The sequence below is a fragment of the Mastigoproctus giganteus genome, chromosome 2 (genome assembly GCF_048544385.1).
Source record: "Mastigoproctus giganteus isolate SK-2022 chromosome 2, ASM4854438v1, whole genome shotgun sequence".
Lineage (NCBI taxonomy): Eukaryota > Metazoa > Arthropoda > Arachnida > Uropygi > Thelyphonidae > Mastigoproctus > Mastigoproctus giganteus.
In genome coordinates, this window is record NC_143576.1 from 224552258 (window position 1) to 224696436 (window position 144179).

At 37.5% G+C, this 144179-nt stretch overlaps 2 protein-coding genes across 5 annotated transcripts; one reads left to right on the forward strand and one right to left on the reverse strand.

Moving 5' to 3' along the window:
• Positions 1-642: 642 nt before the first annotated feature.
• On the reverse strand, positions 643-62676 carry kin17 (kin17 DNA and RNA binding protein). 3 transcript variants are annotated; one of them, XM_090368997.1, is made up of 12 exons: positions 62496-62676; positions 56268-56387; positions 49004-49098; positions 48820-48863; positions 47206-47371; positions 38337-38445; positions 28729-28810; positions 21883-21934; positions 10077-10269; positions 4758-4826; positions 3812-4012; positions 643-731 (listed from the first exon to the last, which is right to left on the reverse strand). In XM_090368997.1, exons 2-12 carry the CDS (start codon positions 56379-56381, stop codon positions 663-665), a joined length of 1194 nt encoding a protein of 397 aa, XP_090225123.1. In that variant the 5' UTR covers positions 56382-56387; positions 62496-62676; the 3' UTR covers positions 643-662. The 3 variants fall into 3 exon arrangements, with proteins under 3 accessions (XP_090225123.1, XP_090225121.1, XP_090225122.1); XM_090368995.1 differs by having other exon boundaries at positions 62481-62676; XM_090368996.1 differs by having other exon boundaries at positions 62476-62676.
• Positions 62677-76288: 13612 nt separating this feature from the next.
• LOC150090178 (proline-rich protein 5-like) lies at positions 76289-111522 on the forward strand. 2 transcript variants are annotated; one of them, XM_090368998.1, is made up of 9 exons: positions 76289-76636; positions 79692-79778; positions 86570-86618; positions 91343-91400; positions 94749-94840; positions 99739-99817; positions 101369-101433; positions 105024-105189; positions 111133-111522. In XM_090368998.1, exons 1-9 carry the CDS (start codon positions 76431-76433, stop codon positions 111249-111251), a joined length of 921 nt encoding a protein of 306 aa, XP_090225124.1. In that variant the 5' UTR covers positions 76289-76430; the 3' UTR covers positions 111252-111522. The 2 variants fall into 2 exon arrangements, with proteins under 2 accessions (XP_090225124.1, XP_090225125.1); XM_090368999.1 differs by lacking the exon at positions 86570-86618 and having other exon boundaries at positions 79692-79773.
• Positions 111523-144179: the final 32657 nt, after the last annotated feature.

Below are 144179 nucleotides of genomic sequence, written 5' to 3' on the forward strand. Positions count from 1 at the left end.
TATTACTTTCCACATATCCAGAGAGGCAAATCACCACATCAGGATTAGTCACATTAAAAACCTTCACACCAGTGTATAACACAAACATTCCAAGGGGTGTGTGTGAGAGATTTGTATTTTTTTTTTTTTTCCAGCTATAAACAACCAACTGAATTCAAAATAAATAGTAAAATTTCTTTTTTTTTTTTTTTTCATTATTCCAATAAAGTCCTTAAGGCTGGACAGTTATCACCATATTATATTCATATGATAATCATGTTACTCAATCAAGAAAATACTGTTATAAAAGCAGTGATTTTTATGTTAAACACACTGAAATTGTATAATTTATGATCATATTAGAAAAATGTATTCCCCCCCCATAAGATTTATAACAATTTTAATATGAAAGTTGTTCAAGTTTGTGTCAAATGTGTAATATAATTTGCCACTGGAAATGGTTTTTAATAATTTTTTTTTCCCACATAAAATTTTCAAATAAAGATACTAATTTAATATGAAAGCTGCTCTAATTTATATACTGTATTGTGTCTAATGTTATACATAATACTGTACATAACCAAGTGAAAAATAAATTTCCTTCACATAGTTAGAAAGCATTTTATAATAAAATCTATACTCTGTACAAAATTTTACATATACGACACATTTTATAACTGAAATCAAGATGAATGTAATTTACATATGTCTTCGTACTGGACTCCCTTGACAACTCTTCCTTTAAGTAATCCCTGAAAAACAAATACATGTTAAAATGCTATTTAAATTTAATTAAAGTTACTTGAATTTAAAGATTTCTACTTATATAAGTGGAACATGTGAAAACACCGCAAATCCTCATGAACCACTTAACTGGCCATTGCAATATAGTGAAGGACACTATAATTAAAATCTTTCAAATAACATTTAAACATTAAATAAAAATTCTATCTTTAGAAAATCATGAAATGAGATTAGTTCACTGAGTTTTTTTCTGCATTTACCTATTTATATTAATGAAATAACTTTCCTGCTTATACCTCAATCAGATATCCTCAGATGCCTAGTTTCCAAGTTCTGTACCCCCACATCTCCATATGGATTTTCCTTTGCTGTTTGCACCAGATGAGTTGCCTGTCTTTGGATGCAGCATTTTTAGACCTAAGTACAATATTCCAAATGCAGTCTCACTATTGAGTTGTATAATGGAACTATAACCACCTTATCACTAGGTTCAAGAGACTGGTAAATGATAAAACATGCACCTAACTGCTTACACTACATGGTAAGCTTCATGTCTGAATGTATCATGCCTCCAATCATCCATGAAGCTTGTCCAAATTATTTTGAAGAAGCTAAGCCTGATGTACTATTAGATGTCATCCCAATCTTCATATCATCTCCAAATTCCAACATCACACATCTTATTTCCATGTTGCTTCATTCAAGAAAATCAGAAACAAGATTAGCCTCTGCACTGAACATTGAAGGATCCCACTTATAACACTGATCCACTCTGAGGAATGACCATTTATAATAACACTCTACCTCCTTTCTTTTAGCCATTCCTCAATCCAGCTCAGGCCTTAAATTCCAATATGCTCAAGCTTTTAAAAGAACCTTCTATAATCTTCTAGCGTTAAATGCAAGGACGATGATTTTGTTTAGTGGAGGACTTTGCTGAAATTTGACAGTATATACATATTTTTTTTGTAAGGCAACTAATGGTCGAAGTTTGATTTCTGAAATCATTAATGATGGTGAGGCTTTTTTTTTTTTGTCATATGAAAAAAATGGAACTCTATGTAAATTTCATACACGATGCAGACTAGTAATACAAAAAATAATTCATTCTTATTGCATATTGTGGAAAATAAATTCAGTCAATCTATCTGCAATGCAAAATGAGTATGTACCTTATTTCCCCATGTATAAGACGCACCTTTTTTCGAAAAATTTGGGGTATAAAAACTGGGTGCATCTTATACAGTGGTTGTAGATTTTTTTTCCCTTGCATTTCCCGCTTTTTCGCGCTCGTTGTTTCGCACTCGTTACCGGTAAATTAGGTTACGTTTTTCCACATTCTGCCCAGAAATGACTCGGAAAAGATTTTCGTACAGTGCTGAATTCAAGTTAAAAGTGATCCAGTTTGCAAAAGTGAATGAAAATCGTGCTGCTGAACGTAAGTTTGGTCCTCCTCCAACTGAGAAAACAATCAGAGACTGGCTACGAGAAGAAGAAACCCTACTGAAAACGCCACGGCAGAAGAAGGCCATGAGAGGCAAGTCAGCAAAATGGCCTGATTTAGAGAGGGAATTGAAGATATGGATTGAAAAGCAAAGGGCAATTGGAATTCCTGTGTCCACAAAGATGGTTCAGCATGAGGCAAGAAGAATTGCTAATGAAAAAGAAGTTACTGATTTCAAAGGAGGACACAATTGGTGATTCAGGTTCATGAAACGGAATGGACTAAGCATGCGTAACGCACAAGACTTTCCCAAAAGATGCCTGAAAGCTATGAGCAGAAGGTCCTTGAATTTCATCGTTTTGTCATTCAATGTCGGAAGATACATCAGTTTGAGTTGGGACAGATTGCAAATATGGACAAAGTCCCCCTTCAATTTGATGTCCCAAGTAACAGAACTATTGTTAAGAAGGGAGTGAAAACTGTAAATGTGAAGACAAGTGGACATGAAAAGAGCCATTATACAGTTGTTCTAGCTTGTTGTGCCAAAGGAACCAAGCTGCCTCCTATGCTGATTTTCAAATGCAAAACAATGCCAAAAGAAGACATTCCTCAAGGATGATGATTGTCCACATTTATGACAAGGGTTGGATGGCTCAGGATCGGATGAAGATCTGGTTTGAGAAAGTTTGGAGCAGGAGACTAGGTGGGCTCTTATGCAAACCTGGACTATTGGTGTTTGATCAGTTCAGGGCACACATAACAAAAAACACAAAGAAGATTGCTGCAGAGCAAAAAACAAAACTTGCCGTCATACCTGGAGGCTTGACATCCCAGCTCCAACCACTTGATGTCAGCATTAACAAACCCTTCAAAGCTGCCATGAGAGACGAATGGAACCAATGGATGAAGTCTTCTGGGGACAATTTGACACCAGCAGGAAGAGTGAAGAAACCAACTATAGGAGAAGTTTGTACCTGGGTGAAAAGATCCTGGGATAATATCAAGATTGAGATCGTTGTCAAGTTATTTAAGAAGTGTGGCATTTCAAATGCCCTAGATGGAACTGAGGATGAGGCAATATATGAAGACAGCGATTCGTCATCAGACACAGATGAGGACAAGCTAATGGATGGGAGTTTTGACAGTGATGAGTTGTATGAATTTTATGATGACTAAAACTTGAGTTCAAATAACTTCATGTAATACATTTTTTTTTCAAATTTCGGACCCCAAAATTAAGGTGCGTCTTATTCATGGGGAAATACGGTATTATTTCTATTTTTCATAATGATTTCTGTAATCAATTTCTATTATATTCATGTTTTTTCCCCATCTGCTGTACAGTTGGAGCACTGACAAAAAAAAAAAAAAAAGTTGTGGTTAAGTCCTAATCAAAATATTTTGAATGAGTACAAATTTACTATAGATATTTGTACTCTGTTTTTAACAGTGCTGGTGGCTAATTAGATCTCAATTTTTAACTAGACATAAGTTGTTCAAATAAAAAGTAGACAAAGATGAAAAGCACATAAGAAACATTTATCTAAATTAGTGACCACTGAGTGAATATTATGTATGAAGATGGGTATTTGTTATAATAAGTGGTCATTATATATTTTTCTGAAATATTAAAAGATTACTTACAGATGCAATTTTTATTGTTGCACAGAAATCGTCAGGATTAATATCAATCAGGATAGCAGTTGATCCTCTATAAGCTCCATTAACAACACACACACTTTTTCCTAATGCTGGGATCACAGTTTCCAGATGAGCCTGATCTATTTTTAGGGTATCTCCAGAATCAAGCATTTTGATAATGCCTACATATATATTAGAAACTTCCTTCAATAAAAAAAAAATAATAATAATTTGCTTATGTAACCAGTTATCGCTGAAAATTAAATGGGGGGGGGGAGAAATACACATGACAGAATCCATAACAGAAAGTTTTAAGTCACAGCACAAGTCAAAAATGACTATTTGTACTGTTGGTCCCAAATCCACCTGACTTTATTATGACTTTTGCAAATTTCAGAATATGCAATATTAAACTCAATTTAAAAGAAAGTTACCTATAAGGTATAATACAGCCTAACCTAAAATAGAGAAAAGCACAGAAAAGTTTCCATAATAGCATAATATCAAATTAGCTGATGTTATATTAAGTTTTATAAGTACAGCTCATACTGCACAACATGTGTTCTAAAAATTCAGTATATAGTAAAAACATGTGCTATAGCATGCACATTTTCATATAAAATGTCAAGGATAGTTCCAAGAAAGCTATAAACTGACAATACTTACCTCATTTTCAAACTTATTTTTATCAATACATATTATGCTACGAATGATATATTAAAACTCAAAAAGTTATTAAATAAAACTCTACTGAAATCAAATTTATATGAGCAATATATATTTTTTATGGCTAATTTCTCAAATTGTAGGAAGGTAGGGGAAGGAGAATCTTCCTTTCACTCAATTTATAAGGAGTGCTATAAATTTAGATGGCATGAGTTAAGATAAACTCATCTCTTGATAAAAATAAGTACTTTTTCTTTTTTTCAAAATATAAAAAAATACTCACCTCAACTACTCCTTTCTTTTTGTAATACTTGTCACCAAGTTTTTTGGCAATAACTTTCACAATTATTCCCTGAAATTGTAATAATACAAATCACACTCAGTGTCAGAAAAATTGCCCCACTATACATACAAAGTGTAACTTGATTTATCTGAGTCTCAGTATACAAAAAAATAGGGGTAAAGGCAAGAAATGGGCAAAACATCAAAACAAAAGATATTTAATGTGGAAATTCAGCATTCATCAGTATGAAGTATGACTCCTTTAGAGGGCAACAATGCAGGCTGTTATGAGCCTTGGCATTGAGTCAAAAGGTTCCTCTTGGTCTATCTGTTCCATTAACACCACTGTGGTTTGAGCTGACTGTTGAAATATGACTAAGATGCCGTCTCATCACGTCCCAGACATGCTCAACAGAAAACAAATCAGAGGATTTAGACCAGAATAGCATGATATTGCAAGTGAACTATCTGATAATAGTGGAATGGGAGAAAACACTGTTCTATGTATTCAGATCTGTCACAATGTGCTATTTCTCCAATGGCTCATATAACCATTGGAGAAATGGTAAAAGGACAGGCCTAAGCACAGCTTAAGTACACTCGGTGATCACTGAATTATGACCCCCATCCAGAATGAACTATGCTGCATAGCTTGCAATATAAGAAGCTAAACAGCTTTGTATGGTAGAGTGGTAATTTTAAGTAGCAGTTATGGGATATAGTAAAGATATCATGGAGTTTTAAAAGGACATGATTGTGGGAGCATGTGCATCAAGTGCTTCCATATCAGAAACGGCATGTCTTGTCAGTTCTTTGTACACCTTAACCACAGTGGGTTAAGGTGTACAAAGAACTGTAAAGATTACAGAAGGTGAACGTTTGTGGCAAGCAAAGTCACTGTTGCAACAGTTGATATTACAATACAATATGGGGAATGCAAGAACGATATCCCAAATGATGATGCATCACACACACGCAGATATACAGTAAACCCCCCGCTATTCGCAGGTGTTACTTTCCTGAGAAATGTTGCGAATGCCAAAAACGCGAATACTGAGTTATGGCTCCCATAGTAATAAAGGGTTTCCGTTCCAAAGTATGAAATATATAAGAAAAACTAGTCTAAAATTTTGTCGATGTATGTATTATAGGTACCTTCATAATATGACTATGTACATAGACATAGTTAAATGCAAGCATATGGCATCGAAGTTAAAATAAGAAACAATTTAATATTAAATGTAATATTTATTAGAAATTTCAAACAAATCTTTCAAACCAACGCCTTTGCTAGCAAAAAAACTTATCCCGCCAGTGCTATCACCAGTTTCGCTAAAGTGTTGATAAAGGAGTTTTGCCTTTTCACGAATGATGAGTGAACTTAACAGAATTTTATTTTGAGTTCGGTCTTCTATCCACAGATTTAAAGCTTTTTCCATATTTTCTAATTTAACATCACGAGTTACAGAGCAAATTTTTGAAGCAATTAGCGCGTTTTCACGGACACTACGGTGGATTTTTTCTTCCGATTTTTTGATTGATCGTACTGTTGACTCATTGATTTTATAATGTTTTGCCACTGAGGAGACACTTTCACCATTAGAAATTGTCTAATAACTCAATTTTATTCGCTAATGTCATCGCCTTCTTTGATATTTTCACATTTCTCTTGTTATTCGTAGCCATATTTTTGTACGAGTTAGAAAGAACTTGTCCACAATAAAGTCACTTTCTTCTGTTAATACACTTGAAAAAGTCTGTTTTACATTGCAAAACGGTAGATTTATCACTTTTGTAAGCATGTCAATTTATAACTTGATAAATTTATCAAGTTATAAATACAATATGGGCAATAATTTATAAGCATATAAATTAAAAGCAAACGACGAAACCTTCCATGACAAGCGCATAACACATACTGATCAAGGATTAGCGAGAAACATCCACGCTCGCGATTTTGTCACCCCTCTTCTCCCACCCACTGAGCGCTGTTTTGACCAGGAAAGATAATTTTAGCCACGCCCATGTTTTTTTTATGGCGAAAAATATTCACGGCGCTTTAAAATTCACATTTTTTTAGGTTTCATTTTATATTAAATCAGCGATCGCGAATACGCGAATACAGATACCGCGAATAGCGGGAGTTTACTGTATAGGGTTTCACAGCAGATGACCCAAGAGACACCCTCTCCTCACTGCTGCTCATCAAAGGTGAATGCTGTGATGTCAACAACATGCTGGTTGGACACTAGAGAATTGGAAAAGAGTGTGCTGGTTGGAAGAGTCTAAATACCTGGTGCAACACACCAAAGGATGCCTTTGTGTGTGGTGCAAGTAACACAAATCTATGGACTCACTGTGCATGGTGCCCACTATCCCAGCAGGTGGCGGTGTTTGCTTAATATGGGGCATGTTTTGCTGGCAAGAAACAAGTTCCCTTGGTGCATATGGACCAATGTTTCACTGGTGAGGTCTACCGGTAGCTCTTAGGAGACCAAGTGCACCTTGCCATGTTCCATTTTTTTCCCAGACAAACAGAATCTTCCAAGATGATAATGCACTGTGTTATCAGGCCCACACTGTACACAAGTGGTTCTAGGAACACAGTGAACATATCACCATCTTTTGATTGGCCTCCAAATTCACTTGACCTCAATCCAATTGAACACCTGTGGGATGTTTTGGAATGGGAAGTGAGGTTTATGGACATGCAACCATCATCTATTCTGACACTGTGGAAGTAGAATGGCTGCATATCCCTATGGACATCTCCAGACATTTAGTGGGGTCAATGCCTAGGTGAATAGCGGCTGCTATCCGTGCAGTGGCCCAATACAGTATTCAGTAGGTGGTCATAATTTAGTGATCACTGAGTGTATGATGTCAGCCCATGAGACAACTATACACAAAAACCAGCAGTGAATGGCTATCATAAGAAATGGTACCCCATAACATGATTCCTTGCGCTTGATTTGTGTGCCTTTGTTAGATATACTTTCACTAGGTAATTTATATACTTTCACTAGGTAATTTATATACACAGACTGATCTATTATCACTCACCACAAAAGAATCTTGACTCATGATTAAGCACTGCCTCTCATCAGTCTTCACTCCAGCTGGTTTTATCTCTGTAGTACTAAAGTCATTGTCCACGATGAGGTATGATGTGTGGGGGGAATGCAATGCAGTGCGCACTATGGGTGCAATTCCACCTCTAACAGGCTTCTACTGAAGGTATTTCTTGATACTTGGCTGCATCAACAGTAATCACCTGATACTTCTTTCTTTCTTCAGTGTATCAGTCTATCGACTGGTTTGCCCCTTTGATGCACTGTCTCCATTTCTCTGGTCTTGTGCTAGGTGTTTCACTTCTGCATAGCTTCGAAGCCAGTTTCCTTCAGAATTGTATTTATGATGGTGTTTCTTGGTCTTCCTTGATTTCTTTTTCCCAGTATTTTGCTTCCCAGCACATCCAGTAACATCCCTCTATGCCTCATGGTGTGTCCAATCCATTGTAGCCATTGTCTTCTGATTCTTCTTAGCAATTCTCTCTTCTCCTATATGTTGTAAAATGATGTTATTACTCATTTTTTCTGTCCAGCTAATCTTTTCCATTCTTCGCCAGCACCACATCTCAAAAGCCTCTAGTTTTTTCAAGTTGGTTTTGTTCAATGTCTCTGCTGAATACAAAGCAATTGACCAAATGTATGTTTTCATAATTCTTTTTCTTAGGTCACCTGATACAGCCACTGAAAAGGACATTATCAGGCAGATATACTTTGAATTAATAAAAAATCCTGCATTACTTTTTAAATAAATTGTATTTATAACTAGGTAACTGCTTGGACACATGGTCATAAATGAGGTATAATTTTAAAATAAATATCATTAAAAATAACAATAACACAGGTAAAATTTAACAAGCAATTTAGGAAGGAGTCATACACTTCAAGTTAATTCTATAGTTCTTTGATTGCAGCAAAAGGAATTATAAGATGGGCTGAAACAACATTTTTTTTTCAGTTGTCTTTGCAGTTCTGCTACAGTCAAACAGCATGAAACATATGGCCATCTTAAATTCTTTGCTAAGTTATTAGCTATGTTATTTTTATTATTTGTTTATTTTTAAAAATTTGAACCAATTATCATTAACTGTACATTTCCATAAGCAGTTACCTAATTATAAATACATCACATTTCAAAAGCAGTGCAGTGTTTTTCATTCTTCCAATTATTATCATCTCTAATCCTTCTCACAGAGGTAAATCTGTTGGCTGCAGCCTACCAGCAAATTCTCTGTTCTTTAAGCTCTGATGTTGTCTCTATACTCTAGAACTTGAACAACAGCTGTGGGCATGTTCTGCTGTCCACTGCTGCTAGTACTGACCAGCTCTCCAATGACCTTATCCAACATGAATAGCAGTTTATCAGGTGGACCATCCAGCTTCATAGATCCAGTCTATTTGAACCTATTCAAACTTATTCAATTGGATATATGTTGCTGACAAATATGATCTGGACATTTAAAAGCCTTTCCAACAAACAAACTCATCAATATTTGGTCTTCTTCTGCATCTAATAATAGCACATATCATTGCCCACCCTGCTTATTTTGCCTGTTTGGTCGCTGCATATATCAGAGATTTATCACTCATATGCAAATTTTCAGACAGTTCCATTAACTCTTTTAAGGTAAGACAACTTTTCTGAAAATAAGTTAAATAACTGTAAGTTAATCATATTCAATCTTTTAATTTAGTAATAAGAAATTTTCTTTCTGTATTTATTTATTGTCTTTTGAATATTTGTACAGTTCATTTTTACTGGCTCACAAAAAAGGTAACATTAAATATTCCAGTAGTTCTCAACTAAATTTTGTTTTAATTTAGACTTATCATTAGATTTTTTTTCTTATTAATAGTTGTTGGAGCAATATTAACAGAGAATGGCTATGATGACTTAAAGGTCTAAGATACCATCATACTGTAAGACAATAGTTAAAAAAAAATGAGACATTTCTAGTTATGCATTTCTTTTTTCATTAAATTATACCTGAAATTGTTTGTATACCACTGGCACATATAACAGGAGTTGAGAATCAACGTTGTGCATTTTGCTTTATAAGAGTGTTTTCACTTCTTAATTAAATAATTACAATAATAATTTTGTTGTTTTGATATAAATTCTGAATAACATTCTAATAGCATCAATGTTAATAAATGTCAATATCAAACATGTCTAATCATTTTGTCATCTGTGTATGTAAATATAGATTAACATGCAAAAGTGATATGCAAAAAATAACTGCAAAACTTACTGGTGTTAACCAATACTGTTTACGATTTAACTTTTCTTTTGTTCTCTCTTGCTCTTCCATTATTTCATCTAGAGCACTTTTCTTTTTTTTACTTTCTAGTATTTCATTGGCAATATTTTTTCTTTTATCTGACTTTTCCAATGCTCCCTTAGATGATACAGATGTGAACAGAGGATTTTGAGTTAAAGACAACCTGTGAAATTTTAAAAGCTGCTATGTAATGTTTTATTCAGTTAACATGCATTTATACAAAAGCATGCTGAAAAATAATGCTTCCTAATTTTTTCTTTTTTTTTTTTTGATAACAGGAACAGATAGGTCATTGAAACAAAAAGAGAGTACTTCCCATGAACTCTGTGTAATGTTACATAATTACTTCAACATAACCTCTGTGGTCAGTCCACACTTCTGTCAACATAAGTCAACTGTGACAGAGCTGTATATCATCTTCATTTCTATCTTTACTTTGTCTGACAAGCCCTCTTAGACATTCCTTCTTATATGATTCACAATGTATAATGGGTGGTCTAAGAAAACAGTCGGCACAACTTTGCCAGCAGAGAATGTGGTCTTGAACTTCTCTTGTACTGGAGAACCTTTGTGATGGTATTTCATCAACTGTCTCTAATTTTCTGTCTCAGAATAACTTGCCACCTTTCATCTCCAGTAAATTTGTAACCTCCATGTTCATATCACTAAAACAACTGTCAGTAAATGTCCATCCACTTCTTTTGGATCTTCAGTGAGCATTTGAGGAATCCAATGCAAACACAACTTCCAGTATCTGATATCAGCAACCACTGCCAGCACTCACTCATGTGAAATGGCAGTTTTGTTTGCTATTGACTACCGTGAAATGGGAGATTCTCTCTGATCATTTTATCAATATAATTTCAGTGAGCCTTGCCATGCTGTTCATGGCTTCCCAACACTCTGCACAAACATCTCCATAAATTTTCATTCACTGAATGAATGTTAATCAATGACACATTCTACAGTCAAAAACCACGTTTATCCTATACTGGCATCATCTCCTCACATTGCCATTTTCACTGCTGTCATTCGGAAACTTCTAGTGACAGAACAATGAAACTTCACATAGAAGTGTGGGAAAGCATAACAGAACAAGTGTTGTTTAGTTAGTATAGGGTTTGTTTCTTAGTATAAACTCAGGAAGTATTACTTTTCGGTATACTCATATTGTTCATTTATAGGATCATATTATTCCTGTCACTTTTGAAACTGGAATTTTACAATCTCTCCAAGGAAATCAAGAAGATCTCAAACCAATAAGCAAAACCTCTATTTGGAATACTGCAAAGATTTATATTACATTAGATGAGAAACAAAATTATAAAAAAAGGGCATTAATTACATTTATAACAAAATATCAAGTTTTCTGAATAATCAAATTACGAACAGGATCCTGACGTTTTACTTAAATATATTTATAGATTTTTTATGGATCTATCATGTGGAGAATAGTTTCTATGTGTAATTTGAAACCAACTACAGTCGAACTTGGTTATAACGAGCACGGAAATAACGAAATCACAGCCATAATGATTTTAATATATGCATATTCCCATATAATTGCTCACTGTTATAACAAAAATATACCGTACAAATTTTGGTAACAATGCAAACATTCTTAATTGCTCCGGTAGTCGAAAAAACCAATTTCTGGAATAGACAAAAAAAAAAAAAATATGAAAAGGGCAACTTAGGTTTTATGACCACCCACATCAGATTAGCGACCAGTTTATGCTCTTGTCCTTTTAGGGACAAGGGCTATACAATAGTGCATGCCGTTCCGCTTATCGCATTACCCTATTTACAGATCGTCTTGCATTACAGATATTCACTGAACCATAAATTTATTTCGGGACTTCTAAGAACTTTGTATGCAGATCACTTTACTGTCATTTTAAAGTAAAACCAGTTAGAAACGAACTCTTCCTTCAGAAACAAGTCTACTAACAAAAGAAATTGTCTTGATTTGCAAAAAATTATTTGAGTTAGAATGTGTGCAAAAAATGCTGAAGTGTGTAAAAAGTTTTCTTTGTCCTCTTCAACAGTATCAACATTGTGGAAGAATAACATTGTTTACATAGCAGCACTGGAAAAGAACATAAATTTAAAAAAAAAAAAAAAAAAAAAATTTAGAAAGTGCGAGGTTCCAAAGTTGATGAAGCATTGCTTCAATGATTCACTACACAAATCAGTGCTGGATTTTCAATAGACAGTCTGATCTTGAAGGCTCAAGCGGAAAAATTTGCTAAACAATTTGGACGCGACGATTTTGTATGTAACAATGGCTGGCTCGATCGATTTCAAAACTGAATAAGAGTTTATTAATACAAATAATATGTAGGTATATACTAATATTTTTTCTCTCTAATATTTCTTTTGTTTTTTGAATCTATCTTTTTATCAAGTTATTGAGAATTAAAAAAACAGGAGGTAGATTTAACTCATCACTGATATAGTGAGTAATGGTTATAATGAGGAAATTTTGTTGGTCTCTTGATGCTCATTATAACCAAGTTCGACTGTATTTTATTGAAGAATAAAGAATAATAAAATGGACTGCGAATCTGGTTTTCCACTCACCAAATCTAAAAGCTTGATGTTTAATACAAAAGATTATATATCAATAACAATAAAAATACACAAATAAATAAATAATTGATCAGTAACTTATCAGAAGCTATAAGGCTAACATTTCCCAATTTGTCAAGCATGAAATATTGAATTTCGCCTAAGCAATGCTGGATACTTCAGGTGGTATAAAACAGTGCCATTTCAAAAGAAAAAAATTACATAATGTTCCATAATTTACATAATATTTTCAGCCAATCTTTCTGGTAAGCATGTTCTGAATACTGGAGTATTTTATGTGAAAAAAGTAGCAATAAACAGATTTTTTTTTTTTTTTTTTTTTTTGGTTGAAATAATCAATTAATTTCATCAATCAGATGAATTTCTATGATATGAAAGATAGCTCATACAAAATAGCTAATTACAAAAATCAAAAACATAAGTTGAAAACCATTTCAGCAATAACTACTATTCACACTAACAATTATACTAGATAAGTAAGAGCTTCCATAGGCTCAATTTATCCTATGTTATATTAACATTTCAAGAATCAAGAATAAACAAAGGAATTACCTTTATTTCGTCTATAGAACTTCTTATCCAAATCTCCTAAAATGCTGATAAATTATGAATGATAATTTAAAATAATTAAAAACAATTTAAAACTAAAAATGTGTTCCTCACCATCAGCAATTCAATACCCCAGGATCGCAGTCTTGGACCTGAACCCGACCTCAGAAATACCAAACCCCATGTAACCTCTAGTGATGGAAGATATTATGTCAAAAAACGCGGGTTAAAAATATAAGTTGGAATACGATTAAAATACAATGAAAAATAAAATATTAAAATCCACTAAAATTTCCTCCCTGAAGTGGGCCAAAACTGATGAATATTGTGTATGTGTATTACATTATAAATAATTAGATTAATCTTTAGCATGCATGCATTCGAATGACCATGAATCAGATATGAGAAATGGTCAACGGATGTTAATAGAATTATTTTGTAGTTTAATTTCTAAAGTTTTGGCAATTAACAACTTAGTATAATTATGCTGAATATTCAAAATTTTAGCTTTATTAAAAAGAAACATGATTGCGTTTATATCACATGAAATGCTAGTTCCAAAGCATTGGCACGCAATGCATGAACAGATGCTTCATGTTGCTTAGCCCTAAGATTTAAAATGCATCTTGTTGATTCAACGTAAGCAGAGTCGCAATCCTTACAAGAAATGTTGTAAATGAGGTCATGTGACTGTTCGGAAGAAGATAATACCGAATGATTTCTTAATATTGAATGTAATTTATGCATTGCAAAAAAAAGGATTTTTGAGTTAATTAAATTATTGATTGAAGCAAATTATATTTTATTTCAGGGTAAGATTTATAAACAGATTTTTGGTTTACCCACGGGCCTAAGAGGCTTAACTGCAGAGATTAGATAGAATAGAAAACATATTCTTAACACCATTTTTACCGAAAATTACATTTCATGGTAGATACCTCGACAATATTCTAATTATTACGGATCGCAACACTACAAAAGTTTTTACAAACCTTCAATAACATTCACAGTAGGTTGAAATTTACACTAGAGAGAACATAAAGAAACTAGGACCATCAATTTCTTAAACTTCACACTTAAAAGGGAGGGTGAAAACATAAGTTTTAGTATTTATTGCAAACCCGTAAACACGGGGATATTTCTTCACCACAATAGTTATTTACCTGTATTCATATAAAAGGTCCATCATGTTGAATCAGTTCTTAAATGTGTATAAAAATTCAACAATACAAATTGCCATACAGACAGAAATAGATGAGCTGACTAAAAGGTTTCCCTCTTGCCTCGATTAATAGTATTAAATTGGAGGCTAAAGATAAAATAATTAACACTAGACATAATTACAAGATCAATAAAAAATATTTTATTACAATTCCGTATGTTGAACACCGGTACAGACAATTTATCTTTTTAGAGGTACTGAAATGAAAACAGTAGATAAACCGACACATAAATTACATTCAATATTAAGGAATCATTCGGTATTATCTTCTTCCGAACAGAACACACGACCTCGTTTACAACATTTCTTGCAAGGATTGTGACTTTACTTATGTTGATCAACCACATGCGTTTTAAATCTTAGGGTTAAGCAACATGAAGCATCTATTCATGCATCACGTGCCAATGCTTTGGAACTAGCATTTCATGTGATAAACGGAATAACATGCTTCTTTTTAATGAAGCTAAAATTTTGAATATTCAGTGTAATTATGCTAAGTTGTTAATTGCCAAAACTTTAGAAATGAAACTACAAAATAATTCTATTAATATCCTTCGACCATTTTTTGTATCTGATTCGTGGTCGTTCGAACACATGCGTGCTAAAGATTAATCTCTTAATTATTTATAATGTAACACACATACACAATATTCATCAGTTTTATTCCAACTTGTGAGCACAACACGTCAAAGTTTTGGTCCTCTTCAGGGAGGAAATTTTAGTGGATTTTATTATTTTATTTTTCATTTAGATGTAATTTTATTTTATTTATGTGTAAACTCAGTCCAACTTTTGTCCTTTTCTTCTTTAACAATTCTGTTTGCTTTTTTTTCTTCTCATTATATATCTCTTTGTCCTCTTCCAATTTTGTTTTCATAAATTTCCTGAATGCATCATTCTTCAGTTCCACTGCCCTTTTAACTCTGTCATTCCACCAGTGTTTTTCTCTCTCTCCGTTCAAATTCCTCCAGTCCTCCCACATACCCCTACAGCTGTTTGAACTGAAATGACATCACCTTCTTAATTTTTCCCATTCCTTGTTGGCACCTTCTGTCATTGTACTTGGTACTTTCTCTTTAATCTTCTCTTAAAATTTCTTTCTTGTCTCCTGATTCTGCAGTTTTCAAATCTTTATCTTTTGTCCAGTTCTACTCTATTTTTATTCTCAACTCTTATCCTAAATTTGGCCACCAACAGTCTGTGGTTGCTATCCATGCTTAGCGAGGGATAAAATTTATACCTTTACATAAATTCAATCTAAGGGAGAAATTTTCTTTTACCCAAAAAATTGTTAATTACTAGAATAAGTGACTTCCAATGGAAAGCTTATGCATATGGCTTAGGGAAATTCAAAGGTCAGCTGAATCGGTACCAGTGAGAGGATGGTAAACAACTTTTTTTCTTTTTTTTTACTTGGTACAACAAATGCCTGGTTTCCTTTCACCATACAGCCAATACTAACTTATAGAAACTGGAATCCAGAAAACTTTTAATCCAGATTAGCTTTTAGGTCAAAACGCAATGGAAATATTTCTTCCAATTTCTTTAGAATGTTTCTTCCAAATTAGTAATAAGTAATTAATATGCATCATATGATGCAACAGAATAATTACACATTGATAGGAAATACAATAAACCATATTTTAATATTATTTACTTCATTTACATGTTCAAAATGCATTCTCTTGCAAACCCAAAGAAATCACAGCAAGGGTTTGTGATTCCTTCAGGGTTAGGGAAAATCATGCTTGACTAATCCGATAAATTACTATGGCATCATGTGGCTGGATGCAAGAAACAACTCTGACATTACATACTTAGACTTTAGTAAAGCATTTCATTCCAAATGGAGTAATATCTCCCTGAAAGTGGTCAGGACGTATCAAGTCAGATCAAGTTCAGATGAATTCTAAATCTGTGTGGTTTAATATGATTTACGGTTAAAGGAACATGATAGTAGGGGTAAGTTATAGGCCAAATGATAATTAAGAGGAGTACAGAAATATCTTTTGGGTAAACTTGAAATGTATGAGCAAGCATGACTGCCTTAATTACAGGTGACTCCAACCCATCTCTTTTAGAATGGACGTTGTGGAAGAGCAATATGCCATGCAGAAACAGTTTTTTGAATAACAGTTGTCCAGAACCATCTGGACAACTGTTATTTATACCAATATCTCAGATAGAGTACAAGTATTCTAATATCCTTGGCTTTTGACACTAAGGATCCAAACTGCTTTTTGTACTGTCAAAAACTTTACAGTATACAAGACTCAACAGCAAGTGGTCACCACCATGTCATAAAACAGATAGTGTCTAAAGAAATTTCTGTGATCAAAGGAAAAGTTTTCAATTTCAAGATTTTACTTTTTCCAATTGCACTCTAGTGAACCAAGGTATTTCTGGACTCTACTGACTAGAGAACAACAACCGGTACTTGGATATGAGTTCATTATGAGAAGTATTCAAGGACCACCTCAAATACTTCCCATAATTCTAGAGAACAAAAACTTTCCTAAATTCTAGAGGCCACCAACACATTTGTTCCAGTGGAGCAATTCCACAAAAGAAAAAAGCACAGGATAGTTACAAAGTATTGAGACACTGATTTACATGAATATCATAAGCATATATGAATTCTGCCTGTTTACCCCAAAACCGGTAATGGGGTAGGAAGACAAAAGCTGAGTATGTGAAATTGCTAGCAAAGAGCTAGGGACAAGGAGTTATATTCATACATGAATATTAAACAAGAAGAGATTGACCATACAGACAACATTAGATAGGTTCAACAGGTACTCTGCAACAATGTTGCAGAGTATAGGTTGGAAAACTGAACCACAGGAGAACAGTGACAAGGAATTAGATTGCTGTCAAATATGTGATATAATGATGCCAGAGAACAATCTCAGAAAAGTTACTGCTGATGAAGTCAAGGGAAGGTCCATATACAAAAAAAAAAAAAAAAAGTTGCCTGGCTTCCACACTTCACAAAGGAGGTGGAGGCAAAAGACCAGTGGATATAACTTCTTGCTTGACCAGTCTGGTTAATTATTATGATAAAGTCATAAAAAAAAGTTGGATGCAAGAAACTTCAATATTATTTATCTTTACTTCTGGCTGTGAAGTAAGACAGAGACAGAAGCCAGATGGTAGACATAAATGGATGTTCTTCAGGGTGGATCGGCATGACAAGTGCAAGTGTTTTAAATGAATATTTATTAATGATGAGGGACTACAAGGGAACTGTCCAAGTTTTCTGATTATTGGAAAGTAGGAAGGATGGTTAATGGCCAGAACCAAGACTTGTGGCTTCAAAATGACTTTGATCAGTTGTTTTATATAATCTGAATCATGGCATCTAAAGTTAAATTTTTCTAAATATAAAGTTTCACACCTGTGAACAAGAAATCTAGGAGTTACTTATAAGCTAATGGGGAGAAGTTTAAAATGGTTCAGGTCAAAAAAGACTCAGGGCTTATGACACAATCTAATATGAAATTTACCATGCAGTGTAAGCAGACAGCAAGAAAGCACATGGCTAATTGTCTATGATTCATAGCACTTTTGCAAGCAGGGTGATGGATGTCATTGTCCCTATTATAAGGCAGAAGCTTGTTTGTTTGTTATTTGGTTTTTAGGAGCATTAGCAACTAAGGCCATATTGCTCCAGGGATATGCGGTGGTCATTCCCTGACCTTTCCGCATCCTCCGTATTTGGTGGTCACGGGCTCGAACCCACCCCGGTCTAATCAAGAAGCGTGTACTACACATTGCTGCTCCTGTCCACCTGGCTATAGAAGCAAGACTGCATTTTGAATATTGTATTCAGGTCTCTCTCACTCACTCACTCACTCACTCACTCACTCACACACACACACACACACACACACACACACACACACACACACACACACACACACATTTACAGAAGGTTCAAAGAAAGAAGACTGGCAAAGGGTGCGAACTGATATCAATATTAGGTATGAAAAGCCTGGCAACTGGACATCTGGGAGGTCCAGGATGGAAGGGGGGGGGCTATAATTAAAGTCTATAAGATCCTGAAAGGGATCAGCAGAACTAATGATGGGACACATTTTCACAAGTAGTAAAGAGAAGAAACAGAGATCACAAATATAAAATCTTAGAGTAAAGTTCAAGAAGGAATTAGAAGGTTCACATTATGGCAATGGGAAAAGTATGAGTGATTGGAATTTTTCTTTTTAGCAGATACAGAAAAGTCCACTTCCTTACATCATTTAGCCATTCTAATAGTTAAGATGAGATTGGGGCAAAATTATGGGCTTTCTTCAAAGAGGATCACAATCTAAAGCAGTGTTTCCCAAACTTTTTTAGTCATGGAACACTTTTCATCCCACAGTATATTTGCGGAACACACATATATATACACAGAACACAAGTTCAGCGGGATCCAAAGAACTGTTTGCTAATATTTTATTACATACGATGCACTGTGCATCAGGAGCATCTTTATTTCCAACACATATAAAGCCGAAATGTGAATAACTGTCAACCTATTTTTGTTTTGGTTTTTTATTAGTCGGTTACTGTTTTTTCACTTTGGATTTTTGGGGAACAAAAGGCTGCGTTTGTTCATCCTCAATTTGAAGTGTGACAATATTATGTTTGTTTTCATTGACTACAGTTCCAATACTAGAAGTACTTGCTTCTCGTTTTAAAGTTCTTTTTTCAACCACATCTCCATGGTCATTTATTTTAATAATAATATTTCGAAATACTGATAAATATCAAAAAACATTTATGCAAGGAAGTGAGTTTAGTTATTATATCGGTTCGCTTCCCTCTCTCCTTCAACCTGTGTACTCCAGGCTAAATCGCATACGAATGGCATATTAGATCACTACATTGCTACTTTTTCGTAGATGTCATTACCTCTATGCATACTTTTCTATGCAAAAGCCCACCAAAATAAATGTCTATGCCAGTATATTAATAACCGAAAAAAAATTATAATGATACAAAAGTGGCGTACACTACAAATATGCAAAATTTATGTATTTTATTTATTTTTTTTAATTATTAATTACGATTTTTCACAGAACGCAGTTTGGGAAATGCTGATCTAAAGCGAGATTCCTAAAGGACTGGTGGCGAGGCTCCTCTCATTTCCAACTTTCTTAAATGATTTTGATGAATGTGTATAGAGCACCTTATCAAAATTTGTAGACAATACAGTCAGAAGGTTTTTTTTTTTTTTTTTTTTGGTAGTTGTTGGCGCATAGGCTTCTGTGGCCATAATGCACCTCCCAAGGTTTTTGCAGTAATTTGATCCAAGCCCGAGGCGGGAATCGAACCCACGACCTTTGGGTTGTCAAGCAGGCACTTTACCCACCCGGCTAGCCCGGTCGGCTACAGTCAGAAGGGTGATAAATAATCGTAATAAGGCATGCTACTTTAAAACAATTTGCACAGGCTGCACAAACAACAATTTCAGTTTAATGCTGCTAAAGGTAAGATTCTAAAACTGAGATTCTAATTACCAAAGGTACAAGGACAACTTTATAAGGGAAAGAGGAGCTAAAGCCCATGTATATTTTATCAGTGGTTTACTATTTGCATATAAGAAAAACAAGATTATAGTTCTGTTAAAGAAGTCAATTTTGAGATTGTGCTTTTAATATTGTATTCAAGCCTGGAAGCCACATCTGAAAAGACTTCTTAAATAAGGTTTAAAGGCTGAGGTTGAAGGATTCCACAGTACTACTATATGTCATCTGAAGAAAACTACAAACACAGTTAATATCAAATTCAAGTCAAATCAACTTTTTAAATTTGAACTTTTTCTACCTCCTTTATTAGACTAGACAAAGACAGTAGGAAATTTAAAATTGAGAAAGGAGTTTGACAAGGAGACACAATATCTCCGAAGCTGTTTACTGCTGCCCTTGAGGAAGCTTTCAGAAGATTAGAATGGTCGCAGAAAGGAGTCAATGTGAACGGAGAGTATCTAAACCATTTACGATTTGCAGATGACATTGTGGTCATAAGCCATGATCCCAAAGAATTAGAGGAAAATCTTAATCAGTTACGCACAGTTAGTAAGGATTTTGAACTAAAGATGAATATGGCTAAAACAAAAGTAATGATGAACAAGTATGCCACAGAAAGGGAAATAACGATTGAAGGAGCAGTAATTGAAAAGATGGAGTCATATACTTATCTGGGACAAGTTATTAGCTGTAATAATGATAAATGGCTGGAAGTCAAGAGAAGAATAAATTTTGGATGGGTAGCATTCAGGAAATATAGTCACATACTGAAGAGCAATATCCCAGTTTGTCTGAAACGTAAAATAATGAACCAATGTATACTCCCCACCATGACTTATGGAAGTGAAACTTGAGCACTCACCAAAAGAATGGAAGAGAAGCTGAGAACTACACAGCGAAGAATGGAACGAATTATATTGGGAATCAGACTGTTAGATAAGAAGAGAAACACATAGATTAGGCATCAAACTTAAGTAAAGGACATTCTTATCAAAACTAAAGAACTAAAATGGTCTTGGGCAGGACACATAGCTCAAAGCCATGATGACAGGTGGACTAAGAAAATAACAGAATACCCTAAGAGGAGCTAGAAGAAAATCTGGAAGACAAAGTCGGAGATGGATAGATGAAATTCATGAGTTTGTGGGTAGTAAATGGATGGCCAGTGCTCAAAACAGAAGGAACTGGAAAGTTGCTGGAGAGGCCTTCATCCTGCAGTGGATTGAAAATGGCTGATGATGATCTCTACAAATTGATGCCAACCTCTCAGTTGGGTCTCTATCAGTATGTAGAAGTATGCAAGTACAAATGCTGTTGTAATCTGTCATTCAAAAGACACCTTCTTCTGATGGCTGTAAGTCTCACTTCTTTCAGAAGATTAACAGAATCTCTCCTTTCAGAAGTAGGTTAAATAATCTGAGATATTTTCTCTGGAAGACATTCTTTTCTCAGCAATATCAAAATTTTCCTTTGCTGGGCCAAGTTAAACTGTAACTGTTACTCCACAAGTTTCCAATTCTTGGAGTTTTGTCCAATTGCAGCTGTTTCACTGGTTTGCTTTGCTTTATTTTTTCTGAGGACAATTGCATGAATTATTTTTGCATTAATCTATCTTATCATGTAAATAGTACAAAAACTAGTTTTTCTTCCCTCTATCCCTGCCACTGATGAAATTTAGCAAGGCATTTCATTATAAGGAGGTTCTTGTTTTTATAACTATTCAACAGTTTTATTAATGATCAAGATAAGCTGCTTAAAAAAAGTACATATTCAATTAAAATCCATCTCATATCTTTTTCCCCATCTACGAATCTCTCTCTCTCTCTCTGTGTACTCATACACAATTTTTTTTTTTTTTTTTTTTAGATATAAGGGTACTTACTTGGATTCTTTAGTTTCCTTTGTTTTAACAATTCCTCCAAGATTCAACGTAACTGAAAAATATATGGACAGACAAGTAATTAACAAGTGCATGGTTATGCATGCAATTTCAAGAAAGCAAATAACATTAATAGGACAATACTGTTTCAAGGCAGCAGAAGAGATTGTAACTAATATAATTCATAATTAACTTTATTTTATAAAACTTGTTATATAATATTTCATAGTTCTATAAGTATAGTAAATTAATAAGAGGAGTTTACCTCAATATAGTACGTGGAACACTTCCGAAGTGTTCCACGTACTATATTGAGGTAAACTCCTCTTATTAATTTACTATTATTATCAACGTAGAACATATTGAGTATTTCAGCTCTGATTCATACTATATAGTTCTATAAGATATGAAATCTTTCTTTTAAAAATATTACACTTTCAAAAGAGTACTAGTAATGTGTTTTCTGAAGAGTAAGTTAACAAGATTTGTTATTTCAAATAACTCTCATTTGTAGCAGTCAAGTAACTACTATTTTTGTTTTTTTGGAGATAACGTTAAGACTTTAACAATGCTACCTGTGCATAATAGTTAATTACATCTCCAAAGTTGTCCAATCATAAAACCACATGTTATACCTTAAGTTTTACATTAACTTCATAATAAAATAGTGGTACTCTAATGGCAAGTATTTAAAAAGCTGAAGCCCTCGTGGTAGTAGATAGCCCATTTAATCTGAATTCATGCAGTGCCATCCAGGCGGTTGTATTCAGCTGAGAATAAGTAATAATAGACTTCTCTATTGGGAAAATGTTACTTACTCAAGGCATAAGAGTAGAGCAGCTCATTGTGAGGGAGTTCACAGTATAAGATATTCATTAATGATGTTTAATGTGCAAACTATATTTACTTCAAACATTTCACCTATGTGTTAACTTGTACATTATCTAACATTTTCACAGTTTGAAGTTTCAGCCCTTAAAAGACTATTAGTCTTAATTCATGCTTAACATTTTATTGTCTGGCAAACTATTACTGCAGTGAAATGTGAATAAACTAAACAAATAAGAAGTTCTCTTGTTTATTTATAATTAAAACTGCTGAATTAAAAAATGTAAATTTTTTTATTATATTTGATTTGTTTTTTTCCCCAAAACACGAAAGGTTATTAGAACCATGTATTTGAGGGTTGAAAAGAAAGAAGATACTCATTTACATTGGATTTAAACTTCTAGAAACTAACTTTTAGGAAATATAAATTAAATAAATTTTCCCTTTATTTATTTGGATAGGAGATATGTTTATTTAGGCAGAGAGATGACCACATGGTTAGAGGAGTTAGCATTAACATTAGTAGAGGCATATGATGCATGAAAGCAAGCTTATACAACATCAGCCCAAAAAAAAAAACACACACACACTTCCCATTTCAACCATCCATTCACTCCAAATGCTTGTCTAATTCTGCCTTTAATTTATGTAAACTGTCAACTTCCACAACAGATGGAAGTTTGTTCCAGCAACCAACCACCTGCTAGCTAAAGGCAAATTTCTACACATCTTTTCTACAACTGTCTTTCCTCAATTTGAATTTATATCTCCTCAGGCGATAAATATGGGCAAGAGGAAGAATCTCATCTGTATTGAGCTTGCTCAACCCATTCAAGGCCTTATACACCTTAATCCGACCCGCTTACAGGCATCTAGTCTCCAGACACTGCAATTTGCAGAACTTAAGCCTTTCTTCATAAGAGCAATCCTTTGTTCCCTTCACCAATCTTGTTGCCCTTCTCTGTAGCCATTCCAGCAGCTCTACATCCTTCCTAAAATGAGACCTCCAGACCTGTATACAGTACTCAAGGTGTCACCTGACCATTACTTTATACAAGGGGACAATCATGAGCTACTCCTGAAGACTGTCTGCATTGCTCAGAAAACTTCATATCTGACTGCACAATTACCCTCAGGTCTTTTTCTTTCTCCACTACCCTGAGTGTAGTAACACACATTTGATGTGTCACTCTGGGGTTACTGCTACCCATATGTAGTACTTTACATTTGTAAATGTTAAACTTCAGTTGCCACCTCTCAGCCCATCTGCCCAATTTTTCTAGGTCCTGTTGCAGTAGCATACTGTTATTAACAACTCTGCCAACCTTCATATCATCTGCAAACTTGGACATTAAACCTGATATACCTTCATCAATATCATTAATAAATACAGAAAACAACAATGGGCCCAACACTAAACCCTGGTGGACTCCACTAATAACTTTAGTCCAAGAAGAGCAGTGTCCATTCATTACCACTCTGTCTTCTCCCACTCAACCATCCCTTTATCCATAGCAGCAACTTGCCCTTAATGCCATACTGCTCCAACTTGTACAGTAGTCTTACATGTGCAACAGTATCAAAAGCTTTCCTAAAATCCAAGTATATGATATCAAAATTATTTTTTGCATCTAGTTCCTTTGTGACCACAACACAGTATCCAATTAAGTTGGTCAGACAAGACTTCCCCCTTAACAAACCCATGCTGTGTCTGAACTTTAACTGCAGCCATGTCTAGATGATCCTCCAGTGCTTCTTTAACCACTGCCTCCATTAATTTTCCTGGAACAGAAGTTAAACTAAAAGGTCTGTAATTACCCATATCACTTTTTGATTCCCCTTTATGAATTGGGGATACATTTGTACATCTTCAGTCTGTGGGGAACCTCCCCTGAATCCAAGGATGCATCATAATCATGGCTAAGGGACTGCTTACTTCTTTTGCTGCCTCCTTTAATATAACTGGATAGATTCCATCCACCCCAGGTGCCTTTCTTATGTTTAACTTAAAAATTTCTTCTCCACTTTGATCTTGGTTATTACAAAATTATTTAACTGCCTGTTTGAGTTTGATAAGCTTCTGGCCTCTGTTTCCCCACAGAATTCCTCATGTGAATGTAGATGAGGAATTCTGTAGTGAGGTGGAGGAAAGAAGCTTAAACTCTAACATGGAGTTAAAAGAAAAGTATGATGCTAGTAAGTCAGCTTCATCTTTAGTTGAGGCGGCAAAAGAAGTATCAGGTTTTAATATAGGTGGAATACAGATGGGTAAAACTTGCAGCCAACAGCTTTGGCAAGAGGCCAGAATGCATTTGATTATTTATTAATATCATTGATAAAAATTAAAAACAACAATGGATGCAGCACTGAACATTGGGTGACTATACTAATAACATTACTCCAAGAAGAGCAGTGCCCACTGATAATTATTATGTCTTTTCTCATTCAACCATCTCTTTATCCACAGCAGCAACGTTCCCTTAATGCCACACTGCTCCAATGTGTACAGCAGTCTTTTAAGTTGTTGTTATGCAAATTTCATGAAGCAAAGGCAACTATGGCCAATATGTGTCTGTCAGAGTCACATATTGGCCATGGGTGTTGAAAATTAAATTCTCTCATTTTAATGATTTATGGATATATCAAAGTGTATTTATTATTCCAAGATGTTTAATACATATAAAGAGCTTGCTTTGTCACCAAGTATATGAAAGAGGGCTAGAGGAGCTTCCAAGTTTGCTAATGATTGGAAGGAAGTGGTACGAATGGCTGAATAGGATGGGCAATCAATCAGAATGTGCCTTACTGTAAGTTGTATCTGACAGACAGAGCAGAGCCAGGGGATCTTCTCTTAGAGGTAAATGTTTGTGGGTGAGGAAGGTATGCCTAATGTGCAGTCCTGTCAACATAACTTCTTCCTGTCTATTTGTATGTGAGCTAAAACGCCATGAACATAAATCTTTTTTTTTATTCTGCGGAGTTTATTACACAATTGGTAGTTTTTTATGTGCCACAGTATCAAAGACTTTTCTGAAATCTAAGTTATGATGTTAAATTTTTTTTTTTTTTTTTTTTTTGCATCATAGTGCTTTGTTCCTGTAATAGTATCCATTTAGATTGGTCAGACAAGATCAGACCTTAACAAATCCACGTGTGACTACAGTATAATTGCATTCTTGTCTAGATGGCCCTGCATTACATCTTTAAGAAGTGACTCCATTATTTTTCCCTGGAACAGAAGTCACGACTAACAAGTCTGCAATTACTCATGTCTCCCTTTGGTGCCCCTTTTCGAATTTGAATATCTCCAAGGATGCTCTAATAATGGCTAAAGGTTTGTATACCTCTTTTGCTGTCCCCTTTAATATAACTCAATAGATTCATCCAACCCAAGTGCCATTTTTATATTTAGTTTCAACAATTTCTCCTCCACTTTCTTCTCTGTTATCACAAAATCATTCAGCTCTCCACCAGAATTTGATACACTTCTGGCTTCCCTTTCCCTAAAGAATTCCTCATGTGTGAATGTATGCAAAATACTTATTCAGTTTGTCAGCAACCTGAGTAGGATCATCAACAGTTGAACCGCTCATATCAAGTGGACCAATGTGGTTCATCCTTCTAGTGTAGTAAAGTAAAGTAAAGAAGTCTTTGCTGTTTTTCTTTGCATTCTTCACCAAAGATTTCTCATAATCTGCCTTGGCTTGCCTAACCTCCTTTGTGACTTGATTGCAGACTAGTTTATGTCTACCATATGCTTCTGTATCACCTGATAATTTATATGCATTCCATGCATTTTTTTTTACTGATACAAGCCTCATCAATTCATCTGACATTCATTGTATCTATGTTTTGTTGAAGCAGCGTACCCTGGTTACTCATTCAACTCTGTATCAGCAAACTTTGACATAAAGCTGTTATACTTTCATCACTAACCATTAACCCTTTTCTTTGTGAGTTTATAAAGAACTGTGGTGGTCCTGAGCAGTGAATCATTTTCATGCAATTTTGCCAATTTGTACATAAATGCTTTTAAATATTAATTTATTATGACATCCTAATATTTGAGTAAAATAATTTAAAAATCAAATCAGAATTAAAAAAAAAAACTCACAAAAGATTATAAAAAGATCACCAACAAAAATAACAAAATAAAAGAATTCTAAAAAAATTCATTGTTAGTGTTTTTTTTTTTGATAATACTATCTTCTAAATCTATTTATGCATCACTGTATTCGATTTCCTCTAACCTCTGAATATGAATTCCATTGAATTTTGGGTTCTATAGACAAAATCAGTTAGTAACGGCTGACAGGTGTGATCTCCTCTGATTTTAAAATCTATTTTTGTAGTGCAATCTATTATAAACTGTGCCTAAAATTACTTAGAAACACAGATAAGAGATGGCAGTACTAGAAGAAATGTTGCATTTTGAAATGACCTTGTCATTTCAAAATGTAACATTTCTTCTAGTACTTAGGTATGCTAACAAGGGTACTTATGTATGCGTGCCCACACTTGTAAAATGTATATACATATTAACATGCTCTCGAAGGGATTAACAAATATCAGACATAATACGGAAATCAGTACTGAACTTGTAGAACTCCACTCAAGACGCTCATCCAATTCGAGCAATAGTCATTTAAAGCCATCCTTTGTGTCTTATCACTTAACCAACCTTTTATCCACTGCATTACTTTACCACCAGCACAATGTTATAATTTACACAAAAATACATTCATGTGGAATGCCATCAAATATGTAGTATATACAAATTTGTACAGTAAGTGCCAGTTATAGTGACCACTGGTTATTAGAATCAGCCACTTTAAAGAATCAAATTTCAAAGAATCGACTCAAATCAATAAACTTTCACTACACTTTCATCATTTATTAGAATCGCATCTTTGGTTATAAGAATCGATTTTGAATGCCTCTGTGATTTTTTATAAAGCACATTTCCAGAGATCACATCTTTTTTTTTTTATATGCATTCCATGCATTTTTTTAAGAATAAAAACAATAAAAACTATAAAACAATAAAAACAATTTGCAGTTTTCAGTTTATTGGGCCTTCTTGCTTGTACAATCTGTTATAAATGGGTAGCACTACAGCTTTAACAGAAGAAGAAATTGCCCAGCCTGTTACTGATAATTTCGCCAAGGAGGAGGAAAATGAAGATGAACCCGAACGAATTTCAGTTACAAAATGGCAAACTCATGAAGCTATAGCCATCCTGAGGAGAGCGTTGGAAAAAACCGGTGCAAGTGATCATGAATATAGACTGTTATACAAAATTAAAAAATCAATAAACAGACTTTGTAGTGATAATTTAAAGCAATCTAAAATAAGTGACTATTCAAAATTATAATCATATTACAAAGTGTTATGTTTAATTAATATGTATATTAATAAGCTTTGTATGTTAAATATAAATTTATTTTTATTTCGCTAACCTGTGGATCATGCATCATTTAATTGGTAAAAAACTTTTGGTAATAAAGGGTAAATTTGTGCTTTATATCTTCTCATAATAATGAAACTCATTTTAATGAAATTCATCGATTTTCATTTATTAGAATCAAAATTCAATTTGCAAACGTGATCATATAACTAGTGCTTACTATATATTAAAATTTATTCTTTGCATTTGGCTCTTTTGTGAAAACTTGATAATTACTTACAAGATCATTTAGACACAATTTCCTTTTCACAAATACATTTCTCTATCTCAAACATAATTCTATTCCTGTCCAGTAGATCCTGAAAAACATCTATCACGAATTCATAATTTTCCTCACCATAAGGTAAACTTATAGGGTCTGTAATTATTATTCCATCTTTGGAACCACCTATGTTAGGTTTCTATTTAATTGCAATTGTTTCAACACAATCATATACTGTTAAAATAGCTAAATTAAATGATTTGTATTTTACTGAATTGCTCAAATAAAATTTACAGCATTGTATTTCTTACCATTGTTTGTTGTAACTATATTCACTCTGGCCATACCAACCTTTTTCATCTTCGTTATCTCGTTTAAATTCTGTAAATGTAGCTTCATTCCCAATTTTAGATTGTTCCTTTCCTCTTTCAATCTATTACAGATTAAAAATAAATAATAAACTTTTTTATAAAAACATTAAATAATTATAGAATATTTCTATTTGAAATTTTAAAAACTATTATCTTTTCACAAGTACTTTAATTCTGACCTAAACAAATATATGTCGCTGAGTAAAGCGGTCATTAGTCAGTCCAAAATACTACTGTATTTTTTAGCAACTGACCAATGAGAGCTTTAATTGATAACATATATTTGTTTGTCTGCATTAAAGTAAGAGTAACCAGAGTATAGATGTTGAAAATTAAATTCTCTCATTTACTCGGGCAACTAATTCTGGATGTATTTATGTATGGTGATGTGGATTTGATTATAATAAATTCTTTTATTGAGCTATTAATAATAAAAATATTAACTGTACAAAGCCAATGAAACAGAAAGAACATCAACTAAAATGAAAAAAGAAAAATGCAACATCCCTCTGTAAACTGGTTATTAGTCAGCTAGAATGATTTAAGACCATCAAATGTTGGATCCACACCAATTCAGCGCAAAACACAGCTAACCCAAAACTGAAAACTTAACATACCATGCTGTAAATGGTAAATTTGTCAACACAGCCTTGGTTTTGATATATTTGATAGAACACACTATCTACCTTTGTTTTTTAATGTGCACACACCTTTTTTTATGGTGATCTTGTAAAAAAAAAAAAAAGTATCATGCACAGGTTAAAAGTTGGTAAACAAGAGGAACCTTGTTCACACATTACTTTCACTTCAGTCAGCTATAATTTCCAGGATTCAGAAATAGAGAAAATAAAGGAGGAATCAAAAAATTGAGGTTAGTGAATCTGGAGTTGAGTCATTAACTGGCTGGTAAATAAATATCCATTATACTGGCTGGTAAATAAATATCCCAAAATATGAATAATAATTAAAAAATAAAGCTTCCTTTCCATTTGTCGAATTTTAATGAAATTAGGAATGGCTCTACAATTATTTCCAAAAAAAGCCTAATAGCAAATTTCATAGAAATTATTTATTTAAAAAATAACAAAAAACAGCAAGGACTTCTTTACTTATATAAACTCTAGAAGGAAGGGGATGAATCAGATTGGGCCACTTGATATTGATTGTTCAACTGTTGATGATCCTTGCTCATATAGCTGATAATGACAGGTGCATGTATACTTGCATGTACACCAATGCTAGAAGTATAGTAAATAAATTTGATGAATTTGAAGTGCTGATGGACATCAAAGGCAGATTTGTTGGGATATCAGAGACATGGTGTCACACAGATATAAGCAGTACAGAATTGGAATTTGGCAAGTCTAATGTGCATGGAAAGGATAGACACAGTAGGAAGTGAGGAGTGGTTATGCTGTTAGTTAAGAAACACATAAAATCTAATGAAGTGCATCTGGTTGGACAGTACAATGTGAGGCAGTTTGGTGTGACATAAACACTGGGAAAGGGAAAATGAGAGTAGGAGTGTGTTATAGGCCTAATGACTCTGATGAGAATGATGAACAATTGTGCAGAGAAATAGTGTGCCAGTAAATCAGAATGTCATGTAATGGATTTTAACTTTCCAGATACTGACTGGACCTTGTGGGTTGGTCACTCGCATGCTAGCAAGACTTTTGTGGATTTATTGGAGGATTGTTTTCTACAATAGTGTGTTCAAGGGGCAACCAGAGGGGATAATACTCTTGATCTGATTATCAGCAGTGATGATGCATACATTAGGAATTTGTAGATAAAGGAACCACTAGGTGACAGTGATCACAGTCTACTGATGTGGGATTTACTTAAAGATGTAAATCTTTAACTAAACTACCATCAGGGGTAAAGGGAAGGGTTTTTGTTTTCGTAAAGGTGACTACAATGGTCTTAGGCAGTTTTTGAATTCAATACAGTGGGATCAACCGATGATGTTAAAAACAGTGAATTCTAAATGGGAGGCCTTCAGGGAATTAATCTTGGAAGCTACTAGGCTTTTCATACCAACTAAGAAATACTGTTCAAGATTTAGGCCTAAATGGATGTCAGATGAACTGAGGCTCATGGCAGAGAAGAAAAATGCGTGGGATGCATATAAATTAGCAGGTGACACAAAAGCCTATGAGAGATATAAGCTAGTCTGTAATCAAGTCACAAACGAGGTTAGGCAAGCGAAGGCTGTTTACGAGAAATGCTTGGCAAAGGATGCAAAGAAAAACAACAAAGGCTTCTTTACTTACGTACACTCTAGAAGGAAAGGGATGAATCAGATTGGTCCACTTGATGTTCGCAGTTCGACTGTTGATGATCCTGCTCAGATAGCTGACAAACTGAATGAGTATTTTGCATCTACATTCACACATGAGGAATTCTGTAAGGAAGGGGAGGACAGAAGTTTACTAAACTCTAACAGAGAGCTTGTAATAACGAAGAGCAAAGTGGAGGAGAAATTGTTAAAGTTAAAAATAAAAAGGCACCTGGGGCAGATGGAATCTATCCAGTTATATGGAAGGAGGCAGCGAGGGAAGTAAGCAAACCCTTAGCCATAATTATGAGAGCATCCTTTGATTCAGGGGAGGCCCCCCACGGATTGGGAATTGTACAAATGTATCCCCAATTTACAAAGAGGATTCAAAGGGCGACGCAAATAATTATAAACCTGTTATAGTTTAACTTCTGTTCCAGGCAAAATAATGGAGTTACTGGTTAAAGAAGTGATGCAGGATCACCTAGACAAGACTGCAATAATAATTCAGACACAGCATGGGTTTGTTAAGGGGAAGTCTTGTCTGACCAATCTGATTGGATACTACAATGTGGTCACAATGGAACTGGATAACAAAAAATAATTTTGATATCATATACTTGGATTTCAGGAAAGCTGTTGATACTGTTGCACATGGAAGACTGCTGCACAAATTGGAGCAGTGTGGCATTGGAGGCAAATTGCTGCTATGGATAAAGGGATGGTTGAGTGGGATAAGACAGAGAGTGGTAATCAATGGACACTGCTCTTCGTGGACTAATGTTATTAGTGGAGTCCCAGGGTTCAGTGTTGGGTCCATTGTTGTTTTCTGTATTCATCAATGATATCAATGAAGGTATATCAGGCTTAATGTCCAAGTCTGCAGATGATACAAAGGTCAACAGGGTTGTCAATGATAGTAAAGACAGCATGCTACTGCAACAGGATCTAAAAAAGTTAGGTAGATGGGCTGAGAAGTGGTAACTGAAGTTTAATATTGACAAATGCAAAGTACTGCATATGGGTTGCAGTAACCCAAGAGAAATGTACCAACTGTGTGGTACTATGCTCAGGGAGGTGGAGAATGAAAAAGACCTGGGGGTAATTGTGCAGTCGAATATGAAGTTCTCTGAGCAGTGCAGACGGACTGCCAGAGAAGGTCATGGAGTTTTGTCAATGATAAATAGGAATTTTGCTAGCAGAGACAAGGAGGTGATTATACCTTTGTATAAGAAAATGGTCAGGTCACACCTCAACTAATGCTAATCTGAATGAGTATTTTGCATCTACATTCACACGAGGAGTTATAAAGGGAGGAAAATGCCAGAAGTTTATCAAACTATAACAGGTTGCTTAAAGATATTGTAATAACTGATAGCAAAGTAGAGGAGAAATTATTGAAGTTAAACATAAGAAAGGTTACACGAGTAATTACAGACCAGTTAGTATTAACTTCTGTTCTGGGTAAAATAATGGAGTCACTGGTTAAAGATGCATTGCAGAATCATCTAGACAAGACTGCAGCAATAATTCAGACACAGCATGGGTTTGTTAAGGGAAAGTCTTGTCTGACAAACTGATTGGATATTATGATGTGGTTACAAAGGAACTGGATGCAAAAAACAATTTTGATATCATATACTTGGATTTCAGAAAAGCTTGACACTGTTGCGCATGGAAGATTACTGAACAAATTGGAGCAGAATGGTATTAAGGATAAGTTGCTACAATGGATAAAAGCATGGTTGAATGGGAGAAGACAGGGTGGTAATCAATAGGTGCTGCTCTTCGTGGACTAATGTTAATAGTGGAGTCCCACAGGGTTCGGTTTTGGGTTCACTGTTGTTTTGTATATTTATCAATGATATTGATGAAGGCATATCAGGCTTAGTGTCGAAGTTTGCAGATGATACGAAGATTGGCAGGGTTGTTAATGACAGAAATGGCAGTGTGCTATTGCAACAGGATCTAGAAAATTTGGGAAGATGGCTCAGAAGTGGCAACTGAAGTTTAACATTGACAAATGCAAAATACTGCATATGGGTAGAAGTAACCCCAGAGGAATGTACCAACTGTGTGGTACTACACTTAGGGTGGCAGAAAATGAAAGACCTGGGAGTAATTGTGCAGTCAGGTATGAAGTTTTCTAAGCAATGCAGACAGGCTGCCAGAGCAGGTCATGGGGGTTTGTCAATGATATACAGGAATTTTGCTAGCAGGGTAAAGGAGGTGATTGTCCCTCTGTATAAGGCAATGGTCAAGCCACGCTTTGAGTACTGCGTACAGGTCTGGAGGCCTCGTTTTAGGAAAGATGTAGATTTGCTTGAGCGTGTACAGAGAAGGGCAACAAGACTGGTGAGGGGAATGAAGGGATCCTCTTACCAAGAGAGGCTTAAGTTCTGCAAATTGCAGCAGCTGGTGACTAGGCACGTGCGAGGTGATCTGCTTGAGGTGTATAAGGCCTTGAATGGGTTGAGCACGCTGAATTCTGATGGGATTCTTCCACTTGTTCAGATTACGAACCTAACGGGGCATAAATTCAAATTGAGGAAAGACAGCTGTAGAATAGATGTGCAGAAATTTGCCTTTAGCCGGCGGTTGATTAATTGTGGAACAAACTTCCATCTGTTGTTGTGGGAGTTGATAGGTTGAATAAATTTAAGGAGGAATTGGACAAACATTTAGAGGGCATGGTTGTGTGAATTTATTTATTTATTTAATATTTTTTTTGGCCGAGCTACATAAGCTTATCTTTGGCGACACTCTGATTTCTAGGCAAAATGATATATCTCTTTTGGGGATTACCCTGACTTCTAATCTCTCTTGGCACAAACACATTACAAATATTGCTTCCTCTGCATCTAAAAAACTTGGTTCTCTTTCGCTCTCGGCGTTACTTTTCTTCCAAACAGCTATTCGCTCTTTACAAATAACAAATCCACCCTACCATGGAATATTGTTCCCACATCTGGGGTGGTGCCCCCAAAACCTCTCTCAGGCTTCTTGTTTCCGTTCAGAAGAGGGCAGTTAGCTTAATTAATGATGCTGCATAAGCTTGCTTTCATGCATCAAATGCCTCTACTAATGCTAATGATTCGTCTCTAACAGAGTCTCTCCACTCCGCGTCTCATAGATGTACTGTTCTGCTGCATGCCTCTTCTACAGATACTTCCATAGGCACTGTTCTTCTGAATTGGCTTCTATAATTCCCATGCTCTCTTTCAAAACAGTCCAAACACGTGCCGCCACCAGCCAACATTCATTTACTGCCCAACTTCAAACTCACAGAACCAACTTTTCATCTTCCTTGTTATTCATTCAACTGCCGTTTTCTGGAATCACCTTCCTTCGTCCGTATTTCCTGAAAATTACAGTCTACAGAAGTTCAAGTCTAATGTCAACAAATATCTTCTTTCATTTTCTCAACCTCCAACCCAAGCACGGTACTAAGTACTATAGGTTCCAATACCTCTCGTGTTTGTGGTTTACATAAAAAAAGCTCATCCGCTGGCTTTCTTGCATCACATGCTGCGATTACTATTAAGGCACCTGGGGTGGATGGGATCTATCCAGTTATATTAAAGGAGGCAACAAAGGAAGTAAGCAAACCATAATTATGAGAGCATCCTTGGACTCAGGTGCAATCCCCATGGACTGGAGATGTGCAATTGTATCCCCAATTAACAAAGGGGAATCGAAGGGTGACACGAGTAATTACAGACCAGTTAGTTTAACTTTTCTTCCGGGGAATATAATAGAGTCACTTGTTAAAGATGTATTGCAGGATCATCTAGACAAGTCTGCAGTAATAATTCAGACACAGGATGGGTATGTTAAGGGAAATTCTGGTCTGAGTGTTGCGTATGGAAGACTACTGTACAAATTGGAGTAGTATGAGTTGCTACAATGGATAAAAGCATGGTTGAATGGGAGAAGACAGATGGTAATCAATGGACGCTACTCTTCGTAGACTGATGTTATTAGTGGAGTCCCCCAGGGTTCGGGGTTGGGCTCACTGTTGTTTGGTATATTTATCAATGATATTGATGAAGGCATATCAGGCTTAATGTTAAAGTTTGCAGATGATACAAAGGTTGGCAGGGTTGTTAATGACAGTAATGGCAGTGTGCTACTGCAACAGGATCTAGAAAATTTGGGCAGATGGGCTGAGAGTGGCAACTGAAGTTTAACGTTGACAAATGCAAAGTACTGTATATGGGTAGACGTAACCCAGAGAAACGCACCAAATGTGTGGTACTACACTTAGGGTGGTAGAAAATGAAAAAGATCTGGAAGTAACTGTGCAGTCAGATATGAAATTTTCTGAGCAATGCAGACAGGCTGCCAGAGCATTTTATGGGGTATTGTCAATGATATACAGGAATGTTGTTAGTAGGGAAAAGGAAGTGATTATCCCTTTGTATAAAGCAATGATCAGGCCATGCCTTGGTTAAAGCATACAGGTCTGGAGGCCTCATTTTAGGAAGGATGTAGAGTTCCTTGAGCGTACAGAGAAGGGCAACAACATTGATGAGGGGAACGAAGGGGTTCTCTTACCAACAAAGGCTTAAGTTCTGCAAATTGCAGTGGCTGAAGACTAAGCACTGAAGAGGTGATCTGATTGAGGTGTACGAGGGGGTATGAAAATGTTTGTATCCTTACCTAGAAATAATAGCCCTAGAAAGTTGAAACTTCAAAGGAACTTTAATCCTTTTCTATGTACTCTCCATGTATAGTAACACATTTCTCCCATCCATGGATCAATTTTTAAATAACTTGATCATAGAAGTCCGCAATTTTTGCCTGAAACTATGATTCCACTTCATTGATGATTTCCTGAGACAAATCAAAGCAGCATCCACGCAATGATTTCTTAATTTCTTAAACCAAGGAGAAATCCGATTGTGCTAGGTCAGGAGAATGTTGAGAAAAGTTCTCGACATCTGCATTACACAAATCCAACACTTGGCGAGAACATTCGGCAAAGGCGTCAGCAATCTTGTAGCCCATTGTGCAGAGACCTTAGACATGTGCAGATGGTCAAGTAAAATGCTGTGGGCAGACCCATAACTAATTCCTACTGCATTTGTGATGAAATGAATTGCCACACATCTCTGTCACTCAGACCTGCTGCTCAATCTTTGCAACCGTCTCACTGTCTGTGGACATTGATGGCCTTCCTTCTCTTGGCTCGTCAAAAGCACTTGTACAACCACACTGGAACTTCAGTTTCCATTTTTTCACAGTGTCATAGGATGGACAATTCTGCCCATACACATTTTTCATTTCTTGATCAATTTCCTGAGCTTCCTTGCCTTGCAAATGCAGGAACTTGATCACTGCTCAATACGCCAATTTGTCAACCATAGCATCCTTCCTCAGATTCTGGGCTCCACCTTTGTTTATATGATCACCTACGGGAATGAAAGGCGCCTCCGTAGCCAGGTGGGAAGGAGCAGCAGTGCGTAGCACACGCTTCTTGATTAGACCGGGGTTCGAGCCCATCACCACCAAATATGGAGAATGCGGAAAGGTCATGGAATGACCACCGTATATCCCGGAGCAATATGGCCTTAGTTGCTAATGCTCCTAAAAACCAAATAACAAACAAACAAACGGGAATGAAATTTCACATGTTAGTTATTGAATATGTAGATAGCTTATATTAAAAATGGCATCTTCCTACTGATGTTTTATCTAGTTCAGGGTACAAACTTTTTGATACCCCCTAGTATTATACAAGGCCTTGAATGGGTTGAGCAAGCTGAATTCTGATGGGATTCTTCCACTTGTTCAGATTACGAACCTGAGGGGGGCATAAATTCAAATTGAGGAAAGACAGTTGTAGAACTGATGAGCAGATATTTGTCTTTAGCCAGCAGGTGGTTAACTGCTGGAACAAACTTCCATCTGTCATTGTGGAAATTGATAGCTTAAATAAATTCAAGGAGGAACTGGTCAAACTTTTAGAGGGAATGGATGTGTGAAATTGTTTTTTTTTTTTTTTAGCTGATGCTACATAAGCTGATATGCTTGCTTTCTTGAATCACATGCCTCCATTACTACTACTACTACTATTTGGAGTGAAGTTTAAATCTATTTAATTCAGTTTAAATTTAAATCTATTTAATTCATGGTACAACAAAGAATTCATTCTTTGTTCTACCATGGGATCTTTATTATCACTTTATGCAAATTGTATGTAGTGGTCAGCTTGCATAATCTATAATCTAATAAAGTTTAAGAATATATATACATATTTTTTTTGTTTTTTTTTTCTTTAGTTGTTGGCACGTTGGCTCTGTGGCCATAATGCACCTCCCAAAGTTTCTGCAGTTTACTCTGATCCAAGCCCAGGGCAGGATTCGAACCCGGGACCTTCGGGTTGCCAAGCAGGCACTTTACCCACCTGGCTAGCCCAGTCAGCAAATATTTTGTTAGTTAAGTTTTTTGGAATGTTTACATTAGGGCAGTGATAATTTACATCAGGTCATGCAAGTCAAAGTGATAAAGTAGCCGTTGTGAGGTGTAGTGCCCTCGTGGATAGCATGATTGGTACTATCGCCATTCTCCTCACACCAAGTGAAAAAGAACCAAGTTAAAAAAAAAAAAAAAGAAAAGAAATAATATTTTATTGTTTTTTGGAATGTAAGTAAAAGTTCTCTTTAATTCTAAATCCAGTCTAACCCACAAAGAGGGATCAGAAAGTGTGGTATCTCTTAATTTAAAGTTAAATGTTAACCACTGATTTATAATTCAGCTTAATAAACCATTTTTCCACAAACACAGTGAAGTGTTTCCTTTGCAAGTTACCTCCATTCTGTATTAAATTATAGCTTTCAATAGACAACTTAAAGAAGGGCAATAAAATTTTTGGAAAACATTGAGCTTTTGAAACTTAATTTTTTTTTTTTTTTTTATTTATACTCTGGGGCAGTCATATAAGATGCAGTAATTTTACAACCATAGTGATTTAAGGGAGTCCGACATGACACTCACTGTTAATAATGGAGTGTATATTTTTTGGCAACTTGCAGTTTCAAACATGACATATAAAGCTGTGCTCAGCTGTGACCATTCAGTTTAAAAACTATGGTTAAATATCATGACACAAGTGTAAGTTTTTTAACTATATCAAGATAATGTCACAAAAAGGTAGATTTCATTCAGAGTCAACATAACTGAAAGGCATTTTATCTATGGTTGAAAAAGAATGGCACTGTAATATGGAAATTATAATAATGAGGAATAAATTAATTCCTATTGTATAACTCTTGGGTTATAATTAGATGATTTAAATATTTTACCTGTAGCTGTAGAAATTTATCCATTCGTTCTTGATCATCCATATCCATTTTTTCCTTCTTTGCTAAAGCCTTCTGTCGCTGAATTGTATCTGGATCTTTATCAATGTAGCTGAAAAAGAACATATACATTAAATTTATTTTTTATGGCCAGTTTCTCCAAAATTCATTATGAAGGATGTATAATTAAATGACACTACCAATTCATCATCTTCCTCTAGTATACATTACTAATACAATCACATTACCTGCATGACACTTATTTGACAGTTCATCTGCCTAAACTGCTAATGTACTTTATAATTCAAGACCAATAATTTGTGTTTATTAAATTATCTGGCTTGTTTAGTGTAATAATACAGGGTCATTATAAAGTCCTTGTGCAGTTTTAAATTTTCATAACTTCCATTTTATACATGATAAAATCAATCTGTAATAAAATGTTAGAAATGTAATTTAGTGAAGTTTAGTATGTACTGAGAGTGATTCATTTATTTTATTATAGTTTAGCAAAAATTTTATTATTATTATTTTTTGCAGAATTAAGCTTGACCAAATGGCTTCAATAGAAGAGAAAGTAAATTATGTCTGTGGTTGGCTGAGTTAAAGTCTGTAATCACAGTACAAAAAACATTTAGAACCTATTACAACAATGATGCACAACACACGAATTCCATAACTAACTGGATGAAAAAGTTTAAAGAAAGAGGTTCCGTCAATGATAAACCACGATCTGGTAGGCCAAGTATAAGTGAAGAAAGTGTGGCATCTGTAGAACAATCCTTTACTGCAAGACATGTTCAGAATTAACAATCCCAAGAATAAATGTATGTAAAACTGTAATAAATTCTTTCACTTTTTATAGATTGATTTTATCATGTAGAGAACTGAAGTTATGAAAATTTAAAACTGCACAAGGACTTTATAATTACCCTGTATAATATGGCTTTTTTTTTACTTGAATCATTCATCAAATGAAAGCCAATAAAAAGATCATTATGGATTCCAAAATTTTCCGATTGTAAGATTTTTATTCAAAATTACAAAATAGAAAGCGAGATTATAATAAATTTGGGCAGACATGAAAAAGATCATATCTAAATGATCAATTTGGCAAATTTTGTTATTGCTTCTTTAACCCACTAGCAGTTGTGTAAAATTACATACAAGATATTGCCAACTTTGTAGCATATTTTCACCCATTCAACAGAGACTTTACAAGAGAGATTTTTATATAATTTTCAATAAACTGTAGAAATAAATTACTTTTGAATGCACTGCGAGTTACTCCAGAGCAAGCAGAATGGTTTAATGTCAAAATACCAATGCAAAATTGTTACTTTTTTTTTATTAAGCTATTGGCATTATTTTATTTATTTATTACTACTCCAGCAAAGCAATAAATGCTATGATACAGAGCAAGTACAAGTTTCTTGTGAGTGTGTATATGTCAATACAGGTAGTTCTCGACTTTACGAGTTAATTCATTCCTAGCATGCACTTGTAAAGCGGGAATTTATTTCCCATAGACATAAGGTTAAAAATAGGGGTTACGTTCTCAACAATGAAATTAGTTAGCTAATTAGGTTATGTTTAAAGAATGATTGATTTATCCAAAGAAATTAAAACATAGCCTGTAAAATCAAGCAAATTATAATAATAGAGAAATAATTTACGACTTACAAATGTTAAAGAATGTTTATTCTTCTTCATCATCAACTAAATGCACACTTGTTGATCACTCATTATTGGCTCGGCACTCGTTGGTTTGTTGCACAAGGAGATGTCTTCTTCAGAAATGTTTCAAGATAATCTTCGCTTTTAATTATAAATTTCACGATTGCATGCATAAGCATTTTTTAACAGAACACACAAATTGCAACTAACATGATTTGTGCGAATTAACAAGTTTACGAATCTTAAAAAAAAAAAGGAATGAAGAGAAGGTTCTGAAAATTTATTTACGTTTTTTATACAATTGAACATTTCAGTAAAGGGGAAACACATTTCACCATAATAACGTAAAAAGCCACACAATTCCAGCTATTGGTATTTTTGCAAATGCAAGAGGATCAAGTTTACTACCTGTTTATAATTGCTTGCAGTAACAGAAAAGCCCAATAAACCAGAAAGCGCAAATTGTTTTTATTGTTTTATGGTCATGACCTCCAGAAACGTGCTTTAGAAAAATATCACAAAGGCGTTTAAAATTGATTCTTATAACGGAACATATATGATAATGATGAAAGTGTAGTGCATTTTAATGATTTGAATTGGTAACTAATACAGGTCGACCATCACTAATCTGGCCACCAGTAATCCGGTTCCATCGCTAATTCGAACATAATTTATGCGAATGTAATTTCAAATTTCCCAGGTCAGCGCACAGACCTGCCACTACTGTTTTGGTGGCAGCATCAGCTGTTGGTGCGAACTCGTAAACACTGGCATGCCATTTCCACTTGTTTTTCTGCATTTATTATTATAACATGCTCACATTTAGCCCCAGCCATGGTTCCGATGCATAAAGGAAGTGCCTCTAGTGGTGTAAAGCTCAAACACCTTACATTGTCCATAACAGATAAAGTTGAACTTCTGAAAAAAACTCGACAGCGGTGTGTTTGTGAGAAGTTTAACTCTGCTTAATTGTAAATTCCAGCAATTTCTCTCAGTTCCACTTATCTTAGTAATTTTCTTTTAGCCATTTCTTTTTAGATTTTTTTTTTTTTTTTTTTTTACAACACACTTATACAAACTTGCAGAAAAACACAACACAATATGATGGATAATACAGTGTGCTAACAAACTTGTTTTCACAAAATCTCTAACAATACTGACAAACTTATTGCGATGTTTGAGAGTTTATTTTATCGTAATTAGTTTTGTTGCAGCGCTCGCTGCGTGTGCAATAAACTAATCACAAACGACCTCCGTATGTATGCCATAATAGTGCCACACGTATGTGGCCGACATGGCTTATCAAGAAGTTTTTTTTTTTTTTTTTTTTTAATATTTTAAGCGAAAAAAACGACAACACTGACATGACAATATTTATTTTAGAATTACTAATCAAATTATTTCCTAAATATTTTTGGCCCCAGGGAAATTTTTTTCTTAAACTAGCTTGGCAGTCAACGTGTTAAAAGGTAGAAGGAGGTGGTTAGCTGTTAGATAAAATGTATGTGCTAAAATAACCACCGGTGATCCAGCAAACTCACTAATCCAGCACCCCACAGGTCCCAACGCTGCTGGATTAGTGATGGTCGACCTGTACAATTTACAAACCATGCTCACGACCTTTTATATGGCCTTAAGGTCATGCTCGTGACCTTAAAAATTATATTTTAGAGAGATAAATAGCTTAGTTATACAGCGAAAATTTCAAATTCCGAGATCTTGAAACGAATTACCAAAAAACATTATGTTATTTGGGGGTTTTTTTTTTTAGGAGCATTAGCAACTAAGGCCATATTGCTCCGGGATATGCGGTGGTCATTCCCTGACCTTTCCGCATCCTCCGTATTTGGTGGTGATGGGCTCGAACCCCGGTCTAATCAAGAAGCGTGTGCTACGCACTGCTGCTCCTTCCCACCTTGCTACGGAGGCGCATGTTCACATTATGATATTTTAACGATATGATGGTGTCTCTGGAACTGATTAATATCATAAAGTGGGGTACACTGTACTGTATAGCTATGCACGTGGTTTGGAATGCAGTATTTATGAATGTTTAACATTCATTTTTTGCAATTAATGTTCATATTTTCAATTTTGTTGATACTTAGGAAAAAAAACCTCGTAAACCCGGGAACTCGTAAAGCAAAAACTTGTAAAGCAAGAACTGCCCTGTATCTGTAAATACTTAATCTTACTTAGAATTTGATACCATTCTAAGAGTAAATAACTCAAAATATGGTTCAGCAAACAAATGGGCGATTATAAAAACTCAAAAATTATTTAAGCAATTATAAACATACCAAAAGGTAAAGAGAAAAGCATTTTATTTAGTATTATTAGTGGGAAATGATGCAAGAAGCAAACTTATAAAGCTTGCTTCTTGCATCATTTAGCCAAAAAATCAGCCAAAAAAAAAAAAATTCTTCCTACATCACCTGTCCATCCCTTCCAATAGTTTGTCTAATTCTCTCAATTTATTCAAACTACCCACTTTCACAACAGCAGATGAAAGTTTGTTCCCACATTAACTACCTGCTGGCTGAAGGCAAAACTTCCACACATCTATCCTGAAACCATCCTTCAATTTTTTAAAGATGACATCTTAAATGTCTTTTATCTCGGCACACACTCCTCCAGTTTTAGGCACATACACATTGCACAGCATTTCGACTGGAATTCTGATTATTCTTGGCAATAGCGAGTGTAAGTGATCAATGTGGACCTTGCTTTTCCTGGATATAACATGACTGGGAAACAGCTGTCTTACAGCAGTTACAGATACCATCTTGCTGAAACTACATGCCGTCTACATACTTGAGGAAACTATGTTAACTCTTGTATTAAAAATGTTGTAATTATGTACTGGGCAGATGCTCAAAAGAGTAAATGCCATTGACACCAAAAGGCATTGTTGTACACCACATTGAACTTTGGCACCGTGTAAAGGTTCATAGTGCAGTAGATAGAATTTTTTGTCCAGTGATTTTTTTCCAGTGTGAATAAGCAAAATTTTGGTATATGTTGGATGAAAAACCTTATCTACTGCATCACAAGTCTTCATTTTTGTCCAGAAGTGTCAGAAATTAACAACAAAAATTCAAGCAGTTAATGTAATCATAATATTCTAATACATACACTGCTTGGATTTTGTCTGGATGAAAATTTAAATCATTATGCAAAATGCATTATAAATTCCTGTCAAAAATGCTTAAAAAAACTATGTAAATTAAGGAAATCCTTGTTCATCACCCAACTGTTCACCATTTCATTAATTCATTGCCATTTGTCTACAATGTGCATAATACAGTCCTATCAGCTCACATCAGATCATATTGCTGGTAAATCATTTTGTTTGGTGTATTTATCGAGAATTTCTCAAAATTTCTTATAAATTTCATTGAAACCTTAATGTTACTTTCAATTATTTAAATATTTTCCTGAATAATTTAAAAAAGCTAAAAAGTATCTTCAGATGACTTAATATCCTTCTTAATATTATTAAGGAAATTAATACAAATTTTCTAATGAAGTTTGCATACACGTGTAAAGCAAACGTTTGCCAAAAGTATGGATGAAGAAGCTTTTAATGCCAGTTATGGGTGGTTTGATCTCTTTAAATGTAATTTCCTGTTACAAAGGACTTTACAAAGAGAAAGAAAATCAAATAAAAGAACTGAAAATCATTTCTTTAAGAAAAGTAAGGCTGCAGTCCTTTTAGAAATTGGCACTTTTTTGTTTATTCATAGCTTATGTTACATGAAGTTTATACTAAGAAAAACAGTTGCAAACTCAGGAATATGAATGTTATGTGGGAGAGAGGGAAAGATATATACAGAGTGAGGAAGGAGTTGAGCAGCCAATTGTTCTTCTGTTTAGTAATATTTTTATACTTTAATAAAAGTAATCTTAAAGAATGTGTGCTTTTTACACATAAATAAAAGTTTCTTTTGCCTTTGGAATGTATCTTTCATGCAATACATGTCATACGCAAGTCAATACATACAGAGGTTGATCAGCTCTATTGTACATTGCGGTTATAGGAACATGCGGAACTGGAATTTGGGGAATACAATGTGTATAGAAAGGATAGACAGGACAGGAGGGGAGGAGGGGTTATGCTATTAATTAAGAAACACAAAGTCCAAGGAAGTGAAGCCAGTCGACATCGATGGACAGGGCAGCGTCGAGTCAGTTTGGTGTGACATAAGCATAGGGAAATCAAAATTGAGAGTAGGAGTGTGCTATAGGCCTAATGACTCTGATGAGTATAATAAGATATTGTACAGGGAAATAGAGTGGGCCAGTAAATCAGAGAGTCTTATAATGGGGGACTTTAATTTCCCAGATATTGACTGGAATTTGTGGGTTGGTCACTCGCACACTAGCAAGGCTTTTGTGGATTTATTGGATGATTGTTTTCTACATCAGCATGTTCGTGAGGCAACGAGAGGGAGCAATACTCTTGATCTGATTATCAGTAGTGATTCCTCATGCATTAAGAACCTGCAGATAAATGAACCACTAGGTGGCAGTGATCACAGTGTGTTGAAGTGGGATTTACTCAAGGAGGTAACTACCATCAGAGGTAAAGGGAAGGGTTTTTGTTTTCGTAAAGGCGACTATGATGGTCTGAGACAGTATTTAAATTCTATACAGTGGGACCAACTGATGATGTTACCAACAGCAAACTCAAAATGGGAAGCATTCAAGGAACTAATCTTGGAGGCTACCAGGCTTTACATACCAACTAAGAAATATTGTTCAAGGTTTAGGCCTAAATGGTTGTCAGATGAACTAATGAGACATGTGGCAGAGAAGAAAAATGCATGGGATACATACAAATTAATGGGTGACATGGAAGCCTATGATAGATATAAGTTGGTCTGTAACCAAGTCACAAAGGAGATTAGGCAGGCAAAGGCAGACTATGAAAAATCCTTGGCAAAGGATGCAAAGAAAAACAGAAAAGAGTTCTTTACATACTTGAACTCGAAAAGGAAAGGGATGAATCAGATTGGTCCACTGGATATTGATGGTTCAACAGTTGAGGATCCTGCTCAGGTGGCTAACAATCTAAACGAGTATTTTGCATCTACATTCACGCATGAGGAGTTATTCAGGAAGGAGAATGATGTAGGTAAAGTAAACATTGGCAGTGAGCTGGATGATTTTGTAATAACTGAGAGGAAAGTGGAGGAGAGATTGTTGGGGATAAACATAAAAAAGGCACCTGGGGTGGATGGGATCTATCCAGTTATATTAAAGGAGGCAGCAAAGGAAGTAAGCAAACCCTTAGCCATAATTATGAGAGCTTCCTTGGACTCAGGGGAGGTACCTATGGACTGGAGATGTGCAAATGTGACCCCAATTCACAAAGGAGGTTCAAAGGCTGACACAAGTAATTATAGACCTGTTAGTTTAACTTCTGTTCCAGGTAAATTAATGGAGGCACTGGTTAAAGAAGCACTGCAGGATCATCTAGACAAGAATTCAGTTATAGCTCAGACGCAGCATGGTTTTGTTAAGGGCAGGTCTTGCCTGACCAATTTGATTGGATACTATGATGTAGTCACAAAAGAACTGGATGCAGGGAATAACTTTGATATTATATATTTGGATCTTAGAAAGGCTTTTGATACTGTTGCACATGGAAGACTGCTGCACAAATTGGAGCAGTGTGGCATTGGAGGCAAATTGCTGCTATGGATAAGGGGATGGTTGAGTGGCAGAAGACAGAGAGTGGTAATCAATGGACACTGCTCAACGTGGACTAATGTTATTAGTGGAGTTCCTCAAGGTTCAGTGTTGGGTCCGTTGTTGTTTTCGGTGTTTATGAATGATATTGATGATGGGATATCAAGTTTAATGTCCAAGTTTGCAGATGATACAAAGGTTGGCAGGGTCGTTAAGGACAATACTGACGCTATGCTGCTGCAACAGGATCTGGACAGGTTGAACAGATGGGCTGAGAGGTGGCAAATGAGGTTTAACATCGACAAATGTAAAGTGCTGCATATGGGAAACAGTAACCCCAGAGCAACGTATCAACTCTGCGGTACTACACTGACAGTGGTGGAGAATGAAAAGGACCTGGGGGTAATTGTGCAGGCAGATATGAAGTTCTCTGAGCAGTGCAGACGAGCTGCAAGAGTAGCTCATGGTGTCTTGTCAATGATATACAGGAATTTTTCTAGCAGGGATAAGGAGGTGATTATTCCATTGTATAAGGCAATGGTAAGGCCACATCTTGAGTACTGTATACAGGTCTGGAGGCCTCATTTCAAGAAGGATGTAGAGCTGCTGGAACGGGTACAGAGAAGGGCAACAAGATTAGTAAATGGAACAAAGGGTTGCTCTTACGAAGAAAGGCTTAAGTTTTGCAAATTACAGAGTCTGGAGACTAGGCACCGGCGAGGTGATCTGATAGAGGTGTATAAGGCTTTGAATGGTTTGAGCATGCTCAATGCCAATGGGATTCTTCATCTTTCTCAGAATAATCACCTCAGAGGGCATAAATTCAAATTGAGGAAGGACGGATGTCGGATAGATGTGCGGAAATTTGCCTTTGGCCAGCGGGTGGTTGGTTGGTGGAACCGACTTCCATCACTGGTTGTTGAAGTTGATAGCCTAAACAAATTTAAAGCTCAACTGGACAGGTATTTCGAACGAACGGAGGGGTGAAATGGGAGTGGGTTTTTTTTTTGTTTTTTTTGGCTGATGCTGAATAAGCTTGCTTTCTTGCATCATATGCCTCTGCTAATGCTAATGCTAATGCTAATAACTATGATGAATCGGCCATAATAGACGAGTGGTCAGGAGCGGGAGTGCAATAGCACACGCTCTTTGAGTAGATCAGGGTTCAAGCCCCTGACTGCTAAATACGGTTGATCTGCCAACCCACACTGGACCAGCATAGCAGTTTATGGTCCATTTCCCTCAGCATGAATTGTTGAGGAGGCTTCCATCCTGCAGTGGGTTGATAATGGCTGCAGTTTACCTCTTTAACTATGATGAACAATGAGGATTCCTCCATTATTTATCCATAAAATTATGTAATAAGTCCTTGGATAGTTAATATTTTTTTAATGAGACCAAAGATTATCAAGATACTAACACAATTAACATAATTCTTTATAATACATGGTTTTAAAATACTATCTGAAATATTTTATAACAAACAAAATTTCAGTCATACCTAATAAACCATCCTTTTTCTGTATGATCTACAACACAAAAGCCCTCTCTACCCAACCACTGTACAAAGTCTGTTAGTGTTTCCCATTGTGTAGAATTCATGTGCAAATGATGGCGATCAGCAATATATTCTTGGTAAACTTGATTGGAATGGACCCTCTTTGTCCCTGAAAGTAAATTAAATATAAAAACAAACTTGCATAAACATTAATCTTTTCTTTCTCTCTCTCTCACACGCACAAAATCCATTTAAGGGCATTTACATGTTATCTATTATGCCAAGGGTATCCCAGCAGAACATCACCGCCATAGGCTTGTTTTTGTGCCACGGTGCATCGAGGCTCTATCACTTCCCCAGGTAAACGATGCACACATACCCGGCCGTCCACATGATGCAACAGGAAATGTGATTCACTGGACCAGATGACCTTCTTCCAATTCGATGAAGATGATCTTCATTGAAACTGGATCAAGGTCCAGTTTCGATGCTTGCGTGCCCATTGTCGGCACTGTCACTGGTCAACCGTGGTTAGCATGGGCACTCAAAGCAGCCTGCGGCTATGCAGCCCCATTTTCAGCAGGGTTCGATGTACTGTGTATTGTGACACATTACTCCTGTCACCAGCATTCCAATTACCGGTGAGTTGCACACCACAGTCACCCTTCTGTTGCCACGTACCAGCTGGGAGAGCCGTCACTCACCTCGAGCATCGATGAGCCGTGGTTGTCCAACAGTTCATGGGTTTTCCCACCTCGGACCACTTTCAGTAGGTACTAACCACAGCTGATCATGAGCATCCCACCAGCCATGCCGTTTCGGATATGCTCTGACCCAGTCATCTGGCCATTACAATTTGGCCTTTTTCAAACTCGCTTAAGTCAGCTGCCTTTCCCATCTGAAGAACAAGAACAATCCGTTAACACTGATTAATGGAGCTCAATATCAAGTGTTTTTTATACCGTGTCCCGACCCATGCACGTAGTTCACCTGTAGTTACTTCAATTTGCATAACAACTCGCTGGTCATAATGTTTTGACTCATCGGTGTATGTATACATATATGTATATATGTGTATGTATACATATATATACATATGTATATATTATTATTTTTTTTTATCTATGTAGCATCTACCTGGTAGATGCTATGTGAGCTTTAGAATGGCTAAATGACACAAGGAAGCAGACTTATTCAACATCTGCCAAAAATAAATAAATAAAAGAAGAGAAAAAATTTCTCCAAACACTCATACTTTCCCTGTAATTAAAAAGTGATTATCTAATTCTACTTTGAACTTTACCTCAACCCACCAGACAGGAAATTTATTTCAATGTCCATGAGATCCAGCTTTTTGGTACTCCCTAAGATTTTACATTTATGGTCCATATCAATGAAAATGTATTGCCCTTGTTCATTTTACTGATCACCTTCAGGATCTTATATACCTCAACTAGGTTCCTCTAAGATGTCTAGATGTCTAGTTGCCAAGCTTTTAAGAGCAACCAGATTGGAGAGGGGTGCTCTCCAATCTGGTTGCTCTTATTTTGAGGAAAGAACTGCATTATATAAAAATAGAAATCTAAAATTAGGAACCTGACACACATAAATACTCACCAAATCTTCTCCTAAGCAGCTCCATAAAGCTATCCAAGAACTCCCTGAAAAAAGTAAATCAATGTAATTACAACACTATAAACTTCTATTATGTTAATAAAATTTATCACATTAGCTTTAGTAGTTTTACTATATCATGTAAGTACACCATTAAATTATTCAAAATCAAATTTCAGTGACATACTTTGAAAAGTGGTCTATATATTTATCAGGATTTTCAGCAAAGAGTAGAAGCTGCCGCTGATGGGATTCTGATGTTGTATGACATTTAAATCCATTCTAAAGAAAATAATATATACTGTAAATTATTTCAGAAACATATTGAAATAAGACTTAAATTATAGAAAGTTGACAATACAATAATAAAATCTATAGCTCTCATTAAATTAGGCTCATACATTTTGAAATAAATATATTGAAATACTCTATTAACCTTTTCAAGAGTGAACACAATTTACATTTTTCACATGTGGGCTCTAGGGGAGTGCACGCAAAACTCACTATAGAAAGCCCAGATACACACAGTCAAGAAACCCACTCATGAAAGGATTAAGAAAGACATGTGTAACAAAAAAAATCTGAGAACAAAAAAAAATCTAAAACACATTTCAGTGTAATAATAGTTTCTAAACTGTAATTAACAAGGATCTCTAGATATTTTCTCAGTATGGTTTATTTTTGAATTGTTTTAAAGCCGTCGCATTCACTCAGATATTACGTAAGTTTTTATTTTAGAACATAAAGCAGGAAAAATATGAAGTAATTTTCCATAGTGGGAAACTGAAATAATAATATTATTACATTATTATTATACAGATATAATATAAATAATAATATGAAATAATAATAATGATGAATAACCTACTTAGTTCCTGTACCTTAATTATACAAGGGAAAAAATATTTTCTCCTGTTTGTGTATTCTGCAGTTAGGAATTATGATAAACATAACTGACAATTAGTAATGAAATTTTTAATTTAATTTGAAAATTAAATTAACTAGAGATCACATATAAAACATTAAAAATTTCAAAATCTGTGTTCCTTTAGCAGTAAAATTAAATTATTTTAAACTTATAACTGGCTAACATGCTCTCTCAATTCTTGTGATACCCAGAACAGTGAGAGAAAACAAAAGAACTGTTATCCATGCTGCTCCTTAGTCTGACATGTCAGTACCAGACATTGATATAGACAAAAATTTTTTGTCCACACCAGCATAAAGGTATAGTTTCCTCCCTAAGTGGAATGGGAGGAAGGGGAGGAGAATCATCAACTTCTTCCGATGGATTTTGAATTTTTATAACCTCTGTCATGTTAGCATTAGTAAAGGCACATGATGCAAGAAAGCAAGCTTATATACAATCAGCCAAAAAAAAAAAAAAAAAAAAACTTTCTAATTTCACCCATCCACTTGCTCCAAATGTTTGTCTAGTTCTGCCTTGAATCTATTTAAGCTATCAACACTTCTACAATGACAGATGGAAGTTTGTTCCAGCAATCAATGACACGGTGGTTAAAGGAAAACTTCCGCACATCTATCCTACAACTCTCTTTCCTCAATTTGAATTTATTCACTCTCAGACGATTATTCTGAGCAGGAGGAAGAATCCCATCAGCATTGAGCATGCTCAAACCATTCAAGGCTTTATACACCTCAATCAGATCACCTCGCAGGTGCCTAATCTCCAGGCACTGTAATTTGCAAAACTTAAACCTTTATTCGTAAGAGCAACCCTTTGTTCCATTCATTAATTTTGTTGCCCTTTTCTGCACTCACTCCAGCAGCTCTACATCCTTCCTAAATTGAGGCCTCCAGGCCTGTATACAGTACTCAAGGTATGGCCTGACCATTGCCTTATACAAAGGGATAATCACCTCCTTATCCTTGCTAAAAAAATTCCTGTATATCATCGACAAGTCACCATGCTGCTCAGAAAACTTCATATCTACCTGCACAATTACCCCTAGGTCCTTTTCATTCTCTACCACTGTCAGTGGTAGAGAATGAAAGCTGATATGTTACTCTGGGGTTACTGCTTCCCATATGCAGTACTTTACATTTGTCAATGTTAAACTTCAGTTGCCACCTCTCAGCCCATCTGCTCAACTTTTCTAGATCCTGTTGCAGCAGCGTACTGTCATTAACAACCCTGCCAACCTTCGTATCTTCTGCAAATTTGGACATTAAGCCTGATATACCAACATCAATATCATTAATAAATATAGAAAACAACAATGGACCCAACACTGAACCCTGAGGGACTCACTAATAACATTAGTCCACGAAGAGCAGTGTCCATTGATTACCACTCTCTGTCTTTTCCCACTCAACCATCCCTTTATCCATAGCAGCAATTTGCCTCCAATGCCACACTGCTCCAATCTGTGCAGCAGTCTTACATGTGCAACAATATCAAAAGTCTTTCTAAGATCTAAATATATGATATCAAAATTATTCTTTCCATCCAGTTCCTTTGTGACCACATCATAGTATCCAATCAAATTGGTTTTGTTATTGTTGTTTGTTTGTTATTTGGTTTTTAGGAGCATTAGCCACTAAGGCCATATTGCTCTGGGGATATGTGGTGGTCATTCCCTGACCTTTCCACATCCTCCGTATTTGGTGGTCAAGTGTCGAACCCCGGTCTAATCAAGAAGCGTGTGCTACGCACTGCTGCTCCTGCCCACCTGACTACGGAGACGCCTATATCAAATTGGTCACACAAGACTTCCCCTTAACAAAACCATGCTGAGTCAGAGCTATAACTGAAGTCTTGTCTAGATGATCCTGCAATGCTTCTTTAACCAGTGCCTCCATTAATTTCCCTGGAACAGAAGCTAAACTAACAGGTCTGTAATTACTTGTGTCGCCCTTTGATCCTCCTTTATGAATTGGGGTCACATTTGCACATCTCCAGTGTGCAAATGTGACCCTAGGGAAGGTACCCTGAGTCAAAGGATGCTCTCATAATTATGCCTAAGGGTTTGCTTGCTTCCTTTACTGCCTCCTTCAATATAACTGGATAGATCCCATCCACCTCAGGTGCCTTTCTTATGTTTATCTTCAACAATTTCTCCTCCACTTTGCTCCCAGAGCGGTACAGTGATTCCTAACCTATGGGTCCTGACCAAAGCAGGGGTCACCATTACACTTGCTAGGTGTTGCAAAAATACAATTACACTATGATAAACTTGTGCTACTTGTCATAATATGCATGCCCATCTTTACTTCTGTTACCTAAATCAGTTGGCATTACACAATCAAAATGTGCATGTTTTTCATTTACAAGTAGTAAAGCAGTAATCTGATGTTTGCTTCATGTAAGCTTACTTCTGTATATATTTCTGTTATTAGTACAGCCAGGGCTCAGAATGGGTTGAGTACAATGGAATTCTGTTTGAGTTCATCCTATATATTGGTAATGATTATTAAAAATAAGATATTTTATTAATGAGTGTTCCACTTTGTAAAATTTTTCAATTCAACTCCTGAGCAGAGCAGTGCATTATAAATTTTATTTGCTCTTTATTTAAAAAATTATTGATGAATTAAGAGCAAAAACATTCTACAATTTAGTGGTGCCTGTAAACCCCTGCAGGAGGAAACTGGCCAACTACAGCGAGGAATAGGAAAAGATGGAAGGCTTTGAGAGAGGCCTTTGCCCAGCAGTGGGTCAGCAATGGCTAAAAGGAAAAAGTAAAACTGATACAACCTATACATTACTGTACCAAGAAGTCTCGCTGGTCAACTACTATCTATGTGTCCACAGCCATTGGCTCTGGTCAACCTGTTTTCTACTGTAAGCATCCTATTAGAGAATTAGGAGAGAGTGATTTTCCTTTATCCCTGAAATTCATCTGTTGTTTCAAAGAAATGAGTCATCTACACTTATCACTAAATTTCACCTGTCTCTGATTACATGGTAGATATAAGTGGTCCCTAAATCAGTTTTGTTTTAGCTGCTCTGCAAGTAATCTTAGTGTCTAAGTGGAAATTCTTGAGTGTAGTGTGAAAAAGTGGAAGTGCTTAGTAGTGTAGATCAGGGCATTAAAAAAAAAGAAAAGAAATTGCTTTAAAATTTGTTATTCCTGCCAGCAGTGTGTTAACAATTCTGAAAAACTCTGTTTCTATTTTCAAACTGTTTGAGGAAGCAAGATCTAATCGGAAGTGTGCGAAATTATGCCTGTTTGAAGATGAAACATTTTTAAGTGAATGAAGTTGATTCAAGACCAAAATTTGCCGATATCAGGGCCATTAATAAAAGAAAAGGCTATGGAGTATGCATCTTTTCTGGGGCATAAAATATTCCAAGCCAGTGCTGGTTGGCTGGAGAAATTTAAAGAGTGCCATGGCTTACTCGTCATTTTATAAAAAGTTGTTTCTTTTTATAAAAATAACTTTCTTTTTCTTTTTATTTATTTATATTAAATAAAAAGTTATTTCTGCTGAAAATGGAGTTGCAATTGAAAAAGGCTATACCCATTGGAAAGAAATAGTTTTGCAAAAAATTATGGAAGACTACTGAGTCAAAAGACATTAAATGTTGATGAAACATGTCTATGTTTTAAATGTTTGCTTAACAAGAGACTGACTTCTGCCCACCTTCATTCAGTAATTTCAAACCTTACAAGCTTGTTTTCTTCCCTCGGAATACCTTGTGTAAATTGCAGCCAATGGACCAAGGCATTATCAAGAATTTGAAATGCACTACGGAAGGTGCATACTGAAAAAAATTATACTGAGAATAGAAAGCGACCAACCTATAGATTCTATTATAGATTTGCAAATGTGCATAGAAACAACAATTAAGAATTGTTTTGCAAAAGCAGGTTTTGCTAAAACGCTAATTAACAGTGATGAGAGGAATGAACTACTACAAGACATTAAGCAATCTTGGGAAGAGTTCCAAGCGACTGTATTTTCACATAGTAAAAACGTTTTTCTTCTCTACACAGAAAATTTATTTACAAATTAAGTCCAGTCTTGTGTTTTAAATATTATAAAGTTACCACAGATAAATGGAATAAGTTGTTTAAGGTCATTAGTAATAGAAAAAGCTGCAGAATCTCTACCAGCAGGATACATACAACTATAAAACTGAAGCCAGCTGGAATTATGAATCACACACTAAAATAACCAAGGGAAATTACCTCACTTAGGAAAGTTAGTTTGGAGAAAGTCAAACATTTCAGAGTGACTTGTAGAGTTAAGATAATGACAGAGGTAACAAATGAATTTGGCAGAATGATCTTTTCTGCCAATTTTTTTTTTTTATCTTTTGTTGCCTAAAGAGATTTTAGGCGAAAAAAGATCAAAAAGAGCTAGCACGGTCGGCTCAGGTGTACAGTAAAATCCAATGTACAACAAAAAATAGCCAAATATTTAATGACGTAATTCTTAAAAGTGTACAATATATTGTGCGCATCATGTAAATAGTCATTTCTTAATATGTATGCATTAATAAATTAATTGTTTTAAAATGTTATTGCTAAAATTTAAAATGTTATTAACCCTCTGGCAAGGAATATCAAAGCAGACAAGTACCAAGCAGGAATCACAGGGCAAATAATAAGAACAAATAAGATGAGTGTTGGTTGATTCAACCAATAATCGTGTGTCAGAAAAAGTGTGACCTGTGAGATTACAGATGGTAGTGGATATCTTAATATCAGAACTGAGACCACCCATATTTATGATATGAATTAGGAAGTTTTGGGAGGTTTTATTCTCTTGGTAGATAAGTCTAACTATCTATGACAAACTGATGTTGATGAAACAAAAGTCTTGGGGAGGGAGACCAAGTTGTATGAACTGATGAAACTTTTTAGATATGGCATACAGCAAGATACACCCACTTCTTTAGTATAGCCTCAACCAAGTCCCCCAACCCCAAACACACTATTTGGACTTCTCCAGTTTGACAGGCAACAAGATTATACACTAGGTAATCCAGATTCTTCCTAAAATGTTACCAAGAGGTTCAGAAGAGTGGACTATCTAGTAGCCAGCCGTAAAAACCATTTTAAATCTGTACCAACCATAACTTAAAAAATGCAGTTTTTCCTACAAGCTGATTTTGCATACAAATGACAGATGCATATTTACTATATGCAGGCTATGCCAGATCTTAAGAAATAAGAAATTTAAATGTATAAAGAATTTTCTGAATTCTTGTTATAGTTATTTTTAATTATTCACATTAACTTTGATAATGCATTTTTTTTTATAATGAATGACTGTTACAAAAGTAGCAGTCATTAACTTTATTATTCAACAGATGCAGAGACAGTCATTTCAGTCTATCATTCTTTCACTATGTCATCAGGTGTTCAAATGTGTATAGCAATTGTTCATCAATTTTTAAAATTAGCTAGAAAATTAATGAACTGCACACAGAAGCTAGATGAAAGAAATGATACTGACATTCTTTATTCAGATTTTAGAAAGATATTTGACTCAATACTACACAAGGATTATTATATAAGGACATTGGGATCATGGGTAAGGTTCTTAGATAGACTGCAGGGTGAATGCAGGGCAGGAGGCAGAGGACTGTGATTAATGATTACTCTTCAAATTAGACTAAATTAGAAGGTGGGTTCCTCCAAGGATAGCTACTGGGACTACTGTTGTATCTGATTTTCTTAAATGACACTAAAGAACGAATATAAGGCATGAAGTCAAAATTTACAAATAAAAATAAATAAATTTTCTGTTTATACTCCAGGACGACCAAATGGTCAGAAGAGTTCACAAGATAGACAGAATACAAGAAACAGCACCGTATTCAGAAGTCACAGGCTTAAACCCCGGTCACTCAAGGCACGTGTACTTATGCACCCACGCACCTGACCACTAGGCTACGGCGATATCATGATTGGGAGAGAGTGGTTAATGATCAGCACCAAAGCAGCACTCCTTCAGGATGACTTGGATGAAAATGGCCAGAAAAGTGGCAGCTATGTTTTAATACTATAAAATGCAAGGTCTTATACTTCGGGAATACCAAATATACAGAATTTGGTCAAACATTTCCCAGGAGTTTATCGCAACATGCTATGAAATGTTTAGCTAGATAGCAAATCTGGATAATGAAATTTAAATGTTATACAAATGAAGTTAGGTGGATCACAAAACAAAAAAAATGACTAGAACAAAACTGATATATCAAAATATAAGACAATGAATATATGGTAGTAGAAAATTTGAAATGCATGATAAAAGGAAAGACTACATTTCTGTCCTAATTTAAATAATAGCACAGTCAACTTCATTATTTTACAATACAAGAAACCTTGCAGTGATTCAAAACAAATTTCTGAAACACAAATTGCATCTTAAAATGCTTTTAAATTATTTCATGTTTTATCACTAGGCAACAAAAATAAATCAATGTATTAATAAAAATTCCTGCTGGAAAAAATAAAAAAGGAAAAAAGATCTACCTCATCTCGACACTGCTTCTGGCACATCTGACAGTACCATCTTAACTTCTGTAAGCCTTTTGCCTTAATACGGTTGGCAATGGCTTTTGGTGTTAAAGATTCATGTTTCGGCATCTTTTACTAGATAAAAGAAAGTAATATCAATTACACAGAAAACTAAAAAAACAAAACTATTATAAACTATTGTCTAACTGTAATAAAATTAAATAAAAACATAGGTTATTTTTAAAAAAAATTAAATGTAAAACTCATCATAGGAAGCAAAGCTTATATAGCATCTGCAAATAAAAGAAAATCTACTTTCATATTTTATCTATTTACATTACGATGAGATGGTAATTTGTTAAAACTGATAACACTGACTACAGAAAAATTTCTGTAGATCTAGCCTACAATTATATTTCCTTAATCAGAATTTGTCTCCTTGGTTACATTATTCAGGAGAGAGAGAAAATATGCCTTCCCTATTGTTAAGTTTATCCAACCCATTTAAGGCTTTAACATCAGTTCCACACACAAGTGCCTGGTTTCCAAACTTTCATCACAACAATCTGCATCACAACTATCTCACTGTTCTTTCATGCACCTCTTCAAACAAACATATCTTTTTTTTGAAATGAGGCTGCCAGTATTCAAGATGCAGTCTGACCACTGATTTTATGGTGAGATAAATTACCTCCATCTCTAATGTTAAATTTACTTGACAGAACCCCATCAGCTGTCCTAACAGCCTTACTGCACTACTAAGCAAATTTTATAACACTGTTGAATAAATGCTCCCCTAGATCCTTTATTTAAGGGTTAGTGTGTTATCTCCCACTGATATTACTGTGACCCAGATGTAGAACCTTACATTTAGTAGCATGCAAGCTTAACAGGCATTTTTTAAACCAGTTGTATAATTTATATGTCTTACTGTTGCAAATGCCCACCTTAACAAGGATAGGTACCATTACCTCTCTTATGATATCACCATTACTGAAGTGACTGTACACTGAAAGGACAGAATTCATACCTGGTTCCTGGGCAACGTGGTGCTGTCACCCCTCTCGTTAGTGGACGAACCCACTGCTTGGCAAGTATATAGGTACACTGCATTACTGCATTCGCGTAGATGGTAATTCAATGTCAGTATGGATAAACGTCATGAGTAACTGACTTTGAAAGAGTGATGATAGTGGGTGCCCAGTGCATGGGTCACTCTATCGCAGAGGTGGTACAGAAATTGCACTATCTCTGTTCGACAGTATCAAGTGTATAGGGAATGCGCCACTTCCAATAACATCTCATTGTGGACAGCAATGTGGTCGGAGAAAGGTGGTGGATGAAGTGGCCATCAACATCTGTCTTGCATTGTTTCAGCCAACCAGAGAGCGACAGTGACACAAATCACCGCCGACTTCAACGAGAGAGGTGCCAGAAACGTCTTCACCAAGACCATCAGGCAAGCATTAGCCACAATAGGTAATGGGAGCTGCCAATCCACTTTTTATGCAGTACAATATTCAAAGTTGCATTTTAATAAATATCAATAATAAGCAAAACACTTCTTTTAGGCTATGGCCAGACAGGCAAGTAAAATCTCTGTGGTTAATAAAATGACATTTTTATCACTCATCTGGCCATAGTCTCAGGAAATATCTAAAGCTTCAGATTAAATTTGTGAATAAGCCACACACCCAAATTTTTGGATCAACATTTCTAGAACAAAGTGTGCAGGGTATTTGAGAAAATATGGTAATTAATAACACTTATGTAAAAGTAATTAAGTTTTTCATTTATTACAATATGACTAGACCCATTATTTAATATTTCATTAATGCAAATTATTAATCATTTCTCTTTGCACTGACAAGCTGAAAAATATAAAATGTTTATAATTATTAGTAGCAAATAAATATAATGCCTATTCTATGGTACTTTTGATAAATATATGAATGCAGTGAGCAGTGTATATCATCACAAGCTTTGGCCATGCTGCAATGTTTCTTCTTTCAGTCTTTTCTGTACAAATACACACAAAACAATAGTAAGTACGCACACCAAACTTGTACTGAGAATACAACAAATGTTATTTTTTTTTATTATGTATGCTGTAATATTTCATTTGTCTTTTTTTCTGTACAAGTGCACACAGTAATCAGTGTGTATACCAAACTTGTACTGAGAATACAACAAATGTTATTTTTTTTTTATTATATATGTTGTAATATTTAAAATAAAGTTATTGTAGGGGGTAAATCCCAAATAAAAAAAAAATCAATCTGCAGTCAGTCAGATAGTTAATAAATAATGTCCCATTCTATATAAAAAATGACAAACAGTAAGGAAGATAAGCATTTCAGTTATAAATTTCTTTTCAACATATGGTCTTGTTAATTATTTTTATAATTTTTTAGATATTTGGCCACAAGATCAATTTTTGCAGTCCATGGAAAACATTAATGTGTGATCTCACTGCAGCAACAATTTGTTTAAAAGAAGCTTAATATTGCACATTTTCAGAGCATCCACCTTGGCTTGGATGTGACCCCTCAGGTAGAGGAACAAATGTGTACAGTCAAGGGACAGTGGTGGCTATTGCTAAAAATGACAAGCCAATGCTTGCCTTTGTAAATACCTGATTAGACAATCAAACAATTTTTTTTTTTTTATACTCTAGTATGTCTTTCTATAGCAAGAGGGACTATAATGGCAGGCACAAAGAGTGCTCCGCAATTTGCCATTCATTTTTTATGGTGGTATATAGGTTCAAATGAAAACATCGCACCTAAGCCATGTATACAATACAACAAAAGTTGAAATAATATTAACCATTATTCTTTCTTAGTAGACATACAACAGTATCAGAGTATGTGCTTACAACAGTAAACTCAATTATTTACTTTTATATTCCTTGTATTATATAAATATAGTTCAATTGCAAATATGGGTGTATGCAACATTCTGGTTACATCCTCTGATATTTATAATTGTGAAATTTATAATTTTATTATTTTAAGATTTGAAAATGTATAGCTTATATAAAAAAAGTAACTTATTAAGTTATGTTGTTTTAATTAAATGATTCTCTATATGCATCAATTTCCTACAGAAGTGTATATTCACTAAATGCAAGGCATGTCCTTAAACAACATGTTTAATCCATGTGCTTACACTGTGATGGCATTCTTTAATTTCTTATTTTCATGTTGGGAATGTGGTTAAAGCACTATGCTTATGGCATAAGAGGGTGGTAATCGTAGTACTAGTATTAGCCATATGGTGCAAGGAAGCCCAAGGCATTTTCTGCACTAGCCAAAAAATAAAATAAAAATATAAATATAATAAAATAACTACCTATTTGACTCCCCTCCACATACAAGTACCTGTCCAGCTGACCTTTGAATCTTCTCAACCTGTCGGTCTCAACTATCCAGTGAAAACTTATTCCAGTAATCAATGACATATAAAGTATTTTAGAACCCCAGGGGCTCACATCTGGTGAGTATGGGCTGGATATCATCATTCTTCTCTTTCTTGGTGATTCCTTTCTACTTTTCTCTCTCAGGGTAACTCGGGAATTTTTTTTTGGCTGGTGCAGCATAAGCCTCAGGCTTCCTTGCACCACATGGCTAAAAATAATAAGAGCCTCATGCTACATGGTAGAATGACTAACGTATAGGTTAGTGCAATTGCATCAGTTTAATTCGTAGCTATCTACCAAAGTAGTTAAGTTGGCATTGTTTTAATTACATCTCATATTGTGAATACCTTCACAACGAGTTGCCATGGTATTGTACTACCTCGAATAAGTAACACTTCACCAGTGGAAAAGACTAATGTTACTTATTCTCAGCAAATACCACCACCCAGACGGCACCGTTTTGAAGCTCATCGGTGGGCGGGCAGGTACCTGGTTGTTGCAGTAGTGACAACCAGCTATGAAGTATAACTCCATAGTAATCAACAACTCATTGGCTGAAAGAAAACTTCCTGTTTTTTTTTTGTTTTTTTTGGTAGTTGTTGGCGCATAGGCTTCTGTAGCCATAATGCACCTCCCAAAGTTTTTGCAGTACTTTGATCCAAGCCAGAGGCGGGTATCGAACCCGCGACCTTTGGGTTGCCAGGCAGGCACCTTTACCCACCCGGCTAGCCCAGTCAGCGAAAACTTCCTGTAATCTACTCTAAACCTCTTCCCCTGTAATTTGAATTTATGGCCTCTAGTTCTGGAATCATTTATAACTGAAAATTTCAGAACTAGAGGCCATAAATTCAAATTACAGGGGAAGAGGATATATAAGCAAATTACAGGATATATAAGCTTATAGTCACATACCAGTGGCAGTTCAGCAGTTGTTGGCTGCAAAAACAAAAAAAATCACAGTAATGCAGCAGTCTCCCAATTCTCTGATCTTGCGCGCTGTCTGACTTCTTGCTGTTCCCTAAACTGAAAATGGTGCTTCAAGGTCATCATTTAGTTAGTGGATGACATCAAAGAAAATGGTTTGGTTTGGTTTGGTTTTGGTTTTATTGGCGCATTAGCTACTAAGGCTATAATGCGCCAAGACCAGCAAAGAAAATGCAGAGGCAGCCCTAAGTGTGCTGAAAAAACATGATTTTAAAGAATGTTTCAAAGCTTCGGAAGACTGGTGGAGTAAGTGTATATGTATGTGTGTGTGTGTGTCTGCAGAAGGAAGGTACTTTGAAGGTGATTAGGTTAACAAATCAAACTATTCACTCATTAAATTTTTATAGTAAAATTCTGAGAACTTTTTGAATATACGTCGTATTTGAAGCCTTTCCTCATGTGGATATCCCTTTGCTGATCTCACCAGGCACATTGCCCATCTTTGGACCATGAAGTTTGATGTTTCAGTTTTTAGGTGCAGTCTACATACTTGAACACAGTATTCCAAATGTGGTCCCTATCAGTGATGCATAGTAGAACAGAATCAGAAATTTTCAGATAAATCAACATTCAGATGTGATTGACGGTTCAAGCCTTCATGACTGCTAAATACAGTTAATGATTGCATTCATGATTATTGTAAATTCTTCTGTTTGTTGTTTGTTTGTTATTTGGTTTTTAGGAGCATTAGCAACTAAGACCATATTGCTCCGGGGATATGCGGTGGTCATTCCCTGACCTTTCCGCATCCTCCGTATTTGGTGGTCACGGGCTCGAATCCCGGTCTAATCAAGAAGCGTGTGCTACGCACTGCTGCTCCTGCCCACCTGGCTACAGAGGCGCCTAAATTCTTCTGGCCTGGTGCTTATGCCAAGAGTATAAATAAGAACATTTATCTGAAAATCATATCTAAGGGGATTTATAGGTTTTTTTTTTTTTTTTTTTTGGCTTATTTAGCAAATAAAAACAAACAAACCACCTCATCTGTACATTCCCTCTAACAATCCATCTAATACTTCCTTTACACCTCTCTCCTACAACAATTATTTTTCAATTTAATTGAAAACTTATGTGTGTGTTTAACTAGTTATTTATAAATGATTAAACATTTCAATTCTTTGTGCGTGGGAAGGTGGTTGGCCTATTAATACTCCTATATATAGGTTGGAAATTGAGAAGACAGCAATTAATGGTAAGTATGGTGTTACACGACACCAAATTTTTTTTTTTTTTTATTATCATTAGCTATATGGTGCAAGGAAGCCTGAGGCTTATGCTGCACTAGCCAAAAAGAAAATTCCCAAGTTACCCTAAGAGAGAGAGAGAGAATAAGTATCAGAAGTAGAAGGGAATCACAAGAAAGAGAAGAATGACGATATCCAGCTCAGGACCCTGGGTGTGCCAAGCCCATACTCACCAGATGTGAGCCCTGGGGTTGAAGCCAAGCTAATATAACTTCTTCTTTTTGGTTTGTTCTACGGAGGGTGTTAGCAAACTTTTTACATGTTAGTGCCATTTTTGTGACAGCGGCTAATGAACTGAAATTTAATCGCCTAGAGAATCTCTACGCAATAGTTTGCTGCCTAAGATTCCAATATGATCAACATACCCAAGCAGAAGCGTTTTCTGGTAGAATTGTTGTCAAGCAGATGCTTGCAGTACTGCAGTGACAGCTAATATATAAGCTTTCATATAAGAAAATGAAAATCTACTAAGGTTTTTTTTTATTAATTAAATACAACAAAATCCACTCACAATCATGTATGGCTATCATTAAAATAATAAGAATAATATATATATAAGTTATTTCTTAATAACCTTACTGTGGCGTCTGGTACCTAAGAAGTATGCCACGCAAATAACATTAAGCATATTTCAGGAGTTTAGAATCACTTCATCTTACTTGATGGAGCAACAGAGTAAATAAATAATGAAACAGAGCACAAAATATTAAGTGCACTTCACTGCAGCTAAAAAGCAAACAAAAAAACACTAGCAAAACTAAACCACTGCCACAAACTGTTTTCAAAAGCGTATATGCAGCGTCCTCTGCATTAAATTTATGATATACAATACCTTCACTCAGATAGAAATTATTTTGATTTATTAAGCCAGTGAGTTTCAAATCAGACCGCGGACAACCACTGTTCAGTGAAAAGTCGCTAGGGGTTTCTTGAAAATAAGTTAGTTATCAGAATGATATTATGGAATTTGTTTTTATCAAGACACTGTCCCGACATAGAGGATATTGCCTGACAGGTCCAGAAAACACTGGGTTTAAACAGGAAAGCGTGGCGAAGTCCATAAAAATGACTGCACATAAACATCACCTTTTATATCACTTCAGCTAGATCTTTAATAACAGTAGGCTATCGCTTTGTATCTTAGAATATTGATTAGCTAACATAATTTGGCATTCTAAGTCCAAGGGTGAATTGCGTCAGAACAGGTTGGTCGTTGAAGGGTTTTATGCACATCATCAACTTAGGCCATAATGGGCTATTTACACTCAGTTGCTGCTGCTGTAGTAGAATTGTAGGAGCATCAGTGACTAAGGCCATATTGCTTCGTGTATACTTCCGTAAATCGCGTATGTTCTATGGTCGATTTTCTGTTTACTGGACGAAAAATCCGAGTTTACGGGAGAAAAAACCATGTTCCCTCGCCTGAGACCGACTGAATCAGCCATGTTGTGAAAAAGGCCCATAAAAATTCCTCACGTCATCGATGGGACTCGAGCGCAGTCCTTTTCCACCAAGTGGGGGGGAGGACGCCGATTCTACTAACTATGCTACCCAAGAGGGCTTTATACTCGGTGATTATTGAATTGTGAGCACCCCATCTGTAATGGGCTATAGCGCATAGCTGGAAGTTCAACTTCCACAACAAAGGATTGGTTTTATCGCTTTTAATTTAGTATATTTTAATGTGTTTTATTGTTCTTAACCCAGTATATTTTATATATTTTAGTTGTAAAGTTAAATATAATTTATTGTAAATACAGGCAAATATAATTTATTATAAATACATAGTTATCAAGATTCCAGTTTTCATTGTGTTTTATTTCTACATAAGGTTGGTGGAAAACATTTAAAACTACAATGTGAATATACCCAACCTCAGAGGCCTGTTTGAAGGATGCTAGAGCAGTTATAATTTGCATCTGTCGTGCAAGTCAAAGTGATAAAATAGCAGTTAATGGAAGTAGTAAAGATATCATGGAAAAGTAATAAAGATATCATGGAAAAGATTATGCAAGGCAGATGTTCATGGTGAACGAAGGGTGCAGTGTCTTGTACGGGCTCAAAGGCAGGTCACTGTGTGACAGTTGTGTTGATCGCAATATAGCATGGGGATTTTAAGAACAATATCCCAAATGACTATGCACCGCACACTCAGCCTTGAATCGTCCACAGAGGACGATTCAAGAGATGCCCTTTCCTCAACGCTGGTCATCGTCGAAGGTGAAGGCTGTAGTGTCAACAACAAGCTGGTTAGACACTGGAGGGCTGGAAATTAATGTGCTAGTCGGATGAGTCCAAATACGTAGTGCAACACGCCGACGGACGCCTTTGCACTATCCAGATGGGTACCGGTGGTTGCTTAATATGAGTCAACTTTGCTGACGAGAACTAATGGACCAAAGTTTCAGTGACGAGATCTAGCAGCAGCTCTTAGGAGACTACATGCACCTCAACCTGCCATGGTATTTTTTTTTTTTCGGACAGAAGCGGGATCTTCCAAAACGATAATGCACCGTGTCATTGAACCTGCACTGTTCACAATTGGTCTGAGGAACACAGTGAAGATATCAGCCGTCCTGATTGGTCTCCAACTTCGCCTGACTTCACACCAATTGAACACCTGTGGAATGTTTGGGAACGGAAAGTGAGGGGTATTGACATACAACTGTCATCTGTTCTGACACGGTTAAAACCTAGCAGGCAGCACAGCTGTAGTTCCCTTGATGACTTCAGTCATCCAGTGGAGTCAATGTCTAGGTGAATAGTGGCTGTTTTTTTCCTTGGATCATTGACCGGATTCTAACTCAGGTCTTTTTAACCTGGGCTGGGGAGTTTACGGTGAATATACCACCCTTAGACCTCGTGGGTAGCACGAGGCAAACCAACCAAAAACCTCATGCAATTGATGAACATAATACACAAGCACAGATGAGATATTTTTCGGGTGGTCCTAATATGCCAGTTTTTTTTTTTTTTTTTTTTTTTGCCGCCTCGCAGGCAGTTACGCTTATTCAATGCATAGGTGAAACAGCTTGCGATGTAATGGCAGAGCATTGTCAGAGAAGGAGGGTAGTTTCAAGTATGCGATGATTTTAATTTCATCTGAATGTCACCTTTTCAGATATACATTTTAAAAATCGGGGGGGGGGAGGAATAATTTCTGAGGACTGTACTCAATTTGGGGATGGAGAAACCGTGGATGGCAGGCAACCTTAAAAAAAATCATGCACTGTTATTGCTCCAATAGCGTTGATGTCGGCATGGTGAAATTTGGTTCTGAAATAAATAGCCTCAAAATTCATGGAAGAAGTCGTTCACGTTTTCATGCACACTCTTCTTTGATTTTCAACGAATGGATTGGCAATAATAAGGATTTTCAATGATTTTGTTTACCAACTAGGTACGTGCGGGCACAGGCTGTACGTACAGAATCATTCCTCTTTCAGTTTACTAGATTTTACTGGAAAATTCTTTTATTGAAAGATAATTCATCCGTAAGATGGCGCAAAAGTTCTTTCATTGAGCGTGCAACTCGACACAATGACACAATTATATACAGTACTGTATATACAGTATATAATAAACTTAATAAACTACATATGCAAGAAAATAGAAAACCAGAAAATGAGGGGGGAGGAAGAAATAAAATTCGTATAGTAAACATCAGTGGCTGCAGTGGATCCACTACACGTTTCTTTTAATAATTTAAATATTTTTTTTTAAAAAAATAAAAGAAACAGATGCCAGTGTCTCAGCAAAACCAGTAGAGCGAAAGATAAACCAATACATAATAAAATCAGGGGCGGACATTGGCCTAGGCAGATTAGGCAACTGCCTAGGGCCCGTAATTTTTGGGGCCCGTAAAACGGATTTATTATACATTTTTTCATTATTTTATTTTAAATAAAATAGGTGGTAGATGACTTTCATCAACCGGTGAAATACCACCACTTTGCTTATTGGAGGCTTGAAGTGGTGAAACCCGTTTAGTCTCTAGAGCAAAGTTTCCGGCACCCACCCCCTCTCGGCATACATCTCCTTCAACCCATGCATGGTACTAAGTACTACAGGTATTGATACCTTTCGTGTAGTAAGTGTAAGTGTAAGTGTGTTTAGGGTCAAACGGCAGAAGGGGTTCCCCCCATCTCCGCGTAGTTTACATTGTGGGTGAACCAGTTGACTGGAAAAGCCAGAGATTTAAAAGTGTATGGACTTTGTATATGTGTGATGCCTTGTACCGTTGTTCATCTGGTCATTTAGCCGCTGGGCCCCTACTGAGGCCCAACGTTGCCCCACTTACGCCCCGTGGAGGCAGACCAGGAACCCAGTAGTCTGTTTCACTCTGGCAGGTCCTGTCACTTAATTTCCTGAGATTTCGGCGGCTAGGACCTTAAAAAAAAAAAAAAAAAAAAAAAAGACAGAAACGCGTCGACGTAGGGGTATAATCGCTTAGTTTTGCTAGGCCAAGTTATGGGCGTAAGGTAATTTAGATATGTTAAGTTTTTGGGTAGTGCTTTCGCTAGCGTATAGATAGAGGGGGGAGGCAGAAGGCTGGGGGGAGAAAGACAGAAATATGGGGCCAATAGAGTAGGTAGCCCCAGTTTTCAGTGGGACATGCCCATGTCCCACCAGAGTAGAAGATATAGGGTGGAGAGGAGAGGAGGACGAAAATGTCCCCCCTCTCCCCAAGGAAGTAGGTTTAAAGGTGAAGGGGGCTAGAGTGCCCTCTTCAGATCGCCATATGGCTATTGGCAGCTATTGTTTCAAGTTTATTTACTCATGGGGCAAGCTCCGTCCTTGTGCTTGTGTCCCTCACCTTTAGTTGCAGCCTTTACATTGTGCTGGCTGGTGTCTCAATAGTGGTACTTGATGTCAGTCATTGTAGATGGTGATTAATGTCCTTCTCCTGATGAAGAGGTCTTGTGCGAACTGGGATAATGCTCTATATTCATCCTCAGTATCTATGAAATGGGATTCCAATCCTTTTGGTAGGTATCTTATTTTTGTTATAAGTACCCCTCTGAGGTCTTCATATTGTGGGCACTCGTACACTATGTGATTTCCAGCTTTCTGTCTCCCCGCACGTACAGTTTGGGTCCTCAGTGAGTCCGAATCCGTGCAGCTTCTCATTGTAGGGTCCGTGTCCTGTTATTAGAGATGTCAAATGGTACCCTGGGAAGTACCAGGTCGGCTGTTTTGGGTAGATTTTCTGGAGGTCAGGTAGATATCTTCTGGTTATCTCACCCTTGGTGGTCTCCGTCCATCTTCTCTGCCATAATTTTAGCAGGTGGTTCTGTAATCTAGTTTTTTCCGTTTTTAGGTTGTTCGCTGGGTCAGTTGTGTAGTCCAGATGTGTGGCCGCCACTCCCCTGGATAGCAAGTATAGCAGACCTGTGCGAACGACCTCCAGGTCCAAAGGAAGCGCTCCAGCGAGCACCTGTAGTGCTGGAGTACTCACTGTACTACACGCACGCGTCGTAGTTAAGAGTATGGTCCTTTGGATCATGTCCAGAATTCTTCTATTCACTGCCAGTGCAGTTTGTGGGAACCAAATTGCTGAGGCGTAAGTAATTGCTGGGAGAAACGTTGTCCTTTAATATAGCGTCAGGGCTCTTTTTTTTGAGTCCCCAATCTTTCCTAGTAACTCTGGCTACCAGTGCAGAATAGCTCCTGATTTTTTTCCTTATGTACTTTAGGTGCAGCTGGAACGAGAGGTTGTTGTCCAGTACCACGCCTAGGTACTTAAGTTGGTTTACAAACTTAATGGTGACATTGTCAATTTTTATTTGCGGTGGTCGTCGCAATTTCAGGGTTCCTTTAAGCAGGATTGACGAGGTCTTTGTGGGTGAAATTGTTAGCTGGTGTTTTGCGGCCCATTGCTGGAGTTGCTGCAGTGCTTGGTTTGCGTGGGTTTCCAACTGGGCCCGGGAATCCGCTTCCACGGTCAATATCAGGTCATCAGCGAATGCTTGTGTCCTGACGGGTCCCAGATCCATCACTAAGAACTCATCTAACACCATATTCCACAGGAGTGGTCCCAGCACCGACCCCTGCGGACAGCCTCTGTGTACGTCTCTTGTGACCTTATGGTATTCTACATTGATCTCCACTCTTCTATGTGATAAGCCTTTCGTGTTTGGGATTTTCATAAAAAAAAAAATATATATATATATATATATATATATATATAATGTTTCGCGCCGATCAATCACAGCATCTTTGCACGCCGCGCTGTCTGGTGAATCATGGTGTATACCGCGCCAGCCGCAGTATAAACGATAATTCACCAGATAGCGCTAGTTGCACGTTGATTAGGTAGATTTAGTTATTTAATCAATGCCACTGTTGTACGTTGGTTATTATCATATATTATCAATAATAGGGTTCAAATGTATGTTTATATTTAGTAATAGAAGAGCTTTTTTTAACCCATTCAAATGTGTCCACTATTACAATTTCTGAAAGGTGGCAACCCTAGGTGGGGCCCGAAATGAGAATCTTGCCTAGGGTCCGATTTTTCCTTAGTCCACCACTGAATAAAATGAAACGTGGGTAGCGGAATCAAGATAAAAGGTTTTGCAGAAGGAATGCTCCTAAAATAATTTAGAAAAAGCCAATTAATAATATACCAAATAACATAAATTTATAAAAATTAATTCAAATTTAGCGGAGCCAGGAAGATAGCACCAGGTCCAAACGGCAATATCACTAAAAAAGGAGACGAAACTAACTACAACTCACCAACAAAATAAAAAAAATGTATAAATAAAATAGACTCGCCATTATACCCCATCTCGTCAGAAGACTACAAGGTCAATAATGGTGAAGGAATCACTGCATTTCAAATATTAAGCAAATCCATGTAGCTCGGTGTATCGCCGAACTCCTAGCATTGTCGCTGTTATGGGCAATGCATCAGGCATCCATGTAACTAGTCACGGATTGCAACCGATATACCGAGCGACACGCAAATGCAATTGATAGGAATAATAGTGGCCCTTATGCAGTGAAAACTTATAATAGAACAGATCTAAGCACTCATGGCAATAACAAACCACTGACAAAGTCATAGTTAAATAAGAATATATCCGAAAAAAATTAGGCTGTAGATAGCAATATGACTGCTGTATTAGTATAGTTTCCGCAATACCATTCATTTTGATTTTCCACACCTCTGTTTTTTAATTTATTATGTATAGTATTGGTGTATATATATGCCCACAGTCCCAGTTCTTTCACAATGAAAGGAACTGAAATTGAAAATTCTATTAATATTATTGTTGGTGGTGGGGTTTTTATATAACACAGTAGTTGAAGCATAATCTTCTACATGCATAAATTCTTGTCGTTTTTGGCGCATCACCAAAGTTAGATCATATTTCCCCGTATATATTTTCTGTAAATTGTGTGCCTTCTGTGGTGAATTTTCCTATTTACTGGGCAAAAAAAAAACCCAATTTTCCGGATTAAAACACATGCTCCCCTCACCTGAAACCGAAAAACTCAGCCACATTGTGGAAAAGGCCCATAAGAAGTACTCGTGTCATTGAAAGGATTCGAACTCAGGTCTTCTCGACCCAGTTTGGTGAAGACGTTGCTAATATTACATAAGCTATCCGTGAGAGCAGGATGCAAATGATAATCAAACCAATTACTGTCATGATAATCAGATCAAGAATATTGCTCTCTCTCTCTCTCTCTCCCTCTTGTTAGTAATTCATGAGAGAGCAATATTCTTAATCTGATTATCACTAGTGAATCTTTATGCATTAAAAATCTGCAGATTAAGGAACCACTAACCGCAGTAACCACAGTGTATTGATGTATGATTTACTTAAACAAGTAACTACCAACATCGAGGGTAAAGGAAAAGAAAGAATTTTTGCTTTCGTAAAGGAGATATAAATTATATTAACAGTGATCTGAGAAAGTTTTTAAATTCTGTACGGAGGGACCAATTGATGATGCTACCAAAAACAAATTGTAAATGGAAAGCATTCAGGGAAATAATTATATACTAGGATTTTCATACCACACTAAGAGACACCGTTCAAGGTTTAAAACTAAATGGATGTCAAATCAACTACTGAGACACATGTCAGAGAAGAAAAATGCGATGCATATAAATTATCCGGTGATACAAAAGCATATGGTAGACATAAACCAATCTGTGATCAATTCACAAACGTGGTTAGGCAAGCCAAGGCAAATTATGAGAAATCTTTGGCAAAGATTACAAAGAAAAGCATCAGACTTCTTTATTTACGTAAACACTAGAAGGAAGGAAGGAGAAGAACAACATTGGTCCACTTGATATGGATGGTTCAACTGTTGATGATCCTACTCATGTTGCTGACAAACTGAATAAGTACGTGTATTTTGCATCTACATTCACACATGAGGAATACTTTAGGGAAGGGGGTGCCAGAAGTATATTAAACTCTAATAGAGAACTAAATGATTTTGTGATAACTGAGAGGAAAATGGAAGATAAATTGTTGAAGTTATACATAAGAAAGGCATGTGAAGTGGATGGGATCTATACAATTATATTAACGAAGGCAGCAAAGGAGGTAACAATCCTCAACCATAATTAAGAGAGGATCTTTGAATTCAGAGGAAGTCTCGAGGATTGGAGATGTGCAAACGTGTCCCCAATTCACAAAGGGGGGATCAAAGAGTGACATGAATTATTACAGTCCTGTTAGCTTAACTGCCGTATCCAGGGAAAATAATGAAGTCACAGGATAAAGAAATAATGGACTATCTAGGCAGGAGTGCAAACATATACTTCAGACACAGAATTGGGTTTATTGTAGGGAAATTTTGTCTAACCAATTCGATTGGATACTATGATGCAGTCACAAAGAAACTGGGTGCAAAATGTAATTTTGATATCACATACTGTACTTGGATTTCAGGAAAGCTTTTGATACTGTTAGCTGTAAAACACTACTGTACAAATTGGAGCAGTGTGGCATTAAGAGCGAGTTACTGCTATGGATAAAAGGATGGTTGAGTAGTAGAAGAGAGAGAATAGTTATCAATGGACACTGCTCTTAATGGACTAATGTTATTAGTGGAGTGCCCCAGTGAACAATGGTGCTAAGCCCATTGTTCTTTTCTGTTCGTTTGTGAATATTATATATTTTGTGAATATAATATTCACAAATGGGAAGTGATTTCTGTTGGGCATATTTAATAATACACTTATTGTGTAGTATAGGTGAACTTACTGTATAGTATAAAACAGATGTAGTATTAGGAATCAAAACATGACGTCACATTGACTGCCGTAATGCGCTCAGTTCGGCGCAACGTAAATAAACGAATTTTTTATTTGAATTAATTTTTATTATAAAAATTGGATTTATTATTATTATTTTTAACTTGAATTTTCCGCGGCACACTTGAAGCAAAATCGCGGCACACAGGTTGAGATACACTGTCCCATTGTATAAGGCAATGAATGGTCAGGCCATATCTTGAGTGCTGCTTAAAGATCTGCAGCCTCATTTTAAGAAGGATGTAGAGTTGCTGGAAAGAGTACAGAGAAGGGAAGCGAAATTAGTGAGGAAAACAAAAGGGTGCTCTTACCATGAAAAGTTCCAGTTGTGCAAATTGCAGCGTCTGGAGACTAGGAACCTGCGAGGTGATCTGATTAAGGTGTTTAAGGATATGATTTGATTGAGCAAGCTCAATGCTGATGGGATGCTTCCTTTTGCTAAGATTGTGCACCTGAGGGGGCATAAATTGAAATTGAGGCAGGATGGTTGCAGAACAGGTGTGTGAAAGTTTTCCTTTAGCCAGCAGGTGGCTTGCTGGAACAACTTCCATCTGTTCTTGTGGAAGTTCACAGCTTAAATAAATTCAAGGAAGAACTAAACAAAATATTGGAGGGAATAGATTTGTAAAATAAGAATTTTTTTTTATATTAATACTTAGTATCAATAAAAAAAAGGACAAAAGGTAGAACATGTGTGTATCTATACAGATATATACATTACGTGCGTGTTATAATCACTGTGGAACCACCACAGCAATCGAAAAGTCCGGGATCGAATCCCGTCAGGTGCGGTAGAAAATTTTTCACCCCGGAAACTCGGGTTTTTCGTCCAGTGTAACAAGCAAATTGAGCAAAGAACACATACAATTTACAGACATAATATACTTGGGCAGATGAATTAGTTTTCGTGTGGCCACTAATATGACTACATGTTAGGGGACCACACGAATTACCTAGGGTTGATTGTGCCTAGAAGAAAACTGGAAGACAACGACGGAGATGGACAGATGAAATTCGTGAGTTTGTGGGTAGCAAATGGATGGCCATTGCACAAAACAGAAGGAACTGGAAAGTTGCTGGAGAGGCCTTCATCCTGCAGTGGATTGAAAATGGCTGATGATGAATTGTGTCGTTAGATATGAAGTTTTATGAGTAGTGCAGACAGGCTGTCAGAGCAGATCATGGCGTCGTGTCAATGATATACAGGAATTTTGTTACTAGGGATAAGGAAGTGATTCTATTTTTGTATAATTGCGTGGGTTCTCTGGTCGGTTTGCTGTACGAAAAACCTGATTTCCCTTGAGAAAAAACATATTGCCCAGCTTGAGACTAGCTCTGCCACGTTGTGAAGGCGCCATAAAAATTCCTTGCATCATTGACAGTATTCGAACTCAAGTCGTTTCCAGCCAGAAAAGACTTGAGTTTCGAATTGGGGATGCAAAGGAAACATAGGTTAATCTGTTGACATAATATTTGATATAAAAGTTCAGAGGAACATTATAAATAAGTGCTGAAATTTTGAAAATGATGAAAGCTGTTTTCCCTGATTTATCGCAAAGTGTCTGTTGGGGTAAGGAACTGTGGATTATAAAATCGGAATTAGACCAAAAACCTCACAACACATCAAAACATACCATGAAAATTATGTATCTATGCGACTTTTGCTTCTAGAGAAATGCTCGAAATATATTTCCTTTTTTGTAGATTTCTTTTCGGGTTCGGTAAGGGACTGGAATTTTAATTGTCATGAAAGGTTTCCTAAAGGCCAACGAAACATACCCTGAAAATTTGTGTCGATCAAACTTTTCCCTTTTGGAGCATTACTCGACAAAAGATAAAAAAAGTCCGATTAAAACTCCTTTGCCATTATGGGATGAATCGATTGTAATCACTCGACATTAAAATGGAACATTAAAATCTAATACAGCAATCTGTTCTGCAGAAATCAATCAACTGCTTTGCTAAAGTCCAAATAAACAAAGTCGATGTAATATTCAGCCTCCAAGCCATTAGTGACACTGTCATAATATGAGTAATTATCAGGTTAGCTAAACAAGATTTCCTGTTTACAAAATCACGCTGAGTTCCCTTGAGAGAACCATTTGTGATAGTTTTAAGTCATCAGTATATGCAAAAATATAATTTATTTGAAGGAACGGTTGGAAGATGGCAGAGAAAAGAATAGCTGATAAAATTTCACCTTATCAACTATCCTTTTCTAAACAGTAAAATTTATTACGATTGTCGAACGCATGCATAGTACTAACATTGAAGAGATATGAGAGAATTTTGATATCATTATTTATTTACCAAGCTTACAGATAAATGCGAAGAGGGAATTTTGTATCATATTCGATTAGTCCCCTGTCAGGGGCTAAATGTTCTAAACACATATGGCACAGAGCGATTGGTAGAAGTACTGCATATGGGTAGAAGTAACCCAGAGACACGTACCAACTGTGTGCCACTGCACTTAGGATGGTAGAAAATGAAAACGACCTGGGAGTAATTGTGCAGTCAGATATGAAGCTTTCTCAGCAGTGCAGACAAGCTGCTAGAGCAGGCCATGGAGTATTGTCAATGATATACAGGAATTTTTCTAGTAGAGAAAATGAGGTGATTATCCCGGTGTCAGGCCACGCCTTCAGTACCGTGTACAGGTCTGGAGACCTTATTTTAGGAAGGATGTAGAGTTGCTTGAGCATCTACAGAGAAGGGCAACAAGATTGGTGAGGGATGCGAAGGAGTCCTCTTACCAAAAAAGGTTTAAGTTCTGCAAATTGCAGCGGCTGGAGACTAGGCACCTGCGAGTTGATCTGATTGAGGTGTATAAGGCCTTGAATAGGTTGAGCACACTGAATTCTATGAGATTCTTCGGCTTGCTAAGATTTCAAACCTGAGGGGGCATAAATTTAAATTGAGGAAAGATAGTTGTAGAATAAATGTGCGGAAATTTGCCTTTAGCCAGCGGGTAGTTTATTGCTGGCACAAACTTCCATTTGTCGTTGTGGAAGTTGATAGCTTAAATAAATTCAAGGAAGAACTAGACAAACTTTTAGAGGGAATGGATGTGTGAAATTGTTTTTTTTTTTTTTTTTTTTTTTTTTTTGGCTGATGCTACATAAGCTCATATGCTTGCTTTCTTGCATCATTACTACTACGCGTTGCCAATGTGCTATTAACGTCTAAGAGGAACTATCCGGAGGTTTTTGTCTAGAGAGCCAGCGAAAGTATTCAGGCTGGTTAGTCTCGAGCGCAGATGACCAGGGGTCGAAATCGACCATGCGCGTCTCCAAAACCTTTGAAGTAAGTTCAGAAGGAGAGAGAGAGAGAGAGAGAGAGTCGAGGAGGCAGTGATGGCACAGTAGTATAGATGTGATATTCTTAACCCTAATATGAGACCTTATGCAGGTGCAATAACAGTCAATTTCATCTTAGGAAATGATAATATCCAACCACATTACGTTAGACTGGATTACTATTAACTTGAGATGAACACAAGAAAGATAGAGTTGTCACACAACCCCAGTGTATACATGTGTAAATTGGAGCAGAATGGCATTCAGTAGGGGGAAGTTACTGCTGTGGAAAAAGGGATGGGTGAATAATGGAAGACAAGATAGTGATTATTAATGGGCTCTGCTCTTCTTGAACAAATTTTATTAGTGGAGTTCTTCAGTGTTCAGTGATGGGCCCTGTTGTTTTTAGTATTTATTTACGTCATCAAGATACGCAAAAACATAATTTATTTGAATTGGTTGGAGGACTGCCGAATCTAAGTTTGATGATGATAATGATGATACAAAGACTGGTAGGATAATTAACGACAGGAATCAGGATAGCTACTGCAACAAGACCTGGATAAATTAGGCATATGAGGAGAAGTTTAACAATGATAATTGCAAGGTGCTGCATACATGAGGCAGTAACCCCAAAATTACATGCCAATTGGGTGGTACCATACTCAAGGCAGTGTTGTTTAAATCCTTTCATCATTTACCACCACTGATAACTGGGGATAATTGTAGTCCGACATGAAGTCCTTTGAACGGTGCAAACATGCTGCAAGGACAACTCATAGAATTCTATTAATGATATAGAGGAATTTTGCCAGCAGGAACAAGGAGATGATTCTCCCATTGATAAGGCAATAGTAAGGCCGCACATTTAGTACTGCGTATAGGGCTGGAAGCCTCATTTTAGGAAGGATGTGGATTTGCTGGAATGGGTTCGGAGAATAGCAAAACGAGTTTTTCTGTAACCCAATTCTCTTACCAAGAAAAACTTCAGTTCTGCAAATTTCAGCGTCTGGAAACTAAGGACCTGAGAGGATACTTGATTGGAGTGTTTAATCTTTAGATGGGTTGAGTAAACTAAATGCAGATAGGATCAGGGAACATCAATTTAAATTGGAAAAAGGATGATTGCAGGATAGATGTGTGATATTTTGATTTCAGCAAGAGAGAGAGAGATTATTGGTAAAAAAATTCCATTCAGTGTTGTAGTGCGTAGCGTGTTTAAATTTAAGGAAGGATTAGACAAACTATTATAGGAGGAGATGGACAGATGTGTGGGTAGGTTTTTTTTTTTTTTTTTTAGCTGATGCTGTTTAAGTCCCTGCACTGTTTACCACTACTGATACTATTAAATACAAGTAAATACTTCATATATTATACTAATTATGACGTTATTATTATAATGGCATTATAATAAAAAATATCTCGGGTGAGATATACTTTTTTTTAATAGAAAATTTTACTTCTTAAAAGAAAAGAATTTAAAAACGTATAAATATTAAATATATTCAAATAATGCATACAAAATTATAAATAAAAATTAATCATGGGTGGTATCTATTAACAATAGAGACAGAGATACGCGCTCGTTGCATACAAATCTTTAGAATTTGAGAAGTTGCATATGTCCTGTTATTTTTCTTTGCTTTTCCATATGTGTTAGCGTGTTAAACATCTGATAACTTGACAGCTGTCTTCTATTACAGCTTCCGTCTGTATCAAGCAGTAAAAGTGTATAAACAAGGCTCCACACTATATAAAGTGCATTATAAAACCTAATGTATAATGTTATCTGTGGACTTGTGATATCAGAATGTTTCTTATCTTCAGTCATGTGGCAGACTTTGGAGGTCGTAAAATCGTGCTTCGAGCATAAGTAGTAGTAGCATTTGCACAGAGAAAGCAATTGATACACTATTGCTCTAAAGTGGATATTATTTAGCCAGTATGACAACTAAACGAAATTCTCATCGCTTTTCTTCTAAGCCTGTTAGTCTGCCACAATCTGTATATTCTCTTGGGTCGTTAGCTGTACCTGCTTTTGGAAGAAGTACTATTTCTTTACAAGATGTTCCAGAACATGGAGAAGTCAAATTGGAACCATCACCTGCAGTGAAGAGACGTTATATGACAAAAAACGAAGACTTCATGAAGTAAGCTAATTGTTTTCCAATAATTAATAACAGAAAAGAACTAATATTTGTACTCTAATCCTTAGCAATCGCAAAGACAATAGCATACAAACTTGGGCCATGATTCATTTCTTGGGTCTGAAAATATTATCGAAAGATCGCAAAGAAAACTTTGTTTGCTGGGATAGTTGTAGATAAAATAAAAGTTCTTTTTATACTCCTATGTAGTCACTCAATTGCATTCACAACATCATTAGTTAAACAGTAGCTGGCATAAGACAACATTTTTCTTGACAGTGGAACGTTTTTGCATTTAAAACAGACCAAAAGTCAAAAAATGCAAAAATTGGAATTCGAAAAAAATCAAAAGTTGATAATGATTCTAAGATAACCAGACTTATTTTTATTATTATTATTTTTTTTTCAGGGGTGTAAATTTGCACATTTCTTGGTTTTCTCCAACTCAGCGATTCTATTGAGGTTTTCACAGCCTTTGAAATCTAACTACTGTTTTTTTTTGGTTTTTTTTCAATTAAAATTCTAAATTTTTAAAAATGCATAATGTACAGTAATCTGCATAATATTCCAATGCAAACACATGTTATTATTTTAAAGATACAGATTTTTTTTATTTATTTGCCCATGGCTTGTTCGAGTACCCGCCTCGTCGGTCTTTAAATTCCGAGGTTCTAGTTAATCTATTAGTCTGTGTATCTCGTCCCCCCAAAAGCTAGCATTTTTCCGACCCACCTAGCACTTCGATAACATCAGCAAATATTCTTGCACCCTTTCTATTTAAGCGTATCCCATCCCTGTATATTTGTATATTTACCATATAATCACACACAGCCAGTAACGCATAAAAACTTTAAGGGGATAAAATAAAATGAAAATAATAGCTACTGATGGCTTAATTCATGTTTTTATTTTATTTTATTCGCTCTTTTTTCATCTTGTTGCCTGATGTTTCTCCGTTCTCGTTACAGCGAACTTTCACCCTATAGATATGTATTTAGAACCCAACCTAGACATTTTGTCGCCTGAGGCAAGATATGAACACAGGCCTTCTTTATTTATAATTAAATATTAATATTAAACGTTTGGTGCAAGAATATGTAATGTAAACATTAAACACTCGGTGCAAATGTATCTAATTCTCTCCTGTGTTATGTAGCTATAACTGCATATCAACTATCACAGCCAACGAGACATGCCAACGCATGTAAATAAATAATATTTATTTGATTATTTACCATAACAACACACTGAAAACTATAAACTTCACATCACAGTAATTAAAGAGGGATTATTCTAAATTATGGTGGATTGTATTAACGGTATTACCTGTTGTGCACAATTAGTTATACACGAAGATACTTATACGTGTCGCTCTCTCATCACTTCACCACATTATATTCTAATAATTAAAGATTGACAACACGCATTGATCACATGGATTGATAGATGCAGTTATACCATTATAAGTTTTCCCCCTATAACACATCGCCTGTCCGATTTGAAATGATAGCTTACTGACTTTGAATTGCTTTTTTCCGAAGAAAGTTAAAAAAGTTCCTCCACCCCTCCAAAAAAAAAAATCCGGAATGAAGACCTTTTTTACCTTTGAAATGCAAATTATTAATGTTACTGTATAAACATCTTTGAAAAATGTCAATGTGACACAAAAAAAAAAAAAAAATGCATATTAGGGTTACCCGAGGGCAGCTTCATCCACCCATGTGTATTATGTCCATAAATTGTGTGGATTCTCTGGTCGGGTTGTCTGTTTTTGCTGGATGAAAAACCTGAGTTTTCGGGAAGAAAGGAAGACTGAGTCAGTCTTTCTTTCTTCCCGCAGACTGACTGACTCAGCCGTGGATTGAAAAAAAAAAAAAAAAAAGCCTATAAAAGTTCTTCGCGTTATTGACAGGACTCGAAGCCAGGCCTTTTTCTTCCAATGTGAGAGGAATGGTGATTATAATCACTGTTACCCACTCGTATTAGGGCTATCAGTAATAGATGTCGTTGGTCAGTTTGCCTGTTTTGCTGGACGAAAAACTGTTGCAATCCTTGCCTGAGTCGGACTAACTCAGCGGAACGAAAAAAAAACTCATTAAAGTTCCTCGCGTCATTATTGGAATACGAATTCATTAAACTCATGCCTTTTCCACCTGTTGTGGGAAAGACAGTGATGATAAGTACTGTGCTATTCACGAGGACAAGGTGATAGACAGACAGACACTGCTAGCATCTGCATTTCTCAATAAAGGTGTTAGCGATCACTAATAATCTGTGAAGGAATTTAAGGGGGGCGGGCGAAGAAATGTTTTTAAGATTGTTTTAAAGCTTCTAATGTATATTTTAATGAATGAAGTATATTATCCTCGCGGATAGCGCCGTGATCATAATCACTGTACACACACACACACACACACAGTATATATGTAAATAACCTTTTATGAATAAATGATTTATATATAAGCCACCAAAATTTTCTTATTTTAGATGTATTGTCATGTTATTAATACCAAAATAATGCCTGAACGTTGTTCACATAATTTGCTGAAGCAATGCCAGATTTATATATTCTGGAACCCTGGCATACATATTTTAAAATAAAGTGGGCGCAAATGTGACACTGTATTTGGTAAATCACTTGCGGTAACACAGTTAGTATAATAACCATCCTCCCCACATCGGGTTGAAATTTTGTGCTGATCACAAAAAAAGCGTCTCATATTATGTACTGCACTATTAAATGCCACAAGTTTCTGAAACGTAAATACCCTAAAGCAGCGAGCAAACATCTGTGCTGTTCACCAGTTTATATTTATATTTAATTAATTCAATGTTCGATGTTGGCTAATATTGATTGATCGTTGATTTCTGGAAAAGTTGTTTCGTATGTAGTTAAGACTGACAGTTCGAATAAATTCAAAGGTCAACTGGATAGTTGACCTTTGAATTCATGAATTTTTGAAAATGTGAGGAGAGAAGCATATAATTTGTATTTTCTTATCTACTTGGTGTTTTTTGTATACAAGTGTGCTTAAAAATATTTGTTTTACCACTATAGCCTGCAGAGAGCAATTATAGGTCTCTTTCAAAAGAAGGAGCCATTTTCGGCAATTGGAGGACTGGCATCTTTGCACAACAATGTAAGGTATTTGATTTTTTCCCCTTATTGTGATAGTAAACAAATATATGAACGTAACATGTGTTTAAATTGTTAAAAATAAATTATATAAAATTACTATACATGTGTATCGTAAAATAATATTCATTACAACGAACTTAATTTCAGAAATAGGTCAAGCAAGCACTTTTCTATTATAAGATTCTTTACTACACTTTTTCTAAAATAATTACCAAAAAAATATTTTTTCAAGTAATCATTAGCATTATCATTACCATTAGCATTAGTAGAGGCATATGATGCAAGAAAGGAAGCTTATATAGCATCAGCCGAAAAAAAAATAATAAAAACCTTCCCATTTCACTCATCGATTAACTCCAAATGTTTGTCTAGTTCTGCCGTGAATTTATTTAAACTGTCAAGTTCTACAACGAACAGATGGAAGTTTGTTCCAGCAATCAACCACCCGCCTTTCCCATCTGACTTTCCTCAATTTGAATTTATATCCCCTCTAGCGACTAATCTGGGCAAGAGGAAGAGTCCCATAAGCAGCGACTTGCTCAAACCATTCAAGGCCTTATACGCTTCAATCAGATCACCTCGCAGATGCATATTCTCCAGACACTGCAATTTTCAGAATTTAAGTCTTTCTTTGTAAGAGCAACCCTTTGTTCCATTCACCAATCTCGTTGCCCTTCTCTATACTCGCTCAAGCAGTTCTACATCCTTCCTAAAATGAAGCCTCCAGACCTGTATACAGTACTCAAGGTGTGGCCTGACCATTGCCTTACAAGGGGATAATCATCTCCTTATCTCTGCTAGAAAACTTCCTCTCTCTCATTGACAAGACACCATGAGCTACTCTTGAAGACTGTCTACACTGCTCAGAAACCTTCATATCTGATGGCACAATTACCTCCGGATCTTTTTCATTCTCTACCACCCTAAGTGTAGTACCACACAGTTGATACTTTACTCTGGGGGTTACTGCTACCCATATGCAGTACTTTACATTTTTCAATGTTAAACTTCAGTTGCCACCTCTCAGTCCATCTGCTCTGCCTTTCTAGATCCTGTTGCAGTACCGTACTGTCATTGGTGTCATTAACAACCCTGCCAACCTTCGTATCTTCTGCAAACGTGGACATTGAGCCTGATATACCTTCATCAATATCATTGATAAATACAGAAAACAACAATGGCCCAACATGGACCCTTAGGAGACACCGCTAATATCATTAGTCCACGAAGAGCAGTGAGCATTGATTACCACTCTCTATCTTCTCCCACTCTACCATAACTTTATCCATAGCAGCAACTTGCCTTTAATGCCATATTGTTCCAACTTGTACAGTAGTTTTCCATTTACAACAGTATCAAAAGCTTTCCTGAAATCCAAGTATATGATATCATCCAGTTCCTTTGTGTCCTCATTGTAGTATCCAATCAAATTGGTCAGACAATTCTTCCCTTTAACAAACTCATGATGTTTCTGAACTATAACTGCAATCTTGTCTACATGATCCTGCAGTGCTTCTTTAAAAAGTGCCTCCATTACAAAGTTAAACTTTAGAAAACAGGCCTTGTGCGTTGGATTGCATTATATCATCAAAGTTTCTTGCGACGACCGAATAACTGGTTAAAATAAATTTATTAAAATAAAAAATGATATATACATAAGATAAAAAAAACAGAAATAAAATAAGATAAAAGCGTTAAAATACAACAAGATAAAAGCGTTAAAATACAACAAGATAAAAGAGTTAAAATATATAAATAGTAGCTTTCGAAGCGAAGTGCCTCTTCATCAGCTGATGAAGAGGCACTTCGCTTCGAAAGCTACTATATCAGAAGTTTATCAACCATCTAAGGTGGTTGATAAACCTCTGATATTTCGCTCCCTAAATAACTCCTCATGTGTGAATATAGATGCAAAATACTCATTCAGTTTGTCAGCTACCAGATCTGGATCATCAACAATCCAACCATCGATATCAAGAGGACCAATCTGGTTCATTCCCTTCCTTCTAGAGTTTACATAAGTTAAGAACTCTTTGCTGTTTTCCTTTGCATCCTTTGTCAAAGATTTCACGTAATCTGCCTTCGCTTGCCTAACCTCCTTTGTGATTTCATTACACACCAGCTTATATCTACCATAGGCGACTGTGTCACTTGATAATTTATATGCATCCCTTGCATTTTTATTCTCTGCAACGAGTCTCATTAGTTCATTTGACATCCATTTAGGCCTAAACCCTGAACAGTATTTCTTAGTTGGGACAAAAAACTTCCAAGATTAATTCCTTGAATGCTACCCATTTAGAATTTGCTGTTGCTAACATCATTTAATTTACTTTAAAAACTGCCTCAGACCATTGTAGTCACCTGTACTAAGGCAAAAACACTTCCCTTTACCACTGTCGGTAATTACATCTTTGAGTAAATCTCACATCAGCACACTATGATCACTGCCACCTAGAGGTTCCTTTATCTGCAGATTCTTAAAGCAAGAAGAATCACTACGGATAATCAGATCAAGAGTAATCTCCCTCTGTTTGCCTCTGTAACGTGCTGCTGTAGAAAACAATCATTCAATAAATTCAAAAAAGCCTTGCTAGTGTGCGAGAGAGACCAATACTCATCAGAGTCATTAGGCCTATAACATACTCCTACTCTCAATTTCGCTTTCCCAGTGCTTATGTCACACTAAACTGACTCTACACTGCACTGTCCACCCATGTCAACTGAATGCACTTCCCTAGATTTTGTTTCTTAACTAATAGCACAATCCCTCCTATCCTATCTCTCCTTCCTGTACGTATTGTTCTCACCAAATTCCAATTCTGCGTTCCTTATGTTTGTGTGACACCACGTCTCTGATATCCCAACAATATCCGCCTTTGATGTCTTGATCAGCACCTCAAATTCATCAAATTTAATCACTATACTTCTAGCATTGGTGTACATGCTAGAATACATGCACCTGTTCTTATTCTTAATTACCCTAACACAGCCCCTGTATTTACTTGTTTCACGACTCGCAGCAGTTCCTGAAATCCCTAGCAACTTGGGGCTGCTGCTCATTCTAATAGAAGCAGTGCAAGAATCACTTTCGCCTCTGCCTGCGGCCACTGGTAATCTTTTAGTCCATGAATCCCCCCAAACTACTGTAGCAGTTTTCCGACCCACCTAACATTGCTCCGATAGTATTATCAATATTCTTGCACCCTTTCTATTTAAGTGTACCCCATCCCTGTAGAAGCAGTCTCTCCTCTTAACAAGCACAGACTACGCTGAAAAAAATTCTACCCCATGAGCCTTGCACAATCTCTCCACGGCGGAATTGATTGACAAGGCTCTCATCATGTACTCCCTCCTATCGTGTCTGAGCAGAATTGCAGACACTTTCAAATTCAACCCTAACTCGCGGTTTTTTTTCAACACTGACTTGTACTTGTTAAGTAACTCTGCCGTTCTCCTGCTCTTAATGTCATTAGGGCAAACGTGTACAACAAATATATAACAATCATAAATCTATTTTAATTAGTTATTATTGGTTATAAATAAGCGGATATCATCTTGTAAGGGCACCTCTTGTGCCCTTACAAGATGATATCCGCTCTACAAGTCATCAATTTTAACCTCTGGTAGACATACTCTGGTCCTGTTCCACCTATCCTTTTTCATAATACATATATTCCCCGTTTCCCTGACAATAGAGTTACCGACAACAACTAGTTCCTGTGGGACCAGCGCATTCTGCTTTTGGGATTGCCACTGTGCTGCCTGATGACCAGGTGCAAACTCTGGCGTTGATGTGGGCAGCTGAGAGCTTGATAGGTCCCCCAATTTCATGATCATCAGATCAAATTTATTTCATATAGATGAAATATTGGGGGACCCATCAGATGGGTCCTCCAATTTCATTATAAATTTCATCATTAAATAAAATTTATACTGTAATGCCCAATGATATGATCAGTAAACCAAGTTGGTTGGGGATTTATTTGGCACATTAGCATCTATGGCCATAGTGCGCCACTAAACTAAGTTGAAGCAACAATAATTAATAATATTAATAAATAATAATTGATGATTAAACCAGGGGCACTTATATTTTTCAGGCACTAGACAAATTTATAATCGGCCCCAGACAAATATCTACATCCAAACCTCTCACAAGGAAAACAGTTCTAAAATAATATTCGCACACTAATTTGAATTTATTTAAAAATTTTCTATGACGCAGGGGACTGAGTCCGAAGGCAGCCGCTTACAGCGCCATATTTCAAAAGATAATCTTATTAAATAGAGCAGACTGAAACTGAGAGTTGTAATGGGCCTGTCTCATTTTTCTAGGCGTAAATGAGGACATGAATTAAACTGATCCAAACTTAGATCACATTGAATATTCTGAGGAATATTTAAGGTTTTTTACCGAGACTAAAATATCAGCTGGACAAAGATATTTTCGTTTTATAAATTCAAAGTAAATAACTAAGCTTAGCGGAATCAGTATAGTGTGATAACAATTTCCGCTGACCACATGCCAACAACCCTGAGATAACGGCAAGCATTTACATTTTATCTTTTTTTTTTTTTTTTTTAGCAATGCATCTACCACGCATTTACAATCTAAGTTACAGAATCCTAGTCTATAAAAGGCTATTCCCATTAAAGGAGATTCTCTAATTCGTATCAGAAATAGGGACTTAAGAATCGATATATGCCGGTATATATGGTATACACAGAATGAGCAAAAAAGTTAATTTTTGTTCAAAGTTTCGTTCGTGTTTTTCAAATGGAAAAAAATTTTTTAATCAAATATATATTAATTATATTATAAATATATAATTATCATAAATTTATTTTAATTTATTATTATTGTTTAAAATCCGTTTATTGGTTTCCAAATGGCTAGTAGGGTGGATACATTTTGCCTATTAGGCTTGGATAACAGTAGCTTTTTTAACAATCTCATAGATTCTTTCAGTATATGAGAAATACATTAACACATAAATTCACTCAATAGAAATTATATTAATTATGTCTTAAGCGCCAAAGCAACTAAGGCTATGAGTCTTTAGTATGTCGTATCAGTAATTGTATTCTTCGGTCGGTGTGCTGTTTGCTGAAAACCTGAGTTTTCGGGAGAAAAAACCAAAAGCCCTTCACTGAGACCAACTCGGCAAAAATTATGAAGAATACTCATAAAAATTCCTTGCCTCATTGAGGAATTTCAAACACAATTCTTTTTTGGCCGGTGTGAGAGGACGGTCATTTTGACTACAGTGTTGCTTGCGAGGGCATGTCAGAATCCATTAATTGCCTTTGAAATGTGAAAAGTAACCACTTAAAACCAGCAGCTGCCGAATTGTTCTTCTGTGCTTGGGGCAGACTACGAAATTTTGGCATAAATGTACTCAGTGATCACTGAATTGTGATCACCCTATCCATAACGGACCTAGCTCACAGTATAAACATCTGAACAACTTCGTACGCTAGAGCAATGGCAATTTTCATCGTGAAATTCAAAGTGATAAAGTAGCATTTATGGGACGTAGTAAAGATATCATGGAGTTTCAAAGGGGTATGATTATGGAGCTCGTGCGTGGGGTGTTTCCATATCGGAAACGTCATGTCTTCTCTGTTGCTTACGGCCCACTGTGGTTAAGATGTACAAAGAACGGTGTTTGAACGGGTCAAACCACTTCCCGACTATAGAAATGTAAAGGATTACGCAAGGTGGATGTTCCTGGTGAGCGAAAGGTCCAGCGGGTTGCACGAACTGAATGGCAGGTCACTGTGCGACAGTTGACATTCAATACAACAATCTCTCAATGCGCCGCACACTCAGACATATGGGGGTTCCACGGCAGACAACTCAAGAAACACCCTGTCCTCACCGCTGATCATCGTCGATGGCGAATGCTGTGGTTTCAACAACATGCTGGTTGGACACTGGAGAACTGGAAACGAGTGTCCTCGTCGGATAAGTCCAAATATCTGATGCAAATCGCCGACGGACGCCTTCGTTTGTGGCGCAAACAATGCGAGTCCACGGAACCATGATGCATGGTGCCCACTATCCAGGCAGTGGCGGTGGTTGCTTAATATGAGGCATATTTTGCTGGCAAGAACTATGACCCCCCTTGTGCTTATGGACAAAAGTTTCATTGGTAAGGTTTATCGGCAGCTCTTAGGAGACCATGTGAACTCTGTCATGTTGCATTTTTTCCAGTACAGAAGGGATCTTCCAAGACGATAATGCAGGGTGTCATCGGCCCACTGTGCACGAGGGGTTAGAGGAACACAGTGAAGATATCACCCATCTTGGTTGCCTCCAAACTCCGTTGATCTCAGTTCAGTCGAAAGCCTGTGGGATATTTTTGAACTGGAAGTGAAGCATATGGACACGCAACCATTAACTGTTCCAACACTTTGGTAAGTTTTGCAGGCAGAATGATTGCATATCCCTACGGATGTCTTCAGACATCTAGTGGAGTTAATGTCTGGACGAATGGCGGCTGTTATCCGTGTGAACGGTGGCCCAACACGGTATTAGGTAGGTGGTCATAATTCAGTGATCACTGAATGTATATGAATACGAATAACACTTTTGTAAGTGAAGTTTTAACAACCGGGTATACGGAACCAATCAGAAGTACAATAATATTGTTTATTAATTTAGTGGTGATCATTATTCCTTTCTATTAAAGATAACTTAATCCATGAGTGGTAATTTATTAACAAACATTATTTTTTGTTTTGAAAGTTCCAATTTTCATTTTGTTATTGTGCTTCAATTTTCTTTTCAGAAATATATTGAATTCTAAATCAGGAGTGTTTGTTTCTGATTATTACAAGGTATGTATTTCAATGACTCACATGTACAGGATGGTTACAAAGACCTTTCCCATTTTTAAAAATTAATAATTATAAAACCGTAGATCTATCGAAAAGCGATTTTTTCATTTTAATACATCGAAGTAATTTTGAATAATAAAACGTTGTTCGCTATTTTTCTTGTTCGGAAGTTATTAATTTAAAAAAACAACACAAACATAAAATTTTCATCAGTCTTTATGGACTCTCAGATTTCCACGTGTTTACCATTATGTTCTAGTATGCCATCAAGACAAGGTATTATGTTCTCCGCAGTTGCTTTCGATTGTTGTTGTTGTTGAGTTTAGGCATCAGCTACTAAGGCCATGAGGGTGTTTTGAGGTCGATTTTCTGTTTGCTGGAGGAAAAACCGAGTTTCTGGAAGAAAAAAAACCATACTACTCTCTCCTGAAACCGATTAATCTCACAGGGTATCTTGAGGATTTTTTTTTTTTTTTTTTTGGCTGGTGAAGCAAAATCCTCAGGCTTCCTTGCACCATATTGCTAATAATAATAATAATAACTCAGCCACATTGTGAAAAAGGCCCATAAATATTCCTCCCATCATCGACGGAACTGGAACCCAGGTCTTTTCCATCCGGTGTGGGGAAGATGATACGATTCTACCAACTGTGCTACCACGAGGACGTTGCCTTCGAAATTTCCGATGGAATGTTCACCACCTTCCGACGGATTTCATCCTCCATAACTGAAAGAGTTGTTGTTGCACCTCATAAGTTCTTTGAATCACATCTTGTGATGGTGACAGAGTACCATTTTAGGCTTCTTGAACAAGGAGGCCTTGGGATATTTTTCTGTCTTTGATACGCTCTGAGGGCTCTTGTAACACTATCACCTTTCTTGTAGTAAAGTTTAATTAAAAATGCTTACTATAGGAAACATTTTAAAACGACTGGACTTGATTACTTAAGTTAGGGCTAGAGCTTTAAGCTTCATATCTCGATGATGAAGTATCTAACCACGAGCAAACACTGAAATTCTACGATCCCACAGCCATTCCTCTTTTATGAGAAATGCAAAACCCAATTTGTTTAATGGAGTGAAAAAGCTGCTTATCTCCTGTTGGTCAAATTTCGACCTAAAACTCCTATATATGCTGATTACAATTTAAAAAAAAAAAGTTTTTTTTTGATACGGCCTCTACTTTCTGAATTATTAATTTTTAAAGGTGGAACTTTATAACTACCCTGTATATATTTTATAACTACTGTTACTTTCTCCATAACACATTAATGATTACATTTTGTTCATCCTACATCAATAGTTAAATTTTGTTCATAGTACATTAATGCCTAAATTTTGTTCATAATAGTATTGGATGAATAGCTGGCCAAATAGTGACCGAGGAGATGGCATATTTTGACAAATAATCTCTGAACAGATATTCGTGTTGCTAGGTCGTATCCCATCCAAATATGTCAAAGGATCATTCAAGAGGTCCGAAAAGTATCTAAGGTGGTCATTGCGCATACTGTTCAATGCTTTATATGAATAGAAGTTTCACGGTGAGTTCACAAAGATTTTCTCACCAATCTTTCACCACGGAAGTTAAAGCACAGCGCCTGTCTGAATAACTGCATGCTAGAAGGAATAGAAAAGGAGGATGTTTTCATCAGATCAAAGAAGAAAAAATGTTTTAAAAAGAACTAACCGCCGTAATATTAAGACTGCCTAAGGACGTCATAACTGCTTATTTTCCTGCAGATATTGTAGAAGGAGCTTAGGCCTCCCTTCTTTAGATGGATGATCCTGTTGTTGAAAGAGAGGCTAGAGAAGTTGCGTCTCTCCCCTTCAGGACTTACTAAATATTTGGTAACTCAAATGGCAGTAAAGAAGGAAATTAATGCCACATTGAAATTATTTCAGAATGGAAGAGAACGGATCGATAGTAAGGCAACTATGAAGAGGCGATGGAGCTATCTCCTGCACTCCTCCTTTGATGGTAGTTGCTTTAAGAATTCTGCAAAGGATAAATCGCAGCATCGATGGGTGGGCGATGGGACCAAAATTGCTATCCGGCCACGCCTTTATTGACCTTGTTCGTACCAGGATCAATGCCCTTCCTACCCTTTCCAGGTCATCTAGAGGACGAAGTATGGATTGGCAATGTCGGGTTGGGTGCAATGCTGCCGAATCGCTCGCCCATATATCTGAGAGGTGTCATAGCACTCATAGTTTATGTGTTAAACAGTACGAAACAGTAGTTGCGAATAGACAATCTCAAAGTGGGTGGGAGGTACCAAAGAAGCCAAGTTTTATTATCCGTGAGGACTTGCTAGACCTCCTGTGTGTGAAAGATGGCTCTGTTCGAAAGATACCTCTTGGATGCACAGATTGTAGGTACCGGACTGGACCTAGAAGTTCATAAATTAAAAACTCGGTATTATGATCTTAATCAGGATCTAAAACAACAAGTAAAAGACAAGTTTAATGTAAATACGGTAGTCTTTTCAATTACAGTCTCATACAAGGGAGTATGGTGCAGGTCTTCTGCAAACCTACTCCTGACTAACTAATCCAGATTTAAACTTTTTTTTTTTTATTAATCACAAAAAAAAAAGAAAAAAGCCTAACATTTGTGAAAAACAGTTTGATATATAATAATAACATATAAATATAAAAGTAAAACATATAATCTTCAGTAGAGTTAAAATATAAAGAATTAATACAAAACATGAATGGGCTATAACAACAGTTCGTGATATTCGTTTTTAATACTGGTTTTATTAATAAAAATATCAATTTTATTTTCATTTAACAATGCAGCTGTTGAAAACTTCTTAAGATGATTTGTCCTAAATTTGGAAATGTGAAAAAAATTTATGTTCCCTCAAAGGCCTAAGCGGACAATTGAAGTTAATACATGAGAGTAGCAAGGGAGCATCTATTTTGCCTTGAAGAATCGAATGTAGGAGGCAATCAAACATATTCCTTCTCTTAACATTGAAAGGTTAAAAATTTTACACCAATCTTCATATATATATATATGCATAAAATAGTCTAAATCTGATTTATAAACTAAGAATCTGATGAGAGATTTTTCATTATTAATACCCTTTCAAGCGTATTATTATTTGTACCAAAAGGGATCCACACTTACGTTGCGTATTCCAGAATTGGACGAACAATCACTGTAGGGAACTTTGAGCTGTTGTAGAGTTCATCATCGGATGACACAAAGTTTGCTGATGAATGACCTAGCAAGTTGTTTTCACTTGATTCGCTTTGTATGTAAGGTTTATTCTTTCACCGTATAGAAAGAAGAAATTTTCCAAAAAATATATTTTTTTTTCATATTATTTATAGTTATTTTAGGAGTGATATCTTTAAGGAGTGATATTGTGACATCTTCATTAACGCTGTTCTTTTAATACTGGTGGAATTTTTGGCACTGGAGCTTAATTTCGGAATACAACAATGCTTCCTGTTATAAATTTCGGTGTATGATTGATTGGTTTAGGAAGAATACCATCATCAATATTATAAATGATACAGATGGTATCACTAGTTTCATATCAGAATTTACTACAAATATTAAGACGGATAAGGTTGCTAACAACGAGAACCAGGAAACATTAATACAGGACAGATAAATTATAAAAGTGGTCTTAAAAAATGGAAAAATTATCCTTTGTCGCTTGTAAGTGCTTGTAAGCGCAAGTGCATCTAGGTCACATAATCCGAAGTTAACAATAACGTGAATTTTGCCATTAGAGATAAAAAGGTAGGAGTTCACAGTTTATAATGATAAATGCAGCATATATGTTGTGTGCTGTTATACATATGTTTTGCTGTTCATCATCATCATCATGAACTTAGTCTGGCTTAGGTCTTTTAAGACCTGTTCCATTGTAGCTCTTGGAGGAGGCATGATCTCGCCATCGTTGTCTCGGTCGACCCACATCTCTCTTGCCTGTAGGTTTGTAGTTAAAGGCTAATTTTGGGATCCGGTCTGGTTTCATTCTTTCTATAATTCTTTCTATATTGCTGTTATACATATATATCGCTGTTATACATATCTGGTAACTTCATTTCGGAAAGATATCGACTTAGTTCAAAAGGAACAGAGGAGACCCACAAGACCAGCTGTGAATACACAGAAATATTCTTATAGAAAGCGACTCAATTCTTTGGGAACTAGGTATTTGCATAGAGGATCTGACAGGTGTTTAAGACATAAAAGAGTTGAACAAATTCATTGAATGATGGAATTTATTGAAGGATCTCTATATATACTCGAACAAGGCACGAGGCAAATTTAGAAAAGATTACCGTACACTGGATGCAAGAACAAAAGAGTAATCAACTGTTGTAAGAAGTTAGAACCTAGTCTTAAGTGGCAGAGAGCTTATGTGTTTAAAGAGGGATTAGATAAAATTTTGGAAGACGTAGATAAAAACATAAAACTGATAAAAAAAATACAATATAATCATCTTTATTTATTATTGGTAAAGTTTGCAGAATTCTAAAATATTATGCCACTTTAAGTGAAATTGGAAAGTTGACCAACTACAGCATGTACCTTTCCGCATTGAAAATAGTGCAGTGTTTTGGTAATATTTAATTTAAAAACATGAATTCAATAGATGTAACGAGGTGTGGAAGGTTACAGCAGCAGCATTGAAAACTTACTGTTAGTCTCAATAACATTTTATTTTTTACAAATATATTTATTATATTTGCAGCAAGAATTGCTAACAAAGGGAATGGTTATCCTCAGAGAAGAGTTCAGATGTAAACGCGGTAAGAAATTTTAGGATTTTATCAATCAATTTTTTTTTAAAATAAAGATTAGAACTGGTACTGCTGATTAAAATTGATTATTCTTATGTCTTTTTTATATGTTCAAGAAAGGGGAAAAAATAACGAGATAAATAAATAATCTTTATTATGCACTAAAAGGGAAGTACAGAACTTATAGTACATTATACCCCTCACAGCGAGGTACCAAGAGCTTACAACAGAGAACAGATTACCTTAAATATAACGTAACAAAAACTGATATAATGAGCAGGTAACTTATGATCACCTTTCGAGAACACTGCTGTACAGTGTTCTCGAAAGGTGATCGTATCTTACAGATGTCCAACACATTTTAGCTGGAATACTATCAAGTATTTTATTCAAAGAATTATAAGATCACAGTCAAGCAACTGTTTCAAAATTTACATTCAACTCGTCTCTTTGTCCGCAATTTCGAATCAGAATCCCTTTGGAGAGATCCGGTCAGCCATTGTGGATATTTGAGGTGCTGCAAGACAATGGTCAGGCAGCATCTTGAGTATTGCATACAGCTCTGAAGGCGTCATTTTAGGAATGATATAGATCTTCTGCAGTGCAGAGAACGGAAACGAGTTGGTGAAGAGAATTAAAGGGTGGTCTTACCAAGAAAGGTTTTAGTTGTACAAATTGCAGCATCTGGAGACCAGGCACCTGCGAGGTGATTTGATTGAGGTGTTTAAGGCTTTGAATGGCTTGAGCAAACTCAATGCTGATGGGATTCTTCCCCTTATCCGTTTTTGCGGAAGTAGGTAGGTTGAATAAATTCAAGAAAGAACTAGACATTATTGGAGGGGATGGATAGGTCGTGATGTGAGAAGGTTTTTTTTTTTTTTTTTTGGCTGATGCTTTATAAGCTTCCTTTCTTGCGTCATTTGCCAGTACTAATACTAATAACTCTACAATGGTATAAGAAGATTAGAGCTTTTAGGATTCTTGACCATCCTATCATTTAACTTTTATATTGGCTAGATTTTTGAACTAATGTCACTGAATAGAACTTAAATGATGTCTACTATTTATCCACCTTCCTTCTTGAGAAAATACACATGCTGACTCTAATTCGCGGAATGGTAGAGCCACTATACAACCAATAAAGTTTCAGCGAACTGCCAGCAGATGGCAGGAGAATGTATGTCCTGTTGACACAGTTGCAAATTCTGACATGTTGTATAGTAGTTGTAATATCGCCTGAAGTTACGTGCTGTGAACCGTTTTGTGAGTTGCATAATGGTTGATTGAAGATCGAACAATATTTTACTATTCGCTGTTGTGTGGGGTTTTAGCCGCATGAGCAGCTTAAACCATATTGCACTCTATGTATTATATCTGTAAATTGCATGTGTTCTGTGGTCGATTTGCGTTTGTTGGCCATCCAACAAACGCAAATCGATGCTACCTTCACCCGAGACCGACTCACCACGCTATGAAAAAAGCCTATAAAAATTCCTCATGTCATCGACGGTAGTAGTAGTAGTAGTAGTAGTAGTAGCGGCATGTGATGCAAGAAAGCAAGTGTATGAGCTTATGCAGCATCAGCCAAAAAAAAAAAATAAAAAAAAAAATCACACCATTCCCTCCAAATGCCTGTCCAGTTCCTCCTTAAATTTATTTAACCTATCAACTTCCACAACAACAGATGGAAGTTTGTTCCAGCAATTAACCACCCGCTGGCTAAAGGCAAATTTCCGCACATCTATTCTACATCTTTCTTTTCTTAATTTGAATTTATGCCCCCTTAGGTTCGTAATCTGAACAAGTGGAAGGATCCCATCAGAATTCAGCGTGCTCAACCCATTCAAGGCCTTATACACCTCAATCAGATCACCGCGCAGGTGCGTAGTCTCCAGCCGCTGCAATTTCCAGAACTTAAGCCTCTCTTGGTAAGAGGATCCCTTCATTCCTCTCACCAATCTTGTTGCCCTTCTCTGTACACGCTCAAACAAATCTATATCCTTTCTAAAATGAGGCCTCTAGACCTGTACGCAGTACTCAAGGCGCGGCCTGACCATTGGCTTATACAGAGAGACAATCACCTCCTTCTCCCTGCTAGCAAAATTCCTATATATCATTGACAAACTCCATGACCTGCATTGCTCAGAAAACTTCATATCTGACTGCACAATTATTCCCAGGTCTTTTTCATTTTCTACCACCTTAGGTGTAGTACCACACAGTTGGTACGTTTCTCTGGGGTTACTTCTACCCATATGCAGTACTTTGCATTTGTCAATGTTAAACTTCAGTTGCCACTTCTCAGCCCATCTGCCCAAATTTTCCAGATCCTGTTGCAGTAGCACACTGCCATTACTGTCATTAACAACTCTGCAAACCTTTGTATCATCTGCAAACTTCGACAGTAAGCCTGATATACCTTCATCAATATCATTGATAAATATACAAAACAACAGAGGACCAACACCGAACCCTGTGGGACTCCACTAATAACATTAGTCCAAGAAGAGCAGCACCCATTGATTACCACCATCTGTCTTCTCCCATTCAACCATGCTTTTATCCATTGTAGCAACTTACCCTTAATACCATTCTGCTCCAATTTGTACAATAGTCTTCCATGCGCAACAGTATCAAAAGCTTTCCTGAAATCCAAATATATGATATCAAAATTATTTTTTGCATCCAGTTCCTTTGTAACCACATCATTTTCCTTTGTACCACATCATGGTACTCGGAACTCAGGTCTTTTCCTGACAACAGTTTGAGGAAAGATCAACTTTTTAGGTGGCACAGGCGCAAGGATCTGTGGCCACAATGACCACCCTCAAAGACCTTTAAAGAAATAACTTCCAAGGAGATTATTTCGCTGTATAGAGTACCAACAGACCTTGCAAAAACCGTACCTCTTTCCCTTGAGAGCAGTTATTTTTTCTATTTTTATATTGTTATTATGTCATGTCACTACACTATGACCGCTGCATATTAATTGCAATGTAGGCGTTGAACATATATTCTTAATGTCTGGTGAATGCTTAGTAATACCCAATCAGGAATAGTGCTTCCTCTATATAGCGAGTTTTTTCTATATATATATATATATTTTTTATAAATAGCAAAATCGTTAATAGAACACATACGCAATTTACAGACAGATATATTGACACCTCGTAGCCGTAAATGCCTCGGCAACGACTCCTAAGATTAAATAGCCGAATATGAAAAGCTTTTGAACATAGAAAAGTTAAATAACTAAATTATTTATTTGGAAATCAGATAACAGGTTGTTTACTGTATTTTGATATTGAAACAGCAAATAGATCAAAGCATTCAGAAAATTGATTGTTTCTTATATAGGAACAGAGCTGTTAAAGCACTTGGAAGATACATGGAACTACTTCTTTACCAAAATACTCCCCAACTTGGAAGCCATTATGTACTTGGTTAAAGTAAGCAGTATTATTGCTCTTTCTTGTTCAGTTGTGTGTACTATTTTAGCATTTCGATAACTGGGATTAGTTTGAACACAGAAATGCTTTTTTTTGTAAGAAAATTTTGAAAACTATTTTCATACAAATTAAATCAACCATTATTGTTAATAAAATGAGAGTCAACTGAAGCACGAGGTAACAGTCAATGAGTCAGAAAGTAATGGGGGGAAAAAGCAAGCAAGAAAGTGATCTGAACTGACATATAATGCATATAAATGAATTATTTAATAAAGCACAATTTAAATTTAGAGTTCTTATGACGTTTTAGACAAGGAAAAAGTATATCATTTGTAAGTTTGGTTCAAACTTGACCTTGGGGGGGAGACAACCTTTTGAGATACGACAGAGGTTATTCAAGTAGATTTTCCCAGAAAATTGCAAAGAGGCTATTGCCGTGCCGTCTCCACAGCTGGATCTGTTTCCGTAACGTACTTTGTGTGATGATGTAGAGTTTGCTTACCATTGTGACATCTCGAGAAATTGTTATACAGCTGTATACAAGAAGTTTCGTGAGTTGGTGGTACGAAGAGTTTTTTCCAATTCAAATGATGTGGCCCTCGTGGGTAGCACAGTTGGCACTATCGTCGTCCTCCTCCCCGGGTGGAAAAGATCTGAATTCGAGTCCTGTTGATGACGTGAGGAATTTTTATGGGCCTCTTTCACAGCTTGGCTGAGTTAGACGGTTTCAGACGAGAGTAACATAGTTTCTTCCTTCCGGAAACTCGGTTTTTTCGACAGAACACATGCAATTTACAGACAGTAGATACGGAGCAATGTGGTCACAGTCGCTGATGCTCCTAAAACCTTAATACAAGAAAAACAAATGATTTTTTTATGCCAGCTTTAACTGCCAGAACAATGCCAGTTATGCTTAACGCTACTGCAACTCCTCCACGTGGATCTAATGTGTCTTCATGTACCTACCAGCTTTTTTGGCCTCTGATGCCTATCTTCTGGGGTAGATGCTCTGTCAGCGATTGTCCTTCATTTCATAATTATGAAATGACGAATGATCACTCACCTCGCATATTATGGGAAAGGTGGTCCAGATTCGAATCTCGTCGAGAAGGGAGGAGTTTTATGTTTTTCACACCGTGTGAGAAACCCCAGTGAGGTTATCAGTCTGGGGTAAGAGTTTATGGCTTTTCATCCCAGAACTTGGTTGTTCACTCCTCGTTATATGGAATTTATATAATATCCATTTATATTTAAGGTTTATCATCGGTAACGAATTGTAAAATTATAAAGCAAAGAAAAAAACCAATTCAATCCACGTATGTATGCAAATTTGTGTAGTTTATTGGTACTAATAATAATAAAATAAATTTTTCGTTTATACTCCCTAAAAGCACGTGTACTTATCCACCCTCGTGCCTGACCGCTCGGCTACGGCGGCCTAATTTATTGGCAACAACAACAATAATAATAATAATAATAATTATTATTATTATTATTATTATTATTATTATTATTATTATTATTGGGAGGAGTTCCTGAAGAGGTGCTTCTCGGTTCCCTACGCGGGAACCGAGAAGCACCTACTCCAGATCACCGAAGAATTCAGCAAGGATATTAGGATGGAATTTGGTCTAGACAAATGCAAGACCCACGGATTGCATCAGGGAAAATTAGTCAACCGAAACTACCAGCTGCAGAGTGGTAAAGAGATCGAAGCCATGGCAGAGGGAGAGGCCTACAAATACTTGGGGATGATGCAGGCTCAGCAGTTACAGCACAAGGAAATTAAGGCCTGCCTGACCGAAAAATACCATCAGAGATTCAGAAGCCTGCAGAAAGCAAAGCTGAACTGAGGGAACACAGTTAAAGCCATAAACAACTGTGCAGTCCCAGTGCTAACATACTCCTTCGGGGTCATAGATTGGACTAACACCGAGCTGGAGGATATCATGAGAAAGACAATGATGATCAAGAGCCGCCAACACCACCCGAGAGCTGCCGTGGAGAGACTGACAATTGCCCTGGAAGAAGAAGGGAGGGGCCCTGATAGACCTCATTGAGCGATAGTTAACCTGAAGGATTACTTCCAGAAACACACAGCAGCACTCCACCAGGCCATAAGGAAGATAGACAAGCGGTATACCCACTCAACCTAATCGAGGAGTCCCCCCCCCCAACCAGGAGGTACAAACGAAGCTAGAAAGATGGGCAGAGAAGACAATCCATGGCAGGCACTACAATGATCTCCTTCAGGGTCATATAGATAAAATTGCTTCCAATGCATAGCTCACGAGCGGGACGCTCTTCCCCCAGACTGAAGGATTCATGCTCGCCATCCAAGACCAGGTAATCAACACCAGGAACTATAGAAAATGCATCGCATTTTAGATGACATGTCGACGATGCCACCTGGCCTCAGAAACGATCCAACACATCACCACGGTGTGCAAGGTGATCACCCAGACTGAGTACACTCATAGACACCACCAGGTAGCCAGGATAATACATCAGAAGCTAGCAAGGAAATACCAGTTGATCGAAGAAAGTGTACCGTACTACAAGTACGAACCCCAGGCAGTACTAGAGACCCCAACCCACAAGCTGTACTGGGACCGCGCCATAATAACGGGTAGGACAATCCCGTACAACAGACCGGACATAACCCTTGTGGACAAGAAGGAAAAGGCTACCTATCTGATTGACATAGCGGTACCCAACACTGGCAACCTGCAGAAAACCCATTGGGAAAACATCAGGAAGTACACGAACCTAAGACAGGAGATCAAAAAGATGTGGCATATGCAACAAGTAACGACTATCCCGATCATCGTGTCAACCACAGGTATGGTGCCAAAGACCCTTCATAACAGCCTAGCAGCAATAGGTCTCCCAGCGAACACCTACAAGGAACTCCAGAAAGTCGCAATCCTGAACACATGTAGGATTGTCAGAGAGTTCCTCGACCAACAGTAACATCAGACATAACAAAAACCACCCTGTGTACTTGGTAGCAATACCCATCACGAGGTGGAATCCCAATCAGGGAGAAATAATATAAGAGCAGCAATAATAATAATAATAATAATACAATTTATTTTTATCAAGAGAATTTGTTTACAATAAATGAACTTGTTAAGAAAGGTAAATTTCTTGACAACAAGTTGTAATTCTTCATTTACAACAGTTTTTTCTTACAAATTTGTTATCTAACAGAAAAGATAATGAAATCACAACATATAGTACATTCCGCACTGCAAACAGAGAAAGTAATTTATCTGCATAGGAATTCTAATTTACTGTATCATTGAGTATCAAAAATTTTCTTATTAAGAATTTTAATTTGGAGCTAGAATAACTTCTCCTGAGTCTGAAATCTACGCTAGCCAACAAGTAAGTTGTTTATTATATTCATTGTATGCCTATCTCCAAATCTATTTAGTACTCTAGAGTGAGGCAAAACAATTGCTTTTGGGTTCCTTAAATTATGTGAGACATTTCTTTGCAGATTCGACTCTTCAAAAAGAGATTTTTGAAGATTAAATTTAACTTCAGTTTTTGAACTGGGTAAAGTATTTTATATTTCAACAAAAATTGCCTTCTCTTATTCAGGTCATTCCAAAAGTTTGTCCCCATTAAAAGTCTCAAAATCACTAGATCGTATGTATTACAGCACATAAGGACTCCTTAAAAAATCAAAAGTCTCAAAATCCTGTTAATTAAGTTGTTTATTACCCTTATTTCAGTTATATCTGCCCGTGCCCATACATTTACTAAATAATTGAGTTGCATAATATAAGCTAATGCATATTATAAGGTAACTTTTGTTCTAAGATTTAACTTATTCTTAATGTAGTAAAAAAAGTACATATAAAATAATAATGATAAAAATGAGATAGACGAAAGTTGAAATTAGTGACGTATAAAAGAAGTGGTGTTTCAAAACAATGTTGGCAGTAAAGGAAAAGCATCATGTGCAATATCAAAAATATTAGCAATCTCCTGGCAGTGTTCCTTGCTGGTACAGGTAGGGCAAAATTCCATCCCAGCTACGTTTTATGCTGCCAAATATTTTTCAAATGTAATGACCTACATTTGAGAAATGGTAACCTAAGAATAACTTACACACTAAGTTGGGTACAGCTGAAGGGCATAAATGAGGAAAGAGACTTGGATGCATTGATATAATGCAGACATGAAGGTTAGCATGTAGTGCTAGCGAGAGGCCAGGAAGAAGCTCAATGTAGTTCCATTATACAAGTCAATAGTCAGACTGCATCTGGAATAATGCGGGCAGGCTTGAAGGCAACATTGGAGAAAAGCCCTTAAGATTCTTGAAAGAGTCCGAAGAAGCGCGAGTCTTCTAGTGTGAATAACCGTCAGGGATTCATATGAGCGAGATTACAAAGATGTTTGCTACAGAGCTTGGAAACAAGATATCTCAGAGGAGGGAGATCTCATTGGGATACATAAGACGTTCAGAGGGGGAGAAAATTGAATGACGCAGAATTTTCACAATGCATGAGGCACAGAAACCTAGGGATATAAATATAAACGATTGGGAAAAAAATTAATAAATGGATTTCAGGAAGTTTACGTTTGGTTAGCGTGTGTTATTGACCACTGGAATAAATTGGCTTATTCGATGGTTCGGGTTGACAGTCTCATAAAGTTTAAGAGGAAACTGGATAAGTTTCCTCTTAAACCTTCTGGCAGTTCAATTAAACTAATACTAATGAACAACAATATGGGAACTAGACTAGCAACCAGACCACTCATTTACAGTCACTCCCCTGCGCTTTTCCTATTTAAAATATAATTTATTGCCATGATACTAATATATAATGATTCTACTTTTCATGTTAAGCATAGAATATTTTATCGAATGCGAATTCTTACAGACTAGCGGAGGTCTCTCAATCAGGCAGACCACTCTTGTATCTTTTCGTGATGTTATTCTACTCAAAGTAAGCATAGAGGGTAAGTATCCTTCTAACTTTTCATTCGTATGACAGCAAAATTATTATTTATTTCTGTATATGTTTCTTTATAAACTTAAAAGTAATCGTTGATATGTTTGATATGTTGATATGTCTCACTGTTTGTGGTTCGTATTAGAAACATCACAACTCGTTATCTTTTACGATCGAGTTGAACAAGAAAGGATTATCATCAAAAACTTGAATGAGCTCTTCGCGACTTATGCTATATTGTGCGGTGTATATTATGTCTGTAAACTGCGTGCGTTCTGTGGTCGATTTGCTGTTTGTTGGACGAAAAATCCAATTTTCTAGAAGTATTCATCAACCAAACAGCGCAAAACGAACCTGGTCCAGGTCTTCTGCTTACCGAAATCCTCTGTCAGAATTGCACTAATTGTTTCTTTGTTAATGAGGAGTTGTTCTTCCATTATTCGACGAGTCGTTTGACGATTAGATGCGAACTTTTTAGACAGTTCCTGGGACTCGAACAGTTGTTGAGCACTCATTCTAAAATCCTGCAAACCAAAAATAACACGCGAGCTAGATAGAGCATCGTTACCATACACTTGTCTTGTAAATTTGTAGACTTTAGTCGCAACTAAATATACATTAAACTAAACCTAGCGATTGAACTTATGGATATACCCAGATCACCAGGATATGAATTGCTGACTATTGATCCAAAACTCGGAAACCTATTTCAGCTCTTACTACGGCGGTTTCTAACCTTATTAGTCCCTCATCAGTGAAGAGATAGGTGAAACAGAAAGACCAAATGAACAGATATTCTTACACATGTTTATAATTACATCGGGCGCAACTATTTCAAATTCCATGTGAACTAAAAATCATACACAAGAATAAATAAAAGATATAAAGTTTTTGAGACAATAGCACACTGCGTTTTTATTCATGGACTTTTTCGCAACTTGAAACAAATTTTAAGGTTTGTAAGGTTCGTTAACGTTCACTCTTTTTTCCATCATAGAGCAAGAACAATACCTTCACAAGCGCAACTGCATGCGAACGACTTATGGTACACAACGACCTTGTAGATTGAAATTGTCACGTAGATGCGCATCAAGGCTCGTTGCATCGTGGTCCTTCGTGATTTAACATGTGAACAATGGACTCAGCCTTGGAACTTTCATTATCGAACCTGAAATATGTAAATAAATAAATATTCCATTGTGTCGATATCTCCTTTGGCTCTCACAAATGGCAACAACTGTTGTTCTTCCACGTTGTGTGAAAAGGGCTAAATTTCGATTTCCATCGGGACGAAAGATACTTTTATTGACTTATTTTTCACACCGTGGCCCAGTTTGTTAGTCTCATCTATGATTGCATGTTTTTTATTTTCTAGAAACCGATTTTTAATTCGCAAACAAGCAAATCGAATAGATAATATACGCAATTTACAGATATGATAAATAGGCACATTTAAGTTTATTCAAACAGCCCAATCTAACCCACAAAAGTTTATTGCCGAACTTTATAATCTTATATTTCGTTATTTTATTATTTATTTTTTGCCTTTTCATTCCAGAAGCATTACGCGATGTTTACTACAAGGTGTCTGATTCCATAAAGCACATGTTCCTTGTATTACAAGTAGGTCGCACATTCCTCTCTTTGTAAGCGAAGCTATATTGATTAATCAATTTATAGAACTATGTTCATAAGGAATTAAGTTACTCTAAAAAATTTTAATTATTATAGTTAACAATCGTGTGAAGATAATATAATTTTCTTGTGAGTAGTAATTCCTTATAATTATTATAGTTAACAATCGTGTGAAGATAATATAATTTTCTTGTGAGTAGTAATTCCTTAATAAAAAACCATGGTAAATTCAACATTTCCATTAAAAGTTATTTTTAAGCATGCAAAACAAGCTACTGTACAAAAACTCGACATGTAAATGCAATGATGTGACGATGTTGAATTACAAAATGGTAACTGTTTCGTGGGAGATTGTTTAGAGGCGGGTTCCAGAAAAGGAGTTTCATGGATGACGACCAGCACTGTACATCTCAATGACCACGACACACACACACACACACGCACAAAAAAAGTTCGTAATTGAAGCTGGCAACACCCTTAATAAATGATAACAGACATTATCATGCACCCGTCACAAATCCATTAGGATTCAGCCTGCAAATTGATTCTCGATGAGCTCTTTCCTCTGTAAAGAAAGCGAATAGGAAACTCTGTAATGCGCGTAAAGAACACATCATGGAAAGAGCGAGATATGGAAGCGATGTTGAGGACGATTTCGAAACCTTTGATGATAATCTGGGAAAATTATGAAGGCCATAAAAGATTGCAGAGACTTTCTTGACCTCGTCAGCAGAATTTAAAGGATCTTTGGTAAAGTTATGGATAGATTTCCTCAAAATTGATGTCTTTACTTCAGTTCAATCCATATAAATATTTATGTATCAAAATATTTTGAGGTATTCAGTTGCTTACATTCTTGACAATTTTGGATGCGAAAATGCCTCCCACTAATGACAATTTGTTTATTACCACTCTCAAGCTCTTTTAATACATGGACGAGTGCATAACAATCTTGTCTTTGCTGTTTGAGCGGTAAACACTTCATCAATGTTTGAAGCCCAGCCTCCGTGTTCTTATCTTATCTTTTCCATGTTTTTTGTTTCTTTTCAAGAAGGCATTTATCTCTAACTTTTCAAAATATGTAGATGTAGATAGTGAAAAGCGTATTTTTTCATTTCAATAGGAGATAAAATCTCTCCTCGAGATAGTAAAATATTAACAGGGTAAACAGAAGAGCATTTATCAAAAATCAGCAACAAAAATGTTTCTTAAGTTTATATTTTTTTCGATAACAGACCACAAATAATGTTTTCATCTTGCTAATGTTTCTGATCTCAAAAGTAGTCGCTATAAACAAGTTCGAAGAAAAATACTGTTGTATAACACTATAACGATAACATAGTGCAGTTGTAATCTGAAGCTATTATACTCTATATTGCCAAAAATTAACCATACCAGTCAACCACGTGCCAGAAATAGACGCAAAAGCAACTGCATTCATGTAGAATTAAGATCAACGAAATACAGTAATTGGGTTGAGCCGTTAAGCTCAGCAAATTCTAATGAGGAGTCATTATACGATGCCATATCATATTAGCAAAAATAATGTTCTTGCCATTGCAGAAACATTGCAACATCCGATATCAATGCTGGTTGATGCAATCACCGCATGGAAATGTTCCGAGAGATTTCAGAACTTGACGGATAGAGACCGAAAAGTGTTCATCAAAGCCGGCCTTTGAATATTCTTAATCCTCATCGAGTTAGCCGGCCTTTGAATATCGGTTTCTAACCAGGGAGACTAGACGAACTGATATTAGTACACGAAAATTATGTAGGGAGAAGCATAACATTAGATCTTAAAAAAGCTGCACCACACAACCAAACATCATAACAACCAATGCATGGCGTCGACTTACCTGATGCACAATCCATCGTAATTGGTCCCTGGAACGTTGGGAAGTGGTGCTATGGAGTGAAGAATCACAAGACACTTTTTTTTTTCGATTTGATTTTCTGTGTTTGGGTATATAGGAGGCTCGAACATTATTTACCAGAATATATCACCCTAACTGGGAAATTTGGTAGAGGTTCTGTCGCCGCCTGGAGTTGTTTCTCATGGTTTGGGCTCGGACTATTAGTCGTCGTTCCTGGAAAAATGAATGGAATACGGTAAATTGACTTTCTAGACAGTTCCTCTCTTCCCACACTGTGGCAACAGTATGGGAAAAGCACTTTTTTGTTTCTACATGACAATGTACCATTTCACAGTGCACAGCCTGTAATGACTGGATTTGGAGACAAAAGCTTAATTGGCTTGGCCTGCCCTGAGTCCAACTTTTATCCCATTGAACACTTATGGGATGAACGAAACCGTCGGCTTCAGAGGCTCGGTAATATGCTAGCAATCAGTAGTTGAATTGACTGCTGTGTTGAAGGATGAAGAGACTAAAATACCGCCGCTTTCCTGCTATCAGCAATTGGTTCGGAGTCTACTGACGAGAAAACAGTGAGTGATTAAGGCTAAAGGTGCCGCGAAAAGTTATTAAATATTGCATCAATAAAATGTTCTTTGAAACATGTAAGTATCTAGTTACCTACATGTTTCAAAAAGTATATTTGGCAATATATTTGTAGTGTATATGGAAAAACATTCAATATGAATTTTGCTATATTAAATATTAAGAAGGTTCTGTTGCTGTTTTGTTTCTACTCCAAAGCAACTAAGGTATGCATATGTTCTGCTGTTGTTGAGGGTGGCACTCCTTCCGAACTGTATGAGAAAAGGCTCGATTCGACTTCCCTCAAGATGGGAAGAATTCTTACAAGATTTTTTTCTTTTCACGTCGTGATCGATTTAACCGGCAGAATAAAATCATGTAAAACATTGGTATAGTGGTAAAATCTATATAGTGGATAAAAATTCATATGATTTTTGAATTTCAAATACACAAATGGATGCACAATTAGTCATGCAGGAAATCCACTGTCAACCTGTGAATTATTTGATTCCTTTAACAAAAAATAATTTTTACTGATCTTACTGATGGCAGGATATTTTTGAGAGGATAGTATATATGTCCAGCCTGTTGTTAATCGACAGGTGGCACAACTTTGGGTCTAACACTGCGACTTGAAATATGTAGACATTGTTCTAGGAATTGTGTCTGCATTTTTCTAGACACTGCCCTACATCCTTAACTAGCAAATCGGATCTATCTACACAATATCTAAAGTAGGAAGAGCTGTGTGAAGAACAGATCCAACGCTATCCACAATACCATGATTGTGAAATGTTTTCAGGTCAGTACATGATATACAGTTTCGTGAATCGTACACACTACTGAAAAAAGTCTGTTATCCGTACCCTGGGAATGCTCATCAGGGAGGAAAGGGGGGAAATGCTGAATATATATTGCTTGAATGAAATACAAGAAATTAAAAATTATGGAATTATCTGAGGTAGAGAAAGACCGGAAGGCACTCGTGAAACTTCTTTTGTAAAAACACGAAATAAATAGTAAGAACTTAGTCATTTATTATTGGCATGTGTTTATTTAAAGGTATTTAACTTTATATATTATATATTACGGTATATAATATACCATAGTGTAACGAACTTTTTTTTTCTAATGTAGAGTGTCAATGACACATACCCTCCAAACAAATCCAAACTGCAGTTGGAATCCATGACCGTTAGAATCATCGTTCCATTTTTAGGATTCAAAGGGTTTTATGAAGGTGGTGCAGAGCCAGTTATCCAATCAATGGAGCCTGTTCTAGCAGCTCGAAGAAGATCAAGTGGTGATTACATTATTTTATTTATTTATTTTAATTTTATTGAATAGAAAGTAGAGATTTAGGCTTAATAATAATGAAAAACACTACATCGGGATTTTTATTTTATTTTATTTTTTTTTAGGTGTAAATAACACATGGCTGAAATTTATAAGGAAGTGTGTGTGTGTGTGTGTGTGTGTGTGTGTGTGTGTGTGTGTGTGTGTGTGTGTGTGTGTGTGTGTGTGTGTGTGTGTGTGTGTCAACACAGCGGGTGGAAAAGGCCCGGGTATGATTGATTTTAGGCATGGATAACAAGGCCCACTTTGGCAGATATAAGCTAGTCTGTAATCAGGTCACAAAGGAGGTTAAGCAGGCGAAGGCAGATTACGAGAAATCTTTGGCAAAAGATGCTAAGAAAAACAGCAAGGATTTCTTTACTTATATAAACTCTAAAAGGAAGGGGATGAATCTGATTGGTCCACTTGACATCGATGGTTCGACTGTTGATGATCCTGCTCAGATAGCAAACAAACTGAATGAGTATTTTGCATCTGCATTCAGACATGAGGAATTATTAAGGTTTGAAAATGGCAGAAGGTTATCAAATTGTAGCAGGATACTTAATGATTTTGTAATAACTGAAAGCAAAGTGGAGGAGAAATTGTTGAAGTTAAACATGAGAAAAGCACCTGGGGTGGATGTGATCTATCCAGTTATATTAAAGGAAGCGGCAAAGCAACTAAGCAAACCCTTAGCCATAATTATGAGAGCGTCCTTGGACTCAGGGGAGGTTCCCACGGACTGGAGATGTGCAAATGTATCCCCAATTCACAAAGGGGGATCGAAGGGTGACACGAGTAATTACAGACCAGTTAGTTTAACTTCTGTTCGGTGTAAAATAATGGAGTCGCTGGTTAAAGATGCATTGCAGGATCATCTAGACAGGACTGCAGCAATAATTCAGACACAGCATGGGTTTGTTAAGGGAAAGTCTTGTCTGACAAATTTGATAGGATATTATGATGTGGTTACAAAGGAACTGGATGCAAAAATATAATTTTGATATCATATATTTGGATTTCAGGAAAGCTTTTGACACTGTTGCGCATGGAAGACTATTGTACAAATTGGAGCAGAATGGTATTAAGGGTAAGTTGCTACAATGGATAAAAGGATGGTTAAGTGCGAGAAGACAGAGGGTGGTAATCAATGGGTGCTGCTCTTCTTGGACTAATGTTATTAGTGGAGTCCAACAGGGTTCGGTGTTAGGTCCACTGTTGTTTTGTATATTTATCAATGATATTGATGAAGGTATATCAGGCTTAATGTCGAAGTTTGCAGATGATATAAAGGTTGGCAGGGTTGTTAATGACAGTAATGGCAGTGTGCTACTGCAACAGGATCTAGATAATTTGGGCAAATGGGCTAAGAAGTGGCAACTGAAGTTTAACCTTGACAAATGCAAAGTACTGCATATGGGTAGAAGTAACCCCAGAGAAACGTACCGACTGTGTGGTACTACACCTAAGGTGGTAGAAAATGAAAAAGACCTGGGAGTAATTATGCAGTCAGATATGAAGTTTTCTGAGCAATGCAGACAGGCTTCCAGGGCAGGTCATGGGGTTTTGTAAATGACATATAGGAATTTTGCTAGCAGGGAGAAGGAGATGATTGTCCCTCTGTATAAGGCAATGGTCAGGCCACGCTTTGAGTACTGTGTACAGGTCTGGAGGCCTCATTTTAGGAAGGATGTAGATTTACTTGAGCGTGTACAGAGAAGGGCAACAAGATTGGTGAGGGGAATGAAAGGATCCTACCAAGAGAGGCTTAAGTTCTTCAAATTTCAGTGGCTGGAGACTAGGCACCTGCGTGGTGATCTGATTGAGGTGTATAAGGCCTTGAATGGTTTGGTTGAGCACGCTGAATTCTGATGAGATCCTTCCACTTGTTCAGATTACTAACCTAAGGGGGCATAAATTCAAATTAAGAAAAGACAGATGTAGAATAGATGTGCGGAAATTTGCCTTTAGCCAGCGGGTAGTTAATTGCTGGAACAAACTTCCATCTGTTGTTGTGGGAGTTGATAGGTTGAATAAATTTAAGGAGGAACTGGACAGGCATTTGGAGGGAATGGTGTGATTTTTTTTGGCTGATGCTGCATAAGGTCATACACTTGCTTTCTTGCATCACATGCCAGTACTACTACTACTACTTTCCCTGAAACTAGGTTTCTTCTTCCAGCGAAACAGGCAAATCGACAATATGACATGCAATTTATGAACATATTACACATAGCCTTATAAGTTAGTCTTCATCGAGTTAGCCGGCCTTTGAATATCAGTTTCGAGTGTCAGGAAGACTATACGAACTGATATTAGTACACGAAAAATATGTAGGGAAAAGCTTATTAGGACCAACCAAATTCGGACTTGGGCGGTCCTAATAACCCGGGGAGCTCACATCTGGTAAGTATGGGCTTGGCAAACCCAGGGTCCTGAGGTGGATATGATCATTCTTCTCTTTCTTTGTGATTCCTTTCTCCTTCTCTCTCTCTCAGGGTAACGCGGGAATTTTTTTTTTTTTTTTTTTTTGACTGGTGCAGCATAAGTCTCAGGCGTCCTTGTATCATATGGCTAATAATAATAATAATAATAATAATAATGCAATACAATACAATTTTATTTATCAAGAGAATTCGTAATTATAATAATAATTATTATAATAATAATAATTATAATAATAAGACAGTTATAGTATGAAGTGCTTACCAGATTTACTGCAAAATGATTATCACTTTTTCTGTTCACTGATAAATGCATTTGGAACGTATCAATTTTCGTCAGATGAAGAGGTCAAGACTGCTCTGATTGAATGCTTTCGAGCCCAGCCAAAAGAATTCTTCTCCCAGGAATATGTATTGGACTAATTACCTGGCGATTCCCATTTCTCAATCAAATTTTTATCTAGTTTCACATCTTTGTGATGCATTAACATTAGCATTAGGAAAGGCACATGATGCAAGAAAGCAAGCTTATAGGCGCCTCCGTAGCCAGGTGGGAAGGAGCAGTAGTGCGTAGTACACGCTTCTTGATTAGACCAGCGTTCGAGCCCGTCACCACCAAATACGGAGGATGCGGAAAGGTCAAGGAATGACCACCGCATATCCCGGAGCAATATGGCCTTAGTTGCTAATGCTCCTAAAAACCAAATAACAAACAAACAAAACAAACAAACAAGCAAGCTTATATAGCATCAGCCAAAAAAAAAAAAAAAAAAAAAAAAGTCACAATTTCGTCATTAAAACCTCTTTCATCTTCGAACTGAACGATGGTTTGGTGTGTGCTGTAATATGAACTTTTTAATGGCCAGTGAAGTTGGCGCTATTCGTATTCGAAAGCGCGATTAAGTCACTAAATGGATTAGGCTAGGTAAGGCAGATTATGAGAATTATTTGGTATGCAAAGAATTCATTGCTTATGTCAACACTAGAAGGAAAGAGAAGGACCAGACCATGTTGGCTGCTAGTTATGAATGGCACGACTGTTGGTGATCCAGTTCAGGTTGCTCACAGATTAAATTTCTTTAGTTTATTTCGATTATTATTATTATAACTATAACAGAGGTTACAATAAGTTATATTTCTCTTAATAATAAACATAATTATAATAGAGATTGCATGCAATATATGTTTAAATTGTCCTCCTTGCAAATGCAAGCACAAACTCTTTTCATCATGTTTGATGAGACTTTGCGTAGTATTTTTTTTCTGATTCGATGTTTACTTTTAATTCTTCCAACATATAATGGTTGTTGATATACATAGTACCACTCGCTTTAAATAGACTGAAAGATAAAAATCTGAAGATCATGGATATTCAATTATGAACATGGATATCCAATTATATACCTGGGAAAATTATGTGCTGCTTTAGTTGTAAACAAAACACTACTAGTTAGTGACCAAAAGCTGACATCAACAACTGTTGGACATCTAGGGATGAACAGTGCTGCTACTGTATCAATTAGAATCCAATCCTCAAACTATCAATGAAATCTGAATCGATTGTATACTATCAGAAAGAAAATAAAATAATGAATTTACATATTTTGATCTTGGTATTTATATTAAGCCGTATAAACTAGTTACTCCCCTAAAGTTAAATGTACACTGCTCAACAAAATTAATATAATAAAATGTTTTTCATAAATGTTTTATTGTGAACAGTGTCCAAGAAGGCGAATATTTGATATAATAGGCATCTTGGTATGCAAATTTCGAGTACCCAAAAAAATTTATCTACCACCTTACACAGCCGCACATTACGCAAATTATCCATGCCTATAAAAACACGGATTGCGACGACATCATTTCATTCATTTTTTGCCTTGCTCAGTGGGATAGCCACATCTACAGTACTCAGGATGGCAAGTCATCGTCATTTAGATGATTCTTTGAAATGGCGGATCGTTAAACGACTTGAAGCCAGGCGGTTGCAGGCGGAGGTGGCACGTTGGCTTAATGTGCAACGTAATGTGGTACCAGCACTATTCGGCGGAATTGGGCGGAGATGGAGGAACCCCCCTGGGACCGTTAGACAATGAATACTTTATGGAAGCAGTTTCAGGAGATGGGAACCATACAAGAAGAGCTGACCAAGGTTGACCAAGTCTGTGCGGGTAGCGCAGTGGTATCGTCACCGTCCTCCCCACACCGGGTGGAAAAGACGTGGGTTCGAATCCCGTCGATGACGTGAGGAACTTTAATGAGCTTTTTTGAATCCGTGGCTGAGTTAGTTGGTCTCAGGCGTAGATAGCAAGGCATTTCCCAAGAAACTAGGGTTTTTTTCGTCCAGCAAAACAGGCAAATCGACCAAAGAACACACGCAATTCACAGACAAAAATAAATATACGGATGACCCTAATATCATAATTTGATTTTTTTGACCAAGGTTGCCCAAGGGCTACATCAACCAGAACAGACCGCTATCTGGCTCTAACAGCAAGAAGTACCCCTACGATGTCACGTCATCAACTGTCTCTTCAGGTTGCTGTGGCCACAGATGAAAACATTTCCAACCGGACTGTGTTAAGAAGGCTCATTTTCAAGTGGATTCTACTCAAGGAAGCCGTTGGTTTGTATCTCATTAACTGCAAACCACCGCAGAGCTCGTCGAAACTGGTGCCATGAAGTGGTGTCAAGATTCCATGACTGGGAACACTGAAAATGGAGTACTGTTCTCTGATGAGTCCAGTTTTAGCCTACAAATAGATTCTAGACGTTATTTCATCTGGAGGTGATGAAATGCCGTACCATCCCTCCAATATCAGAAAAAGGGACACTAACGGTGGAGGCTGTGTAGCGGAATAATGATCAACGGCCGCGCCCCTCTTCATGTTTTTAATAAGGGTACCGTAACTGCGCAGAGGTATTGAGAACAGATCCTCGAACTCTATGTGCAACTTTTTAGGGATGCGATTGGCCCAGATTTTTTCATACACGAAAACAACACTGCATAGAGCTCAAGTGGTGGAAGAATATTTTGAAACTGAAGACATCCAACAACTGCCATGGCCAGCACGATCCCAGACTTAAATCCGATCGAGCATGTGTGGGACGCCCTTGAGCGTCACATTACGCACCGACAGCCAACTCCTAGGTTACTTGGTGAGTTGAGGTCTGCTCTGGCGGAAGAATGGGATTTGTTGCCACAAAATCTTATAGACACCCTTATATCAAGCATGATTGACCGCTGTCAGGCCTGTTTAGCACCTGTCCGAAGTTGCTCGCTGTCTCCTCATTTCATCGTTATTCTATGGTAGACCACCATACCAAATTTTGTCCTCGCTTCATCGCAAGCTTCACGAGTCACACGTTTTCTACGTGTTCTGTTAATTTTGTCGAGCAGTGTATTAAGTGTTTATTTATAACTAAAATTTCTTCTATTTGCTTTACTTTTATATCCATAGATGCCGCTGCCTTTCGACGAATTTCTCGGCCATTCAGCGTTCAACCTCAACAGATAGAAACGTTACAGGAACTTTTCTTGAGTGCAATCAGGAAGAAACAAGAAAGTGACAGTACATAAAACGCCTTGTAACTAATTATGGATAGAAGCTGTCTGTTAAATCTGTACTAAATGATAACAAAGATCGAGCTCACACTCAGCTTTGAACTATTGAATTCCGAAATATGTCCTTAAAAAAGTTACTTTTACTAAGAACTGCTTCCCAACACCTGTAAGACCATGGCTAATAAAAAATAACCACCTTCAATGATTAGTTTTATGAAGGTTTCATTTAATGAAGAATTTTAAACTGTAAATAATATGCTGCGCATGAGGCCCATTGTACCTATACCCATTGAGAACAGATCCTCGAACTCTATGTGCAACTTTTTAGGGATGCGATTGGCCCAGATTTTTTCATACACGACAACAGCATTTTACCTATTTTTCTCTAAAAGGCAGTTACTTTATCGGTAATCAGTTCTGTTTTCGGCAAGGTGAAGTTGTTAAAGAGCTGAGTTAGCTCCTTCTCTCAGTCAATCGGCCAGAAAACTTCGAATCGAAACACTTTTAGAGAGAGAGAGATATGCTGTTGTTGGAAATCGTTCATTCTTGTTAAAAATGATCGTCGACCATAATTTTTCCCTTTCGAATTTCAGCATAATTTATCAGTCATTGCAACACTTCAGCAAGGGGGTCGCAACGCACCCATGGAGGTTATTGTTCCATTCAGAACTGACGATGTCACGACCATAGTTTGAGAACTCCTGCTGTAGGACTTCACCAATTATGGTGCTGCTTAAATTGACATTAGCCTTCTTCTTTCATGTTCCCATACAAGGTGGAGCTTTGTATACTAACGTATATTTACATCTCCATAACTGGTATGTAATGTGCTCTCAAATAGAAAATAAAAAAAATGTCTCACATGAAATAGAAATGTTTTCGTTCTTTCCAATCAGACCCTAATAATATCTGCACGGTTAGATCTGAATGTTTTGTGGATTACTTACTGTATACTCTACAGAAAGGTGTTTGATAATAACATAGCAAGTTTTAATACTATTTTTTTTTTTCAGTCTGTCAGTATATAAATAAATAACAATTGTAATGAAAGATATTCTCAGAAATGTAGAAACTTGTATTTATAAATCTGTTGAATAAAATTCACTTTAAAAAACAATATTTGAAACTTCTAATTGCCATAATTATCTTTAAATGTTACCAAAAATACAATTATCTCTTAAATTAATAAAATACAGTAATACTTACACTGAGTGGACAGAAATCGTGGAATACCTACCTAATAACGGGTAGGCCCACCTTTCACCCGGATACGCGTAGTCACACTGCAAGGCATTGAGTCCACTAGTTCACGAAAGCGTTCCACAGTATTTCCATCCATGCATAATGCACCGCTGTCCATAATTCTGTCGCATTCCTGGGTGGAGTATCCAAAGCTCGAACGGACCTTTCCACAGCATCCCAAAGATTCTCCACAAGGTTCATGCCGGTGAACAGGGAGGCCAGTCTATGGTGGTAAAATCTGCAGGATGCTCTTCGAACCATGTTCTAGTGGGGAGGTGCATTGTCCTGCTGCAAGAGTACATTGCCCTGTGGGTGCACGATGACCATGAAGGGATGCAGATGGTCTGCAAGGATGGACACGTAACCAGGACCGTTCAGAGATGCGTCTAGACGTACTATAGGTCCCAACGTGTGCCAGTTGAACACCCCTCCCCCCAGATCATTACCGACCGTCCAGCTGCCTGAACAGTTCCTAGTTGACATGATGGGTGCATAGCTTCGTGCGCTTTCCGCCAGATATGCACCCTCCCGTCCGCTCGAAATAACTGGAAACCCGTCTCCAATCATCCAAGGTCCAGTGCCGATGTTTTTTCGCTCACTTGAGGCGTAGATTCCTCTGTCGTGGTGTTAGCAATGGGATTCTGGTGATACGGCGCCACCCATGACCTATTGCGGCTAATGATCGCCTGATGGTCTTGATGGAGACGTTTCTGGCACCTCCTTCGTTGAAGTTGGTGGTGATTTGTGCGACTGTTGCTCTCCGGTTGGCTGAAACAATACGAGACAGATGTCGATAGCCACGGTCATCCATCACCTTTCTCCGCTCACAGTGCTGTACACGATGAGATGTCATTCCGAAAATGCCGTATTCCCGTACACTCTTGATACTGTCGAACGGGTATAGTGCAATTTCAGTACCAACTCCGCGACAGAGTGACTCATGCGTCGGGTAGCCACTTTCACCATAGTCCCAACAGCCAATTAGAAGGCAGAGAAAACTAGACTCCAAAGGCATCTACAGCAGGCATGGCAGGATCGATGGACTGCAATAACAAAAGTGGAAATCACAAAAAAGTCCTGCCCAGTATCGACAGGGCATATCCAAAGCCCCAACTTTGTTCCATCCCGGGCTATTCACAACTTACCTACTGACCTGCCACGGATCATTCAACGCAAAATTAACCAACTTTGGGATCATCGAGTTCCCATGCTGCACATGCGGGGAAGCAGAGACCTGGCACCACATTATGTTTCACTGTACCCATTATGAGGACCTTCGCTGCCGGTTAATGACAACAATCACTTACTTCGCGCAAATCACATCTCCTCGACTCACCAGAAGAGTACAAGGCTTTTACTAAGTATGCACAGGAACTTTTTTACCCGACACAGGACATTAATTGCCATCCAAAGAGACCACTAGCATGGACCTTACTGATGAATGCCATGGAATTGACTATATGACTAAACTGATCATAAATGGACAAACTACCTAGACAAACTCACCTGACATAAATGACCAACAAAATAAATACTTCTAATGAAAGGCAATTGGAAAAATGACAACTCCCGACTTGACAACTCTGGACTTGAAACTGCACCTTGAAAATAACACTCACTGAGCGGCATACCCTAGGGACCCATTGGAAACCGACATGTACTACTATCAAATTACTGACTTGAAACAATTACGGTGAAATCAAACTGTTAGCTCACGGATCCTGACATCGACCTTTTAAATGCACACTATGGAACTGACTATATGGCTATACGCTAAACTGAACAGAAATTGACAAACCATTTGGACGAACTGATAAAATAATGATGCTTCCAATGAGAAACACAGGGAATTGAAACCACTGGACTTAAAATTACATCCTGGGAATAACAACACCTACCGGGTGGATCAATACCCTCAGGACCCACTGAGAATTGACATATACTACTACCAATTACTGACGAAACAATGAGAGTGAAATCAAACTGTTCGCTGACGACCTACCTTTGTTGACCAGGAGCGATCCTACAAGACCGAATGTGTCGTACTTCGATCGGGAGCCAGCACAGTCACTGGAGATGCTCCATGGTTGTCCTTGAGAAATGGAAACTTAAACCATCAACTCCTAACTGTGACTGAGTCCTATTAGAGGAAATTAAAGTGGATCTGACCGCTCCAGACAATAGCCATTGATAAGGCAAGGAAGACCCAAGAAACACAAAATAACACTAAATGGATACCTGGCACAGCCTGAAGCAGGGTCCTTCTTAAGTCGTCGTACAACCTGCATTCGAAAAGAAGATGTTTCCAATTCTGTTCCACCTGCCGCAGAAACAGCGATCTGTTGGTAGAAAACTCAGCAGATGTAACTTTTCTTTGAGGGACCCGTGTCCAGTAACCAAGTAGGAGGATTCCAAGGTGAGGGGAAGCCAGGTCTTTACCGTTTTCGAAGTTGCGAAAGTGACATCAGGGAGGAATTTTCTGGTAACGGAGCCTGTGTTTCAGGTGTTCCATCTAGACTGTCAAATGTTGACGAGTTCGTTATAACAGCGAGCTCTTTCTGCTTTAGGGTCAGCATTGAGATTTAGTTCTAGCTGTAACTTCGTTGGTATTTTCTTTTTAATTCGGAAGTTAAGCCCTCTGAAAATTGCAAATAGATCAAGCGGCAAAGTTTCAGCTATCACCTGGATGGCAGCAGTAGACACTGTTCAGCATAATCTGTGCATGGCCAGGAGCATAGCACGTTGAAGTTGACCTTGACTTTCATATTTACTCGATGAACCCGGTGAAACCACGCTCCTGCTGCGTAGGTCACAAAGGGGATGAAAACGCTTTATAATACAGAGAGAGTGTGTTGTTGGAGAGTCCCCAGTTGCACTTGTGGTCAATGACCACCCCTAGGACTTTAGCCTGTGTCACAATATGAAGCTGTTTCTTGGAGATCTTGATTTGTGGTGGGTGGCGTAGGTTAAGCTTTGATTTAAAAATCATCATTTTTGTTTTGTTGGTACTGATTTGAAGCTTGTTGAGAACCGTCCAGGAGTAGAGATCTGCTAGGACAAGATTTGCTTTGTTTTCAAGATCAGAGCGTGATTTCCGAGAAACAACCACTATCAGGTCGTCTGCAAACGCCACAAGTTTGCATCCTTCAAAAGATTTAGAAAGCCAGCTGTGTAGGACCATGTTCCACACAAAGGGCCAGTGAGGCGAATTCCACTGAACCTGGAAAAGCGCGGTGTTATAGCCAACTTAGAGCTACCGTGCTCGTCTGTTCGAATCCACTTACCCTCTCGGATAGTAGTAGTAGTAGTAGTGGCATGTGATATTACGTGGTAACCACCATCCTCACAGCACTTGGTGAAAAAAAATCAGGGGTTCAAAACCCATCAATATCGGGAGTAATTTTTTATGAGTTTTTTTTTGCAACGTGGCTGAGTTAGTCGGGCTCAAGGAAGGGTCGCATGGTTTTTATTCGTGGAACATTGGGTTTTTCATCGAGAAAACAAGCAAATCGCCCACAAGTAAAATGCAAGCAATTTACAGAAACAATATACTCACACCTCATAGCACGTTACACAATAATTCTTCTAGTCTCTATCTGCAAACTCTCTTGACTTCAGCTTGTTACTTTTAACTCCTTATAAATATCCTTATTATTATTAATATTTATACTCTTGAATTTTACACACCTTATTAATATTTATTCAATACTTATTATTAATTATGTATTGAATAAATAAATATTTAAATATCAAAAATGTTTATTACAGTAACAAACATTTTTCACAATATATATATATATATATATATATTAATAAATATTAATAAAATATTATATTAATAAAATATATAAATTAATTTTAAGAACAGCGCCACTGATGCGCCTATTACGTCTGTAACGGCAACAGTAGCTGATTCGAAGATTCAGAAAGCTTTAATGACCATTGCTTGAAATGACGAGTAATTTAAAATGAAACGTTATACTTTCATATTTTATGAATTACTCTTCCTTTCTCTTTGTCAGAAAAATAAAGAATATTATGCATCGCCTGTCAGCATGGAAGATTATTCACCTGTGGTAAGTTTAAAGAATAAAATTGTTTTTTGTGTGTCGACTTCATATTTAAATCGACTAAGTTCATTATATGCTTGAGACAAAAAAGTAAAGTAAAATGTAAGGTCCCAGTATGAGTATAATGTAAAATGTTACTTATATACTCCAACAGAGATATCTTTCGTAGGAAATAAAATTAATTCCGATAATGAAGTTCACTTGTTTCACATTATTACTGGATGTCACATAATAGGTTTATGGTCTGTTGTATTAGTGTGGTTCGAAATATCTACTAAAATCAATGCGACAAATGAGTCTTCCTCATTAACAGTGATATTCAGTGAGTCATTAAAAGTGATATTCACTGCTTAACATCTAAAAAAAATAATAAAATAAAATAAACTCCCCCCCCCTCCGAAAATTTTGGTTAGTCTTACAATTTTTATGTTCTATAATTTTTTAGGGTTATTACCTTCTGTTTTCATTTATTTAGTGCAGAATAAACGCTTTGCTATCGCTTGGCCATCTAAAACTCTAAAAATTGTTCGCGGGCATTCTAATCAAAAAAATCAATCATCCACCACATTTAAGCGATACATTACAGTATTAATTACATTGCGCAATAGCTACACTCGGTATAAATTTATCGTTAAAAATCTAGATACAGAATTAAAAAAAAAAAATACGTACACGTAGCGAATGCTTAGTTGTTATGTATGTTTACCCACAGGTGAAGGAAGAATAAATTCCCCAGAAAATCTGGATAATTGCATAGTGTTTTTCTACGAGATTTTCAGTATTGTCGAGAATGAGCCCCGCGTTTTAAAGGCAATGTGGTGTTCTGAAAAGGCTCATTTTCATTTAGACAGCTAAATCTGAACCATTTACGATTTGCGAATGATATGATCATAAGCTATGATCCCGAAGAATTAGAGGAAAATCTTAATCTGTTATGAAGAGTCAGTAAGGATTTCCGACTAAAGATGAATATGGTTAAAACAAAAGTAATGATGAACAAGTATGCCACAGGAAGGGATATAATCATTGAAGCAGCAGAGTTATAAATTGAAAAGGTGGATTCATATACTTACTCGGAACAAGTCATTGTCTGTAATAATGATAAATGGCTGGAAATAAAGAGAAGAATAAATTTCGGAAGGATGGCAATCAGGAAATATAGTCACGTCATCATCATCATCAGCCATTTTCAATCCACTGCAGGATGAAGGCCTCTCCAGCAACTTTCCAGTTCCTTCTGTTTTGAGCACTGGCCATCCATTTACTATCCATAAACTCATGAATTTCATCTATCCATCTCCGCCTTTGTCTTCCAGGTTTTCTTCTAGCTCCTCTTGGATCCATCTGTCATTATTATTATTATTATTAGCTATGTGGTGCAAGGAAGGCTTATGCTGCACCAGCCAAAAAAAAAAAAATTCCCGAGTTACCCTGAGAGAGAGAGAGAGAGAGAGTCAAAAGGGAATCACCAAGAAAGAGAAGAATGATGATATCCAGCTCAGGACCCTGGGTGTGCCAAGCCAATACTCACCAGATGTGAGCCCCTGGGTCATCATGTCTTCGAGCTATGTGTCCTGCCCAAGACCATTTTAGTTCTTTAGTTTTGATAAAATTTTTTCCTTTACTTCAGTTTGCTGCCTAATTCATGTATTTCTCTTCTTATCTAACAGTCTGATTCCCAATATAATTCGTTCCATTCTTCGCTGTGTAGTTCTCAGCTTCTCTTCCATTCTTTTAGTGAGTGCCCAAGTTTCACTTCCATAAGTCATGGTGGGGAGTATACATTGGTTCATTATTTTACGTTTCGGACAAACTGGGATATTGCTCTTCAGTATGTGACTATATTTCCTGAATGCTATCCATCCAAAATTTATTCTTCTCTTGACTTCCAGCCATTTATCATTATTACAGCTAATAACTTGTCCCAGATAAGTGTATGACTCCACCTTTTCAATTACTGCTCCTTCAATCATTATTTCCCTTTCCCTGGCATACTTGTTTATCATTACTTTTGTTTTAGCCATATTCATCTTTAGTCCAAAATCCTTACTAACTGTGCATAACTGATTAAGATTTTCCTCTAATTCTTTGGGATCGTGGCTTATGACCACAATGTCATCTGCAAATCGTAAATGGTTTAGGTACTCTCCGTTCACATTGACTCCTTTCTGCGACCAGTCTAATCTTCTGAAAGCTTCCTCAAGGGCAGCAGTATACAGCTTCGGAGATATTGTGTCTCCTTGTCGAACTCCTTTCTCGATTTTAAATTTGCTACTGTCTTTGTCTAGTCTAATAAAGGATGTAGCACTCTCATATATTTTCTTCAAAATCATAATATATGGGGTATCTATGCCGTGTCTTTCCAGTGCCCGAAACATTGCCTTATGCTGTATGGAGTCAAATGCCTTTTCATAATCCACAAATGCCAGGCATAATGGTGTTTTATATTCATTTGCTTTCTCCATTAGCTGTGATATTACGTGAAGGTGATCCACAGTTGAGAATCCTGTCCTAAAGCCAGCTTGCTCTTTTGGTTGATTCTCATCAAGTATTCTTTCTAATCTGTTAGTAATGACCCTTGTGAACAACTTGTAGATATGGGATAACAAGCTAATTGGTCTATAATTTCCAATTTATGATTTATTTCCTTTCTTTTGCAGCAAAACTATGATTGCATTATTCCACTGCTTAGGCATCACACCTTTTCTAATGCACTTTGTGAAGAGCCTTGCCAGTTTTTGTGTTATGTCTCTTGCTCCCAATTTTAACAACTCTACAGTAACTTCATCTTCCCCCGGGGCTTTCTGATCCTTCATTTTCTTCAATGCATGTTCTACCTGATCAGGAAGAATATCGGGTATTAAATTAAATTAAATTAAATTTTCTGTTTATACTCCGGGACGACCACACGGTCAGGGGAGTTCACAAGATGACAGAATACAAGAAATAGCACCGTATTCAGCAGTCACGGGCTTGAACCCCGGTCACTCAAGGCACGTGTACTTATGCACCCGCGCGCCTGACCACTAGGCTACGGCGACCTATGTCGTATGTGTTGCTACTTTGCAATCCATCTTCCCCACTGCTGGCATCATTCCCCTGCTCCTTGTATAATTCTCTATAGTAGTCTTCTGCTGTCTGCGTGGGTAGCACAGTGGTACCGCCACCGTCCTCCCCACACCGGGTGGAAAAGGCCCGGGTTCGAATCCCGTCGATGACGGGAGGAACTTTAGTGGGCTTTTTCACTCCGTGGCTGAGTTAGTCGGTCTCAGGCGTAGATAGCAAGGTTTTTTCCCTCAGAAACTGGGGTTTTTTCGTCCAGCAAAACAGGCAAATCGACCAGAGAACACACGCAATTTACAGACACGAATACGGGTTAATGTATTTAATTACGGGAAACCCTAAAATAATAATTTGATTTTTGAGTAGTCTTCTGCTATTTGAATTATGCCTTCTCTGCTGTTTATAAGTACACCATCGCTATTCTTCAGTTTCAGTATAGTCACATACTGAGGAGTAATATCCCAATTTGTCTGAAACGTAAAATAATGGACAAATGTATACTCCTCACCGTAACTTATGGTGGGTAGTATATTTGAGCACTCACCAGAAGAATGGAAGAGAAGCTGAAAACTACACGAAGTTTGGAACGAATTATATTAGAAATCAGACTGTTGGATAAGAAGAGAAACACATGGATTAGGTAGTAAACTCAAGTAAAGGACATTCTTATTAAAAGTAAAGAACTGAAATGAATTTGGTGAGGACATGGCTTGAAGACATGATGACAGATGTACTAAGAAAATTACAGAATGGTACCCAAGAGGAGCTAAAAGAAAACCTGGAAGACAACAACGGAGATGGACAGATGAAATTCAAGAGTTCGTGGGTAGTAAATGGATGGCCATTGCACAACAGAAGGAACTAGAAAGTTGTTCCTGCACTGGATTGAAAATGGCTGCTGCTGATGATGATGTGAACCAAGAAAATGCTTATTATTGATATTTAAAAAATCCTCATTTTTTATTGAGTTATATTGTGGTGTGGTGTGCCCTTTTCAATATTGACATCTTTAAGCCCGTATCCATTGAAAGTACAGTCACTTTTGAAGTTTACCTCTATTTTTTCACAATGATTTTCTTCCTTCACTTGTGGAGTACGGAGCCACTGAAACCTGATCCCAACAATTTGGTGCAAGACGTCATACAGTGAACATTGTGTGTAATGCCAGACTTAAGTAGTCTTAGGTCCTGGCACACGTATTTTAGAGTCCTTAAAAAGAAAAAAGATCGGGAACCCTAAACCAAAATTATTTGGATTATTCCAGGGTGCTCTGTAAACCCGGGCCTTGGAGTAACGTCTGCACTGCATCTTAGTAAATTTGACTTTGATTGCGTTGGCCTTTTTTTTTTTTTTTTTTTTTTGAAGGAAATGTTTGGAAACAGTACTCGCAAACAGAATTTCTGGTGTTAGAGGTGGGGTTTCGCTTGACTACCTCTTTCGCCCGATTGTTCGGATCAATTTGGTCGTTCATCATCCTCATAATCCTTCTGATTATTGTACTTTAATTAAGCACTGCGAAAGCAAAAATAAGAATAGGAGTGTGTTATAGGCCTAATGACTCGAATGAGTACAATGAAAAATTGTACAGAGAAATAGAGTGGGCTAGTAAATCAGAATGTCCTATAATGGGGGATTTTAACTTCCCAGATATTGACTGGAACTTGTGGGTTGGTCACTCACTCGGAAGACTTTTGTGGATTTATTAAATGATTGTTTTTTGCAGCGGCAAGTTCAATAGGCAACCAGAGAGGGTAATACTCTTGATTTGATTATCAGTAGTGATCATTCGTGTTTTAAGAATTTGCAGATAAAGGAACCATTAGGTGGCAGTGATCACAGTGTACTGATGTGGTATTTACTTAAAGATATAATTATCATCAGGGGTGAAGGAAAGGGTTTTTGCTTCAGTAAAGGTGAGTACAGTGGTCTCAGACAGTTTTTAAATTCTGTACACTGGGATCAACTGATGATGTTACCAACAACAAATTCTAAGTGGGAAGCATTCAAGGAATTAATCGTGGAAGCTACTAAAATTTTCATACCTATTAAGAAATATTGTTCAAGGTTTAGGCCTAAATGGTTATCAAATGAACTAATGAGATTCGTGACAGATAAGAAAAATGCATGGGATACATATAAATTATCAAGCGACGCAGAAGCCTATGGCAAATATAAGTTAGTCTGTAGTCAAGTCACAAAGGAGGTTAGACAGGCGAAGGCAGATTACGAGACATCTTTGGCAAAAGATGCTAAGAAAAACAGCAAGGATTTCTTTACTTATATAAACTCCAAAGGGAAGGGGATGACTATGATTGGTCCACTTGATATCGATGGTTTGATATCAAGTGGACCAATCAGATAGCAAACAAATAAGATAGCTCAGATAGCAAACAAACTGAATGAGTATTTTGCATCTACATTCACACATGAGGAGTTATTACGGTTTGAAAATGCCAGAAGGTTATCAAATTGTAGCAGGGTGCTTAATGATTTTGTAATAACTGAGAGCAAAGTGGAGGAGAAATTGTTGAAGTTAAAAATAAGAAAGGCACCTGGGATAGATGAGATCTATCCAGTTATTTTAAAGGAGGCGGCAAAGGAAGTAAGCAAACCCTTAGCCATAATTATGAGAGCATCCTTGGACTCAGGGGAGATCCTCACGGACTGGAGATGTGCAAATGTATCCCCAATTCACAAAGGGGGATCGAAGGGTGACACGAGTAATTACAGACTAGTTGGTTTAACTTCTGTTCCGGGTAAAATAATGGAGTCGCTGGTTAAAGATGCATTGCAGGATCGTCTAGACAAGACTGCAGCAATAATTCCGAAACAGTATGGGTTTGTTAAGAGAAAATATTGTCTGAAAAATTTGATTGGATTATTATGATGTGGTTACAAAGGAACTGGATGCAAAAAATAATTTTGATATCATATACTTGGATTTCAGGAAAGCTTTTGACACTGTTGCGCATGGAAGACTACTGTACAAATTGGAGCAGAATGGTATTAAGGGTAAGTTGCTACAATGGATAAAAGGATGGTTGAGTGGAAGAAGACAGAGGGTGGTAATCAATGGGTGCTGCTCTTCGTGGACTAATGTTATTAGTGGAGTCCCACAGGGTTCGGTGTGGGACTCCACTAATACTGTTGTTTTGTATATTTATCAATGATATTGATGAAGGTATATCAGGCTTAGTGTCGAAGTTTGCATATGATACAAAGGTTGGCAGGGTTGTTAATGACAGTAATGGCAGTGTGCTACTGCAACAGGATCTAGAAAAGTTAGGCAGATGGGCTGAAAAGTGGCAACTGAAGTTTATCATTGACAAATGCAAAGTACTGCATATGGGTAGAGGTAACCCCAGAGAAACGTACCAACTGTGTTGTACTACAGAGTTGGTACGTTTAAGGTTGACCTTTGAATTTCTTCAAACTAGCGGGCTCAACTACTTGCGGAGGCAACGTGTTCCAGTAGTGAACAATTCGCTGCCTAAAAGAAGTCCTACAAGTCTAGTCTAAAACTCTTCCCCTGTAATTTGAATTTATGGATGCTCATTTTGAAATTCTTTATAACAGTTAAAATTCTGCCTTCATTCATTTTATGAAACCCTCTCAAAGTCTTATAAACCTCAATCAGGTACCCTATAAGGTGCCTGGTTGCCCAGCTCTGCAGTCCACATAAAGTCTTTCCTCGTATGGTTGCCAATTTGCAGATCTTACCAAGTGAGTTGCCCGTCTTTGGACCCTGAAAAGAAGCTCAATGATTTTTTTTTTTTTTGGATAAGATTTCCATACTTGGAGACCATACTTGATGAGATTTCCATGCTTGGAGACCTCATCTAAAAACACATTGAGATAATGTTCGATAAATCATCGAATAAGGGCATCATGGGCTTTGCTGGCCGCCTGTTTACACTGCTCAGAAAACTTCATGTATGTCCGTATGGTAATTCCTAGATCACTGTCTTCCTCTACAGTTTTTGTTCAACCCCATCAAATGTATAATTTATTTTTGGGTTGTTGTTTCCCCAAGTATAAGACCTTGCATTTTGCTACATTAAAAGATAGCTGCCATTTTTCTGACTATTCTTGAAGCCTATACAAGTCATCATGAAGGAGCACTGCTTGGCACTGATCATTAGTTTCCCAATCTTTATGTCGTTTGCAAATTTTAACATCACGTCCTTTATCCCTTCGTCAATGTCGTTTATCAGAAACAACAGTGGTCCAAGAACCGATCCTTATGGGACTCCACTTCTGACCAATCTGAAGGCTATGCATTGATCACAAACCTCGCCTTGCAGCCACCCGGCAATCCATCTTAGAATCTTACCAGTAATCCCAATCTGTTCAAGCATATACAATAATCTCTCATGAGGGAATGAGTCAAATGCTTTGCTAAAATCCAAATAAACCATGAAGAAATTGTTCGATACATCCAGCGCATGAGTAACTGTGTCGAAATAGCTTACTAGGTCAGTTAAACATGATTTTCCGTTAACAGAACCATGTTGTGTGTCCTTCAGAATGTCATTTCTTTCTAAATGTCCCTGCATTGCTCTCTTAATCATAGCTTCTAAGCCTTTCCTTACCACTGACCGGTCTGTAGTTACCGACTTCACTCTTAGAACCACCTTTATAAATTGGCGATACGTTGGCACTTCTCGAATTCAAAGGAATCTCACCCGAGTGCAATGATGCCCTCATAATTAACCATACTGATTCAATACACTCTTTAAACTTATACCCTCGCAAGGGTAAAGATGCCATCAGCATTTAGATTACTCAATCCATCCATAGCCTTGAACACCTCAATGAGATCTCCTAGTTTCGAGATGTTGCAGTTTTCAGAACTGAATCTTTCTTGGTAAGAATAACCTTTTGTTCCTTACTAATCTCGTTGCTCTTCTCTGTACACGTCTCAATAGATCAGTATCCTTCCTAAAATGAGGAAGTATTTAAGATGTGGCCTGACTAGCGCTTTAGTCAATGGGATAATCACCTCCCTGTCCCTCATGGCAAAATTCCAGTATATCGTTGACAAATTTATGAATAATTAACTAATGAACTAAATAACTAAAGTAATTAACTAATAATAATAGTATTTCATATATTAATACTAATAATGTATTGTCCATTTTTTGTCTATCTCTTTAGTTTAAAAGTATGGAATAAAGTTGTGTGGATCTCATATTTTGAGATAATTTATAATTTTTGTCTAGAATACTGAAACCAAAGATGCAGAAAAGGAATATCAATCTTTATCAAAAAACGATGCATGGGATCCAGTGAAAGACACTAAAACGCTTATTCCACCAATAGAAGGTACGATATGTTCAGTCTTAATTGTAATTATCAGTAATTACAAATTATCAGTTATTGCAACTACCAAAATAATCTTAATTGTAATTGTCAAAATTAACATAATTGCAATTTATCAAATATCAATACATCGTTACAATAACATCTAGTTTTTTTTTTTTTTATCTAAGAAAACAAATAAGCTTGATTATTCTTCAGTGCTAAGCTTGAAATTCCAAGTCCTCTCAGATGTGTCACCGTACAATTTTTATATTTTGACATTATGCAGTTTGCATGAAGTTGGTAAAGTCGCGCCAAGTGTCTGAACACCCGTTTAGTTCATGCATATACAATATATTACTGTAGTGAGTAAAGGTTGCGTATTACAATTGCCAATATAAAATCGCACTTCCATCACTGCGCTTCACAGAACTTTCCCCTGGTGGGGAGTAAAGGTTCCAGGCAAGGGAGCCCGGTAGCGATCGCCATCAGGCATTGACAGTTGAGAGCACGTGAGGGTCCAAGCGATCTGAACCGGATATTCTTTGGTGATCTTTTTCAATGTAGGAGTCAAATCCCAGTCGCAAAGTCATACATGAGCAGTCTCGTTCTATAGTTGGTCATGAAACCTGTTCAGGTCGCCTATTGTGCATGTTATTGTGCATGTTATCAGCCTTGGGTCCTGGTGATTTCATTTTCTTAGTTCGTGCGTTGGTCATTTGGTTTAGTCATCCAGCTAGTGGTCCAGTGCGAATAATTGGTATCCAGTTCATGTCAAGTTCTGTGTCAGTTTGTCTCTGTTTTCAGACGTAGGTCTTCCTGGTTGTCAGTTCCCTCGTGAACAAGGCTAAATGATGGTCATGTTCGTGGTTGTGGGTTATTTGGTGCAGTTTTCTTGTGTATTCCGGTTTTCTCCAGTCCTAGTTTTGAGATTCATCATCAGCTTCCGGGTGCTGTCCATGGCGATTTGCTATAAGTGCTCGCCTTCTAGCAAAGAGTTTCTGTGCAAAGATGGTAAGGGCTTTGTATTCATGTTCCGAGTCGAGAAGATGCTGCTGTTCCATGTTCTGCGGGACGTAGGTGATAGCAGTGGTGAGCATGCATCGCAGGTCCTCAAAGTGGTCGCGGTCATACATGAGATGTTGCCATGTCTCCTCGCGGCCATTGGGGCAACGGGGATCCTCAGTGATTCGGAAGCTAGATAGTTTTGTATTAAATGGCCCGTGCCCTGTGAGCAGAAAGGTGACATGGAGCCCCGGTTGGAACCAACTCGGGGGTTTTGGAAATACTCTGTTTACGCTCGAGAGGAACTTCTTGGTGATTTCCCCTATAGTGGATTCTGTCCACCGATCCTGCCGTTCCTGTCTGAGGTGTTCGAGCAGTCTGGTTTTTTCAAGCTTCCTGTTGTTGACGAGATCCAACGTGAAGTTCAGGACAGTACACGGTATTTCTTTTGCCATATTATATGTCAGGGCGCATCTAATGATTTCCAAGTCCAGCGGGAGGACTCCGGCCAGAACCTGGAGTGCGTGCGTGCTGACTGTGGAGACAGCTCGTGTGATTGTCAGAATTATTGACCGCTGGATACTGTCCAAGGTTCTTCTATTTACCACTGTGGTTACCTTTTCGTATCAAACTGGTGAAGCATATGTGATGACCGGGATGAAGGTAGATTTGTAGTAGTGGGACAGGGTCCGCTTGTTTAGTCCCCAGTCCCTCCTGGTCACTCTTGCGACCAATGCAGAATATTTCCGTATCTTTTGTTTAATGTACTTTAGATGGGGCTGGAAAGACAGATTTTTGTCAATGATGATTCAGAGATATTTGATTTCTGTAGCAAGTTTTATTGTGGTGCCTTAGATCCCAGTGGTACGGGATTTGCTGGCATCCACTGGAATTGAATTTTCCTACAGTGGATGCGGGATTCTTACCTTGTCACTTTCGTTTGACAGTACGCGTATTGTTGTTGCCCGCCTCCTCGTGGTGTGGACTGTGGGTACTGGGGAGCAGCCATACTGGTGATCGCTGCTCCCTAGTAGCTAAGTGGCCATATACAACAAGACAACAGAACAAGACACACACTTCACAGACATAAAGTGTAAAGTGTGTTTAGGGTCAAACGGCACCAGGGGTTTCCCCCATCTCCGCGTAGTTTACATTTTTGTGTGATACAGTTCACTGTAAAGGCCAGAGATTTAAAAGTATATGGATCTTGAGGTGTGTGATGTCGTGTACCGTTGTTCTTCTGGCCATTTAGCCGCCAGACGCCTGCTGAGGCCCGACGTTGCCCACACTTCGCCCCGTGGAGGCAGACCAGGTATCCAGTAGTTGTAGTTTACTCTGGCAGGTCCTGCCACCTAGTTTCCTGAGATTTCAGTGGCTAGGACCTAAAAAAAAAAAAAAACCGTTTGCGTGGGTTGATCGCTAGATTGAAAGACTGAAATGTGAACGAACTTAATTTGGAACTATTAAATTTTGACCTGTGGGGTATACGCTGGCGAGCAGATAGAGAGAGAGAGAGAGAGAGAGGAGACAGAAGATTGGGGGGGAAGAAAGACAGAAGAAATGGGGTCAATAGAGAAGACGACCCCATTAAAAGTCAGTGGGGCATGCCCACCAGGAGAAAATCAGGGTTGGCGAGTAGGGTAGGAGGCAGGAGGCTGCCCCTCCTGCCTCCTCCCCTACCGACGAGGGAGGGGGAAAGAAAGATGGGTCCAGCAAGAGCGCCGGCACCGATTGCCATTATGGCTGGTATATGCAGAAAGCTCTGCGGTCTCATTGGGCTGGTTGGAATTCAGCTAAGTAGAAAGTCACTCGTGAGGCTGTGACCCGTCCAGAGGAGGTCCATATCTGGTGTGCACTTTCGCGGGTCAGGTCTGGTTCGTGTGATCCTCTTATCATGGGTTTATTTTTATTATTATTATTTTTTTTCTTTCTTTTTTGGCTGTTGGATTCATTTCATGGTTGTTGCTGTTGCGGTGGTGGATGTGGGAGAGTCCCCCTTCTTGTGAAGCAGATAGAGAGAGAGAGGAGACAGAAGATTGGGGGGAGAAAGACAGAAGAAATGGGGTCAATAGAGAAGACGACCCCATTAAAAGTCAGTGGGGCATGCCCACCAGGAGAAAATCAGGGTTGGCGAGTAGGGTAGGAGGCAGGAGGCTGCCCCTCCTGCCTCCTCCCCTACCGACGAGGGAGGGGAAAAGAAAGATGGGTCCAGCAAGAGCGCCGGCACCGATTGCCGTTATGGCTGGCATATGCAGAAAGCTCTGCGGTCTCATTGGGCTGGTTGGAATTCAGCTGAATAGAAAGTCACTCGTGAGGCTGTGACCCGTCCAGAGGAGGTCCATATCTGGTGTGCACTTTCGTGGGTCGGGTCTGGTTCGTGTGATCCTCTTATCATGGGTTTATTTTTATTATTATTATTATTTTCTTTTTTGGCTGTCATAGGATTCATTTCATGGTTGTTGCTGATGCGGTGATGGATGTGGGAGAGTCCGCCTTCTTGTGAAGAGGTCTTGCGCATATTGAGTGAAGGCACTATAGGTATCCTTTTCAGTTAGTATCAGATATTCCTGGTCTCGTAGCATTATTTGGGTGGTGGTTATAAATCGGCAGCGGAGATCCTCGTACAGTGGGCAGTCGTACATCAAGTGCCCCCATGTCTCGCGTAGACCGCAGTGGCATAGCGGGGGGGGGTGTCACTCAATCCGAATCCATGGAGTTTTCCTCTTATGGCGCCATGTCCGGTCAACAGGTAGGTTGCGAGAAGTCCAGGAGAAAGCCAAAGTGGATAGTTTGGGTACACCAGTTGGATATCAGGAATAAATATTTTAGTGATTTCACCTTTGGTTGATGTCTGCCAGCGGTTTTGCCAGCTCTGGTTGAGATGTGCGAGGAGAGGTTTGCGTTCCACTTTTGGTCAGTTTCAGGGTCAACGGTGAAGTTCAGGTGGTTAGCCTCCCGTCCCTTGGAGAGCTGATATGTTAGGCCGCGGAAGACTATTTCCAGGTCTAGGGGAAGGGTCCCTGTCAGGGCCTGGAGAGCGTGCGTGCTTACAGTATTGCAAGCTCTTTTATTGTAAGTAATATATACCGCTGCGTGGTTTCCAGTTTTCTTCTGTTGACGGCCGTGGTAGCCTTCCAGTACCACACGCCAGCGGCATACGTTATGGCAGGCAGGAATACGGTTTTATAGAATAGCTTGAGGGCTCTCCTTCGCAGGCTCCAATCCTTGCGGGAGACCCTCATGAACAGAGCAGAGTATCTTCTGATCTTTTTCTGTATGTAGGTCAGATGAGGGGTGAATGAGAGGTTATTATCTAGGACAACCCCGAGGTGTTTTAGTTCCTTTGTGAGCTTGATTGTAGTGCCTTGGATGCGGATTTGGGGTGGTCTCCTGGTGTCCAGGGTACCTTTTAACAGTATTGAGTTGGTCTTGGTTGAGGATATGCGGAGATTGTTTTCATCAGTCCACTTCTGTAAGGTGTCAATGGCACAAGTAGCAGAAGTTTCTAGCCTGGCTCTGCTGTCCTCTCGCAGTACCAGGGTCAGGTCGTCCGCGTATGCCGGAGTTGCCACACGACCTAGGTCTAGGTTTAGGAAATCGTCGAGAACCATGTTCCAGAAGAGCGGACCCAAGACTGAGCCCTGTGGGCAGCCTCTGAAGATCTGTCTGGAAATAGAACGATATGGAGTTTCTACAACAACCATTCTGTTGCTAAAATATGTTTTGACGCATTGATATAGGTTGCCTGGGATGTTTGCCTTCCGGAGTCTGCCGAGGACGCTTGGCCACCACAGGGTGTCAAATGTCCCAGCAAAATCTATTGCGATTACAAGTAGATATTTATGGTTGGTTGTTTCAGCAGCTCTGGTAATGTTTTCCAGGGCATCCAGAGTGGAGCAGCCCCTTCTAAAGCCAAATTGATTCTGTGATTGTAGGCCTGCAGCCATGTAGCAAGTTTCAATTCTACCTTTGAGGAGGTGTTCAAAGAGTTTACTTAGCACAGAGAGAAGGGCTATCGGTCAGTATGACTCCGGAAGGTCCTGTTGCTTGTTTGGACTTTTCAGGATTAAGCGCAATTTGGCTGTCCTCCAAGTTTGTGGAAAGCATTCCTCAATAACGCAGTGATTAAAGAGGGTGAGTATTACCTCTGGAATTGTCTCGATGGCCTTCTTGACGATTTCAGGCTCCAGTAGGTCGATACCCGGTGATTTCTTGTTGCGCAGTTTTGCTGCAGCAGTGTGAAGTTCGGTGATGGTCAGCGATTCTTCCTTATTGGTGGTAGTATAGGTATCATTGTCTTGACATAGTTGTTGCTGTTCTGGTGTAGTGGGAGTAATATGTCCAGGAAACATGCTGCCCAAGATGTTGATATTATCCTGCCAGGTCTTGGTATAAGTGCCTAGCGGAGTCTTTGTTGTGGGGATAACTTCTCCCCTGGGAAGTTTGTTTGTCGTTATTCTGTAGGCAACCCCCCAGGGGTGCTCGTTTCCGGTTGTAGAAACTAGTTGCTCCCATGAGCGCTGTTTCCTGAGTCGGATTACAGCCGTGTACTCATTTCTTGCGGCGCGATAGTGGTCGCGGAGTTGGTCTATTTCTGCTGCTGGCCAGGAAAGTCGTGCTCTCTGGAATAGTCTTCTCCTTCTGTTCACCTCACGTCTGAGCTGTTGTAGTTCCGGGGACCACCAGGGGATAGCCCCTGGAGTTGGGTTTTTCATTTTAATTGAGCAGTTTGCAGCGGCAGTGATGAGATCCGCCACGGCGGTTTGGTGCTGGTCCGGGCTCAGCCCCTCTATTTGGAGGGGCACCATACTTGTATCTGGCCATTTCACAGAGCTCTGTGCTCATCACAGTGTACCCTGGCAGAGTTGAACTAACGTTTAGGTGCCGCCGTACATAAGACACAACACATGTCCAATGTACAGTTTCTGAGAGAGCACAGCACCATTGTAACCGTCGCTGAGCATTGACTTTGGTGATCATTGATTTGTGTACCACAGCTCGGCCATGGAAACTATCCAAAGCGCGCCGAAGTCCCTTCTGCGACCCTAGATCTCCTGAGACTTGTTCTGAGGATTTAGTGGCGTTTTGTTTGGAAAGTATCAGTTTGTAGAATCGCCGTCCTCCACACGCCGGGTGGAAAAGACCCGAGTACGAGTCCCGTCGATGAAGTGAGAAATTTTTATGGGTCTTTTTCACCACGTGGCTTTGTCTTTTCGCCCAGAAACTCAAGTTTTTCGTCCAGCAAACAGAATGTTGTTGTTGTAGTAGGATTTTAGGAGCATCAGTGACTAAGGCCGTATTACTCTATTATACTGTCTGTAAATTGCATGTGTTCTGAGGTCGATTTTCTGTTTGCTGGACGAAAAATCCGAGTTTCCGGGAAAAAAAAACCAAGCTGACCTCTCCTGAGACCAACTAACTCAGCCACATTGTGAAAAACACTCTTAAAAATTCCTCAAGTTATCTTTTCCACCCAGTGTGTGGAGGACGGCGATTCTACCACTTGTGTTACCAACGAGGGCCAGCAAACAGAAAATCCACCAGAACACGTGCAATTTACAGACAACTACACCGAGCAATGTGGCCGTAGTTGCTGATGGTCCTAAAACCCTACAACACAACAACAACAACAACAACAACATTGACAATGCATTTAAACATCTCGAGGCCTGCGTGCATCATCCCAACTGTGAAATGCAGTACCTCAAAAGTCCTGCCTACTACTTCTGTGCAGTCGGATTCGCCGAGTTCCTCTCTGTGTGGCATTTCGTCAGAAACTGAATGAGATGCCACTTAGAACGGAGCAATATGGCCGTAGTCGCTGATGCTCCTATAGCGTTCCAATATTTTTTTATACATTGCGACCGTTGTGGTTGCCATCAGAAATAAGCTGATAACAACCACAAGGTGAAAATGATTAAAAAAAACCAGAAAAGTTATCCTTTGACTGCCTCATTGGCTAGAAAAGGTCATAATCATTTGGTACTACACTGGTGTGCAAAACTTAAGGACCAACACTATTTCTAAAGGTTACAACCACAAAATATTTACTTAAGGTACTCTTTATTGATGAGAGTAGATTCAGTCTCAGCAGCGATTCTGGACGTCAGCTAATCTGGTGAGAGGTTGGCACACGGTATCACCCCTCAAACATCACTGAAAGGGATGGATGGATATGACAGTCGAGGTGTTTTCGTCTGGGGAGTCGTTATCTTGGATGGGTCTGCGCGCGTAGCACAGTGGTATCGTCACCGTCCTCCTCACACCTGGCGGAAAAGGCCCGGGTTCGAATCCCGTCAATGACGCGAGGAACTTGTAGGCTTTTTTCACTCCGTGGCTGAGTTAGTCGGTCTCAGGTGTAGATAGCAAGGTTTTTCCTCCAGAAACTGGGGTTTTTCGTCCAGCAAACACAAATCGACCCGTTCTGCCGATCTAAATCGCTCTTGGGGAGACGTTCTAGCGGCACGTCCACACCCTCCAGAAAATGTTCACCTGAAGATGGCGTTGACAGAGGAATGGACGATGTTACCGCAACAACTTATCAACAACATTGTTCTAAGTATGAACAGGCGGTGCAAAGCCTGTATCAACATTATGGGTGGCCATATATCTCCTACTGAGGACCCCCTTTTTCCTTTGTTCCATCTTTGATAGTGATGCATCTGTATCATGGCAGCCAGTGCTATGTTGCCATTTTTGAATAAAATCCCTCTGTACCGTTTTGTTTCCGTTGTTGTTTCCTTCATCATTTCTATACCTCACGAAGTTTCTTCGGTATGCTTTTTCCATATTCAGGCCACTTCTATGAGAAGCTAAAGGTGAAATTGTGACTGGTCCTTAAATTTTGCACACCAGTGTATCTCATGATTATGAAAGCTGCTTTAACATATCATATTTCTCGCGTAGAACAAGCAGTGAAGGTGGATGCGAGCGTACACATCTAGATAACAAATCTCGACGTCTTTTTCAACTTTCGGCTGTTTGTTCCAAGTTTGTTACTCGTTCTATGATTAATTTCGACTGTTTATACCTTCTCCGTTCGCAAATTATGGACTGCATTCAGTGTTCAATGTGCAAATTACGGACTGCATTCAAGAAAGTCCCCGATTAATGAAAGAGACAGCTTGTTCCCAAGTCGAAGTGGTAGGATCCTTCATTGGATTAAGAGTAGCTCCCAAATGAATGTAGTCAAAAAAAAAAAAAAAAAAAGACTACATGTAATTTGTGCGTTCTCTGTAATTTATTGTGGAAAACTGTGGTTGCAGTTCTGCCTGAATTTATGCAGGAAATCAAAACATTGAAGTATAGTATTTCCTTATTATTACTGTTGTTGTTGTTGCATCGAGTTTGTTCTTATTGTTTATATTCATTTATTTATTTGCAATAGGACCTGATTCTGAAATTTCTTCGCTGTTTTCGATCCCAGACATGAAGATTAGCCATATGCCCAGAGAGTCTCAAATTATCCGTATGCCAGCTCTAAGAAGATCTCATCGAACTTTAGGTTCAGATAAGGAAGCGGACCAGCAAATTAAATCACAGAGAAAAACAAGAGAAGCTATGAGCCCTGTTCCAGTCGCTCATGAATTCACAGCAATCGAGGGCGACACTGATAATGAGGAAATTCCAGAAAGAATCTTACCATCCTTAACTCACAGAGAGATAATTTCTGCAGAAAGTGAACCAGTTGAAAAGTTTGACCACGAACATATAACTCAGGAAGAAAGAAACGCAGAAGAGGATGAACCGTTCAGACCCATATTACCAATCATTATTTTAAGGGATGACACCGGTGCAGAAGACAATCAACAACATAAAACTCAGATAGTTCCAGCGATTGAGGTAATTGAATCGGACTAAATCCTACAGAGATATCTCTGAAACTTTAGTTGTGATGGAAAAGGAAATAATGTTACAAAAAATTTCAAAATCTCATTTGAAAATAGTTGTATATTTTAGACTGCGTGAATAAATTGGAGCATGTTATACTAAATATGAACGAAAATTTTATTAACCGTTTGGCGCTATAATTTCTCTCAAGGTAACTAAGATTATGAAACGTTAGTGCATAGTATCTAAATTGTCCCTTAAACACAGTGGGAAAAGCGTAGTTCGAATTCCGACAAGACGAGAGAAATTTTCATGGGCTTCCTTCGCACTGTGGCCGAGTTATTTGGTTTCGGATAGGCGCGCACAGTCTTCAATCCTATTCAGAAAAACAGACAACCCGACCACAGATTGTATTCAATACAGATACAATATACTGATGCCTTGTCGTTTTAGTTCCTATGAGCAATATGGCCTTAGTCACTGATGTTCCTAAAACAACTCTAGCCCTAGTTGCTTTGGTTCAAAAATAAAAATTTCGCCTAAGACAGATTACCTCTGTGCAATGAAAAAAGGTACCTGTTTCAGACGGTATTTCTCAAATTCGACCAGAACCAAGGATGTAACCGAGTGTGTTCCACACACACACACGCAAAGCGAGAGATCAGCAACTATCCTCTGCTGGCCACCAGTGAAGGCCTTGCTACGATAATTTTTCCTTTTTAGCTAACACAGAGTAGTTTAATACTGCAGAGAAATATATCGAATCATGTGGTCAGTTAGGTATTCATATAGGCATTACAATGAATGATATTTTGATTAATTAGGAATTCGTATAAATATTGCAGTGAATAATATGCTGGTTGATCATCTCATTTTGACTCCCAGTTTCTCGAAAATAATTTCGTATGTACTTCTGATGAACTCTTTATTTACATATTTTCTCGAATACAATTAGCCCTTTTTCAGCCATCATAATCAAACAAGTGATCAACATTATTCTTTACCAGCCAAAAACACTGCAAGCATTCATGGAATATCACTTCTTTTTAAATTAAATCTGCTAGTGTTTATATGACAGATTTTTTTATCGTACCTTTTCAACTCATGCATTTCAAAAATTTCTACCTCTTGCAGTGACCTAAGTTCTCACTTCTATTCCAACGTAAATCACAAAAAAGGCTTCAGGTCTTCCTCAATATTAAAAATCATAGAAATAATTTATGGATTAAACTTCAGTAAGAGAATCTTGCCCATCGAATTTTTGCGACAGCAAATGATGGCCAGATGTAGCTCTGGCCATCATTTGTTTCGCGCTGATTGGCTGGTGCTCACCACAATTTTGCGTTAGAGTGAATGCCATTCTGCAAGCCAGTAGAGCCCGCAGAAATATGATAAACAGGCCAAGAAACCTGACCTTCGTTAAGAAAACTACAAGTAGAAGTTTTCTTGACAGACTTTCGTTTCAACTACTGAAAAAAAGGTCAGTTTAGATTACGCCAGCAAATTCGGGACAGTTGTGGCTAGTTAAAAAAAAACAAGGCTGTGTTATTTTATGCCCCAAATTCTGGACGGGTTCAACCGAAAAACAATGTTTAGTGTACGTTCCTATACAGTCTACTAAAAAAAGTTAGATTAGTTTATGCCACCAAATTCGAGACGGATTCTACCCAAGAAAGATATCCGTAATATTTAGTATGTACCTTTTTCACTTGAATCCGGCCCAAATTTAGTGGCGTAATCTAACGTAATCCTTTTCACTAGAGGAAATGAAAACTTCTACTACAAACGAAGGTCAGGTTTACTGGCCTCTATCGTATTCCTGCCGAACAGCAATCATCAGCCATTTTCAATCCACTGCAGGATGAAGGCCTCATCAGCAACTTTCCAGTTCCTTCTGTATTGTGCAATGGCCATCCATTTATTACCCACAAACTCATGAATTTCATCTATCCATCTCCGCCGTTGTCTTCCAGGTTTTCCTCTAGCTCCTCTTGGGTATCATTCTGTTATTTTCTCAGTCCATCTGTCATCATGTCTTCCAGCAATGTGTCCTACCCAAGACCATTTTATTTCTTTAATTTTGATAAGAATGTCCTTTACTTGAGTTTGCTGCCTAATCCATGTGTTTCTCTTCTTATCTAACAGTCTGATTCCCAATATAATTCGTTCCATTCTTCGCTCTGTAGTTCTCAGCTTCTCTTCAATTTTTTTGGTATGTGCCCAAGTTTCACTTCCATAAGTCATGGTGGGGAGTATACATTGGTTCATTATTTTACGTTTCAGACAAACTGAGATATTGCTCTTCAGTATGTGACTATATTTCCTGAATGCTATCCATCCAAAATTTATTCTTCTCTTGACTTCCAGCCATTTGTCATTATTACAGCTAATAACTTGTCCCAGATAGTATATGACTCCACCTTTTCAATTACTGCTCCTTCAATCATTATGTCCCTTTCTGTGGCATACTTGTTCATCATTACTTTTGTTTAGCCATATTCAACTTTAGTCCAAAATCCTTGCTAACTGTGCATAACTGATTAAGATTATCCTCTAATTCTTTGGGATCGTGGCTTATGACCACAATTGACCCCAGGGGCTCACATCTGGTGAGTATGGGCTTGGCAAACCCAGGGTCCTGAGCTGGATGTCATCATTCTTCTCTTTCTTGGTGATTCCTTTCTACTTCTGACACTCTCTCTCTCTCTCTCTCTCTCTCTCAGGGTAACTCAGGGAATTTTTTTTTTTTTTTTTTTTGGCTGGTGCAGCATAAGCCTCAAGCTTCCTTGCATCATATGGCTAATAATAATAATAATAATAATAATGACATCTGCAAATCGTAAATGGTTTAGGTACTCTCCATTCACATTGACTCCTTTCTGCGACCAGTCTAATGTACTGAAAGCTTCCTCAAGGGCAGCAGTAAACAGCTTCGGAGATATTGTGTCTCTTTGTCGAACTTCTTTCTCGATTTTAAATTTCCTACTGTCTTTGTCTAGCAGAACAGCAATCACTCTAACTCAAAATTATGGTGATTAGCAGCCAATCAGCGCGAAGCAGTGAGTGGAGCTACATCTGGCCATTATTTGCTGTCGCACAGATCCATAGGTAAGAGTCTCTTACTGAAGTTTAACCAATTCATGTTCTTTCAGAAAAAAAATTGCCCTTGAAGTAATTTCAGCACACCTCGCGTTCTAGTTAACTTTGTTATCTTGTCACCAAGTCATCCTTGCATGTAGCAGACTGAAACTTATTGGTGATAAGCGGAATCTGAAGCTTATTCTTGGTGCTCGTACGTCGGTAATTTTTCGGAGCCCAGAAGTTTCTCTCGGAGTCTATAGTCGTATTCCGGCTTTCGAAATTCATTTACAGCCGTTGTCAATGTGCTGTCTGAAGAAACGTGTTTCGAAATAGGCAACTTGGAATACACAGTGGATGGAAATTTTTAGTATTAGTATTAGCAATAGTTGTAGTATTAAAGGCCTCCGTAGCCGGGTGGTCAGGAGCGGGAGTGCAGTAGCATATGCTCTTTGAGTAAACCCGGGTTCAAACCCCTGACTGCTGAACACTGTCGATCTGCCAACCCGCAATGGACCAGCGTGGCAGATTATGGTCCATTTCCCTCAGCATGAATTGTTGAGGAGGCTTCCATCCTACAGTGGGTTGATAATGGCTGCACTTTACCTTTTTTTTTTTTTTAAGTAATAGCAGATGATGTATCAGTATAAATAGTGGCAGACGATGCATTAATATAGAGAAAAGATGATACAAGGAAGGAAGCTTATACAGTATAAAACAAAACGAAAAAAAAAATAATAATAAAATAAAAATACGACTGCTTATCTGTCCATCCCCTCTAATAATTTATCTAAGCCTTTCTTAAATTTATTCAAACTACCAACTTCCACAACACCATATGCAAGTTTGTTCCAATAGTCAATTACTCTCTGGCTGAAAGCAAATTTTCCCACATTTTTCCTGCACAGGGCCTTATGGTATTCTCAACCCCTAGGTATTCTTCATTCCAAGGCCTTACTACATCGTATCAAACGTATTAAATTAATTTTTTTTAATTAATTTTAAAGCAGGGGTTCCTAGCCTTTTTTTACCTGCCAACCCCTTTAAAAAAATATCGACCCCCGCATTCAAAAAATACACATTGGTTGGATTATAAGAAAAATCTGTTAATAATAGTTAACTCTTTTTGTAAAATATATTCAGAAACACACACATCACACTCAAACCGTTGTAGAATTCATTCTGGTGCAATCATATCGTGAAGATCTTGAAATCGAATGTTAGTGTTTCAGTTTCTTCAAATGGAAAGTGTACAATAGCAAATCATTGAAATTGTATTTTTTCCATAATTGTCAGGCTTGACAAGAGTTAGCAAAGTAGTGAAAATCTCTTCGATTTAAAGTGGATACAAATATGTCCATTTTGGATCGAAACCTGAGAATAATTGACCGAACTTGAATTATATTCATATCTCTCTATCTTGTAGTTTTGTTTGGATATTAAACTTTTATTATGTATCAACTTGGTAAAACACATGCTTTTTTATCAATTGTGCTAACGAATTCTTTATTTCAAAGAGAAATTCTATTACAGAATCAAAAAATTCAAACGTAAACAGTTTCCTTTTGACAGCCAACGTGCCTCTGTATGTAAAAGCAGCTGGTTGTAGATGTCATCATTTTGAGCACATATTTGACCAAACAGACGATCATTCAAGGATTTTGCCTTTATTTCATTTATTGGTTTAATACATACACTTGCAGAATATTATTTACGTTTTTTGCACCCCAATGCTGCCTGCGCAGTTCTAAATCAGGAATCTTTTTTCTTAAAAAGTGCTAAAAACCCTTTATATTTGCCGTCCATTGCTGGGGCACCATCAGAAACAGCTACAATATTACTAATTCTGTATAACGATTCTGCCACTTAGCGGTAAAATTCACATACCAAATTGCTAAAACCGAAAATTAACAAGGCCCATGTTCATAGTTATATTTTTAAATCATATATTATTATATTCTGTATATAATTTGCCCGTCGACCCCTCTTTCAAGATGATTCGCCCGAGGGGTTCAATACTGACGCCGTTGGGAAACCTTGTTCTAAAAGTTTTTTTTTTTTATAAATTTGGCTTTGAGGTTTTTACATTTATTTCAGCACTAACTTAATCGTAATACGAACTTTGATTACGTTAAATAATCCGTTAGTCCTGATGGAAAAGACGGCCATCGATTGTCAATCCTAAATTGCCTAATGGAAAAGACGGCCCTGATCTTACAACCATACAACCCAATGTGTGCATGTGGCTCTGTGGAGATCTGGGGACACCAGATGTATGACTGCGAATTTTATGAAGATCTTCGTGTTGAATTAATCATCCAAGTGCCCCTTAATCCCAAAAACCGGAAACACTACTTACTGGAAGATGAAGCCTCATATATAGCGTTCACCAAGTTTGCCCAGAACCTGTATGCTAGACGCTTGACCATTCCTCTGCCTGCAAACTTCGAATAGATGTGTCAAACAAAGCTTCACAGAGACCCCCAACCAGATGTCAGGTTTGACTGCTTGATCCTTCATGCAAGACAAAACTGGAACTCTTATGAGAAGTGAGAAAACTCCACTTCCCAGAACATTGACTACCGGACGGGACAACAGTCCCATGAATGACTCCCAACTGTGACATTTTGCACAACCTGTTCAGCCAAACCAACATTGGATCGCCTCTTCTGGGCCTCAAGTTTTTCTGGATGGTGCGGACCTGACCCTGCGGTCTGGTTTGTTCCCACCCATGCACACAGGCCACATTGGCAACCTGAGCCAGCTCTCTTGTCTGGCTCACTGTCTCACCTCTTTCTGGCAGGTGGGGAGGGGACAGATTACTGTCCCCTCCCCACCATGCTACCCTATTTCTTCCCTCTGGTGGGGCACGGGCATGCCCCACTGTAAACTGGAGTTGCCTTCCCTTTCGGCTCCATATTTCTGTCTATTTACCCCCCAGTCTTCAGCCTTCACCCCACTCTATCTGATAGCAACGTGAACACGCCCCACACAATCTAAAATCACCAATCTAAATTAATTTTACACAACATTTTGGACTTATAGCGCTCCCCGCGACGCGTACGCGATTTTTTTTTTTTTAAAGTCCTAGCCACTGAAATCTTAGGAAATTAGGTGACAGGACCTGCCAGAGTGAACTATATACTAGTGAGTACCTGGTGTGCCTCCACGGGGCTAAAGTGGGACAACGTCGGGCCTCAGTAGGGGTCTGGCGGCTAAATGACCAGATGAACAACGGTACAAGGCATCAAATATATACAAAGTCCATACACTTTTAAATCTCTGGCTTTTCCAGTCAACTGGTTCACCCACAATGTAAACTACGCGGAGATGGGGGAAACCCCTGGTGCCGCTTGACCCTAAACACACTTTACACTTTACGTGGAGTCATTCATGGGACTGTTGTCCCGTCCGGTAGTCAATGTTCTGGGAAGTGGAGTTTTGTCACTTCTCATAAGAGTTCCAGTTTTGTCATCCTTCATGCAAGACAAAACTGGAACTCTTATGAGAAGTGACAAAACTCCACTTCCCAGAACATTGACTACTGGACGGGACAACAGTCCCATGAATGACTCCCAACTGTGACATTTTGCACAACCTATTCAGCCAAACCAACATTGGATCGCCTCTGCTAGGCCTCAAGTTTTTCTGGATGGTGCGGACCTGACCCTGCGGTCTGGTTTTCTCCCACCCAGCACACAGGCCACATTGGCAACCTGAGCCAGCTCTCTTGTCTGGCTCACTGTCTCATCTCTTCCTGGCAGGTGGGGAAGGGACAGTAATCTGTCCCCTCCCCACCATGCCGACCTGACCCTGCGGTCTGGTTTGCTCCCACCCATGCACGCAGGCCACATTGGCAACCTGAGCCAGCTCTCTTGTCTGGCTCACTGTCTCACCTCTTTCTGGCAGGTGGGGAGGGGACAGATTACTGTCCCCTCCCCACCATGCTACCCTATTTCTTCCCTCTGGTGGGGCACGGGCATGCCCCACTGTAAACTGGAGTTGCCTTCCCTTTCGGCTCCATATTTCTGTCTATTTGCCCCCCCCCCCAGTCTTCAGCCTTCACCCCACTCTATCTGATAGCAACGTGAACACGCCCCACACAATCTAAAATCACCAATCTAAATTAATTTTACACAACATTTTGGACTTATAGCGCTCCCCGCGACGCGTACGCGATTTTTTTTTTTTAAAGTCCTAGCCACTGAAATCTTAGGAAATTAGGTGACAGGACCTGCCAGAGTGAACTATATACTAGTAAGTACCTGGTGTGCCTCCACGGGGCGAAAGTGGGACAACGTCGGGCCTCAGTAGGGGTCTGGCGGCTAAATGACCAGATGAACAACGGTACAAGGCATCACACATATACAAAGTCCATACACTTTTGAATCTCTGGCTTTTCCAGTCAACTGGTTCACCCACAATGTAAACTACGCGGAGATGGGGGAAACCCCTGGTGCCGCTCGACCCTAAACACACTTTACGTGTGTTGCTCGAGAAAAAGTAAGGAGGCCATCGCCACATAATTTACTCAACCATTTAATGCCTCAAACACCTCAAAGGTGTCCATGCAGGTTCCTAGTTTCCAAAGCAATGCAACTTAAAGAACTGAAGGTCTTTAGATTTCTTCGTAAAAGAATTCTCTGTTTGTCGTGAGTAATCGTGTTGCTGTTTATCTGTACCCATTCCAACAATTCTACATCCTTTTTGAAACGGAGCTTCCCGACCTCTATTCAGTACCCAATATGCAGCCTAATCATTGCTTTATACAATGGGATAATCACCTCCTTACTGCTAAAAAAGTTCCTACTAGAAAAATTCCTGTACCTCATTGAGAGAACCCTATTACCTCTCCTAACCGTTTGTCTGAATTGTAAAGAGAACTTCACATCGGATTATACATCTCTTACGTTATCTCACTTCAGTGTGATACCATTGAACTGGTATATTATTCTGGGATTATAGCCCTGAAGTCTGGAGGAATCCACTAATAACATTAGTCCAAGAAGAGTAGTGCCCAGTGGTAACCACCCTCCGTCTTCTGCTTTTTCAACCATACCTTCACCCATAGCAGTACCTTGCCTCCAATGTCACATTAATCCGATTTGCATGTGAAATAGCGTAAATGTTTTTTGTTGAAATCTCAGTAAATGATGCCAAAATTATTGTTTGTTGCATCCAGTTCCTTTGTTAGTAGCCAAGCAGATTGGTAAGACGTGTTCTGTGGTCGATTTTCTCTTTGCTGGACGAAAAAACCATGTTACCCTCGCCTGAGACCGACTAACTCAGCCATGTTGTGAAAAAGCTCAATAAAAATTCCTTACGTCATCGACGGGATTCCAACTCGGGTCTATTCCACACGGTGTGGGGAGGATGACGATTCTAGCAACTGTGCTACCCACGAGGGCTCAACCTTACAGATGTGTAATAACTCATTTCGTCCTTTGTTCCCATTTTGTGAATAGAAGAGCATTTGCACATCTCAAACTTACCTGTAGAGATCTCATCTGGATCAAAGGATGCTCTGATAATTATGCCGAAATCTTTGCTTAATTATTTTGCTGCTTCTTTTCTGGGAGCAGTCCGAACAGAATCATAAATGATTATGCTGTTCATATCCAGAGAGCCAATGTAGTTCATCCTTTCCTTCTAGTATTGACATAAGCAAAGCAGGATTCTTTGCTACATTTCTTTGCGTTCTTAGCCAAATAATTCTCATATTCTGCCTTAGCATGCCTTTCCTGCTTAGTACCTTAATTGCGGACTAGTTTGTACTTATACGTTTCTGTGTCCCGATAATTTATAAATACCCCACGTGTTTATTTCTCTGACACTAGCCTCACCAGTTCATTTGATATCCATTTAGGCCTAAACCTTGAACAAATCTCTTGGTATGAAATGTTTAGTAGCTTCTATGGTTACTTACTGAATGCCTTCCATTTAGAAGCTGAAGTTGGTAACATTATTATTTGGGCTCTCTAAAAACAAACTAAATTTTTCTTTGAATTACCTTTATGAAAACAAAATCCCAACAACTAAGGATTTGATAATATTGAAGATCTAAAATATTGGGAAAAAATTAGAGAAGCAGGGAACAGAAAAAACAACCACTGTATTCATGGGAATGCCCACTAAGGTAGCATATTGTGTTTCAGTGAATTAATCATTGAGTTTCTGTAGTTTCTTATAGGTGAAAACATGCACAGAGGAATAAGCATCTATCCTTCTTGCCTCGCGTTTCCACATTTCCGCTTTGTAACTGAATAAGTGACAAAAATAAATTGAATTCGTTGATTCATTCATTGCGTGATTTGTCTGGGCTTAAATGTAACAAAACAATAATATAAGGATTACCAAGGAAAATCTTGAGGAAATTCCAAACAACTCGACTCAGACCTTCATATTTTTATATTTGCCATGGCTAGTAATTATTGCAGTAACTTTTTAAGTTAATTAAAATTGTATTTACATAATTTGTGTGTTGTCCCCTTTAATGTAATTGTCATAGGCATCTCTACACGAAACAATTCCCTTCATCCACGACTGGAAGCATTTTTGGAACTCTTCACTAATATCGATTATAGTGCCCTTGACTCGCAAGTGGACTCCTGCAAAGACCAAAACGTGTTCCTTGCAACGTTTTGATACTCGAGAAGTAAACTCTGAGAAGGAGCCAAATCGCTAGAGTAAGGAGGGTGTTTCATCTGAATGATACTTTTAAGTCAGAAATTTTTAATGTATGTGAATACAACGAAGAATAAAGTGAATCAGATGGAACCCTTGTGTACCGGGTGTGGGAAAGTCTTAGATAACCCAGCTGACATTGCTGATGAATTGAATAGGTACTTTGCATTGACATTTACTAAAGAAAGACCAGCCATGCTGAGAAGAGACTGAGCAGTATGAAATTAGTGATTTCGAATTTACAGAAGACTGTTTATTAGAAAAACTTTAGGGCACAAAGGCAAGTAAGGCTCCCGGAGTTGATGGCATATGCCCTGTAATTTTGAGGGAAGCCGCCAGAGAGTGTATTGAGCCATCAAGATTAATTGTGAGGGCATCTTTGGACTTGGGACTCTTTGGGATTAGAGAAGTGCCAAGGTATCGACAATACATAAAGGCGGTTCAAAGGGTGAAGTCGGTAACTAAAGACCCGTTAGTCGAAGCATAATTTATTGGTAGGTAAAACATTAGAGGCATTGGTCAAGAATGCAATCAAAGGACATTTAGACAGAAATGGCATTCTGAAGGACACACAGTGTAGTGTAGGTATATGTTTTTGTACTGACTGATTAAAGTAAATTGTAATATCCATATCACACTAGTTATAATTTGTGTGAAAGGCTACCTTCCT

What these genes read in the sequence shown, in the direction of transcription:
- kin17 (XM_090368997.1), bottom strand. Translation starts at nt 56,381, where the DNA reads ATGCCGAAACATGAATCTTTAACACCAAAAGCCATTGCCAACCGTATT. An exon ending in TATATAGACCACTTTTCAAA is followed by an intron (nt 48,864 to 49,003) that starts GTATGTCACTGA and finishes TACTTTTTTCAG; the next exon opens with GGAGTTCTTGGATAGCTTTA. An exon ending in GCTGCTTAGGAGAAGATTTG is followed by an intron (nt 47,372 to 48,819) that starts GTGAGTATTTAT and finishes ATTTACTTTCAG; the next exon opens with GGACAAAGAGGGTCCATTCC.
- LOC150090178 (XM_090368998.1), top strand. Translation starts at nt 76,431, where the DNA reads ATGACAACTAAACGAAATTCTCATCGCTTTTCTTCTAAGCCTGTTAGT. An exon ending in AAAAACGAAGACTTCATGAA is followed by an intron (nt 76,637 to 79,691) that starts GTAAGCTAATTG and finishes TTACCACTATAG; the next exon opens with CCTGCAGAGAGCAATTATAG. An exon ending in TCTTTGCACAACAATGTAAG is followed by an intron (nt 79,779 to 86,569) that starts GTATTTGATTTT and finishes TTTTCTTTTCAG; the next exon opens with AAATATATTGAATTCTAAAT.